This window comes from Chaetodon trifascialis, chromosome 10 (genome assembly GCF_039877785.1).
Source record: "Chaetodon trifascialis isolate fChaTrf1 chromosome 10, fChaTrf1.hap1, whole genome shotgun sequence".
Taxonomy (NCBI): Eukaryota; Metazoa; Chordata; class Actinopteri; order Chaetodontiformes; family Chaetodontidae; genus Chaetodon; species Chaetodon trifascialis.
In genome coordinates this window covers 18,919,089-19,021,956 of record NC_092065.1, presented here as the reverse complement: position 1 = coordinate 19,021,956, position 102,868 = coordinate 18,919,089, and the positions used below count along the sequence as shown (strand labels likewise).

At 40.3% G+C, this 102,868-nt stretch overlaps 4 protein-coding genes and 2 pseudogenes across 4 annotated transcripts; 3 read left to right on the top strand and 3 right to left on the bottom strand.

Moving 5' to 3' along the window:
* Positions 1-1,792: 1,792 nt before the first annotated feature.
* Positions 1,793-40,027, top strand: LOC139337141 (synaptic vesicle glycoprotein 2B-like). The gene is made up of 15 exons (XM_070971582.1): positions 1,793-1,973; positions 19,026-19,688; positions 23,440-23,666; positions 26,647-26,827; positions 28,039-28,190; positions 28,698-28,831; positions 29,055-29,144; positions 29,876-29,989; positions 30,317-30,405; positions 30,713-30,788; positions 30,940-31,028; positions 32,587-32,720; positions 33,898-34,098; positions 35,375-35,534; positions 35,699-40,027. Exons 2-15 carry the CDS (start codon positions 19,453-19,455, stop codon positions 35,880-35,882), a joined length of 2,067 nt encoding a protein of 688 aa, XP_070827683.1. The 5' UTR covers positions 1,793-1,973; positions 19,026-19,452; the 3' UTR covers positions 35,883-40,027.
* Positions 40,028-40,593: 566 nt separating this feature from the next.
* On the bottom strand, positions 40,594-57,807 carry LOC139337395 (aminopeptidase N-like). The gene is made up of 23 exons (XM_070971938.1): positions 57,686-57,807; positions 52,619-52,716; positions 49,859-49,975; positions 49,534-49,720; positions 49,299-49,441; positions 47,607-47,740; positions 47,269-47,395; positions 46,774-46,928; positions 46,575-46,688; positions 46,295-46,438; positions 46,028-46,093; positions 45,807-45,872; positions 44,875-45,047; positions 44,630-44,709; positions 44,389-44,519; positions 44,191-44,246; positions 43,653-43,800; positions 43,353-43,444; positions 43,047-43,157; positions 42,794-42,961; positions 41,811-41,951; positions 40,851-40,932; positions 40,594-40,767 (listed from the first exon to the last, which is right to left on the bottom strand). The coding sequence occupies exons 1-23, from the start codon at positions 57,805-57,807 to the stop codon at positions 40,594-40,596; spliced, it is 2,829 nt and encodes a 942-aa protein (XP_070828039.1).
* LOC139337281 (uncharacterized) lies at positions 54,059-55,819 on the bottom strand (annotated as a pseudogene).
* Positions 57,808-59,703: 1,896 nt separating the features above from the next.
* Positions 59,704-61,569, top strand: LOC139337393 (THAP domain-containing protein 6-like; annotated as a pseudogene).
* Positions 61,570-62,587: 1,018 nt separating this feature from the next.
* LOC139337675 (aminopeptidase N-like) lies at positions 62,588-73,215 on the bottom strand. The gene is given in 22 exon segments (XM_070972378.1): positions 62,588-62,746; positions 63,317-63,398; positions 64,064-64,204; positions 64,303-64,470; positions 64,587-64,691; positions 64,782-64,873; positions 64,988-65,135; positions 65,544-65,599; positions 65,727-65,860; positions 66,240-66,316; positions 67,215-67,390; positions 67,519-67,584; positions 68,042-68,107; positions 68,199-68,342; positions 68,452-68,565; positions 68,939-69,093; positions 69,955-70,081; positions 70,819-70,955; positions 71,118-71,260; positions 71,563-71,866; positions 72,844-73,155; positions 73,158-73,215. Coding segments are annotated over 22 exon segments (2,964 nt in total).
* A 3,584-nt stretch (positions 73,216-76,799) lies between these two features.
* On the top strand, positions 76,800-83,085 carry dnaaf4 (dynein axonemal assembly factor 4). Its single transcript, XM_070972792.1, has 9 exons — positions 76,800-77,049; positions 77,280-77,427; positions 79,378-79,511; positions 79,624-79,840; positions 79,917-80,062; positions 80,523-80,632; positions 80,718-80,871; positions 82,469-82,574; positions 82,835-83,085. Exons 1-9 carry the CDS (start codon positions 76,927-76,929, stop codon positions 82,951-82,953), a joined length of 1,257 nt encoding a protein of 418 aa, XP_070828893.1. The 5' UTR covers positions 76,800-76,926; the 3' UTR covers positions 82,954-83,085.
* Positions 83,086-102,868: the final 19,783 nt, after the last annotated feature.

The window sequence follows — 102,868 nt, the reverse complement described above, 5'->3', positions numbered from 1 at the left end:
AGTAAAAGTGAAAATGCATGCATAAAATGTACTTACATAAAGGAAAGGAGAAGGATCTGGTGATATATGATGTCACTGTTAAATTAAAGAAACCTTTCAATCTACAACTGCATTAAATGTCAATTCAACAATAGAGACAGACACTACAATAGAACAGAGACACTACTAATTGTGTTGTGGTCACTCCCATTTTCATTCATGATGAGCCCTTAAAAGCACAGGATGTCGTTTCTGCCTCTAGGGGTCTCTCAAAACAATGAAAACAAAAGACATACAGTAGTTTGATGATGTGGTGAAGTTGTGTGGTATCTTGAAAGTTGTTGTTTTCATTGTTAAACAACCACCGCAGGCAAAGAAAATCTAGTCTTCAGAGAAGAGGTAATCTGTTACAACATATGTAAGTTTTATTCATGTTGGATTGAGTCATGGTCACCTCCTTTCTCACTTTCTCATCTGGAGTCTCCCCTGTCGCCACTGACAGGTGATCAAATGAAACACTCGTTATCTTTTGGCTGTTGATTTAATGCTAAGTTTGTTGTTTACTCATTTATCCATATGGTTAGGATGTAAGTGAGAGGAAAGGAAGGACATTTATATTGATGCTTATTCTGTCGTAATGTTTACCTCATTGGATCCAAATCACTGAGTTAAAGGTTGAGGTGCACCAAACCTTATTAAGAGAAATCCTTTAAACAATTGGATTCAAAACTGTAACACAGGCAAAGATTACACAGAGTCCTTAGTGTAATTTTGTTTGGCCATATGGCTTAATTTTATTTATTTATATATTTATTTTCTGTTATCTAAATGGCGCCTTTTCTATTTGATCACAGTCTCTCAAGTCTTCATTAAATATTATCATCAGTCTAACCGTTCCTCCTCCTTATTCCATATCCAGAAGCCTCTGATCATTCTAGTCAAGCATGCGGTGATGGTATACCACAATTATTTTTATTGTTATTATTCATGCAATACAGTGAATATGCTCGTAGATGCTGCAAGCTGGTGCAATTTTATCTCCAACTACAATGCCTCTAAAAAATATGCAGATACACTGTCAATAATATAGAGAGCCGAGGGTGTGCCACGTTATTGTTACACTGACATGCTGTTTGAAATTTGCAGATAACCTTTGTGATATTCAGTATTTCAGACAGTCGAGGGGGAGTCTTGAACTGTGACACTAACATGAATGTGATGCAAATCAGAAGCGGGTGTCTGTGAGCTACACAAAAAAGAATGTGCTCATTATTTACTCATATGAGAGGCAGACGGGAGGGGCTGGGATGGAGGGGGCTGGGACTGGGAGGGCTGATGGGGGGGTCAAGTTTTTGACCTGACAACTTCATTTGTCAAGGTGTTTGAGGAAAAGGTGCCCATCATTCTCTCTCACATCTAAAAAAAGCACACATGCAGACAAAGGGTCAATATTTTGTCAGTATCTATGTAACACTGCGGGACTTTTCCATCATTGCAGAGAAAGCATCTCATCAGGCATCGCTGCTCTCTAAGTCAACACATCTGTCACTCCCCCACTCCACCTCCTCATCTATCCGTCCCTCCCTCCCTGCCTCCTTCCTTCCATCCATCCCCCTCCCACCGGCCACCCATATGTCTCTTTCAATCCCCCTCCACGCCCACCCCCACCCCCATCCCCACCGTGACTGCTTGTCTCCCCACCAGCCGGCCAAATGGCACGTTCTTGCACGTCCCACAGTACAGAGGTGGACTGTACCATTGTGCATGTGGTGAGTGGGTGGCAGCAGGGAGGAGTGCTGCAGAGGGAGAGGGAGGGAGAGAGAGAACGATAGAAAGAGGCTGGCACTATCCTGCTCTAATCCCTCAGTCCTGTGTGTTGATGCTCTTTACATATACAGTGTGGAAACTTCAGACGAGAATTACTGCAAATGAATTTTAAGGTAGATTTGGTATGAGGTCGGGACGCCATTGATTGGATTTAAACTTCAGTTTTGGTAAGAGAACTCATTTTTGATGCAGTTTGACTTGTTTGTATTGTATTTGACTTGGTTTGCTTTGCAAAGCTGTGGTGTGTTCTGGGTGTAATGGAAACATCTTTACCAAAATTACATATTATAATGCAAAAAATTATTTTGGGATTTGATTTATTTTAAGATGGAGCGTAACCAAACATTCAGAAAGTTTTGCTTTTGTTCTATGGCTTAAATAAGTCAGCATTTTAAATACCATACCATATTTGTGTTGTTTTAAGTTGTAGACTGAGTGGGATAAATAATCTGCTGTTTGGATCACAAGCATCTCAGACATCGAAACCTTTGCTTCAATAGTAGATCACCATCTAATCTACACAGATTATACTTAATGTAGAGCAAAAACAGTTTAGTTGAAAAAATATTGTGAGGACGGGGAGTTTAGAGCCCCTGTTAAGGTACAAAGTAAATACTGACATGAACATGATAACAAGCAGGAAGCACGAACGCTCCTATTTAGCAGGGATCGCTTGCCAACAGCATTATGTAATCAATGCACACAAACAAACGTACGCACACATCTCCTGTTACATTCTTTTTCTTGCAATATGTATTCTCCTTTTAATAGCACGAGAAATTGCACTGCTGGATAAGGAGCTTTGTTCCTTTTGCCTCATCTGCTGTGTAGCATGGACATCACATCAATAGGCAAACATTTAGCAGAAAAACAAGCTGGGCTTTGGTCTCTGAGCTGTGGGAAAGCACCGAATGACAGTAAAATCACTGGTCTGTCAGTGGTGGCGGACATGCCCCAAGCAGAACCCTTTGAGAAAGTGTTTGGCTCCTCATTATGATATGTATCAAGGAAAGAATCAAAATGCAGTAAAAAATTACATTTAAAGAAAGTATAATGTGTTGATTGACCTCAATACATCAATAAAATTGCCAAAACTTTGTTACCTCCAAAGTCTTCCAAAAGGACCCATATCGGCCTCAAGCTATGGCAGTGTCTGTTGGCACTTATTGTACAATTTTGAGTTAAAAATGTTCACATCTTTTAGATGGATTGGCACAAATTACTTAGAAATTACTGTGCGCCACCACTTTTGTTAGTGTGGTTACAGTTTGGCTCAAAACTGTTAGGGTTAGGGTAAAGTTGTGCTTTGTCGACTCATCCGTTGCCCCTGACAGCCGAGTCGTAATTCATAGAGCCATCAGTCAGTCAAAGGTTTATATGTCCTCTAAGGAATTTTAATAAAGAAACAAATGCTGTCATTTTTCTTGTCTCAAATTGGCACCGAACTGCTCTTTGAAGGACCACACTAGTGTTTTCTTCATGCTTTTTCTTACATACAATATACTTCACATTATTGCTGAGCAGGGAAGCACAACATGTTCATATTTATTCAGGTTTTACTTCCTTCCAAGTATCCACTGGCTTTTCTTAATTTCTGTGCAGTATGAAAAACAATTTGCAGAGACTTGGTTTTGATTGAGGTCAATAATTCATCACACTGAATGGTGTGTCAGCATTAGCACTGCATGCTAATGCTGCACAGGCCTTTAAAATAACTGCCTTTACACCTGTTTACACCTCACATACAAGACTCGCAGAACTCTGACAAATATGAAAGCAGTGTGATGGATTGCTCCCTCGAGGAGTGTTAAGTCCCAGCAAATTAAATGTCAACATTTTATTGAAATTAATGTGTGACAAGACAACACATTAAAATATGTCAAATCGAGGATTTATGATGAACGTGGGAAATGTGGCATGATCTTTGAAAACCAGCTCATATTTGATGATGCTGCTATATCAGAGTGCTTCTCTGATTTGATACAGTAGACTGCACTACACCTAAAGTGTGTGTGTGTGTGTGTGTGTGTGTGTGTGTGTGTGTGTGTGTGTGTGTGTGTGTGTGTGTGTGTGTGTGTGTGTGAGGTCTCTTCCTGCTCTAGATAGGAACGTGATGCATTATTAATCTTGTCTAAATGACTGGGCTTTCTGTAGCTTTCTCTCCAGATTCCTCTCCTCTCCTCTATCACGGGTCTGAGCAGGGCTGTTTTTGTCTTTCTGCTCACACAGTTTATCACATCACTTTCTTTCCAAAATCAATAGGTGGAAAAGGTTATCATGAAAACTGCCAAATAAGATGTGTAGCCTCTCTGTTAAAGTATAATAAGCATCTCCACGCCCACTGGAACGGGAGCGTTCTATGTCGTTTTCCCTTTGCTGTCTCTCAGTTCTCAGGCAGTGCTATATATTTCAGTCATGTTCTGCGTTCTGTGTAGCGTTTCCTGACTCTGTCATGTTTGGGCTGACTTTAGGGAGAGGATTTTGACAGTAACAGCTGTTCCTTATCCACATCATACTGTAGGAAAGTCATTTATATACCACTTATTTGCAACAGAAAAATATTGTCTGAAGAACACATAATGCAGATTGAATCATGTTTTCTATTAGCATGGGAAAGAAATGTTTTTGAATAACATATCTGGCAGGTTGTAAATGTTGATAATGAAGCTATCAGGAAAACGTTCACTGACAACAAATGCTACCTTCATCAAAGACATTAGGTTTAAGGCTGTTCATATTTGTTGCATTTGTTAGCAAGATATTTCAAGAGCTACTGAACAGTGTTCAGAGGAATTAGTAGGAAGTTAATCTGTGGGCCAAGAAAAGAAGTCTGTGGTGTAGAGAATGACGTGTGTCAGTCTGACCCCTGCTCATTGTTGACAAAATAATCTCACCACAAGTTCCATTCAGTTGCTCATACTGTAATATTAGATAATCTTTAACATCGGTAGTTTATCCACAGTTGTCAGTTGTTTTGTTTTATTTTGGGGGTTTTTTTGTTTTGTTTTTTTTTGAGAGTTAAGGACTTCTCATCTATCTTTGCTTAAAATTGAAAATTAAAGTAGAAGCTTGAACTTAAAAGACTGTCTGATGGGCCAACAAGCTCCAGTGCAGCTACTAAATGAGCCTTGTGGTGTAACTAATTTGTCAATAGCAGCTTCAAAGGTCAAGAATGAACTTTCAGCCTCAGCCCCGCTAGTGTTTACGTACCTACATACCCCTACCTACATACATACCTTACCTAGTCCATAATTTCTAATGTTTTTACAAAATATTTTGTTTTCAAAGCCACTCCCAAGAAAATTGAGCCAATCATTTAATGCATAAGTATAATTAGCACCAGCTGTTTAGCATTATTGCCTTTCACAATTTGTGACTCTTCTTATGGCCACCACCACCCATCCTCTCCAGTGCATACTCCAAGCATCTTTACATGATCTCTATTACTTTTCTTTGTTTCATTTTGTATGTACTGAGGACAGCATCTAAAAAGGAGAAACAAACCACAGGTTAGATCATGGTCAAAAATGCTATACTTTCCCTGTGTAGTGTACATTTTTGCCAACTATTTTCCAGAGCTGTACAAAAGCTGTTTGAAGTTCCCATAAAACAGCTTGCAGCGTGCCATTAGCTTCCGCATACTTACATGTTTGTAAAAAGCTAGAGAGAGAGTTGATTTGGATATAGATTGCCACTTACTGCAGTAAAACCTAAATCAGGAAATAAATGTATAAAGTGGTGTTTTTGTACAGTCATCCGTGAGACCTGGACCCCAGAAACACTGTCCTTCTCATTATACATCCATGGCAATGTCATAAAAATTGAGAAAGCATTTAGTACTTTCAGTACTTGCAGTACGACTGCTCGAAGGCTAATAGCAATGATGACTTTGCGGGTCTGTGGTTCCTGGCAGAAATATGACAGTTACAGTCCCTCTTCAATCAAAAATGTGTTTTTTGTATTGTTAAATCAATTGGATGTTTCTATGCAGAATGGTGTCTTTCTATGTCCCCTTTAAATCTCTGCTGTTTACACGAGTTAAATCTGGAAAACCTGAAGCCTCCAGTTCACTGACAGATTAAAGCAAAACATTTCTGAAAAGGATCATTTAAAGAATACTGAGTTTGGTCACACAGTCTTGTTGATATCATTGATGGGCAGGATATGAAGGCACACTTAAGGTGTCAAGAGTGCAACATTAGATTGGTCATCCATCTTTGCGTAACACGCACTGTATTGCTTCACCTCAGAGGCTGAGGTCAAAAGTGAGGATGGATAGTGTTATGGTGTGATGGAGAGGTTCGATGCAGCAGCTGCAGTAATCTCAGTGTTGTATCAGAGCTCAGTGGTGAAGGTACAGCTAAGCCATAAAGCTTTGGTCTTGATTAACCGATTGATCTTTCTTCAGCTCTTGCTACTGGTAACATATTCAGATACGAGCAGCTGAAATTCTTCCTGACTTAATGTGATAGAGTGAGGGACTCTGGGAGGATCTAATTGTGCATCTGCTGCTTCTTTGCATCAAAGTGAGGCCCTCAGTTGGTGGCGATGCCACGAGGCAGGGGAGGAGAGCATCTAGCCTGCAGGCCATATACAGCCCCAACCTGATCTCAATCCCAGAGAAGCAAATGCTGTTGCTTTGTACAGACGCACAAGATACCTTTCAGTGTCTCTATGAGACACACAAGGCTTTCAGCTAACTCCAATGTAAACCCATCCGCAGCAATATTAGATGTCCAGAGCAGCTGCGCCAGCCATCCAACATGTTCCCATCCCAGCAAAGCACAAAGTCGTCCTGCCAAAAAGCCTTTCTAACACATGTTTAATGATGTAAAATGGTCGCAGTTTGGTTAGACTGAGGCACCAAAACTTCTTGGTTAGCTTTAGGAAACGATCATTTACTTTCGTTTTCCCACAATACATGAACCCCAGTCATCTGGGTGAAAGTCGTGTGTCTGAGAGAGTCGTCTGTATGAGGCTCTGTGTCAGACACCTTGGCAAAGAGAAGCAATGCCAGCCATTGCATTTGAGGTTAGTGTGATTTATGTGTTCAATAATTTAGTACAGCCCTTGAGAATAAAAATGTAAATGGACTTTGAAAGGACGAGCTTCTCCACCCCTTGACAATGTTCTGACCAGAAATGACTTGGGGAAGTCCTTGAGGCCGACCTGGAGCAGTAGGATTATATCTACAGTACCAACAAATTCAGGACATGCAGTCACTTGTGAAACTCACCAGACTGAAGGATGCTGCGAGCACCCTGATGTGGATAAGAGTTGACAAAATGGACTGATGGACATGATCAAAAATACAAGTTAGCTTAACTGTTAACGTGTATTTCATGATAGGATAAAGTGTTACCTATTTGTAATTTTTTTTGTTTCAGATAAATTTGACAGTCTGAGACTGATGTGAGAACAGACTGAAGGCAGGAATGGTTGAACAGCAGCTAGCTTCTAGCCCAGAGGAAACCAAAGTTTCATCTAATATTCATGATGGAACAAGCTGCACATGCAACATTTATAACTGGGCACATTAGTGTGTGTTTGTGTGTGCACGCCCACATGCACACGTGTGTGTGTGTGTGTGTGTGTGTGTGTGTGTGTGTGTGTGTGTGTGTGTGTGTGTGTGTGTGTGTGTGTGTGTGTGTGTGTGTGTGTGTGTGTGTGTGTGTGTGTGTGTGTGTGTGTGGTACGCTTTTGGTGTATATGTAAGCTCCCTACCTAATTTTACCTTCTTGCATGTTTTGGGTTTTCCTTTAATGTGTGTGTGACTTTTAAGCAAATATCTTCTTGGTCATCTTATCACTACATTTAATAACATTGGTATGTCTGTCATTATCTATGTATTTGGCCAATGAATCAAAATTGAAATTCCCCCCAGCCTCTAACAGATAACGCAGCCATAGCTCTCAACATCTGGAGTCACGATTCAGGCCTTTGCGAATTTCTCTCTTTTCTCTCTTTCTTTTCACCCACTGGTATGAAAATGTAAAAAGTCACCACTGCTGCAATGATGACTTAGAGACATGAAACCATTGGTTACAAAACACCACACCAGTCCAACGCTTGACCTCTCTTCTCACAGCTTCCTGCCCAATCATGTGTTTATATTCCAGTGTAAGTCTTACTGAACTGTGGCAGAGAATTTTGACCTTCTTTCAATGGAGAATAACAACACAGTCCCATGTCTTTGGTGTAGCATATAATGTGCTGATGAAAGTTCAGCAGAACTTTTGTGAAGGTCTTCTGCATTTCTATGTGCACCTCAGTCTGTGTAGCTCAGATGAAGTGGTGGGTGGTCCATGAAGGGTGCTCGGGTGCTGCATCCTGCAATTCTAGTAGTGAATTACATATTTTAATGATAAATCATTTTTGTTATTGTTTTATGTGTGTGTTATAGTTTTTATTCAGAGACGTGCGATGACTTATGAAAAAGCGTTGCCTGCAGTCTTTGGGCCGAAGGGCAGACTTTTCTTTGCCCAGCGGCTGTATGTCTGTAATATGTTCTGCTTTGCATGGTAGCCCCTGATCCGTTGGCACTGCATGCCAAAAATAACTGTCTGAGGCAGAAAATTTTATGCCCAGGAAAGATTGGCTTTAGAGTGGATTATGTTGGTAAAAATTAGATTGGGTGGGTTGACAAAAGATAAACCCAATTTGTCATAGTACAGATGTATTTTACCTTTATATTTTTTTTTCAATATTTGTAGTCTTTTCTGGCTAATAATGACATTTCTGATCCAAGAGGGCAGCATTGCAAAGTAGCAAATAGGCTACTTCACCAGGCTTGGCGTGCGCGCTAGCTTGTAGCTGTTCAAATCAGCTAGTTGCAGTCAGTTGCAAAGCCTAATATCGATGAACAATTTGCTGAAAAATAAATTGACACCACTAAAAGTATGCCAAATAAGCTATTATCAGTTCCTGCTGTAACATAATCATGGATGTGCAGACAACTAGCGCTGAATACCTTTGGTGCTGAAGAAAACTTGGCTAACAAGGCTTTTTTCCGGAAAGCTCCAAATGCGGATTTATGGACATAAATTGATGATTTACAGGAGAGATGTCCTCTTCTGGGAGTTCAATCACAATGACAGATACACTGAGTTATATGTTTGTGTATTACGATTTGAGTTATGAGTAGCCTGTAACCCCACCTGGTGGAAAAGTCATGCTACACCACTGCTCAGATGACAAAATGCCTGCTGGGACATATTAAGCATAGCTTTATTAGTGTGTGCGTCTGCTTGTGTGTAATCACCAAGTATGAAATCAGTCAACCATCAGATCCCAATCTGACCCAACATCTGTTTCAGATGTGCCTCCTCACTTGTGCCACTAATTATCTGTCTCACACAGAAGCTGATTAAGTTTAAGAATAGCTCACACCAAGCTGCTCAGCTGAAACTTTTTGTACTTTTTTTTATTATTATTTGGTCAAGTGGCAACAAAGTTTAACCAAATAAAACTGCATCAAGACACCCTAAAGTGTTGGTCCTCTTTCAATAATCTCTAGTGCTTTATTACATATTGTCCAGATTGAATATAGACATTGATTTGATTGTTTTTTTGTTTGTTTGTTTTACCTGTGCTTATTTGCCCCAAACAGTCAATGTAGAGACTGTAGACATTAGCTGTAGCTGTAAGCAAACTAACAAAGTCCATGTGTGGGGTACGCTTGTATATGTTAGTCAGACAGTTTATATGTATAAATATAAACTGTATAATGTATAAAGCTTCAGTAGACGTGGACATAATATGTACACATTTTATATTTCGCATATTATGCATAATGAGCAACTATATACTATACAAAAAACACATAAAGAAACAGTATTTACATAATGTGCATGTTTTCTTGACCCGATGGAGAGGAGAGAAGGAGGTGTGGCAGCTGTGTATACTCTCTGTACAAAAATAAATACATACATAAATAATTAAATAGGACATTCACTACTATTAAGTTAACTGAAAAAAAATTCTTGCTGCTTCTCTTCTGCCCTGTTGAACCCCAACAGCAGCGAATCTCTTCCCTTTCACAGCTCTCCTCTCTACACTGGAACAGAGATTTGGAGTAGTTTGTATTCAATGTAAAATCACACACACACACACACACACACACACATACACAAGAATAAATGAAGTTCTGTGAAAGACAAAGTTTCATCTGCACAAACCAGTTTGATAAAATCATCAATGCATATCGATTCTTCTATTTGTCTTCTAATTGAGGTTCTCTTAAAGTGACAGAAGTAAAACGTTTGTAATGGATAGTCAGTTCCGTAAGACAAAGCACGTATTGCAAACAGAAGCAGCATTTAGCCAAGATGGTCACATTTACACACAAAGTGCATGTAAAATAAAAACTGCAAGGTTAATCACAAGACATGAAAGACATGGAAATTTGGCGTGGATATTCATGATCGACTGAGGATTAATCCTCACAATTTTGGACTTACCTCAAATGACAATTTTTTTTTATTTTTAGCTGCTAAAGTACTAAAAACGGCTAAATCTTTTAGTGAAACACCTTTTTTTTTATCGGAGTGTGTATAAATATTGCAGCCATTAGGGGATGCTTTAATATTTAAACTTTAATCCCTCAAATGTTCAGGCTATTGAGTAATGACACGGACAAAAAAGGGCATGGTAAACGTCAAGTGAGATTTAAACACGGCATGATCACATACCCACCAGTTTGGTTAATATTATTTAGAAAATGGCATAATCAGTCTGCAGGTTGTGTAACAATGATATATGTGAGAGTAGAGACATGGCATCAAATTCAAAGGATTTATTATCTTTGTGTCAGATTTTATGGACCAAGTACACCTGTGAAACCTGTGGAAACACAAACTATGTTTTTAAATTCACAACCAAACAATGCTGAGGAATATTGTTGACCAATTGTTATGTTTTCATGTCCTCTGTACTGTGAATAGACCTGTGCACCCTCCAGGATGGCATTCAGAGGGTGAAGAAAAATCTTAAATTAAACTTGGTGAAACCTGCAGACACCCTGCTGACTCTGCTATCAGATTAATTATGTGCTGTATAAGGAGAGAGAGAGACAGTCAATACAGGCCGATAAAGTTGGGTCAGTGACAGAGATGGGCCGATGGGGGACAGACAAGCTTGGTCTGTCTTTAATTTCCTGCTGGCCAGCTACCAATAACAAAATAGCCTATTGCTGGGTCACCATTCATCAATGTTCAGCTGTCAATCAAATAATTTACTACTGCTGAGTCATATCAGACATCAGGCGTTCTTTCTTTCTTTTTTCTTTCCCTATATCTCATTCAAGGTTTCTCGTCTGTTTTCTTGGTTGTTCTTGGTTATCAGCAAGACAGATATACAAAATAACAATAAAAGGACCATTAAATACAAGAAAAGAAGATTCAAATTGAATGCACTCCCACAGACAGACAAAAAAAATGAATGAATGCATGAATCTATTTGACATGATATTTGGCATAGTGCACAATGGGAAAGCTGAAGGTTTGGGTCTTTGGCCATTAGAGCCCATCAGCACGTTATATTTTAAGGAGGGTTGATAGTAATGCCATGAGCATCCTCCCACCCCTACCAACATACCATCCAAAGGAGACCAAACACTGATGGTGGTGGAGAATGGTTGAAGAGCAATGGCTGAAGATCTGGATGAATGAGATGTGGAATGGGACTTCTGATGAGCTCAGTGGAAGTACCTGTGGACGCTTCATGTGATAAAAACTGGAGGTGAGTGGGTTGAAGGAAGATGACAGCTGACAGTAGCAGAGAAAGGAACAGTTTAACAGCAATGAGCTGATTGACTCACAGAGGTCATGGCTAAATGAGAACTCAATGCACCACAACCATGGAAGCTGTTTCCAGGGATTTCTAAAAAGCCACAGCCTGTTCACTCTGCTGCTGTCTGGCAAGCAATACAGAACTACCTGCTATTGTACCACCAAACTACAGAGCAGCTGCTTTCCTCAGGCTGTGAGACAATTCAACTGAGTTGTTCCATGACACATGTCCAGGGTATTGTCTTTCCTTGGTAGTATGTCCACAGACTGGTGGAAAGAGGGCAGAACAACCTCAAGTTTGGAGTTGTTGAGTTCAGCCACAATGAACACTAGGGCTTTGGGGTATTTAGTCAGCATTGAGTTAGTGTCCTTGACTAGTTCTATTGGTGCCTTGGTGTTAGCACTGGGCGGGATGTAGACAGCAAATCAGTGGCATTGCTAGGGTCTGCTGGGGCTCCAAGCAAGAAATCCCCCCACCCCACCCATGCACACTGCAAAAATTTGTTTTTTGCACACATAAATGCACATTTTCTGGGACTTTTGAGATGAATACTGAAAAAATAGATTAGTGGTTCTCAAAGTGAGATCCAGGGACCAAAAGAGGTCCCTGAAAGCCCAGGCCTATCAATAAACATTGTTGTAAATAAGAGGCTGGGGGCCCCCTAGTGGTCGGGGGCTCCAAGCAACTGCCTGGCTTGCCTGTCCGCAGCCCCGCCCCTGCAGCCAATGGCCACAGAATTCCCGCAGGACATGAAAGGGGCATAATGATTAGGTCAACATCTCCATGTCCAATGTACAAACACCTTGTTGACACAGATGCTGATCCCATCTCTACTCTTCTTGCCTGACTGACTGGTCCTGTCAGCCCCTATGATGGTAAAATGATCGAGACTGACTTTGGAATGTGGACCAACATCATCAAGCTGGGTTTCAGTCTGGGCGACGATACCAGATGTCCCTCAAGAGCCTCTCTACCAGGCATTTAGTTTGCAGTAAATTCATCTCTTTCCAAAGAGAACTTACATTCGCTAGTATGATGGAGGGAAAGGGGAGTCTGAAGGCACTCTTCCTCAGTCTGATGCATACACCTCTATTTCCAATTGTTGTTCCTAATAACAACTGGGATGGAGGGGGTGTTCTGAGGGGTACCTGACCTTTAATTGTGCATTTTGCAAGTGTTATGCTGCAGTCATTCTTCAACATGGAACAGTTTGTTATTATTATAGTTGTCGTCACCTTTGCCAAGGCTATGCCACCTTTTAGCTATCACTTCAAGCAACTCCTGAATGAACTGACCTTCCATTTCTTCCTTTCTACACTACCTTTTGGCTAGCCCCAAGGTTGTCATGTTTATTTCAAGGATTTGTGCAATGCAATAGCACACTGGGGTGAGTGAGACTGAATATCCAATTCCAGTGCCTCTAACCACCAGATAATCAGCCTTCCTGTGAGAGGCCTAGCAATATCAGTATGTTTTGAAATGGTCTCTCTCCTTTGACATTCGTGTCTGACAGAAGAACATAGGACAGAGGACAGTATACCCCTCATTCTAGGTATACTCAGGGCTTGTGTCCTAAAACCCCAAATCTAATTCCTTTTAATTATTATTTTTTAGACTTTTTAGCCTTTATGACAGAGACAGCTGAAGATACCATAGGGAGGGGGACAGAGAGAGGGGACGACAGGCAGCAAATCTGCCGCAGGTGGGAGTCGAACTTGTGGTCACTGCAGAGGACTGACAGCCTCAATACATGGGGTGCACACCCTACCAACTGAGTTATAGGGGCGCCACATCTACTTTCTCTCTTGAGGGGCAAAGATTGCCGTTTCTAACATTTTAGAGAACAGTAGAAACAAGGACCTTACTGCAGTTTCATTGAAGAAACCTTGGATGAAAGGATGGAATATGTCAAAATGGACAAGGCCAAAAGGTGAAACAAAATCCCACAGAGACTAATAATAATAAGCTTGTTATTCCTCAATTTAACAAGGTCTCTGTGTTATCTCAGTCTCTCTAATCTCTAAGATTACTTCCGTGTTCTCTCTCCCTCTCAGTGTTGCTTTTCCTTTCACAGTGGAGCTGAGGGGGTGTCCATGCCTTCTGAGGGGCAGGGTGTTTCATTCTATATATGGTTAAAAACTGGATACAAAGCTTCTCATTGGTTATACAGCGTATACATGTTCTACATAAGCAGGCTTTGTGTTTTTTGAACAAAGCTAAAATTAGAGCATATTTTTTCATCTTCTCTCAAAGTCTTTTAGGCACGGTTCCCCTTTTTGCTTGCTCAGGTATGTCCCATTATTGCACATTATATCCCATTATGTACTGTAAATCAGAAAGTTTTAATGATTGTCACCCTAAATGAACAGAACAGAGCTGAGGAGGAGGCTGGAGCCACCTGAGCAAATAGGGCAAGACATAGTAGAGTTTAACAAACAGTTGAACAAAACAGTGGGACATAGAACAAAGTGGAGTAATAAATCCAGTGGTCATCACCCCAACCACTAATGGTGTACTGCTATTAGCCAAATGGAGAAATGGTCCGCCTTCATCAATAGCCTCAGAGGCAGAAGCAACTGCATTAAAGGACTGACTGAATTAAAGGTGAGAAACTAATATCCAGTAAGCTAATATGAAGAGGTTTCTAAAACTTGGATAACGGTAGCATTAGTCGCTTGCTTTTTCACAGCAGACATTTTGACACTATGAAGTTTGCACTGTTGCAAAATTTACTGGACTCAAAGATGCAGACCGGTAGACAGAATGAGGCTGCAAAAACTGAGAATTTATTAAACAGCTCTCTGAAACTGAAGGCAAACTTGATGGGCTGAATAAGAAAACACAACTGGGAGGTAGCAGCAGAGCAAGACACTGGACGTGACTGGTAGACACTGAAAGGGATCAGGGCAAACTGGCCACCAGAGGTGAAGAAAGCCAGATTTATATACTGCTGGTCTGATGAGCTTGATGCGCAGCAGGTGCTCAGGTGATTAGGCAGGAGCCAACAGAGAGTGCAGGAGACCACGCCCAGCCTCAGACAGACAAGGGAGCAGACAGACAAATAACACAAAGGGAACAGGGAAAGGGGAAAGGGAAAGCACTAGGGACAGACAGGTGAGCAGATTCTAACAGACACACAATAGCAGGAAAAGCACAGGTGTAATTTATAACATTGATCATGGCTGCACTATGTTCAGATGTCGCAGTTGCCCTGGTACTCAATTTAACTGACACATCACTAGTGTTAGTTACTTTTACATTTATACACATATACACAGTTACTGGAGTTTAAAAACCTCTGTTTAAGAAACGTAAAAACCCTGAACAAGATGCCCAAATGCCCAAATATTCATAGACATGTGCCAAGGTATGAAAGTGCCCAGTCATTGGGGGGGGAGAGAGAGAAGAGACAGGGAGGGAAGAGTGACAGAGAGAGAGAGAGAGAGAGAGAGAGAGAATTCTTAATGATGGTTGCAGCAACCTTAAGGTGAATCTGTGAAGTAATAACACACAGGAAAGAAGAATATTTAGTACTAGAAAATGCATTTCCTGCAGAAAATGCAATGTGAATGCTGACAGCTAATAGAAATTTCAAAGCATTGCTGGAAATGCAGAAATGTGAACTTATACTACTTAGTTGTATTTTTAAGAAACAGCGGTCATTCTTGTTTATATGTTTTGTTACATATTTAAACAATTGTTGTATTTATTTTGTGTTTGTATGTTTAAATTACAACAAAATAATTTCCCAAATTGGGATCAATAAAGAAACAGTCACGTCAAGTCAAGTCTAGAAAGCAATTTCCAAAAAAATCTGAAATTGCATTGCACTGCACAGCTGAAAACCCGAAACTAAGAGTTGAAATACATTGCCAGAAAATGGCAGCTAAACTTTAATACTGCCCCCCGGTGAGCTCCTCTCACCATATGGTGGTGATCATCATCTGAGCGTCCCCTTCCAGCCAGCAGAATATTAATGAATTCAGAAAATGCATGCATCTAACATTACTCACCAGTGGAAGAAGTCCTGTCCTGATAATGATGGCTGATTAGCTTGCCAACCTCTGCAACAAAAAGTCTATAATTCACAGCTCACCCATTCTACATAATCACCTTATTCTCCAACTCCAGACCACCATCAAACCACTCAGATCTGCAGGCTGGTCATCCCCTGGAGCCGACAGCAGCGCAGTGGCCGGACTATGCGAGGTATCTTCGCAGTACATAACTAATTCTGCAGCATTGCATTTCAAAATTACAAGACAGCTATTCTCAGCTTCAGCCTATAATGTCAGTGCTTGTATTTCACCATTATTCAACATTGTGGTCCCGTGATTCATGGTCTCCTGCTGATGTGTGATGGGATGACACTGGGCTGTCATGCTGACTCAAAAATCCAGAGCCATTTTTCATTCCTAGTTCATCTCATGCAGACAGAGAATATGTGCTTTGCATGGAAGAGTTGAGCTGTGGTATAACGTGGCACTGGCACTGAATGGCTGGCTAAGAAAGCATCCATATGGTGAATATGACCGAGTCACCTCTAAGACAACACGAACAGGAAGGAAGACTGAGGGCTTTATTTTCGTGTCAGTGCAGTGCATGGAGCACAGTGTCATACCGGCAAACTGCCATTTTCCTGGGTAGCACTGAGAATATTCTCTTGACTGCAAAGATTTGGTATCTTGGTCGCCGTGTACCCCAGGGGGAGGAGAGGCGTGGTGGATGGCGTGGCACGCTCTTCCTCTCGCCTGCTCAGAGCAGGTCGACAGCTCAGTGCACTTGTGTTCCATAATATGCTGGTCACTATGTTTTGGTGAAGGCACTCCCAACAAGCGTGGCAGGACTTCTGTCCTATTATTGCAGGCAAGTTATATCTTTTGCCCACAAGACACACACACACACACACACACACACACACACACAAGACTGCATGAGTGGATTTACATAGGTTCAATACACATCTGCTTAACAAGCCCAAATGTGAATGGAATTGGACTTTCCTGGATAAGACAGGTTACACTTTAGTGTCATACTGCAGAGACTTATTCAGGAAACAGAAAAAAGGCAGTATTAGGATAAAATAAACCTGTTATATATTTACTTCTGCATACTGTGGTGTAAATCAGTGCATACACATTGAAAATAGTTCACACTGTCCCTTGAAAAACCATAGATCAATTAAAACTTCAGTCTCCACTAATGACTCACTCATGACCTGTCTGTTCCTGCCAAAGTGTCGCCTGGAGCTCCGCATTTTAAATTACAACTCTAATTACAATTGGCTGTGGTGAGCAACACAATGTGATAGAGATTGTTAGTCTGAAATTTTATAGTGTTGTTCCCAGAAACGAAAGAGTGAGTGGATTATGAATTATCATTCAATTATTTAAGAGGCAATCCACCGGTTTAATGCATGAAGTTCAGTTTACCATCATGAAGAGCGCGACTGAGCCTGTGAAAACAGTTGCATGACGTAGCTCTGGAGAGAGCCTTCCACAGTTTAGAAAAATAACCTAGATGATGTCTAATTAAGATTAAGATAATCTCATTTTGGGAGACTTTAAATGTTACTAGAAGCCTGTGTTACAAACTGGAATTTGAAAAACAAGAATTTGAAGATTTGACAAGATTTGAAAGAAATGTATGGAGTATCCCTTTAACAAATCATAAAGGAAAAGAAAATAAATACATACAGTACACACACAGACATACACACTAACACCTAAAACTCTGTAAAGTCTGAAAAAATGAGAAAGTAATCAGACAGCCACCGTAACCATGCGTGGGTCTCATTAAAAATTGGTCAGGCTCCTAATATCCTTGTCATCTCTGTTGAACTGATGAATTAAATGCAAGTCACTGACACATGTAACTCTTAAAGGGATCCTTTGCTTTTAAAATAAACCAACCCCCTGCACTCTGTTTTTGTCGTTTAATGGTTCTGAACACAGAGTGCAGTCAGGGCATTTAGTTCTTGGTTGTTTTGTTCCCGGAGGAAACAGTGATGACCTTTTATTTCCTGTCTTTTAAAAGCAGTGTACACTGTACCATGACACTTGGTTCGCTTTGGATTGAACTAAAGAGTGCCTCCACCAGTAAAGCTTCTCCAAACAGGAGGCTGAAGAGATGCTGAAAAATGACTTGCACCTTCTTTGCCAATGTTCTTTGACATAATATGACACATATTTTCAGTTTGATGGTGCATGTCAGGGACCTGCACTAGTGAGTGGTCTTTTTGGCCACACTAAGGACTGGATAGGCAGGAAGAATTGCCTTCATCCTCTGACTTTTTATCTCCAGCCATCATCAGGTCGACATGTTGATGTGTCCATTAACTTGTTTAATGACCTGCAAAACTAATTATCATTAATGCACATTCTCATCAGCCAAAGCTTTACTTCGTGGTAAACAATATACCTGCTAAACACCAGCATGTTAGCATTGTTCTGTGAGCATGAATGTAAACTATTTCATTCACATAGGATTTGTTTTCCTTCGTTGTGCTTGATTAGTATGATGATAATGCTTTTACCTTCTTTAGACTGAAGAAGTGAAGTGTGTCTAACAGGTTGATAACAGTACGTGGTTAAGTGATGGTCATGTCCAGTAAATTCCAATAAAATTACAGGATTCACTGTTTATTAATAATGAGTTATAGGAGAAAAGCCTCCCATATGCCATGTGACCACTCTGAGAATGTACAATGATCGCCTGAATCATATTACTGCAGTGAGTTTCAGTAGGGATCAGCAGCATGGAGCAGGCTTAAGTGCAGGTTTTAAAAACTGAAAATCTCTCCAAAATTACACTGATATGATTTCTCTTGTCAAGCAAATGAAAAATTAACTGCACAAAACCTGATTGGCCAGGAAGGAATCTTCATCTTATCATATGTAAACACCATATGACCAGCAGCGGCTTCATATGTTAGCCTGAACCTCTTCCAGGACCATCTGCCTCCACAAACAGCCTGCAATAAAAACTCCATGGACGAATGGAGTTTCATCACTTACCCTCTAATGTTTTGCATTGCAGGATGAGTGGTACAGCATTTACAACACTTCAAGCAAGACTGTGTGTGAATGCATGTGTGGTCCATTTGTGGTCCAGCAAGAAAAAACAAAAAACAAAAACAAGACAGAACCACTAAAATTTCCGCTTAACAGTTATTTGTTACCCCAAAACCACAAATGATGAGGTGGTTGTGGGCAAACAAACATGATTCATTTACTTGTCGATGAGCATAAATATAAAAAAAACCCTAACCTCAAAGTTGAACTAGTTCAGCATATTAAAAACATTAAACATGGCATAAAAGGGTAGACAGTATTCAGTAATCAAAGTCTAGAATATTGCAAGACTGTCTTATGCAAAGAGACCTTTTTTTTAGTTTTGAGAATAAACTAACTAACTTTTTCTGTTTTAAGGAGTAAAAACTGAAGACAGGATCTGAGGACCAGCACCACCACAGCGACTAAACCCGGGAGCTGACACGGACACCCATGACTACACAAGGAAGTTCCACCTGGAGCTCTTTCATGTTCACAGTATCTGCTCTTATATAGAAAATCATGACTGCATAAAATGCACTGCACAAGAAAGTGGGCCAATTTGAGATGTTAGATGTTAACGCCATTATTCACTATTAACTCTACAGGCCAGCAGGAGCAACACAGTCACTGGTATTAATGACTGTGGCACCAGCAGTTTAGCATAATTTGCACTTTCAAACTAATTAAGTCATCATGCTAAACTAAAAGATTAACACCAGACTAGACATAATTGATAAGACAAACAAAAACCTTCTTCTTGCTGTAAAATTAGCTATTAGCCAAGCAGGCCTTCTTAGCCAAAATGGCTGACCCCTACCAAAACAACATATACCACCAAGGAGGAGGTGACAGCTATGGGACTTATGGAGAAGGTGGTGGCCATGATGGATATGGTTACCAGGCAGACTACCCTCCCCAAGAAGAGGATGCAGCGAGTGACGTGACTGAGGGACACGATGAAGAGGATCAGATGTACGAAGGAGAATATCAAGGGATACCGCATCCTGACGAGGTGAAGGCTGCACAGAGAGCCGCACGGTGAGACGCAGCATGTTTGTTCTTTTTGTTTCTTCTGTCAGTGTACCAGAAAGCACAGAAAAATGTTTGACAGCATGGCTACAGACCGCACTCTCAGATTTTTAGTCCACCCTCTGTAGGCCCCAATTTTCTAAGATTTGACCGTCCTGGACCCCTGATGCCCCAGTCTTCATAGACTCCAACCTTCCCAGATCCCAACTTTTTCACGGATCCATTAAATGCCTCATCTTCACAGACCATATCAGAGGTTCTGTATTTTTAGCACATATACTACAAATTACACATGTTTTACATGACAGCCCACCATTATGCAAACCATGCTGCTGGTGGTAGTGTTGGAGAGTAAAGTACATTTACTTAAGTACAGTTTAGTGGTAGATGTATTTTACTTGAATATTTCCATGTCTATATTCCATTTTCCACTACATTTAGCTGACAACTAAGTTACTGGATCTTTTCCTTTGTAAGAATTTACACAAAATACAGGTGATGCGTTTCTTAAAGAGAGCAAAAAACATTTTTCTGCAGACTTAGATTTGTCACTCTTGATACTCTTTGTATAATATGCTGATAACATTAATGTAAATGTACTTTTATGTACTTAAGCAGAATTTTGAATGCAGGACTTTTACTGTACCTGCAATGTGGTATTTTTAGATTGTTGTGTTGGCACTTTTGTTTAAGTGAAGGATCTGAATACTTACTCCACCAGTGGCCGGCACTTAGAAACATTAATGTGTATTTCCAGGCAGCCTGGGTTTCCATTCATTTTGTATAAGCAGACTCTTACTGAGTTACATAATCCATCGCAGTGGACAACAAGTCTGCATTAATTTTTGTCAAAGTTGCGTTTCCATTATGAGGTAATGCAGTGCAGGCTTTTAAATCAATCTACACTTTAATTCCATTAACACACACATATATTACTAAATAAAAATCAATGCACAGTTGGTGATCACAATGAATGATTACACATATCAATTATGTTTCTGCTCATTGATTTTCATACTGTCTCAATCCCACACACAGTCACAGCTGCAAAAAAGTGAATTGAAGGTGATGGTGAGATCTAGAAAGTTCTAGGAAAATCAAAACTAAGTACTACATTTTTGAGAAAACATTTAGCTTCCTCTTTCTGATGTTTTAAAGTCGAGCGATATCCTTTATTCTTCCTCTTGTCATTAAATGCCATAAAAAGATCCTGAGTGAATTGACACAGAGAACATCACAGAGACGTCACTGTCTGGACACTGTTTTTTCAACCAGAAAGAATATCTGCCTCTGCATCTGTATTTGGATAGAACACATGAAGTGGCCATGGTTTCTACATTAAATACAGCAACTGTTGTATTTTCTAACCAATTGTTCATTGCCATTGTAATTGCGGTGCCTTCAAAGCATCAAATTGGTTTAATATTGGCATATAATTCATTCTGAAATATATTTCAGTATCCTCAAACTGTTCTGTTTCTCTCGTTCTTGATATTCATTTTTAACTAAACTAAGATTTATCAAATGTCTGAAGCCTATGCATTATCAGTTTACGTTAGTCTTCGTATGTATAGCCTCACGACAATTAAGCAGAAAAGAGTCAAAACTCAGACAGTTAAACACAAATGACTAACATTTAATGAAACATGGTTGTGGCCAAGGTTCGCATGAAGGTGAGGTATGATGACAGGCACATTCAACCCAGGACACCTAATGCTGACGTCAGCTCAGGGGCCATGCAACCAGTTGGGGCCTTGGTTTCCAGGTCCATACAGGATGTTGACGCATACTGGGGAGGTGAACAATGTCCTTAGCACCCCTGAACGATGAGGGTTAGGGTTCAGATGTGTCTGAATTATAGACTGTCCCTCAAAATGTAGCATTTTAAAGTGACATTATTTCAGAAAAAAATAAATAATTGAAATATGCTGTTTGCATAAGTATTCAACTCCTAAGCTGTGGAAGCTACAAGTTTACACGGATGAAAAATACAATATTGCCTTAATGAGGACACAATTGGCCTATAATTGCTTCTGCCCATGGCACATAAAATAACCCATTTCTCAAGAGCAATGGCGTTATAAGGAAGTTAGAGATAAAGCCCCAGACATGCACTCAGGAAAAGGGTACAAACTAATCCAAGTGTTTGCATATCCCAGTGAGCACTGTCGCTTCAATAATGTGCAGATGGAAGGCCAGCCACCAAAAATCTAACAATCACTTTGACGGAGCTGCAGAGATCAGTGACTGAGTGGAATGAAGGTGCACCAGTAAACCAAATCTAACGCTATCCATGCCACAACAAAACCATCATGCTGTGGGGATGCTTTTCTTCAGCAGGCACTGGGCATCTTGTTTGAATCTTGGTAGAAACTGCAGAGTAGCTCAGAGTACTAATAAGAACAACTGACTGTAGGATCAGATTGGTTTAAACCTACTGTAGCTACTGCTGTCTTGTGGCACCTATTTGTTACTACATAATACATTTGACTGAGACATTAACACTCACTCACCTGCAGTGACTGAAAGCTGGCAACAAAAGCAATAGTCAGCACTGTCACCTCACAACAAGAAGGTCATGAGTTCGATTCCCGGTCAGGACAGGGCCTTTCTGTGCGGAGTTTGCATGTTCTCCCCATGTTTGCTTTGGTTTCTTCCTGGTTCTCTGGTTTCCCCCACCATCAAAAACATGTATATTTGGTTAATTCGTACTCAGTCCCCAGGCGCTGCACAGTTGCCTCCCAGGGTTTCTGATACTAAGGATGTATTAAATGCAGAGAACCAATTTCCATAACGGGATCAATCAAAGATAATGTCACTTAAGCTTAATTAGTTAATTAAAACACACTCACACAAAAAAAAAGTAAAATAATTTAAAAAATATCGAAACTTGGAAACTACTACTACTTATATTACTGTTATTTGAGCTACTCACTTATTTGTATACACTAATTAATTCTGCTCATCTAACTTTACACTTTTCTCTATTTTATTCTGGTACCAGCAGCTGCAACTGAGGTGTGCATTAGGTTATGGAGACATTTGCGCATTCATTGCTAATTATTCATGACACCTTGGCAGAGCTCCAAAAGGCAAAACTGCATACAATATTACATTTTTCAATATATATGAGTCACCAAGTCAAGCCTCAGCTCTTTGCCTGTTAGTGTCGAGTCAAATCGAGCCTTCAGGCATTCAGGTCTCCATGAGTTGTATCTTGTTGTAACCACAAACGGATGTTGGGGAGTTGTAATTTGTTTTGTGATAACACTGAATCCTAACTTTTTTTTTTACTGTGTCAGATATATCAACACCATTTCACTTCCACCTGCTGCGCTCAGAGATGCTGGACCTCCTCCTCTGTTAAATTGCGATGTGCACAATTGACAAATGGTCTGATTCTTTCTGCTGTGTAACAGTCTGCTTTTGTTCTGGTTTTGTTTTCGTCTCGTCTGTGTCACACAGGCGGGAACAAAGATGGACAGAAGTGCAGTCCCAGATTTAAAGCTCTCAGAGAATCACAGCATAGATTTTAACCGTCATGCTTCAAGACTTGGTTTTGCACAGGGATTTTGCACAGATCAGATTTTCAGCAATATCAATTCCCTCATCAAATTATATTCCTGTTTAATACCTCAATGTGACACCAGAGCCAGACATCTTTCAGTTAGAGATGCTCATGAAGCTGCAAAAGGAATCAAAGATTGTTGACAGTATTCAACTCATTTACTTTTCCTCTTTTCCTCCTTCTGTGTGTCAGGGCTAAAACTCGAGCAGCCGGCAGCGCGGTCTCTGAACTCGAGGAGTTATCTGAACAATACCAGGACATCATGGAGGACTGTGGTCACGGGAAGTTCCAGTGGACGCTGTTCACGGTGCTCGGCCTGGCTCTGATGGCAGATGGAGTGGAATGTTTTGTGGTTGCGTTCGTTCTACCATCTGCAGAAAAAGATCTGTGTCTGTCCAATGCAGAGAAAGGAATGTTGGGTAAGGGCTTTATTGATTTATTGTTGCTTACGGAGTGGTTTCTTTGCGAGAAGTGTTTTTATGTGGTCAGGTCTGCGCTGCTGTCGGTGGAGCAGGATCGGTGATGTAGTGATGCATTGATTCTCTCTAGTTGGTCTGAGCTTCCCTGAGCAGAATCGCTGTCTCTATTTCAGTTTGATTTGATTTTGATGTGATTTCTGTATTCCTCTGAGGGTTTGACAGAGAAGCACAAGTTGTGATGTGTTTGCTAGAGTTTCTCCATGTAAAGGAACTTGAACTCTTGGGTGATCATTCAGTTAAACTAGACATCATCTCTTGGATCCAGGGCTTGTGTCGCTGAGATCTGCCAGATAACATATCAAGACAAGCAGTTTAACACAAAAAACTCAAAGCATTTTCTGGCTTTGTGTGAATAAAATATGAAAGCTGATGAAGCTATTATTAATTTTTAGAAATATAGAGCACTCAAAGCACTTTGTTAAAGGGAGACTTTGACTGGTTCCTTTCACCTTGCAGGAGTGACATACAGGTGCATGCCAGCAAACCATGACATCACTTTTGGGTGAGGTTACAGGTGCAACAAAGCCCACTTCCAACCACACTCAACCACACCCATCAGTGATGCTGGTTGTGGTCACAGGTGAAACAGGCTGCTTTTCAGTCTGCTGTTTAGTTACTCTTTAATTAGCCAATGGACACTGAGGAGGAAGTAATGAATCATCCTGTTGGATGGGGAGCGAGTAGTGTAAATGGAGAAGGGGATGATGACAAAACAGGAAAGGAGCAGAGAAAAGGTGAGGAAGGAAGAGAAGAGGTTAGAAAAGATGGAAAGAAGAGATGGAAGGAAAAGGAGAACATGAAGAGAGAGAGAGAAAAGTGAAAGAGAAAAGAAAACAGCACACAAGTGAAGAGGACAAGAAAAGAAGAAAGATGGGAGGAGTAGAGAGCTGAGTGCTGCAGCGTGGCTGTCACACAGATGTGCTGCTGAAGCTCATAAGAGATTTGATATGTGCCACAACTCAGTTCAACCGGCACCAGAATGAAAAGACAAGTATGTGTGTGTGTTTAGTGTGTGTTCATTTTTTTTTTTAGTTATATGTGTGTATTTTCTCTTTTGAGACTCATGTGAAACAGATTTAAAGAGGGGACCTTTATTGACCTCTACTGGTAACCAGAGGAAACTGTGACATGAACATCCATTACCTGCAGCATCAGCTGACTTTCCGTCTGGTGCTGGGCAGTCCTTCTTTGTGTTCATAATCAGCAATCCTCTCAAAACCTTCTCCCCTCCGTCTGCAACCACCAGACTCAGCAGCAGAAAGGGTGGCGGCTATAGCTGAGAGACAAATCAGGGATACTTTTTTCCCAACTTTCTGTCCTTTGTTACCATCTGTCCATCAGATAAGGGGGTGACCCTCATATAATATGCTTTCTGTGTTTCTTTCCCGCTTTTTCCATCCGTCTGTCCGTCTCATTTTCTTACTGCTCAGACAGATGGAGACTCAGCAGCATCAACCGAAGCCCTTTACACACACACACACACACACACACACACACAATTTGTGACTAACTGACACAGGATTAAGAAACTGAATGGATTTTAATCAGCTTCTGAAGTTCTGAGGGGAGAAGCAGACTTACAGACTGACAGATTATGCTCTCAAATATTAAATACATGGTGCAGTTCATTCATTTGAGTTCCCATCTATCCTTCCTGTTTTTCCTCTCTGCCTCCACTCTCTCTCCATCTCTTTCCCCTCCTCCTACTGTACACTATCTTCCCCTCCGGCTTGCTCTTCTTCTCTTGTCTCACACTTCCTCCATTCTCCCACCTCACCTCGGTTTGAGAGCTGTGTCTTCGACAAGACTGTGTGTCTGTGTTGGCGTTCTGACTCAGCAGACACAGCCAGAGTCATCGATACTCTCTGTCCTGACCTTGGAAAGAGCCGTGCAGCATTTCAGTGATGCTCCATGTTTCAGTTTGGAAATAGATATGCATTAAAGCTGTTCTTACTAGAGCAGGGAGCTGAATTTTGTTGTACTGAAAGTCTCCATGTGCAAGTATAGAAAATGCTGTTTGTTTTGTCAGCTGTTCTGAAAATGGCATATTTCTCCTCAGCTGTCCGCCCATATCAGTTCATGCTTCATATTAAATACAGTAGAACCACAAAGCAAGGTTTTGATGAATAGCAAGGTTTTGGAGATTGAAGAGGTGAAACACATTTTCATCTCTCTGACTGGTCAGTACATAACTGGCTGGGCTTATTCAACTCTCAAACTGTTGTTTTGAGTTTGCTTCCAGTTTTCTTGTTGTGAAAACTGAGCTCATGAGATCTTATTTAGCTGTGTAAGCCAAGGTTTTAATATGTGTACAATTTCCAAATTCTTAAGGCTGATAGAACATTTCCAGTAAGATAAGATAAACAATGAAAAAATAATAATAATAAGATAAACCGCAGACATGTTGAATCACCACAACACTCTAGAAGTTGTTCCTGAGATAACAAAAAGCTGGACGAGCTGTTGCAAACGCATTGTGGTAAGGTGAAATTTCTGACTTTGAACAAGCTTGTGAAGGTTTGTTTATTTCACCAACGGAACAGAACATGGTTGTAGAGGCCAGTAAAGTGGATGGCTGGATCATGTATAGACTCATTTCGCTGTATGAAGCAGGATGATACTAAAAAAGAGAAAAGGTTAGTCAAAGTTAGTAAATCCTCAATAGGTGGCTTTGAAACAAACCAGAGGAGGAACACACTCCCTTCAATACCTTCAAGCCAACACCAATTAGCATGCAGCTGACATTAAAGGGTGATATAATGCTCACCATATCATCGTGTTTATGAGGTTTTGAACAAACCGGAATGCACCAGGATTTAAAAAGCAAAAGAAATGTGTCGCTTGAAGTCTCAAAAGAGTCTAATTAGTGTGTTTCCTTGATGTGAGCGCACAGGCAGTCTCTATGTTTCTCTCACTGCAGGTCTGATGGTCTTCCTGAGCATGATGGTGGGAGCGTTCCTGTGGGGCGGTCTGGCAGACAAAGTTGGCCGTCGGCGTTGTCTGATTGTGGCATTAGCTATAAACTGCATCTTTGCCTTCCTGTCTTCGTTCGCCCAGGACTACGGCTTCTTCCTCTTCTTCAGGCTGCTGTCTGGCATTGGGTAACACTTACAAACACACACTCTCTTCCTTTGTAAACAGCTTTCCTCTTCCTCTTGCATGCATGCTGCTTACAGTCTGGCACCTGGACGTTGCCATTTCGCTGCCAAGTCTCAGTCTCACCTGTGCGCTGTTATTGGCTGGGGGCTACACACTCACTGCCCCAAAAACATCCCAACCCCAGCAAAATTAAAAAGAATAAAAATGAAATTAGAGGCAGAGGGCCACACACTTCAGTGATGATTGAAGGGGACCACATTTGTCTGAGTCAATACCTTGCTCTTTAGGAAAATCCTGCATATTATACCTTTAACACTTTTCAGCACATATGTTATCAAATCAATGATAATGATCAATTGGATGTATCATAAGGAAAATGAATCATATCCATATAACATTATAACACAATGCATTTTTATAAAATTAGGGGTTGTTTTACAAACATGTATGGTAAATCTGTTTCTCTCTGTCTATATAAATCAGATGTTCAATTTGCTGTCATTCATAGCCACCAATGTGCAACATATCCTAGCACAGCAATGGTTTTATTCACTAGTCTTTTACAAGCTTCATGAGTGTCATAGAGCGTTTTCAGCCATTAATGCAGCTTTTTAATATGGAGATCACGCAACAAATCAAGCTCCACACAGTCCATATGCGGAGTCTGGTTCGTGTTTCACTGCAGTTGCACAGCAGCGTGTTCCATCTCAGAATAACTGTGGTCCACAGGGAGCCACGCTGACTCAGAAAGGAGGTCACATACTGAGCACAGCACAGTGAATGTGATGCACAGTCACTAACAGTTTGCACCACAACAATGCTTGCCTCATATGTATGTACCCTCTCTGCTACAAATATCACATCTGCACCAACATGTAGGAATATTAATGCTTTTTAGTCTGTTTGTGGAATTGATATAAATAAAGTTCACCCTTTGTTCATCATACTGAAGTATCTCAACTTTGCTTCGTGATGTCCAGTTTTAGTTTGCTATTTAGTGGATATAGTTTTACAATGGAAAAGCTTTTTTTCCAGCTCAGTGGTCAGTGATTTCTTCTTCTACCAATCTAAATTAAACTCTTCCTTTGTGTCATTATTTCCCCATTAATAAAAACCGGTTTATGCTGATTTTGTGGTTGTGTTTTTAAATTGTTTGCTATAGTTACCACTCTCTCTGTTTGCTTTTTTTCTCATCATCACTCTCTCCTCTCAGTATTGGCGGCACAGTGCCCATTGTGTACTCCTACTTCTCCGAGTTTCTTCAGATGGACAAGAGAGGAGAGCATCTGTCCTGGCTGTGTATGTTCTGGATGATTGGTGGGATCTATGCTTCGTTCACTGCCTGGGGAATCATACCCAGATACGGTGAGAACTCAAATATGGACAGTTGAGACAGAAATCTTATCTTGACTCAAAGGATCAGGCTTTTAGTAACATTAATCTTATATCCTGGGGTTGGACCCCACGTGGAGTTAAAGCAGATGAGGATGAGATAGAGGTAGTAGGCACCCCCCTTGTTAACCCTCACCTGCTGCATAAAATTTAAAGGTGTAATTACTCATCAATTTAACACACATAGTATAAAAGACAGTCGTAGTAGGAAGAGAAAGAAGATAACTGGATAAAATGGACTCGTAAAATGAACATAAAGGACAGCCCTTCATGTCCTATACCTTGAAAATCTCCTCTCACGCCAGCAATCCCATTGTGCTATGCAACTTGGACCTTTAGCAGTGTTTTAGTGTGCTGGTTCCATGACCAGCACACCCAGTACTAATTATTCTGAATGTCAAAGTAAAGAATGGTGTCAAAGATTATTGTCAAATGGATAAGTGTACATGCATGCGTGTGCGTGTGTGTGTGTGTGTGCAGGCTGGGGGTTCAGTATGGGCACAGAGTTCCAGTTCCACAGCTGGCGGGTGTTTGTCCTGGTCGCGGCTCTTCCTGCTATTGCGTCTCTGGTTGGACTCACCTTCATGCCTGAAAGCCCCCGCTTCCTGTTGGAGGTGAGACTGCAGACATGTTTACATCTGACATCTAGTCCCGTACTTACATAAGGACTAGCAGTTCACAGTTCAAATGTTTCTGTGGGCTTCATTAAACCTGAACTACCATGTTGCAAATTAGTTCCAGCAATGTGTTTTTTCCCCCTTATACTGGAGAATTGTTTTTAAATTGCTGCCTGCATGCTTGAATGCATGTGTCTGTGTTCCTGTGTTTGTTGAGCAGAATGCAAAGCATGATGAGGCATGGATGATCCTGAAGCAGGTCCATGACACCAACTGGAGGGCCAAGGGACAGCCAGAAAAAGTCTTTACTGTGAGTACACGCTGCTGCCCAGTAGGGATGTAACCAATACATCATTCAGATATGAACAAATGTGCAGCGAATACATACATTTTTCCCAGGAATATCTGTGAAAACGACAAACTGTCGTGATCCTGTCAGATTTACAGTTCAGTACACCCAGTTAACTGTCTAAATACGCTTGGTAAATAACAGACTGCATTGTATATCCCACTGGATGAAAATTCAAGGTTCAGCCTGAAGGCGCTGACAGTGTGCAGGCAGTCGATGTGAAGGTAGATATGTTCCTTCCTTGTCTTTGCCTAGAAGGTGTTGATACACATCTGTTGCTGAATGTTAATGACCTCATGTTACTAAATTCTCACTAGAAACATGCTCTAGCATCAAACATGCAGTATGAAATACTGACATAGACAAGCTGAGCTGACCATTTACCATTTATTTGCACAGATACCAAGTGCAGACAGGATCAGACGGCTGCCCATTTGACAGAAGTATCTGTCATCTATTTTTTGAGAGATTGGAGTTTTTCCGAAAATGCATTACGAAATAGTTTGCGTTCTTGCTGAGGAGATCCACACCGTTCTCATATCTGGAGTCAGTTAGCTTAGCTTAGCATAAAGACTGAAAACAGGGGATAACAGGGTTACCATGACTCTGTCCAAAGGTCAAAAGAATATGTTCAGGAGAATCCACTCGGACAAAGATCAGATATTATCTTAAACTGTATTTTATCTTTTCAGGTGACTCACATCAAGGCTCCAAAGACAGCAGAGGATGAGTTTATTGAGATTCAGGCCGCAACAGGAACTGCTGTGCAACGATGGGCTGTACGCTCACTCACACTCTGTAAGCTGGTATGTAGTATCACACCCAATACAGGAGCAGACTGAAGCCGGCAACATGCTGGCTCAGTGGATTAAGGCATGTTGTTTAGACCGAGGCCTCAGAAGAGGGTGGATGTGGGTTTGTTTTGTAGTCCTCTCTTGGTTGCCTGTTTCCCTCCAGAGTCCCAAAGACTAGAGATAAGATAGAGGTTTTCGCACAACAGGGTTTAGGGCCAGAGGTGCCACCCATCTGTAGGATTAATGACTATTTAAACTTAGAATCTGTACAACTGTAAAACAGTAGCACTTTATATAGAGGGTCCATGATTCACTGCTTTATATGCATATTTGTCCCAGGTGTTGAGGAACATAGCGTCTCTCCTGTCTGCAGAACTGAGGTTTGCTACACTCTTCATGGCCATCATCTGGTTCTGCATGGCCTTCAGGTTAGTTCACCATGTCATGTATTACACCACCATCTATGCTGATGAGGAACAGCATGACAGAAATCATAGAAAGACAACAGACCAGAGTTACACCAGATGTCTCAGACTGCTGGTCCACTAAGGACACAACAAAGAGCGAGGCCATTTAAAAAACAATACAACCATATTTATAAAGCCGAGGGACAAGAGTCTAATCTCCAGTGTAATGAAGAGGCTGCAGTCTGTCTGCTTGGGTTGCAATTACATTTTGTTTGTTTTATGAACCTTCTATTGACTCAGTCCTCTCTCAATCTGCATCTTGTCACAGTTACTATGGTCTGTCTGTTTGGTTCCCTGACATGATCAAACACCTTCAGTACGAGGAGTATGAGTCCAAGGTCAAGGTAGGGTGACCAAAATTCATGCAACTCATAGCAACACAGAGAGTTTTGTGCTGCTTTAGTGAAATTTTGATCTCAGATATTAAGCATATTCATGGTTTTTATACTGACATCGCTGCAGAAAACTGATTAATGTTGCTTTGTCTCTGTTTAGGTGTTCCATAAAGAGCGAGTAGAGAACTTCCATTTTAACTTTTCTTTGGAGAACCAAATCCATAAGGAAGGTGAATACATCCATGACAAGTAAGTCTGCCTGGGTCACCATCTGGACGCAGAGCAAACAGATTTCCTTTCAGGTATTGGAGGTTTTAACATTGCTTAGGTTCAGTCAAGATGTGAGATAAACAGCACTTTGAAAAAAAAATCAGTCAAATAAAATAGTTTCTCCAGTCTTTATTGACCAAATTCAAATATCATAGCCAACATAGAAACAAGAAAAACTGTGTTTAGGAAACTGTCAATGAGCATTGGGAACTTTGAGAACCATCATCTGTAAGTTTCTTACCAGAGATTATATTATATCAACACTTTATTACATTTATTGTGAATGTAGTGAAGCAATATTGTCTTTTGGTTCAGCTGAAATGTCTGTACCTTTTTACATAATGTTGTGTGCTAAAATGCTATTTAGCTAGTTACAGTTACAGGCTCATCTTTTAGGACAGGACTCCCTTCCATGCCTAAGTCTTACTATTAGGGCTATCAATCATTTCATTCGCAGTTATGCCGTTATGAGAAACTATGTTTTGCATGCTGTGTTTTGTTGTATGTGATGTTCTGGAATTGACAAAACATTAGCTATATGTCTGCAGGTAATCACTTGGTTGCATATGCTAATGCTCAGAACGAATAAACATTGAATTGCGCTGTGAAGACAGTAAACCTTGAAAGGTTTATGAAGGCTTCACACTTTCAATCACTAGTTTCAGATATTACAAACAACATACTTTTTTACAATCCATGTGGGTGAAGTCAGTGAAGATAAACCCTGATTTTGTGACAGCCCCCCCTCAAATCCCATAAGTTCCTCATAGCTCAATGTTAAAACTCCACTGAGCATGAAAATGTATGCAGCAATGGGAGGACAGAAGACCCCTCGACACAGAATCAGCAGCAGAGGTGCTTTACGTGAGCCACTGTTTACCTATGAAGCGAGTGAAGATGGCACACAACAACGCCGCTTTGGCGCTGTGATCTTTCAATGCGCAGCCAATGGGATGACAGCATCCCATGACATAACCTGCATGTGATCCATGATGGAAGAAAAGGACTTAAAAGGCCTCATGCTCTCAGTCCGTTCTTCATCATTGGGTTCTTACCCTACTTTGTGTGCCTTCTTTTGCACTCAGATTGAACCACCTCTGCAATCGCATGCACTTTTGTGGCCAGTTGACTCTCAAAATGAACTGGGAGGAAACTTAGGAACTTGGGGTTACTGTTTGGTGCTAAAACAAAATGATGGAGTGTATCTTCAAGGATGCTTCACCTCTGCATGAGAAAGTTTTCAGTGCAGATATACAGTATGTTACACTACTGTATATTATTTAACTTCTATGATTCTTGCAGAATTCGAACAGACAGAATTGGGTTTAACCTCCAACTAATCATGAATGGGATTAACAGGCTTCCACTGAATATATAATATTGCCATGGATATTATCATCAGTGGTGGTCATCTTGGATTTACCACAGTTGAGCCCATTCTGTCTGTTTTGATTCTATGCTGCCACAACTATAGAAGTGAGAGTCCATGTTTTCTTTGTCTGTTGGCTTGTGTGTGTGTCCCATCCCATTCCCATAGGTTCATCAGTATAGAGATGAAGTCAGTAAAGTTTGAGGACTCACTGTTTGAAGACTGTCGCTTTGAGGACATCAGGTCCACAGACACAGTGTTTGAGAACTGCACCATCCGTTCCACTGTCTTCTATAACACAGGTAGGTTCGGCTGGAGCAGGGGTCTGAAATAACGAATTACTCCAGTGCAGAACATAAGAGTGACTGCAGGTTAGAGGTTAAATATTAGGTTTGTCAAAAGCTTTGCTCACAGGAACAAATGCCAGCTATCAGTGTCCACTGGACCGTACTTGAACAAAAAGCAGTCTCATTGGCTCCATCTTCACCTCATTCCTTAATATGTGGGTTTCCAATGCGGTCGAGGTGGAAAACAAGTGGGCCCCATGCAAACCATTATTCTCAGACACCATTATTATGTCAAAGGTGATTGTTGTTCCACACATGTTTAACCACTGGAAACCAGAAAGGTTAAACAAATATTTGCAATGCTCAGATGCTACTCAGTGCTAAACATGATATGCAAGTCTTTCACCGTAAGACATGTCATACTGACAGCACTGCATTGCAAAGCCACAACGCTTGTAATCCATAACCTATTCCAGTAATGGGCTGCTTAGGTAATGTAGTGTTTAGCAGCAAAATCCACAGTTTACAGTTTACTTCTCCAAAAAAGGTTTAGACCTTTTTGTCTAAACTTTAAGGCACCCTTGTAAGGGATTTCTAGGTTGTGACTAATGGCTCTATCGATGGTTAATAAATAGTTTCCTAATGCTGTATAGATCAATTATAAGACATTTACATTTGGGTAAAAAGAAAATTATTTCGCTGGACTCCTTACTCGCTGACCTGAAAAAGGGCTGTAGTGTGTCTAAAACACAATAAATGTATGAATATCTTGATCTATCATCTGCACTTACTCACTCGTTATAAATGGTGCCTTGGTAGAAGGTTGGGCCAACCTTTCCTCCAGTCTGATAATGAAGTTACTATTTCAGTGAATAACATAAGATTTGTGGATGACAAAGAAACCTTTATTAGTTGATTAATCTTTCCCTCGGGTCAAGCATTGTTCCCAAAGCTGTCTGGACAGAATTTATGTCAAAGTGTTCCACCAACTCTGACCAGCTGTCTAGCTCCAATAGTCCATGGCTCTTTTAGACATGTACTGCCATGTGTGTAAGTAGGTAGAGAATGGCAGTTCAATGCATAACAGAGATTTCTATCAAAATCCAATTATGCAGTTTCCTGAATCAGGTCCAAGGACCACCAGTTGACCCTCTTCCATAAGTTCCATCTTATGTTTCCCTGTTCTCTGCAGACCTGTGGGAGGAGAAGTTCATCGACTGTAAGATGGAGAACACCTCCTTTGAGCACAACAAACACGGCTGTCACCTGGACACTGTTGAGGAGAACGACGTTCTTATTTACCTGGTCAGCTTCCTGGGCAGTCTGGCTGTGTTGCCAGGCAACATCATCTCCGCTCTCTTCATGGAGAAGATTGGCAGAGTCAAGATCATAGGTGATTTTTTTTTAAGTTTGTTAACCTTTATTTTGACATTACATTACAGTGTCATGGACGTGTTTGTACATATCTGTGTGTAGAATGATTTTTGTCAATGCCGTGTCTTTAACAGTGTATTATTTATGTAACATACAGCATCAGTTTAGTATGTGGGTTCTTTTGCTTTGAAATATTTGACTTGTGCTTTACAGGGTCTGCACATTGAGCAAGCCAGGCTATTAAAAAGGGTTTGAAATATGCTGTAAAGATCTCTTGAAAAACCAGTCATAACACCCAGCTCAGGGCTGCTCTTCATTCACAGAATGAAAATAAAGATGAAGACGGACCTTCAAGTTATACTGAAACTCACAAAGGACAATTCACCTCTGTCCTTTGCAATCTAAATGGACTGGCATGCTTTCTGAGACACCACAGCCCACATGGTCCACGTATGCTTCAGCTGCATCCCACCCCCTGTATCCAGTACAGTACACACAGTCCATATTTAGATCAATAGCTTGAGTTTGGACCAGCAGTACTGCTGCAGTTCAAAGTGGTAAATGAAGCTTAGTGTCCTGTGATAGCCATGTTATTGGCACTCCCACACTATAACACTGCCTCCTCTGTGCCATTTACAATGGATTAAATATTACATTTTCATGGGCAATATATTGCATTTGAAGCATCAATAAATATGGAAAACTTCAGAATTATGACTGTTATTATAAATGTTCAATAAGGAGAAATGCCAGGATGAGACAAAACAGTAGATGAAATGTTAGAAATATCACAATAAAAATACCCATGGTATGATACTATATCAAACGTATATTTTACATCAAACTCATGACAGGGTAGTTTAAAGTGATCACCTTTAAGGGTCACAATTACTGTATTACTTTAATGTTTCATAATTATGACGTAATATGTTATGTATATGGACACACCAAGTCTAAGACAACATCAAGTCTCATGTTGTTGAATAAGTGTCTCATTGTTTTATAATTTGATTATTTTTATCATTACTAAATTGTCAGCCTTTTGTTCTTTTCCCTGTGGTTTCAGTGTTGTGTGTCTGTAATCTTTGCACCTCCACATCAGTGGCCAGTCAAACATTGTGGGTTGACTTTCTGGTTGTTAGCAGTGGTTGCAGTGGTTTTCTGTTCTGTTGACTTAAGTCATTGTGGTTGTTGCTGCTTTTCCACCAGTGCAGAAAAAAAACTGTGTTGCACAAATATGTTACATACAGTTAGACGAGCTGGATTCAACAATAGGAATTCTGTGAACTCCTCAGGTGGATCCATGCTCATTTCAGCAGGCTGCACCTTCTTCCTGTTTCTGAGCTTCAGCCAATCAGCAATCATTGCCCTCCAGTGCCTGTTCTGTGGTGTCAGTGTAGCTGCATGGAATGGCATCGAGGTGGTGACTGTGGAACTGTACCCTACGTCTAAAAGGTACCAAATGAAGATACAATAAAACAACTATGCTGAACAATTCTGTTTAGTGTACAAATTTATTGTACAAACTTTGTCGGCCGGACAAAATGTCACAGTTAAAGATCTTCCATCAAAGTGCTGGTTGTAGTGACAGTTTTATGTCTTGTCTCTGTGTCTCTCAGGGCCACAGCTTTTGGCGTGCTGAACGCTCTGTGTAAGCTGGCGGCAGTGCTCGGCAGCTCTATCTTCAGCAGCTTTGTGGGCATCACCAAAGCCATCCCCATCCTTCTGTCCTTCGCTGCACTGGTGTGTGGCGGCCTGGTGGCCCTCAAACTACCTGACACGCGAGAGAAAATCCTGCAGTGAGGTCATTTGAGACGGATAGGGGAGGGGGGCATCATCAGGGGAGGGAAAGGCCGAAACATTTGTTTAATTTTTGGAAGCTGTTTGAATTGATTTTGACTTCACTCTGCATTTGAAAGAAAGCAAGAATGGAAATCTATTAAATGTAATATGCCAAGCTCTCATTTTTTGCATGTGAACCCTTTTCATGTTCTATAGGCTTGATAGGGGAGGTGGTCTTTCCACTGATGATGGCAGGCAGACGGGTTAAGGTTTACACAAGTTTCAGTGTTCAAAAATGAGGCTGATGCTGAGAAAACATGCTTATTTCTGTTCAAGAAAGTGTGATCCCATAATGATGCAACAGATCTATTAAGATACACTGAATTTACTCACCTCGTGACGATGATACAAGTGAGTAATTATGTTAATCTAACTGGTTTTCATATCTTCTGCTTCTTGTCTTCTTACCAGTAGTTCCATGCATGATGGAAAATAATGTCAGACGCTATCCAAACATTTTCCGTGACCGGCACTTTTTTAAGCCTTTCAGCAATTATAGCAAAAACTCGCCTTTGCATTGAAATTGTGAAAGAGACTAAAGTTCAAGTCTTTAAATTTCCATCGTGCCACTGTCCAGTTTTCAACAATGATTTCCTTGTGTTCCTTGCTTGATCTTAGTAACATATTAGGATACTGTACCCATCTGTGGTCTGTATATAAAATCAACTCACAATTGCCACAACAGGATATATTCTTAAATTATTTGGTACATTTGGGCAAGTTGTATTCAAAAATGTAACACAAAAAAATATAAGCTTTATTTATAGTGCAGATACACACCTTTCCATTTTTCAAAGGATAAATCCTTTAATTTATAATAATTATTATTATTATTTTTATTTTTTTTATTTTTTTTTTTTTTTTTTTTTACATATTTGCAGAAGCAGCATTTCAGAAATAGATATTATAGGTATTTCTGCAGTGGAGATGCACTCTCAATTTCCATGGTTTGCCATTGAGTTGAGTAATTCATAGCCCTATATAGCTATCAAATCTTGATTTGAGCGATGGTTACTTACCATTAGCAATTTAAGACATTCAACATTTGGTGGCACTCGTTCTACTGTTAAGTTTACTGTCTAGCGCTGATTCCCACAAGACATTACTTTTTGTGCATTATAGAAAAGAGGTGGCCCAACTAGCGTTAGCATTCATACTTTAATGGGTCCAGCTGTGGTCTGTGGGATAAATGACCAGATTGTCATCACTCAGCAACAGGTGGTCCTGTAACCACAGCACATCACATCACAGATGTATACACAGATGGGCCTAAGGAACAGATAACTGTGTCTACCCCAAGCTAGCTAACTGACCACCCACACAGATACTATACCAATCAAATTACAGTACCAGCTTCATCAGTCGGCACCAAACTCACATCCCCTGGAGACGACTAATAAAATAAACAAAACTTAGATGTCTTCTTTTTGGTAACAAGTACACAGCTGAAAATACACACCAAGGCTATTTATAGTTCTTATAGTAAGTTCTCTTTGTGAAAATGAATTTTAGGTTGACTGCAATTGTCAACTGTGCAACTTAATTCTTTCAAAAAATGTTTTTTGAAAAAAAATAATCTTAAATTGCTTTTTGCAGCTGGAAGCCTCAGAATGAACTGCAAGTTCAGTCACTGAGAACTAAGCCCATGTTTGACTCCTTCTCCTTAATGTCCTCCTGCCATCAGTGCAGGGAAAACGTGCATCCTCGTCAGCTTGATGTACACTGACAACATGTATCTGACTCAAACTGTGTACATTTACTTTGCTGTCTCTGACTGACTGAAGTTTTGGATGGGTGTATTTTCTGGAACAGATGAGAGGTGGATAACATTTGGTCTGTTGGGTGTGATCATGTTGCTCTCTTTCTCTCTCCTTTTAAATCAGCGTAGTATTTGCTGCTCCGTCTCATTTTTCCACTCATACTCATTCTGCACCAAAATGGGTAATTGCATCATTGCACCATCTCGTGGAAGAAACTGAGAGCCACAGCTGGTTTGGTATTCCTGCTCATGTGCATTAGAAATCCTGCAGGGACAGTTATAGTAATTATTGAAAGTTTTAGTAATTGATTAAGTAATTTATAGACTAAAAACAGCAAACCATTTTGCTGTGCTACGTATCATTGTAAATGAATATGTTTTGATACTTTTACGTTTTTGGCTGTTGTACAATCATACAAAATAAGCAGAAAAATAATCAACATGTGAGGAGCATTTGTAATTACATTTGCCATTTCAAAAAGTAACCTAAAAATGAATGGTGGATTTATCAGTCAGAAAAGTGAGAAAGTGAGAAAATAAAACATTTGTTGCTTGATGATTGTTAGCATTGGTGTGTGTAGCATCAGTGTGTGGAACCAAGTCACTCTGCCCTTTACATGTAGCTTCACAGTCATCTTCATGACAGCTTGGATCAGTTATGACATAGCTGCTTATGTCATCTTATGACCGTGCTTTCATTTCTTTCTTCTTTCTTTGTTGCTTCCAGCACAGAGGCTTTACCCTCTTTATCAGCACTCAACAGTACAGTACAGCACACCAGCCACAGCACAGTACTGGTGTGTGGATGATGGATTTGTTCTTTTATTTTTGCACAGTTTGATGTTGAATATGTATTTATTATAGATGTGACTGGCTGTGAACGACTGCATGTCTGTCTAATGTTTTGTCTTCACTGTGTTTCAATGTGTCTTTGACGAAACGTGTGAGTTTAAAATGGTTTTGGTCTGGATTGTGTTTTTTATCACATAAAGAAAGACCCAGCAGCACCTGCATAGTGTTTAATATGAATTATCACTGGTTGGATTTGCACATGTGATATTGCTTCAGCAGTGGGAAACTACTGCGTGTCTGTGCTCAAGGTCTTCCACAAATACTTGTTGTCTGAACTGAGGATGTTCTGCTGCTGGTGACAAAGATCTCAAAGTCAACCTTCTTCTGCTGTTGCTCACTTTGCTTTCACCAAACTCGAAGCTGAAAATGTTAACTGTGTCTCAATGTAGGATGAGAAACTGTTCATAGACTGTTGCTTAACTCGACATAATCATAACTACTTTATTTTTATGAGATACACATTCATTAGCTGTTTCAGTGACATTTCTCTTATTATTGTAGAGGAAAAAAATAGAAATTAAAAGTAACAAGAGAGCAGTGGAGTCTGGATGAGCTGTGGTTGTTGTGTACGGTCACTGAGTCTCTCCTCAGACGCACAGTGGAAGCATTGCTTTGAATTGGGAATGTGAGATATTTTTGGTACCAGCAGATAAAATAACCTTTTCTACGGTATCATGTAAAAGCAGACAAAATTCAAAATGTCAGCAAGTCCCTTTAATAAAAGTTAATGGCAATAGTACAATATCATAGGTTTGCTTTAATTTACATTTAAAAAAAAAATCAATGCTTGCAATATTATGTTCTCTTACATAAAATATATTTAAAAGTGTCAGAAAGTGTCAAGAACTAATAGCACACGGTTTACCTACACATGCTGGTGACTCTGAATCTGATCCTGTGAAAAGCTGAACTGGTGTTAAAAAGCTTTTTTCCTCCACGTGAATTTTCCTGTTGAGCCTCAGATTCTGTCCTCTTGCACTGTAACAGCCATCCCAGAGCTGACAGCTTGGAAGCTGCCTCACTTTTGACAAAAGCTTTTCTGCAGTCCCAACACTTTCTGCCACAGTGCCATCAGGATCTTCATTTGGCTCAGACCTCATACATATAATGATCTTCTAGAGATCATATATAACATCATCTAAGTGAAGTGTCAGTCGTAATGCTTGTTTTTGTTTGTTTGATGTACAGTGTTACTCTGGTTCCCAGTAACAGTGAAATGGCTTTTGAATACAGTGTGTCTTCTTCTTAATTCATGTCTTGATTGGTTTAGACCTGTGTCTGACATTGCTGTAAAGCAGAGATAAAAAGCCATAATGTGTTCTTTGTTTGAATATTTTGTATTTTCAGTCGCTGTCTTTCGTTTCATTGGTGGTGGAGGAGAATTGCTGCCATGCAACATGTTTTTATTGTTTGATTACATTTCTGTGTGTATTTGTGGCTGTGACAAATCAGAATAATAAATTGAGTTCATCACTGCACAATGTTTCTGGTTAAATACATCACATGTTCATCAGCCATGACATCGTACAACATAAAAATCAGTGAAATGCAATAAATCCAATCATAGATCCAAAAAAATGGACATGCAGTTTGGTGAAGGTTGGACAAACATATGAAAAGAACCACAGCTTCGACTGGTATTAATGAGGTGCCTCCTTTGTAGGGAGAGAATCACGTTTTCACATAACCTGAGAAAATACCACAAGACCAACCACTGCTAAAGAACGTATGAGCCTCCAGAGAACGCTAATTATTCATTTTGGTAGCAGTGTAAACTCCATTTTGATGAAAATAAATATTAATAAACTATCATCAGAATTCAAGTTTCCATCCAACAGTTATTACATGAATTATGAAGTATTGAATTCAAAAAGCTGAACGGAAACAGAAAAGTTAAACTCAAGTGCACTCTTTGATTTTTACAGTATTTTTCAAATCTTCCCTGTTGTTCCTGGAACTTCTCTTGTTGTTTTCCATGAGTAACCCAAAGTTTCTGTTGTATTTATTGGTATTTTTGTTCAGGAGACACACATATCAACACTGGGAGATAAGTGATAGTCCTCAGCGCTCTCTATCTGTTAGACGTTCAGTCTGATCTTTGAACCAGGATAAGATCTCCTTCTTGTTCTGCTCCAGCCAGTTGATGTTAGCTTTGGTCCTCTCCAAGGCCTGCTCCACAGCCAGTGTGGCAGAGCCAAACCCTGCTGCACTATGCTCCTCCACAAACTGCTCCAGCTGGCAGAGGAAGCGTGAGAGACCAGTTCAGACAACAGTTTGACGCTCAGAATTGATCTAGGAACGACTTAATGAGTACAGACCTGTTCAAGTTCAGCAGTCGTCGAGAACCTTGCAGTGACTCCAGTGATCAGAGAGGCAAAGGAGAAAGAGCCCACACCATAACTGCAAAAAAAAAAAAAAAACACAGCTTAAACAACTGATCCTGATTCTGCGACACCACCTACACATATTCTCTTCTTCGTTTCTTTCCTTTCTTCGATATGTCCATTCATAGTATGCTGGATTGAATGTGATATTCTCCATCTTAGTAGCACTGTGATCAACTTTTGGTGTAAAGGCAATAACCTTATAAGCGTTGCACCCCTATAAAAATGTCTGTGAGACAAAAAAAGCAAAATGTATGCAACAGAAGCTAATTATATCATGTTTTTCATTCCAAGCACTCATTTTCCCTGTTAAAACCTGGTGTCTACATTACCAACAATGTAACTCAATGACCGACAGCCTCAAGCCTCTAGCCTCAAACAGAGATAAAGAGCTGACAGTCGTGGCTGGTAAGGTCACTTTTTCTAAGTCCATAACCCCCCCCCCATTTCTTTCATTGCAAGCTTGTAGACTGCAGACCCAGCTGACGCTGCCTCAGGTGACATCACTTGATGTCGCACAGCTCCCTCTAGAGTTACAAAAGGCTATATGCAATTATAACAATTTTTGGTATATAATATTACAACAAATTTAACAATTGTATTACTCCCCAATATATGTGAGAACAGACATAAAATTAGTGGAGTTACCCTTTAACTTAAAGAAAACAGATTCTAAAGCACGTCACTCTTTGTTCGCAACAGAAAATTGTTTTGACCAGCTTCTTTATTTTGACACACTTTAATTAGTACATAAATACTAAGATGGAATTTAATATCAAGTTACAGCCCATCTCTCTCTCTTCATACACACACACACACACACACACACACACACACACACACACACACACACACACAGACTGATCCATTCATCTTGAGGAGTGTAATACTCACTCTGTGAACATGTACTCCCACTTTTCTCTGACAAAGTCCCATGCCAGATTCTGACCCACTCTGTTGCTGGCCACAGATGTGATGACAGAGGTGGCGTCCTGCTTACGGATCATAGTTGCGTTTAAGGTGTAAGACAGATACCTGCGAGAAGAGGAAAGACGACCATGACAGTTTCACTCTTTGCATTAGTTTTAGGCAGGAAAGAGCACAGCCTTTGCTGAAAAAGCTGACCCTCAACCCACTGGTTTTAAATCATTTAAGGACAATTTTAAAGACTCTATCAAAATGTTAAAAACATATATCTTTATTTATTTATTTTATGGTATGTTTGAAAAATTTCAATCTGGCTTTCTTTCCTTCCACAGCACTGATACTGAACTTATTAAAATGACCAATGATATGCTCTCTACAGACTCTGGTCATTATTTTATTTCAATCATACTTGCTTTGCTTTGTGACACTGTTGACCAAATGTAATTGATCACATCAATCAATCAATCTTTATTTATAGAGCACTTTTCATACAATGTAGCACAAAGTACTTTACATGTTCAAAAATGGTGGTCACATCACAAAGTGACATCCTCTCATCCATACAACCACCCCTTGACAGCAGTTAGTTAGCAAATTTGTTAGCTCATTAGTTTAACTTTGCAGCAGAATTTCTCAGTTTCAAATCCTGGTGTGTCCAAGCTTTTAAGGATGCAGGTCTTGATCAGTTTAAGTCGTACGTCCCCTCTTACCTGTGATGTCCCACAAGGGTCAACTTTAGGTCCTCCCTTATTCTCCATTTAGATGCTGCCACTCAGCCACATTGTTCAACAACACTGTATTGATTTTCATGTGTACATGCTGATGATGCTGATGCTGATGATGATGTCACAGTTGTTTGTGTACTGCTTCAACCTGGTGACACTTTTAATGTAGTATGACTCCTCACCTGTTTTTTCTGACCACCCTACAAGCCAAACATAATCAGTTACCTTTGCAGCAGTTGTATGTTGTTGGTACAGGCCAGTGCAGACATGAGTCTGCTGGCCTCGCTGGCAACATTAGCAATCTTGAACTGTGACCAGCCAAAGTCCCACTCCGGCTCATCACCTGCTGCTATGGCACTGCAGTACACTGCTGAACGCAGGTTGGGATTGATCCTGACAAGAGAGTTTGAGATGACTCATTGATTAACTTGATAGAAGTGGGGGAGGCATGATCAAATTATATGTAAAATAGACTAACAAATTGTTTTGAGGGTTGTCCATCCATTGTTTGAACCATGTGTTGGTCAGGTCCTGGCATTCTTTTAGTCCCGTCCTGCAGGCCATACGGATGGCATTTGCCTGGTTATATCTGCAGGAGGAAGGGAACATGTTAACATGATAAATTGCAGCCATTTTATCATATCAACAGAGAAATTAAGTTACCAACTATGACTAAGTAATTGGTTATATTATATCTACTATTAGAGGTGTGTGTGTGTGTTCTGTTTTCTGTTAGGCTTTTTTGAGTTGTGTATTAGAGTTGTGTCCAGTTGAGTGTACTCACTGGTCAGTGTGCCTGTCAGGAACAAGGGTCCAGTTTGATGTCATGTTCTCGAAGTGCCAGAAGAGGGGAGTTACCAGATTCCTTATGTAGTCCTAGAAGTATTACACAGAGGTGAAGGATGCTGCTGTATCTGTAGGCATTGCTTTGCCCCTAATGGCTTCCAGAAGACATAAAGGTGACCATATTGGAGGTGAGGTATTTGAAGGATCCAAGAAGTGCTTTGTTTTGAGGTACTAAAATCCTACAACAGCTAAACTTCAAATATCTTTGTCACTGGCACACACAGATAATGTTATGCACCTGCATAGGCTGATAAACATCAGTATCATCCAGCATGAGATCATAATAGTGCAGATTATCCAGTGCAGACTGCCAGGGCATGTATTCTGTCTCCACAGACAGATAGGAGGTTGTCCTTAGAGCAAGAATAGTGGAGACTAGCTGAGCCCTGCAAAGAGAAGAGATGTACATGTGTTCCATTATTTAATATAAACCTGGGATATCTTTCTTTGAAATTTCTGCCTCCAACCCAACACAATAGAAACAAATATGTGTTTGGCTGGGCCGCAGCTAAGCTTGAGCTTCTCAATAAATCCAAAATTCTGTCCCTGACTGACTGACTGACTGAGTGACTGATTAAGTTACAGCATTGGTTGGTTGAGAATTGGAGTTTCCCCATATACTGCTGCTCTTTCAAAATGAGTAGTAAAGTAAGTAAAAGTGTGTTTCTTGGTTGTACTTGGGATCTAACTGACATTATTCTGATATTAATGAAACCAAGCATGGAAATTGTGTGGAAAACCTGTGGCAATAGCTCCAAGCAGCTAAAGTGGCATACCTGGCCAGATTGAAAGCATCATCCACAAGCTGGGCTCTGTTTATCACTGGTATAACCTGCACAGCAGATCGAATACCAACAATTATTATACAATCTGAAAATAGTTTAAAAAAAATTAAAGGAAGAGAGAATGAAAGAAATGTCTTGAGTGCATGAGACAGTAAAATCTGAAACATGTCAAAGCCAGTCTGACTGTACCTTGTGGTCTAAATCAAGCTGAATGAGGAGCCTTTCCCAGTTTCCAGAGTCATAGTTCACCCGGTAATATCCAGCTACATTGATGTTGGCCAGAACCCAAAAACCACTACTCTTCATCTCCAAGTTAACCACTGACACAGGGAGAAGCAAACAGATTTCAAAATGTCTTAGTATTAACAAATCATAGCCAACAAAATCATATTAATTACTGGCACTTATCAGACAGTATATTATCACACACCTTCCTTTTCCATCAGCCACCAGATAGCTCCCTGGACCTCACCGGACTTCATCCACCTAACAGGAATCAGCCACTCATAGCTTGTGGGGAAAATACATTAAACTGTCATTAAATCAAACCAGCTGTTTTACAACATCCATGCATTCTGGCTTGAGACACTTAAATCAAAGTAACTCATGATCCCTCATTTTAGGAAGTATAATCCTTCCAGATAGTTTGCAGTGAAATGCTACTGTGTTGCGTACTTGTATGGTGAAGAGACTGTGACGCTAGACTTTGGATCCAGCAGAAAGTGCCTCTGGGATATCTTTCCTGTGTTAGTATCTATGTCAACCACAGGAAACCCCATCTGGAGAACCCAGCGGTTCATGATTTCCTCAACTGGGTAAGGAAGTGAAACGTTTTTGTCTTTCACCGCCTGTTGACAAAGAAGACAGAGTGCATCTATTTTAAAAAGTCATTAGTATTCAACAATTTTCAACACTTGCATTTGTCTAGTTTATGGCAGTATTGTTCATACCACATGACATGAATATGTCAGAAACAACAAAACCATTTCCCTCAAACAGGGTGCACACATACATATGACCACAGGTGTTGGTAAAGTAGGTGCAGCCAGGCACCCAACATGAAATTTCGTAATAGTAATAATTATTAATTATTATTAGAAGGAACAGAGAATCAGCAGATGAAGTCGAGGTTTCACTCAGGTTTCAGTAATGTCACATGACCTATATATAACCTATATATGTATATATAAAATAAATGCTGTGACTGCTGCCATACCAGCCAGTTATAGTTGTGCAAACAATTAATATGAGCAGTACATTATTATTACATTATCAGTACATTCAACCTAAGCAGACCTGCTCCTCCTCATAAATTAGACTTTAAAGTTGAGTGAACATAAACTGGTCCATATGTAAAACATCAGCCCAAAAAATGTAACTAAAATAGTATATATATAATTACAACTTCAAAACTTAAGTTCCCCTGATACCTCAGAGTCATCAGTAAATCTACAGCACAGGAGAAAAGATTAGAGATGCAAAACTTGAGTTCACGCAAATGCAATTTCATGCCAAAATGAGCACTTCTCCTTCCTATTATTCTTATTCTTATCAGTAAACTTCTAATACCATTTTTGAAAAGAAAAATCAGAACTCTTCCATCTTACCCTTTGTAGATGGTCCCACAAGTCATTCCCTACTGTGTTATTGTAGGCAAAGTGATTGAGGTAGCTCTGGAGACAAGAGAAACAATCACTTTCAACATACTCTCAGAATGACTTCTTCCCTGTGGCTGAATGTTGAGAGATACAGTGATTCATCTCAACAAGTTGTTTCAGCTGCACACCAAAATGTACATGTTATGTGGCAACAATACAGTCAAACATACACTGAGTCCCTGGACAAAGATGGGTTCTGAGAGGAAATCAGACAGCATCCTCAGCACTGCTGCACCCTGAGGAGCCACAGACACACAGACAGAGATTAGAACACTATTTACAATAATGTGCACAGTTGTTCAGCAATACAAGTAACTCACTGATTACAGGTCCAGTTGCTGAAATTTTTGGTTTTCACTACATTTTCTGGCCTCTGCCGCGCCCTGTGACTGTGTTTATGCTGCAGTGTATTACAAAAGAAGATCCTGCTCATGTACCTTGCTGTATGAGATGGCATCAAACTGTTCAGTGATCTGGTCTGGCAGGATGATACTGTCTTCTGCAGAAGACAGGGGATGAGAGGAGGTCAAGGCATCAACTGCAAACACACGGTGGATGTCATCAAGTACTATCAAGTCTGTCTGGAGCAAACATATGGACAGAAATATCTTAAGATTTCATATGATGAGCGGTTAATGAAGGAAATGTATAAACGTATGCACTGTATTGATAAGGGGATAGTGTTGAGTTCAAATGCACAGAGCATTGTGTTCTTACCACGTTCCATTCAGGTTCAGCGTGGTGAGCTCCCAGGTAAGCCACATATGAAGCAAAGCCCTCATTCAGCCAGACCTCGTTCCACCAGCGTAGAGTCACCAGGTTTCCAAACCACTGCACCAGACATGACATCAGTTACTTTGTTGACGAATCAATGAGGAATAGACACAATACAAAAATCACAAAAAAATCTGTTCACCATGTGTGCTAGTTCATGAGCAATGATGGTGACAGTGGTCTCTTTGTCTCTGTTGGACGAGGACACAGGGTCATAGAGAAGGTTGGTTTCTCTGTACGTCACCAAACCCCAATTTTCCATTGCACCGAAAAAGAAGTCCGGCAGAGCAATTTGATCTGTCAGAAAGAGAGCAGGTTTAATGCAGGTTAAAGGAAGCAAACAAAGCTGAGGTGAAACAAATTTTTAAATATCTAAGCTAGAAAAAAAAAGCTGCTTGTTAGACAAAGACTTGAAGTGTTGCTTTACACAAGAAAAATACATCCAACTTGCTACTTGCTGTGTACCAATGCGTTCATAATGTCTTCATCAAAATAAAAACATTTAAATACGAAAATGTATGCATGTTGTGTTCCAGTAGGTTGACCTCAACCTAATTGGATTGAAAGGCTCAAACAGAAGTGAGTGTTGTTTGTGAAAGGGCCACGTTCCCTCAAATGATTATAAAAGCAGACTCACCTGACTTGCTCAGAGGGTAGGAGATGTTATAGTACTGCTCGAAGAACTCCAGTATGGGTCCAGTCACATTGAGAGCGTAGCTTCCTTGTCCCTGGTCAATGGCCGATCTGCGAGCCCAGATACGGATCTGAACACAGAACAGCAGACTCTTATGTGTATGGATGAACTCTTCTAGCTTGTTGTAACAAATAAAAACCATATGGTTTTTTTGCCCCATTACTTTTGAATCGTTCCTAAAACTTGTTGACATAACGTATCTACACAGCCTCGTGTTCTAACATGCTCTAACAGGTTAACATGCAATTCCTCCACTGACCACAGCTAAGTTAGACAGTTACCAGAGTGTCTCCTTCTGCACTGACGTGTGCGTAGTCAGAGATGACGATGGCCAGTAAATAGGTGGACATCTTCTTGGTGGGCTCAAACGTGGTCTGTGTCACACTCTCTCCATCAATGCTGGTGTTAACAATGTCTGAAAAAGCACAAACGCACAGTGAGAGACACTCTTGACATTGGGTTGTTATTCTAAGTAATACATTTATCTTTTGAGGGCGATGATAAATGCTTAAATGTTTATTGGTTTATGTTTTATTTTTCAGACAGCAGCTCGCTGCCTCCACTGGACCACAGAAGATTGCAGACATGTGTCACAGTTCTTACTTGCTGCCATTGTTTCCTCATCTGCTCACCAGTACTTTTCCACTCTCAGCCACACCCACCTGCCTGCTCACCTGATCACACACCTGAGACTCATTGTAATCAGTGCACTATATAAGCTGCTCTGCCACACTCACTGGTTGCCAGAGTCTCATTGTCCTCATGCAAGACACTCCAGCTAAATCTTGGCCTGATCTCCTGTTGCTCACCCTGCCTGTCTCTGACCATGCCTGTTCTCCTGTTCCCCAGTAACTGCCTTAGCCTTTTGTCCCTGACCACAAGTCTTGCCTTTTGTTTACTGGACACTGTTTGCCTGAGTGTTGAGGCTATGATTGTGGCTCTGTTAATCTTGTCCTGCCTATTCAAGATTAAAAAGTGGATAATAGCTGTGGTGGTTCTGCACTTGGGCCCGAAACCTGCTCCGTGACAATGTGTTGTTTATTGCAATATTGACTATACATGACAGAAACTTCATGTAAAACTTAATCTCACTCTAATTCTGGAAACTGTCTGAACTTTTGCTGCAAATTTGTTGGCAATATTATTATTTGAAATTCATTTTGGTTTCAGAATCCAGTCAGGGGTACTTAATAATAATCTAGTTAACCCCCGTATCAGTCCAGTAAAAATATGTTGAAATTACTATATATCTAAGGCATATATCCAAGATAAATTGATAGCTGTACTTGAACCATTCTGGTGTACATTCATGCTTTCAGTCTCTTTTGAAAGGTAACACTCTGAAGTTCTATCCCCAGAAGTCCAACTCACTGTAAGTGCTGTTGCATTGAGTAATGGAAGTTTGAACACACTGATGGAGAAGGGTTGTTTTCTGCCCTAATAGATGCTTGCAGATAGCTATTTCTCATACCAGAGGGGTTGATTGTTAACGCTGTTGGTAAGACTGCTGGAAGCAGTTATACAGTGATGATGGTTGGATAGCCAGCCACTATAGCTAAACCTGAGCAGATACAATGTAGATATAATTTAACAGTGTCCCAATTGTGTTGTTCTAGAGGGCATGGACCAACAACATATTGTGTTGTTATTTAGGAATGCGCTTACTGTGAGTGCAATATAAATATATAAAGATTTTGCAACTAGATTTTGCACAGGGCTCCTCTACAAGGCAGCGCCACAAGATTTTGTCATTATACAGGACTCATTTAATGTCACTGCATGTCATCAGGTCATTAAATAACAAAAACGAATGGGCACACAACAAAGCTGGGCACCTTGGGGGCCCCTGGAGGTCTGTTAGTTGCCTGCCTGAAATTAGTTTGGCTGGGTATGGAACTATAAAAGATAATGATTGATTATTTTTAACCGTGGGTTTATACAACTCTCTTTTGACACCTGTAGACTGCACTGACCTCTTTCCATGCCATTGGACAGGGCTACAGTTCCAGGGGGGTGGATGAGAGTTATATAGAAAACAGCTTTCATAACTGGCTCATCAAAACAAGGGAAAGTCTTTCTGGCATGCGTTGGATGCATCTGAGAGGTAGCAACAATCCTGTCAATGAGGAAAACATTCTGAGCACAATCCCATTTAAGACAATTAGCAGATTAGATTAGATATAGACAGACACAAGAAGGGGGACTTACTTTTGGACTCCATCTTCTTCATATTCACTCCTGTAAAAGCCTGCTAAGTCATCAGCTAGTTCTCCGGTGAACTCAGTGTACAGCTGATACTCTTGTCCTTGAGTTAATGTACTACTCAGCTGGATAACCAGATACTGGGTCTCTGGCTGCAGCCAGCACTGTGTAATACCAGGAACATCTCCACCACCTGGGGAAGAAGCAGAAATGATGGGGGGAAGTGACACAGCAATATCAAATTATTAATAACCAGTTTATTTGATTTATTTGACTTTGTTTGAGTCATGTTTTGAGCTGTGTTCAGTGTGTGTGTGTGTGTGTGCTGTACCTGAAGCATTGAGCCTGACAATGTGTGCATTGTTCAGTTTAGTGTAGTTGAGTTTGTTGGAGTGGATCAGGATCAGAGAAGTTTTTTTCACACACTCAAACGTAACAGTGGACTGACCTGGTGAATACATGGAAAAGGCAAAGATGATGCATCTTGCTGACAGTTACAAAAACTACATAAATAAAAGTAGAAATGTAGAAATCCAGAAATTAATAAGGATAAATGTAAAATTGCACAAAAAATATGTATAGATATATAGAAATGTTGAAATAATTTATACATTTTGATGTTTTTTGTCCAGTTTCATGTATGTATTTGTGTAAGATGAGGCTAAATCTAAGCTATCTATTTATCTATGTCATTCATTCAATTCTGTATTCAATTTCTTATTTCTGTATTTGTTTCAGCATTCATTGACATGCTATAGTACTTTATTTCTTTAGCAAAATATTTCTATCTTTATGTTTTATTTATTTAAATTTTTTCATCCTCAAACTGAGCTGAGATTTTTGATTAACAGTATTTCTATCAAAATCGAGCAAAGCCACACTGAAGAATTCAGGGTGTGTTTGCATTTAGTCTCCTTTTGAGGGGTGTTGGGCTTTGATATCATGAGACTTCCTACTGGTTGTAAATGTTAATGTGCAGGACAGGGTTGCAGGGGTATTTTAGCTAATGGACATGAAAAGGCTGAGTCTGCTAGAACCACCTAACCTTGTCATTTTTCACTTCCTTTGGCTAAATACTGTTATTGTCTTTGGCCAGACTGTTGAATATGATCAGTCTTTGCATCCCTAAAAGCCTTCACTCTGATAATACATTTGTTCCTAAAAAAAAATGCATATGTAAATGGAGAAAACTATCTGGCAATCCGAGGAAACAGCCAGCAACTAGACTGGTATAACTGGCTGACCGACTCAAGGTCAGTGCAACATTTCATGGATAGATCTCATAATTTTTCATCTTTTCTTCAAGCGTTTTTTGTTTTGTTTTTTTCAACTTTCTGCTAGTTTTCCTCTGGAGCTTCGGTAGCAGAAACAGCCTTTCCTTTCATTGCTGTGAAGTGTATTTCCTAATCGTAACAGTTCCTCCTGAGACTAAATGAGCTACAGAAAAGAGAGACAGACGTGACAGACACACCAGCAGATCACACAATCACAGCTCCAACTACAGACATCACACATTTTGATGCATGAGTTGACCTGGAAGAAGCCATTTGTGCTTCCAGGTTGTTTTCTTGTGAAGACTTTGCCTCAATGGCACATCAGGTGCTTTATGAAGCCTGCTGTCTTCTGTGTGAACACCGACTTGCAGGCTGTCAGGCCTTGCCAACAGCACCACCTTTTGGCTCACATCTGTATGTAACGAAGTGGAGCGAATCCTGTCCTGACTGTTCAGGAGGCTCCTGTTCTGGACCTGACGGTAGTTGACATCATCTGACTGTGTTGTCAGGAGGATAGAGGGGAAATAAAACTAAAGCTGAACTAACCAGATTTGATGGGTGGCCACCAAATCTGGTTTTCCAGAGTGAGTATCCTTGAACAACAGTATGAGGAGATATGATTTTATTATGGGCTACTGAACAAGGGATATACTGAAGAATACAGAGTGTGTTTAAACATGACAGATCAATGAAGACTGCATCAGTCATGTCTCAGCTGGACCGTTCCTGCAGGGTGGGCTCAAGCCACCAACATTTCAGTTTACAGCTGAATATTGATTGTGCCACAGAGCCTACCACTGGGTTACTCGGTTTAATGTTTTCATGTAACATGTGGCCAGTTAAAAAGTATTGCTATTCAGTGTGACATATATTGAAGTGATATATTGCATGTTTTACTAAAAACTTTGTTGTATTTGGACATACTGTGTGTACTGTGGAGGAAACTACCTGCCACCCGAGGACACAAGTAGTTAATAGAGAGAATCCAGAGCTAGCTGGGGCTACATGCTGCTATTAAACACCTACAGAGTGAGGCTTGACCCACACTCTGTGGGTGTTTATGACAGAAGGTACCATTACTGTTATGCTGTAAGTCTGTTAATGGACTGAAAGTGCTTAATGTGACTCTCATAATGGCTGACAATGAAAACTGAAGTTGCTGGACACTGATTGGTTTAGAAAGCTGGACAACTCTGGAGATAGTTAAAAATGAAAAGTCCTTCTGGAGAAAGTTGGAAATGCCGAGACACACCCACTGTGGATGGGTTGCCAGGTCTGACAATTTCTGAGTCCATAGAAAACTCGTATTGCCTCTTAACACTTTGCTTTGCATGTAAACTGAAAGAGGCTGTTTTCACACTTTCTCTCTCTCCCTGTTGATCTCTTCTTTACTGCTACTTTTCAAATATCTCTGACTCTTCTCACCACCATGTGGACTCTTGTCCCCTTCATTGCTCCTTTCAGAAGTTACTCCCATTAACAAAGGCTTCATTACATCCATTCAAACACACACTGGGCTACCAAATATTTTGATTCCCAAAACACATGCATTCCAATTATAAGAACTGGAATTATCTCACCATACTGATAGAAGAAATGTAAGCCTGAATATCAGACTGACTGACCACTTAAGACTGACTTGTGATGGTGAAATTGACCATAATGTGGGTGCTCTGTGTTGCTTTGGTGCCATTTCTACCTACACCCCTACACCTGTTATTAGACTTCCATGATTATTCCATGTTTTTTTTCTTTTCTTTTTTTTTGTACATGCAAATGTATAAGATGTGCTGCAGACGAGAAGCCTTGTTAATCACCTGTGAAAATGTAGAGGCCAGTGTTTGGGTCACGGCTAAGACGAGGCCACAGGGTGATCTTGTAGTTGACAGGGACCAAATCAGTGGGAAGACGATAGCTGAGAGAAATAAACACAGAGTTCACTCAACGAAATGATATTACGTGTTTACTCAGTTTATTTAGGGATTATTGTCCTATTGTCCTAGAAAATATGAGGAGATCACATTGTAATGTAATCCATTGTCATCATTAACACAAAAAAGGATATTCTCTATATATTGATGTCCATGTACGACCCTGTTTCCTGAAAAGTTGGGACACTGTGTAAAATGTGAATAGAAACACAGTGTGATGATTTGCAAAACACTGAAACTCCACATTTAATTGAAAAAGCCAACGAAAGACAAACATATTAAACGTTGAAACAAAAATTTCATCCTCATCTTCATGGCAGCAACCTGTTTCTAAAACGTTGGCATCATGTTTATCATTCTGCTGCATCACTTCTTTAAACAACACTCTGTAAGCGTTTGGAAACTGAGACCAACTGCTCATTGGTAAAGTGGAATTGTTGGCTTGTCAGACCACAAGACAGTTTTCCACTTCGTCTCAGTTCGTCTTAAATGAGCTCAGGACCAGAGAAGGCGGCGGCATTTCTGGATCTGGTTTATACAGTGCATTCGGAAAGTAATCGCACCCTTTGACTTTCCCAACATTTTGTTATGTTACAGCCTTTTCCAAAATGGATTAAATTCCTTTTTTGTCTCATCAATCTACACACAATACCCCATAATGACAAAGTGAGAAAAGGGTTTTTTTTTAGAAATTTTTGCAAATTTATCAAAAATAATTTGAGATTCCAAAGTCTGAGCTCTGGTTGGGCCACTCAAGGACATTCACAGACTTGTCCCGAAGCCACTGCTTCATTGTCTTGGCTGTGAACTTAGGGTCGTTTTCCTGTTGGAAGGTGAAAGGGAAATTCTCCTTGTTGCTTGTTGAGAGTTGCTAATTCTCTGAAGAATTATAGACTCGGTGTGATGAATCAGGTCTCTTTAATACATGCAGCATGGAGGGAAGACTCATGCAGAGTGTTCTCTGCAGATCTCCACAATGTCTTGGCTTTTATACTTTTCAACAAAAGGACAGATGGTTATCACACACACACCTGGAAATCATAAACCTTCCTTCAAAGACAACGACCATTTGGGGGAGTTCACTCATCCTGTTTCTTTAGGGTTTATACTATACCATAAACTCCTCAGGTACAGTGAATTGTATCTTAACCTTCCCCCTCTATCCTGTGTCCCTCATTGGATCCCCTTTGATGTTCTTTCTCCTCTCAGTGACAGAGGGCCATAAAGAATTTACAATTCATAGACAGACTCCCAGGATTAGTAAGTCATCTAATTCCTACAAAGGTAAACCTTCACCCTAGTCTGAGCACTCTGGAGCAGCAGTCATCAAGGGTCTCTTTGTACTTTGCTCCGTTGATCTTTCCCTCGATCCTGACCAGTCTCCCAGTTCCTGCCGCAGAAAAACATCCCCATAGCATGATGCTGCCACTACCATGCTTCACCGTAGGGATGGGATTAGCCAGGTGATGAAAGGTGCCTGGTTTCTTCCAGACGTGACGCTTGGCATTCAAGCCAAAGAGTTCAATCTTGGTTTCATCAGACCAGAGAATCTTGTTTCTCATGGTCTGAGAGTCATTCAGGTGTCTTTGGCTCCAACTCCTAGCGGGCTGTCATTTGCCTTTGACTGAGTAGAGGCTTCTGTCTGGCCACTCTACCATAAAGGCATGACTGGTGGAGTGCTGCAGAGATGGTGTTGTGGAATTTGAAGGCCACAACAGTCCAGAAAGAGTCAAATTCAGCTGTCTGAGAAAAAGTGCTCAAAAAGGATCTGCAGGAGTCAGGGTCCGAGATGCAAACACTTTATTGCTGCGACAACAAAGGGAGAGAAACCCAGAAACACACAGGGTGTACATCTGAAGAAGTCTCTGACCTACAACGGTCAGTGCTCTATCTTTTATACAGTTCTGCTGAAGGTATTCCCCGCCCTTGGGACATCTTTTTCTTTTTTTCTAGGCTCTTCTATTTTTTACACCATTAGGTACTTTTTGGCTGCTATCTCCTCTTTTCTCCTCTCTATTCCTCTAATTATACACCATTAGTTTTTTTGATTGTCATGGGCTCTGTTTTTTTAAAAATAACATCAAATTACATTTTATTATCATGATTGCATGTAAGCATAAGGACACATCACATAGAGAATGCTTTAAAATATAGCAAAGTATATTAAATCATCCCAAACCATTATTCGTTAAAGCACAGTAAATCATAGTTATGAGTATAAGACCATTTAGTTCTTTCATGATTATAACAAATGTTAAACATGGATTAAATACAGTAAGGTTATGTAAAGACACGCAGGGTTATATTAGGTCACAATCATCCCTGTCTGAAACCAGTCAGAACCGGCTAAAACACCTGCAAGGCCATGGAAAGCCCCAAAGATTTATGATCCAGGTGTCCTGCCCTCACAATGTTAGCTGCATGGTGTCATTGCAGCACATTATCATCACTGCACAGCAACCTCTCTTCTTATCTTTGCACCGTCATCTTGACCTTTTATGCGCTCTTCCTTCACTCAAGCAAACAGCAATTAATTTCTACTATCATATCAGGCTTCCACAGAGCTACACTATCATATCAGGCTCCACAGAGCTACTACTATTGTTTACCATTAGCTACAGTGTTATACTTGATTCTTCACATATCTAATAGAAAAATTATACTACAATGGTTGTACTTCTGGTAAGTTCTCCTATCTCCACAAAGGAACAGTGGAGCTCTGTCAGAGTGACCATTGGGTTCTTGGTCACCTTCTTGACAAAGACCCTTCTCCGAGTGCTCACTTTGGTCAGGCAGCCAGCTCTAGGAAGAGTCCTGGTGGTTCCAAACTTCTTCCATTTACGAATGATGGACGTCAATCTGCTCGTCAGGACCTTCAATGCTGCGGAAATTTTTTTGTACCCTTCCCCAGATCTGTGCCTCTATACAATCTTGCCTCAGAGGTCTGATTCCTTTGACTTCATGGCTTGGTTTCTGCTCTGACATGCACTGTCAAGGTTGGCGCATTTCTATTACACAGTTCCAGCTCTACTCGACTCGGTTCTACTCTACTCTCTACTACTCTACTTGGTTTGGTTGAGTTTCCATTACAATTGAGTACTTCATAGTACCTCCTCAACGTAGGCGGGGTCATCATACCACGGCTGCGTGAAACTGCCATGACGTCAATTTGTACGCGACGCAAACTAAGCCGACAAACAATGGAGGACATCGACGCAATGTTGTATTTACCGCTCGGTTTGTGGCTTTTGGTCAACAGACCACGGTGATATTTTACGAGCGGCCATTTCCCTCGAGTGAGAATAAAGAATAAAGTCAGCGGTTGCTGTTACCCGGCGTTACAATGGAGGGGGCGGGATTGTTTTTCCGGTGTTGGACGTCGCAGACCAGTGACGACACTCTCCGGCCAATCAGTGGCCGACAGGCTGTTGACGTCACACATATAGTATCGCTTCTACTCGCTTGGAACCTCACCAGAGCAGGTACTAAAAATAGTATTGGGTACCAGGTGCTATCCCTAATGGAAACACAAAACAACTGGATAGAGTAGAGTTGAGTTGAGTCGAGTCAAGCCGCACTAGTGGAAATGTGGCATTATATAGACAGGTGTGTGCCTTCCAAATCATGTCCAATCAATTGAATTTACTACAGGTGGACTCAAGTCAAGTTGCAGGAACATCTTAAGGATGATCAGTGGAAACAGGATACACCTGAGCTCAATTTTGAGTGTCATAACAAAGGGTGTGAATACTTATGTACATGTGATATTTCAGTTTTTTATGTTTGATAAATTTGCAAAAAATTCTAAAAAACCCTTTTATAGGATATTGTGTGTAGATTGATGAGACAAAAAGGTATTAAATCCATTTTGGAAAAAGGCTGTAACATAACAAAATGTTGGGAAAGTCAAGGGGTGTGAATACTTTCCAAATGCACTGTATATGGTTTCCTCTTTGCATAGTAGAGTTTCAGCTTCCATTTGTGCCATGTGTCCACAGATGATGGTTTTTGGAAGTGTTCCTGAGATCATGCAGTGATGTCCACTGCAGAATTGGCCCTGTTTTCAATGCAGTGCTGTTTGACGAAGATCACAGCCATCCAGTACTGGTTTTCGGCCTTGTACCTTGCGTACAGAGATTTTTTTTAATTCTCTGAATCTTTTAATGACCGTGAGATGTGAGATGTTCCACCAGGTGTTTTCTTTTAACATTTCGCAGCTTTTCCAGTCTTTTGTTGCCACTGCCCCATTTTTTTTGAAACATGTCGCAGGCATCACATTTTAAATGAGAATATAATTTTCAAAAAGCATTGAAATTCCTCTGTTGCAACATTTGATGTTTTTAAATGATAGTCTTCAATGTTTTGCAAATCATCACATTTTGTTTCTTTTGTCCCAGCTTTTTGGAAAATGGGGTAAATTACATTCGACAGCGTGGTAATGTGAAGCCAAAGTATTTCAGAAATCAGTACAGGCAACAGTCAGAATTCATGCGACCATAAGCTGCTTATGATGATGGCATGAAAGCTTTGTGTAATTCTTCCATGTATAAGAGTAGGCAACTATTTTGAAAGTATATGTTTTATTTCAGTAAACCTAAATGCATTAACTTCCCCATTACATCACAATCAGACATGACTTATGACTTGATTTTTAATATTACAGACTTGTTAAGAGGCCATAGTGGGACCGTAATAGCTTTTTGTATGAATTTTGCATTCTCCCACACACTTTACACTTTTACTCACTCAAGGGTTTTCTAGCATTTAGTTTATTTCTTATTGAACACTGACTACATACACTTACTTGTAAAATGAGGAAATTAGGAGCCTGTGAGGCACCAGGATGCATGTATCTGCCTGCACTCTCACTTCCAGCAAATTTCATATTATGTATCCTGTATCATTCTGCAAGGACTTAGATGTGTCAAACTGTACTCCAAACCAATGTCCTACCTGTCCCAAGGGCCTGGTCCTGTCAGGGCAATAGTCCACAGCAAGGCAATGGTTGCCACACAGACGAGGCCTAAGAGCACGAACAGAACGCACGGCTTGTTGACACTGCAGCTTTTCCCCATGGCCAAACAAACAGCACACAGCTACCAGAAGTCCCATAGATAAATCCCAACTGAATCAGGTAGAGGAAAGCCTGAGGCTTAAATCAAAAGCTGCAGGCTTTAAAATATTTCTTCCTCTTTTAGTGGCTGTTAAATTACTGCTACAATGTGAATGCTATAATAAAAAGCCTGATTCAAAATAAGTAGGTCTGGTTGGCGGAGTCTCAGATCTCATACACAATAACAAATAGGAGTTACTGCCAAGATTTTACTGCACCCCCACTCCCCCGACCCCCCACTCCTGCAATGGATGAGTTATTACGACAGAACAGCTCCCATGGGAATAATAGAAATGGAAACTATTGCTCAGGAGTGATAAGACGTGATGAGTTATCTCATATAGTGGATGTTTTTATGATGTGTTAAAGTAGTAAAACACTGCATGTCCGCTGAGAATCCACATGTATATGACATAAAAATTTTATTGTCTTTGTCTCGTGTTCAAAGGTCAAATCGTTACTTCTGCTTAAGCAATTCCAGAAAATAGTGTCATAGATTGTCAGGAAGTTTCATTCAAAGACTGTTTTCTTCATGTTGAAATGCATTTTAAATTACAGAATTTCCACTGTTATATTTCATTAATATGTTTTTGCTGTTGTGGCCATGAAGGCAGGTATAATGGAAGAGTTGATTGTATTAAGAAACTATAAAACGTAAAGAAAAACAGAATGCAGTCATTTGTAAACAGTGTTTACAGACAGTGGTTTCATTAAGTGTTCCTGAGCACATGTAGTCATATCCTTTATACAGTCATGTGTTTCACAAAGTGGTGAACCTCACTGACTGAGCCTGTCCAGGATGCCCCTTTCATACCCAGTCATGATACTATCACCTGTTACCAATGAATCGCTGGCCTCAAATTCAGAATAAGCATATATTTACAAAGGTCTATGAAGCTGATGAGGTAATGCTTTAAACATAGTGTCTCTGTGCTGTATTCAATTGAGTTTATGTCAAAAAGGATCAGCAAGTGATCATATTTTGTTTTATTTATATTTTACACAGCATACCAACATTTTAGGAATCAGGGTTATACCACAGTAAGATTTCTTGAATGTTACAGTCAGGATTTCATCAAATCCTTTTGGTCCAACAAATGCTGCTTTATTATCTTCACTGATGTTATATGAGTGGGATATGACTACTGTAGATTTCTTTGGAAAAAAAAACAACAAAAAACTGATGTCAGCTGATGTCAAACATGTCCACTTATACCACTGTCTAATCTTTTCTTAGAATGAGTGTGGTGAAAATATTGTGGTACATAAAGTCCATCAGTGGGCACAAAGCTGCCACTGGCACGGTTCTGTTACTCTGTGGTTGTAATAAATATTTATGCAGCTTTATTCACAAATAGGAAGGGGCCACATCTTTTTAGCCATTTTGTCTTCCATTAATATACAATATGGAAATATTGGGGTTCTTTCTAAGTCAAGGGGGGTTTAAACAAAAAAGTCTATTAATGCTTTTCAGCTCCTCTGCCCACCTCAGTAAATTTGTACAGCCTTTGCCATTTGGAACTTTTTGATTTCAAAATCACTGCCAGCTGTTTGCAGCAGCTGGATGCTTTGCAAAAGGAAAAAATGAGGAAAATACTCTAAGAATATACATTATATTTGATGTATTGATAGTATGTGGACCTGGAGTTAAGATTTTTTGGGCAGAGTATTTGTCTGTGTGATGGCTCCAGCCAGAGCCACACAATTAAACTAAGTTTGTCACACTCAGCCACATCACCACATGTTCAGTAGTGATGGGTCATACCGTGCCGACCATAGACATATAAAGAGTAGATGCCGCATTGGTTGCTGGGGTGCAAGAAATGCAGCCACCATCTTGGACCGGTCATCGTACAAGATGCCAGAGCACTGTGCAGCATATTCCTGTTCAAATCAGTGGATTATCGAAAACAGGGCATGGGGGATGACTTTTCACAAGTAAGATTGAACATTAGTACTGGATGTATTTTGTGAATCAAATATTACTGTACTGTATTTATGCCCACCAGCGAAATCGTAGCCAGCTAGATAGGCTTTGTTTAGTGCCGGTGTTCAGCCGTCTATGAACTGAGACTTTATAAGTCATATTCCATATCACTGACTTAGATTACAACTGACACAAGAATGCTATTGTAGAAATAAAACAAATATTACTGGTGTAACATTGACCAGCGAATTTTACAAGTGGCACAGACTGTATTATTCACATGTAATTCACCCTAATTTCCACCCCACATACAGACAACTGAACATCTGACTGTAGAATAGTTTGCAAACAAGCTTATTCACAGTTTTAGGAGTTTGATTCATTATCAACAGATATGCATCAAAATAGGAGATGTAAGAAAGAAGTGGGAAGTGGCTTTGAGGAGGGAAGGATTCACTACAAGTAATTCCCCAGTGCTTTGCTGTGAACGTTATAAGCAGGGCGATTTTGATGGGACAGGTCAGATTGTCCAACTCAGAGATGGTGTTATTCCATCCATCTTCAGCTTACCAGTTCACCTCCAAAGAGTAGGTGTATCATCATAAGGCTATTAGTATTCATAAGTGTAAATATTCTATTATCAATCACAGGGCAGGGTGAGATACTTACCCCTGTATATTCTTTTTCATTTCACCCAGAAAAGGGCAGGACTACATCTACCTGCAGAAGAGCTGAAGAGGGCCTGTCCGTGGCCTCTCAGGATGATCCAGAAACTGGAACCTCACACCCACGACCTCAGCGTAATGATGTGAGTATTTCTACTGTAAACATCATATCATAAAGGTCCTGGACATATTAAAATCTCACTTGTTTGCTGCCACTCTGTACAACAGAAACTGCTCCAAGTAATCAGTACAATAATATGTATAACAATCTGTGCAATAACCTGTGCAATAATCAGTGTATAACAATCTGTAAATACTATTTACAATTTCTTAGGATGACATTATTCTTTTATGCCACTCTTTTGTACATATACTTGTTTTGAATTTGCATTGCACTTGTTCAATACTCTATACACTTTATTGATGCTGCTGTAAATTGGAATTTCCCCTTGTGGGACTAATAAAGGAATATTGAATTGAATTGAATTGAATTGAATTGAATTGAATTGAATTGAATTGAATTGAATTGAATTGAATCATATTAAACACAATGATATATAAACCCATTCACACGCAATTGAACACATGTAACATGCTTTCCTCACACACACACACACACACACACACACACACACACACACACACACACGGTGCTGGAAGTGGCTTTGACAGGTGATGACTATAAGAAACCACTAGTGGTGTCAAGGTGATGTATGTAAAGTGAAACATCACTCAAACCATGTTCATCCCTCTCTCTAGGATTTGCCTGCTTCTCCTACCGCTCTTAAGACCAGAATCAATGAAGCCCTAGCAAGAGTGGAAAGTCTGGAGTGAGAGAAGAAGAACACCATGGCCAGAGAACAGAGGGCAATGACCACAGTAGAGAGTCTTTTGGGGGATTTGAGGGAAAAGAACCTCATTAATGAAGAGCTCAGAGAGGCTTGAATTCTACTCAGGCAAAATGAAATTAGCACTTTGAAATGCATGTACATATTATATTTACACTCATTATTAAACCCCTTAGTTATTATCTGAGGGGGACTTGTTCATTTTTGTTCATAAAATTTCAGATCTTCAGATGGACTTCATGGCAAAGCAGGGCCACGACAGTGACGTCATTCACCCTAAATGACACAAGCATCGATACACGCTTCACTAAACACTTCTGGGATTTCTCGACACACGCTCCGAAGCGTCGGCACGGTATGACTCATCACTACCTGTAACTCTGTTAATTTAGTGGTATTCATTTCCCTTTGTCAAATTTTGGGGAGTTTTCGGAGAAATAAATCCAGCATTTATCAACTTAGAACTTGTGTCCTGGTGCCTTGACTGTTTGGTCCTCGACAGTCTGCAACCACAAGGTCAATCCGTGTCATCAGTACAGAATAATAACTGGATATAATAATCAATAATATACCAGAAGCACTGTACATTCAGACAGACAAGAGCACAAGGGTGAATTCTTAACAAATGTGTTATTCACGTTTCGAGCATGGAGCACAATTGTCAACTTCAAATATGTAAAAATATCGAGTCTTAACACAAGAATAATCTGTGGACATTAAAAAAAAGTCTAAGCATTTCATTTTCAAAGATGCACATATTGACATTATATTCAGTTTACAAGCTTTTGAGGAGTCTTAGCGATAAAGCCAGTGTTTGGAAGTATGTATGGCCACAGCTATATTTTCTACATGGATCTAACGAAAGGTGACTACCTTGACATGGATTAACTCTAACTGCATCTAATACACAATGAATTTGCATTTTTAACCAATAACTGGGATAACACTGGTTCAGGCTGACTTGTGACATTCATTACAAACAGCTGTCATAACCAGGAAAAACAAAGCTTTTGCAGAATCTGAACAATAAATAAATGAATTTTTCACTAATCCAGTTTGACCAAAAATTATTTTGCACTGGGACAGGTAATATCTCGAAACATGTAGGACAAAGGCTGATGAAATCCTTTTTTTTTTTTTTCTTTTGAGAAAGATACAAACTACCTCTGTCAAGCAGAGCTGATGTAAATGTGCTTTCGAGTTGAAGTTGTGTGAGCATCTCCCTCCAAGCAAGATTTATTAAGAAAAAATAACATTTTAAAATTAGACTAAGCACAAGTAAATGGAGAGCAGTCCAAGTCCTCACTGGGATTTTACTTCAGCCTTGAACCAGTTCAGAACATTTTGCTTGTTCTCTGTAATCCATTTTATGTTGCCGATGGTTGTCTCAATGGCCTGATCCAGTGCCATGGTCCCAGAGCCGAAACCAACCTCAGCATTATCTGCCTTGAACTGCTCCAGCTGTCACAACAAAAAAAAACGTTACATTAGTGTCTTGCTGGAGAATGTGATGCAGACATTCAAAGTCAGGCAGTAACAAATAACACAGGGACGATCAAAAGTGCAGGTGTCAGTCGTCATGAAACACAGATGGAGGGCCAAAGTCCAGACCAGAGAGAGTTTTATGACATTATAAACCACGTGACTCAATTCAGGGAAGGTATCAATATTTTGGGTGGTGGGGAATCTGAATGTTAGATTAAATATTAGGGGGAAAAAACAGTTGCTAACAGCACTTTTTAAGGTAGGGGTTTTGCCAAAGATCACTCGCTTGGGATTTTATTAACCTGGGACTTGATAATGATTTAAGACTTGATTAGGATTTGGGCTCGCCTGCTGTTTTCTAGTCTGATCCCATAACAAAATGAACCAAGGGCAAACCATAACCTTGAATGGCACTCAAACAGTCTTAAAACATGCAAATTCCTGAAAGTACCGATACAGAATAGATGGTTGTGGGTAAAACTGTGAAAAAGCCATTATGAAGAAGCTTTGAAAACATTGTGGACAAAAAAGTCTAGATTATCTAACCTGCAGAAGATCGTATTCAGTGGAAAAGCGCTTAGTGACTCCTGTGATGAGTTTGGAGAAGGAGAATGATCCACCACCATACCTGTGAGCAAAAACAAAGCCAAGACATAATGGATATTTAGTGCCATTTGTATGCAAATTAGCTTTAGAAACTTCATGTGTCCGATAAGATCTCTGAATAAAGGAATTATGTCTATATTTTGTTCCAGAAAAAAAATGCACACATAAATGCACAATTTCTGGGACATTTGAGATGAATACTGAAAAAATAGATTAGTGGTTGTCAAAGTGAGGTCCAGGGACCAACAGAGGTCCCTAAAAGTCCAGGCCCATCACTAATCATTGTTGTAAATAAGTGGCCGGGGTCCCCCTAGTGGCCGGGGGCTCCAAGCAACTGCCTGGCTTGCCTGTCTGCAAGCCCCACCCCTGGTTGTCACTTATCATAAACTTGACTGTAAAACTGCAAAATCTGCTATTATGCAATTCTTTGACTGTGGACCTTTTGTTATGTGACTTTGCTTCAGTTCGGCATGTGAAGATACATGTGTGACCTACCACACCATATATCTGCATTTATAACAATCCATTACTCAGTACCATACAGCTCGTTTCAGCACCTTTAAAGTCATTGTGGACAAATTGAAACTGCTGAAAAACTGAGTCATAGCCTACAAATCTGGTGCCTTTTCTCATGTTTCATAGGAATGCAGTCATGTTGGCAACTAAAAAGTATTGCGTTGTACTCACTGGTTGAAAATGTGTGCCCAATTAGCCCTGACAAAGTCCCAAGCCAGAGACTGACCAACCACATTGTTGGCAACGGAGATAATGGCGGAAGTGGCATCCTGCTTTCGGACCATTTCTGGATTAAGAGTGTACTCCAGGTACCTGAGAAGGCACAAGTCGAACAGTGAGCAGAGTATGTGTGAGTGGACTAGTCAGTAATTGTCAGTTATACGCTGTGTGAAGGCTGTCTGTTAGCAGACCTGTTGAGCAGCCAGGGTTGCGTTGTGCAGGCCAGGGCAGCACGGAGTTTCTCAGCTTCAGAAGCAATGGTGGTATTCCTGAACTTTGACCAAACAAAGTCCCACTCTTTAGCATCACCTGCTGCAATGCCGTTACAATACACAACGGAGCGCAGGTTGGGGTGGATCCTGAAGAAAGGTCACATTAAGTTCAGTAGATTATGATGATGGACAGATTTTTGCATTTTAAGTGCAGTACAGTGGATGGGAAATAAGATACATATGGTGAGGATGTATGCACTCACGTCGCATTTCTCTCCATCCAGTCATTGAACTTTGTCTTGACCACATCCAGGCATTTCGTGAGGCCTGTTCTGCAAGCCAGGCTGAGAGCATTCACCTGATTGTACCTGGAGAAAGGGGAAATAGGAAGGAGAAAGAGTGTTAACAGAAGTCCAGAAAAAAAACACAAAAGAAACCATGTATTTCTCTTTACTCACTGGTCCATGTGTCCATCTGGTACAGTGTTCCAATTGTCAGTCGTAGCTGTGTAGTGGTCAAATAGCTTGGTGACCTGCTGCTTCAAATATTCCTAAAAACAAGGAAAACAGAAAATGTTATAATTCCATGAAGATTAGAGTGATTAAAGTAACTTTGTGTTTTGGCTCTTTTGATTTTCATACAGACAGGCTGAGAGAAACTCCACCTGCATGGGACCATAAACCTCGCTGCGGTCAAACATGAGATAGAAGAAATCCATGTTGTTCAGGGCCGATTCCCAAGGCATGTATTCTCTCTCATTGATGAGGTACTTGGTGGTACTGAGGGCCAGCACTGTCGGGATGATCTTTGCCCTTTGGGATTTCAAGATTGAGAAAATGAATGGGGTAGCCTAAATTTCTACATCTTGATCATCATTTATTGATAGTTGTGAATGTTCTATGTTTTACCCTACAGTACACTTGGTGAAATAATTGAGTACCTGTCCTACTTTTCCTAAATTTCCTGTACATAATGACTGGCAGTATCATTGTCACACTAGCAGTGTGGTTTAATAGTAATATTTGACTTATTTTAGGTCATTTTTTCACATAAACCCTGTTAATTAATGTAACAAAGAGGATGTTGCTCTGTCTTTGACAATGTATTCATCTTACTGAAGGCATCAAACAAGCTGTTTTTTCATCACCTCAGTAATCCAGATGATCATTCTTATCATTGCTATCATCATCTATATATGATGCTGTATCAGCTGGACTTACCTAGCCATGTTGAAGGCATCATCCACCAACTGAGCTCTGTTGATAACTGGAATAAGCTTGAAAAACAAGAGCAGTATCCCAGTTACTACTACTAAAACTCACTCATCAGGACGCATGTCCATAACATCTATATTATATATGGGGATAAAATATAATAATATGACCATGTATCAGCTGTCTTACCGTATGATCGGTGCTCAGAGTATGTAGGAGTCGTTGCCAGTTGCCCTCGTCATAGTTGACTCTGTAGTAACCAACCACATTGATGTTGGCTAGCACCCAGTCACGGTCTGACACCTTCAACAATTGATTTGTCTCTACAGAAGAAAGGGAGGCCGGAGTTATCTTTTAACAATGTCATTGTTGTTTGTTATTTGTATTCTGGGGATGATTTTCAGCAAACTCAGACCACGGACTCTTAAATCTATACTTGTGTACTTGTCTGTGTGTGTATATCTCTCTCTCTCTCTTTCTATTCTACAGTCAGAGAGAGAGAGAGAGAGAGTTGTTTGTTGATTTGTCAAATTCTGAAATGGTGTCCTTGGTGACATGGTGACACTTTCTTGCACTCAAGGAATAAATTTAAGTACAGTACATCTGACTTTACATCTATTGCCAAAAATGTCTCATCTCCAGTCTGAAGTATTTTGATTTATCAGCCCAAAATCACCATGTTATTGTTACTTGATTACCTACCTGATTTTTTCTTCAGCCATAGTGGTGTCTGAGTCTCCCTATTCTTCATCCACTTGATTGGAACAATCCATTCGTATCTGTAGGATAAGTAGTTGTGTTATTAAATCAACATGTAGTGTTTGCCTTCTACAAACTGGAAAAAGGAGGGTGTAGCAGTTGTATCATGATGTCATGAAAATTAAAAAGGATTATTTCAATAACTGTGTGTTAGGAGTTGCTTCTTCTTCTTCTTGTCTTCTCCCAGTGTTTTCTCTTTCCCTTTTTCCCTAGTGTTATTTTGTCTGTTTGTCTGTCTCCCCTGTCTGTCTGAGACTGGGCGGGTCTTAATCATGCACTGCTCGCCCTGCCTAATTACCTGCACACCTGAGGTGTGTTAGAGCCTGAGTGCTGGCAGTACTTAAGAGACACTTTCTGGACTTGTGGCTGCCAGTTCGTCCTGATCTCTACTGTGTGATCATCTTACCCCTTGTGTGTGTGTAATTGACTAAGAAACCCTGTGAAAGCCCTACATTTAAGATTTGTCCTGGAGTTTCTGGTGGATTATTTTGTTGTACTTTTGGACTTGATGCTTCTTTGTTTCAGTGTCCTCAGCCCGCTCGGTGTGCCTCTCAGCCTCAGTTTTCCAGTTTAGTTCTTTGTTATTTCCACTCAGTTTGAGTGTGCTTTTGGTTTCTTCCCTTTTTGTAACTAAATTGATTTTTGTTTTTGGCATTGTCCTGGTATTGGTCTGCTCATTTGAGTACTGAAACAAAATTTATTTAAGGCTAAACCCGTTTGTACCCACTGTGCACTTAAATGTCTGCCATTTGTCTTCCTCTCATTAGATTTGAACAAATCCCGGTGTGTATGTTCAGGAGGTGCAAGATGACTCCAGTGAGTTTAACTGGCACAAACATTCAGCTCATTTTGGTCTTGAACCCTAATGAACTGATTGTTCTAGGAGAAGGGAGGATGAAAAAAAGGCAGTGTACATACTTGTAGGGAGATGAAGTGGTGACATTAGAGTCTGGATCCAGGAGAAAGTGCTCCTGGGATATGACTCCAGTGGCGGTATTTATGGTAACAACAGGATAGCCCATCTGCAGCACCCAGGTGTTCATAATGTTATGAATGGTGTCAGGAAGTTGTACAGTACCACTTGCGGTAACAGCCTGTTGAAGCAGACAAACAATAAAAAACAAATCTATAACAGTAGTTTGGCATGTATTGGAGGTCATTTTGTATAAAACATTAGCTAAATGTTCAAATCTTAAGAAAGAGTCTATAGAAAAGAACATGCCATTTGCAGATGGTCCCATAGGTCTGTGTAGACTGTGTTATTGTGCTGAAATTCTTTCAGGTAGGTCTGCAGGGTGAGAAGACAAAACAAAAGGTAAATTAGTTATTTTGCTTCGGAGGTGTTCCTGGTAAATGATGTAGTCAACCAGTAAATTTTAATTTTGCAAAAGAAGGCTATGTTCTTCACTCCCCCCACTCCCTTCTTTGCTTCCTTATGGAAAGTGAGAAGTTCAGAGCCAACATCCCAAATAGCAACACTATAACTACTCTGCATTCACATGATAATCCATGTAATTTTGTTGAATAAATTACAGTTCCTGAATAATATTGGTTGATGGTGATGTTGTCATGCTGCAGAAAATCCACCCTCAATGGACTGAGCACAGTGCGGGTGCACTCTGCCAATATAGAATTCATTTGCCAAGGACATGTGTACCTGAACCGTATCGAGGATCTGTTATATTTTCTACTCGACTGTAGAATGTGATATTTTCAGGTAAATATGGTCTCTATAAAGTCCTGACCTGGAGTCCCTGTTTGAAGACATCTTCAGTCAGGAAATCTGACAGCATCCTCAGAACAGACGCTCCCTGAGGATATGGAAAAACATTTTATATGTTGGATTGATCAGAGACAGAAAACATCTTCTGCTGCTGTTTAGACCTGAGTGTATGAGGGTACCTTGCTGTAAGAGATGGCATCAAACAGCTCACTGATCTGTGCTGGTGTCTGGATGTCCTCTTCTTTAGAGGACAAAGGGTGAGAAGAGGCCAGGGCATCAACAGCAAACACTCTGTGGACATCTGTGAGCACCATAAGGTCTGTCTATTAGGAGACAAATAAGGCAGTGTGTTGAAAACTCCTCATGTCACCATCATTCATCGTTACACTGATTTTTGTGGGCATATGGGTGAGGTGGGAGGGAAATCCTTACCACATTCCAGTTGGGCTCAGCCTTGGCTGCTCCCAGATACTCAACATAGCTTGCAAAACCTTCATTTAGCCACAAGTCATTCCACCACCTCAGGGTCACCAGATTACCAAACCACTAAAGGGACAGAAAAAAAAGTGTGACTGCTATGTCAAAGAAAAATGTAAAATATAGGACTTGAGACTCTGAAGGACATGAGACTTGGCTTAAAACGCCTGCTGGATATTACTCTTTAATCAGTTTAAAATAATAATAATAATAATAATAATAATAATAATAATAATAATAATAATAATAATAATAATAATAATAATAATAATAATAATTTAAAATAAAACTGAAACAAATCTGGTTTAAAGGTCTGAGCAGAGTGTCAAGCAATCCAACATAAGTCTAAGCCAAGTCTGCTGTCATGTCATACCAGGTTTATCAGTGACCACCATACAATAGACACTGTGAAGTGGCACAGTTTGTTGAGTTAAAGCCTCACCATGTGGGCCAATTCATGGGCAATGATGGTTGCAATCCTCTCCTTGTTGGAATTGGAGGAGAATGATTCATCGTAGAGCAGTGCTGTCTCTCTGTATGTGATCAGACCCCAGTTCTCCATAGCTCCAGCATTAAAGTCTGGTAGAGCTATCTGATCTGCACCAGGAAAGAGATTATGTGTAGTTCATTAGTGGAGATTCTTCCAAATTGACCAAGCTTAAGTTCTAACTGCAACAGTGTTAAAACTTAACAGAGAGAATGAACTATGACAGGTAGACAAAGAGACCAAAGACTGGACTACAACTGTCATCAAAAACTGTATAACGATCAAGTTTCATCTATTAATATCTGATGTTGTGTGTGATCATGGTTCATCATGGTTCCCAAAGCCCAGTCATAAAAATTGAAAACTGAGAGATTCAAGCATCCCTGCTATTATATATAGCAGGGATGCTTGATATGCTTATAGTCATATTAATGTATAACTGGATAGGTTTACTGTACGTACTTAATACATGTGGTGAAGAAAAAGAAAAGTATTCAAGCAACAAATTTGACATATTTAGCAAAGACACATACAAAAGGGGGGATATGAAAATAAAGAACTGCCTCAGAGAAAAGAGTGCATCACTTTTCTTTTGTACATGTAGATAGACAAAGTGAGTAGTGGTAACAGAAAAATCTGGTATTTTTCTAGTACTTTTCAACCTTATTCTTATTTTCAACTGTGATCATTCTGACTTTCAGTCATGCTAACTTCGCGCTCTCCACCTCCACTGTAAACAAGGTTTTCTGGGCAATCAGTGCAAGCGTCACAAAGCTGTCCAAATACACTTCAGTTTTGCATAAATCAATTCAAATACTCATACATAAAGAAAGCGAGCCCCTGAATTAGAAATTGCAGCTAACTGCATTGGGAGGTTCTTTCATGACAACTTGCAAACTTGCCCTGTAGGCCCATATCTGTCTTTAAACCAGACTCATTCATATCCAGATCATCGTGTGTGGTGGACTTACCAGACTTGGGCAGGGGGTAGGTAGAGTTGTAGTACTCCTCAAAGAACTTCAGAATAGGTCCAGTTATGTTGAGGGCATAATTTCCTTGCCCAGCCGCAATAGCAGGCTTCCGGGCGAAGATACGGATCTAAACCCACATCACATTATAAACACAATAAAACACATTACACTTAGTCTTATTATGCACACTTTTGTTGGATTGAATATCATTGTAGAAGCAGAGTAGGGATTTCTGACATAACTTCACTTTCTTCCAAGGTGCACAGAAAAGGTAAAAAGTTTGAAAAGGTCAGAACTCCAGAAACACTCAGAGTACAAAGAACACATTTATTGTCAGACCACAGAGTTGTTTTTTATATTAACAAGTGTTGCTGCAGTTTTGACCTCTTGAATATCACCATCAGAAACTATGGAATTTTTCCATGATTTTAAATTTATATCTCTTGCATGATGTCAACAACATGATGTGTGTACATTTATTAGATTTAAAATATCTATTATATTGTTTTGGTGGGATAAAATCTTTTTGTTGCATAATGAGACAATCCAGCTGAAAATTGGTGCAGGCTACGTGTTGCTTCAGCCCAATTGTTTTCTTAAATACAACCACTAGATGGGGACATAGTCATAAATGTTCAAATCCTACACCTAGTGGCTTTAAGTTGCGCTTGCATTCACTGTATAAAATGGCACCAAGTGAACAGCAGGTGTCTCTATCGTGAGTAGGATTTAAAAAAAATAAATAAATAAATCTTTGGTGGTGACTTTTTTGCCTCTCAGTAATAGACAATGTGGATGAATACATATCAGTAAGTTTCCTGTATTCATGCAAGAGGAACAAAATCTTTTGGGGGGGTCAATTACCAAAACATCATCGACGGTGTTGTTGATGAAGCCGTAGTCACAGACAATGAATGCCAACAGGTAGGTGGACATTCTCTCAGTTTTCTCAAAGACTGTCTGCCGCACTTGTTTACCGTCCCTCTCGATCATGGTTGAGTCTGTAGAAGATAAATAAAATTTAATAGAACACAATTTTTATTTGATTTTCATTATTTATATTATTACCTGGAGTCATGTTTCAAGAACAAGTTTCATAAGGTTTTTAATCAAAAGAATAATTATTCAAAATAATCCTGATTAATTATCACTGTTCTACAAACTTTTTTCCGCGCCATTGGACAGCGCTGTAGTTCCATTGTCATGGAGCAGAGTGATGTGAAAAACAGCTTTCATGGCTGGCTCATCAAAACATGGGAAAGCCTTTCTGGCATCTGACGGCTGCATCTGAGTTGTAGCAACAACCCTGGAAACAGGAAATAGACAAATGATGCTTGATTTTTAATGAAACAACTCAACGTTTTAGGTAAATGGCTTGTATGGAGTTTTCCCAAGAGCCAAATGATAAAATTAACATAAATTTAATCTCTGTGTTTCTAGCACAGAGGGATAACCCAGGATGTGTTTAGCCTAGATGAACAAAAAACACAAAAACTGGAAGCAGATGGAAAACTCCTTTGACTTAGTAAACAAGCGAAACTTATTTGGAACACTTCTTATCGGTCATAAGAAACTGTAGGTTGTGTTTCAAAGACAGCAAACACGTACTTTTTCACTCTATCCTCCATGTATTCACTCCTATAGAGGCCTCCAAGGTCATCAGAGAGCTCTCCAGTAAAGTCAGTTGAGAGGCGGTACCTCCCGTTCTTTGTCAGTTTACCATCCAGCTCTAGAACCAGGTACTGAGTCACAGGCTTGAGCCAGGATTTTATGATTGAGGGGGCTTTTTCTCCATTCAGTGAAGTCAGCACTGCCCACTGACCATTGTCTTGTATGGTGTAGTTCAGCTTATTGGAGTGGATAAGGATCAGGTCAGTCTCCTCAACACACTCAAACTCCACACTGGACTCACCTGAAAAAACGTGAAATAACTGTGATCAGCAGTTGTAAGAAATATCAGCATTAACCAGCTCCAACTCACTGGCTCAAATTACAATTTTTGATTCCAGTAAATGACAACGGTGGTGGCAATCGGAAACCTGAATCCAAGTTTGAAGTTATTTATAGAATTCTTTGTATCTAAGTTGGGTCACCTTGATGAGTGGTTCCCAAACTTTTGAGCTCTGTGACCCATTAAAACAAAACAATGTCCACTTGCAAACCCTTAGTGCTACTTGCATGCGTCAGTGAGTTGGCAGCAATTGAACCAAACAGTGTTTTAGCACAATAGTAAGTACTGTCTCTGTTCAGATGTTCACAAAATGTTTTCCAGAAAAGTTCCAGAACAAGCAAGTCAAGACATCTAGCTGTGATTGTTCTACCGACTGCTCTCGCTGAGATCAGGAGTGAACTGTCAAGCTTAATGTGAAGTCTTGTATGTGGTACTATTCTTTTAAAAATGGACATATGTGTGCATACATACACATGCACACACATTCAAGCCTTTTCAAGGCTGTTAGGGTGTGTACACACTATGGCTAACTTGCATCTCTCTCAGTCTCCCAGGTTCGTGTTGTTATCATAGAATTTTTTACATTGAATACTTTATAAAATGTAATGACTTTACGAAAGATTTAATTCACACTTTGAAATGCATTTGCAAAGAAATTAAGAAGTTACGAGGCACTTTATATTAAACCATAAAACTGTGACATGCAACTCAGGAGTCACCCTGATTCAAAATCCCTCCAAGCAGAAGGTTTCTTGAGGGAAGGAACTTATCAATCTCCCATCAGTCTTTATCTCCCTCCCTTTTCTTCTTAAAGGAATGCCTCCAAACTCCTGACCGATTTCAACCCTGAATACCAGGTGAATGCAGCTACTTTGTAAGAAAGAAAACCGTCTGGCTCCAGAGAAGCAGCAATCAGCATTACACACATAAAGCCTTACCAGTAAAGATGTAGAGTCCAGTTGTCTCATCTTGAGTCAGTCGTGGCCACAGGCTGACATTATAGCGGTCTGGCACCAGGCTCTTTGGCAGTCGGTACTTGTCCCAAGGTTCATTGGATGGGGTGCTTGTTGGTGTGGCTGGGGGATTCACTGTTGTCAAGACTTGATTGTCATTTTTAGCCTTTTCTTGTGAGTAAAGGACAGACAGAGCGATGATGGTAGCCAGGGCCCCTACAGCCAGGATGCCACTCACTATCGCAACGGTTTTGCTGATGAAGAAACCCCCCATGTTGTCTGAAACACTAAGACACTGCATGCTGGGGTGGAGGGAGAACTTCTATATGTAGCCATGGGTAGCATCTCTCCTCCCATTCATTGAAGGTGATACATTAACAAAGGGATTGTAAATACCAGCCTCACCTGGTGAGGCCAAAACTGGCTTTGTCACATGTCTTCATGTTGATAATTACTGACTTTTAACTATAGTTTCCCTGTACTTTTAACTTTTTGAGACAGAGACATGCGCAAGTAGGACTAATAAAAACTAAGGTTTTCAGATGTTAATCAGATAGTAGAGTTTTTCATTAAGATTATCAATTTATGTTGATGTAGAAGCTCTTCCAGTACATTCAAGATACACCTGACTTTCTGCGTTTTGTCTCTGAGATAGAGAAAGATTCAGAGATTAGCTTCACATGTGGAAGAGTGGGAATAGGGGTGAAGTGTCTCTCTCTGTGACAACATTTTGATTTCAGTTGACTGAGTTGTAGTGTAGAGACGGTGCAACTGATAAAAGTGGGGAATTTAATGTGAAACTAATTTGTTTCAGTGGAGTACTTAGTGTTGACTTTACACTCAAATTTACAATCAAACTTATGACAACTGTTGCAACAGGCTAATGTATTATACTTGGAACTTGTCTTGACTTCAAAATTGATCAGTCAATCAGTCCCCACACAGTGTTACTTTCCTTACTTTACTTAAAATTATCTGGAATTAGAAATTCATACTTCACGTCTGTTTCCTGAAAATAATGATAGCTGCAGTCCCATTAGGAAAACAAGACAATAATCAAATATTAGAGGGTTGTGGAAACTGGGCAAAACGATTAAGCACAAAAGTGATTTTTTTCTTTTCTTTTTTCTTTTGTATTGCCTTTTAAGTAACGGATGATGATATTGTTGTTCTCTTCACTCTCCATGATCTTCAAGATTTTTATCTCATTTTCCAATCTCTGCTTAGACTTTAACAGAGGGACAGTTTTCCATAATCCTATAATTTTATGAATGTCATTTTACGGTCAGGTAGTTGTAAAGCATAGTCATAATGAACAGAAGGGCAGAGGAGTTATGAAAGATGATATCCATTTGTAGCCCTTAAGCCATCCAGTTATTGCAGCTCTTTATCTCTGAGGCAACCTTCTGCCCTTCCTCTCAGTGGGAATATACAATATACAAACCTCTTGAAGAAGGTGTTTGCTTCTTATGTTGCACGTTGGAGGGCAGCTTACAGTGGATAAAGCACGTTACTGGACTTGTGACCATTTATTTATTGAGCCTATGACAATCTCAGCTGATTTCAAACTCTTTGACTTGAAGTAGAATAGCTTCATTTATTCCAAAATCTAAAGTGATACACAGTTCAAAGGCTAGTCAGTTACTTCAGTCTTTTTCCTTCAAAATGGATGTTCACCCAAACAATTGCTTTTTGTGTTGTTCATACTTCATAAGAAATTGCTGTAAGTGCAGGTGAAGGTTGGCCCGGGCTTTATCATATATTATCTGTCCACTTACACCCCCCAAAACACCACAACAACCATCACAGTTCTCAAGAAAAGGGGATAGACTCTGCCTGTGTTCATGTTCTAAAGTATACATTAATTAAAAATATGTTTGTAGTATTTATTCACACAGAAAAAAATCTGACAAAATGTGCTTAAAGCTACCCTGATCTTTTTTACATTACCAGTGGATCAAGTGGTTTTGTGTACTGTGAGAGGGGTCACTTGTCATAACAAAGTCACAGAAGGCAACCTCAAATGAATGCTAATGGCACTCTGTATCTGCTGGGTTTATACATAGCCAGCTGTTTGCGGACATGTTCACCATGTTGACTCTATATAAGGTGATAGTACATCAATGTTGAGTTTTCAGCAAGTGGTCCAAGAAGTTGACACAGTTTTAAATGGGCAAGCATGCAGACCAAAATTGTTCAGTATCTGATCGTAGCGCTGAAAGAGATTGCTATGAAACAATCAGTGATAACATTGTGGATGCTAAGAAAAAAAAAAATCATTACCGTCGTCACAGAAAACTGATTTTGACTTCTGATTGGTTTGCAAGTATCATTTTTATTTCATTTAAAATTTTATGATCTATTGAAGAGCATTTTCAAAAAGTCACATTTGACTCACTGTAGATATTATTGTCATTCCCTTTTACACGTGGTTGTGATAACTGGAGTCTGCCTTCTTCACCCTAGCATTTAACACCCAAAGACCTAGATAATATAAGGTTTTTGCTGTCCTGATAGTGAGGAATAGACTGGGCCTGCTTGTTAAAAACTGCAGCATGTCCTTAGATGTGAGAAACATGTGGAAATGTTATTTGTGCTGTTAAGCTAAGAATACACAGGTACACATATCGCGTATAAAGGTTTATCTCAAATCACGTAACTTGGAGGTGCATTTTGAACAGGTGGCAAGAGCAATATGTTCAACCCTTCAGAGGGTTTCAGTACTTTTACAAGTTGTTACTGGGAGGACATGATATGATATCAGGGTTTACAATAGAATTCATTAAACTAGCATGACTAGACAGTACATAAAATACCACGTTGGCTATTGTAATACTACCTCTGGCCTTGTTTTTATCTCTGAATCACTCTGATAAAGTATCTCTGAGTTTGATTGCCAGGTCAAAGTCAGAATTAAAGAGTTGATTGTGTTGAAGTTTTATTAGTTCATGTGAGGTTTACAGGTACAGTGTAATGTAAATCTTTTGTTCACTTGTTATGGAGAAAGAGAGAAAGACCAGGAGAAACTGTTGAAAGTTCATGAAATTTTGCTGCTGTGCATGGCTTTACTTATCTGTTATTGTGTCAATGAATGAAGAAGTTGTGGGAGTGTCTTGCAGGTTAAGTGGAAACGTATGAAAAGTCTGGTGATCACAAAGTCAGCCAGTGCAACGTAGTGTAGCTCCCTGAGGTGTGTGTGGTGTGGGGGGTGTTATTCTTCAAATTTAGGTCTTTTTTAATTTGAAAGTTTGAAAGTTTATTTTTCATGATCTTTAGTCATTTACACCAGTCATAACCACTACATGCAAGCCAATACCAAGAATCAAATCCATTTTTGACTTAGAGTGTTTTCATATTCATCTCTCCTTCAGAAAAGCAGGTTTCCAAAGGTTTCGATTCACTGACAGTGTTGTTGATCTATATTTAGACATAAGATAGACATTTATTGATCCTCACTGTAGACGTTCAGTAGTTGCAACAGAACAAGGACAGAAATAAGTACTTCATACAGAAAAGGTACAAAATAAGAGTAATAAGAGGTATATATGACTAAAATAAGAATAGAAATAAAAATAGAAAGTATACAAGAATAATTTAAGACAAAATTACAAAGTGACACTGGTGTGATGTGATCAGTAGCAGCAAATCTAGTATATGTAAATAGGGTATGCCAAACTAATGTATAATATGATTAAATATGATCATACATACGGTGTTACAGCAGTCTATAAACTGCTGTAAACTTAAAGTTGCCTGCTCGTGTCATAAAGAGGTCTGTATATTTAGCGTATTATACTTTATTGGAATTAACCACAACCCTCAGTTCTGATTTTTTCGGGAAACTGGAAGGCAGCATGATTGTTGTCACCATGGTAACAAGACGCTACACGGCAGTAAAACCAAATTTTGCGACGACTCTCGCTTTTGTCACAGAAATTAGTTTTTAACAAAACTACGCTGATATTTTTGCGTAAGACCTGAACCGTAATTTGAAAACTGATACTTCTACGTATCTGCTGGTCCGACTGCAAGCAGGAGGTTTACACTGAAAGGTTAGCTTTACCCAAAATGCCCTTGCTCGTGACAGACTACTCGTGGACACAGACAGAGTCGACGGTTTACATAAGCGTGCCGTTAAAAGGAGCCAAAGTTGCGAAAGTGGACATCATGTGTACAGACGAATACCTCAAGGTAAAGAAAGATAAGGTTAAAAGGTGTGCTCACTTTTACCATAGTGTCTGTTTGCATCACGCATTCTATTTTACGTGGCTTTTTCCACATTCATACACGCAGAGAAGTACACGACTACAGAAGGATAAAGCAACATAACATGGAGGATTTCTTGGTGTAATTACACGTTTAGATGTTTCTCTGGTGTTTCTCTCCACACAGTCACATCACCTGCTTCCTCGTTTGTACAGGTGAATTTCTCGCCGTATCTGTTTGAAGCCTTCCTGTTTGAACCCGTCGATGACGTCAGAAGTACGGCAAAGGTTGGAAGCGGGGTTGCAGTGATCAGTTTACCAAAGAGGACCAATCAGGTGTGGGAGCATCTGACGATAACCACAAGTAAGAGCATGGAGCTGGCCATGGACTCATGCTTCATGTTGTTATTGTTATTATTATCTAAGTGTAAGACACACGTGTGCTTTGTGTGTGTTCCCATAAAAAACAGGGGGATCATTTGAGTGAACTTTGCACAAAATGGGCCAATCGGGTGCGGCCTTCTTCGGCCAACAGATCGTTATAATGCAGAACTATGAAGAATTTAACAAACCAAAAAGCAACACTGTTCCTGCAAATAAACCAAGAGAGGAATGCTGGCATGAAACTGCTAATCTTTAATATTTTATACTCTCCATGCCTCCTGTTGATTTCTAACGTGATGACTACACATTATAGACACGTAAAGCAGCTGTCCAAACTTTTCATACCAGGGGCCACACAGAGAAAGAAGCATACAGCACAGGGCCATAAGCCTTTTCATCGAAGAGGCACCTTTACAGGGTTTCCAAGGTCATGGAAAACCTGGAAAAGTCATGGAACAAGTAAAATCCTTGAAAGTGTTGTGTAATGAAATTAATTGTCAGTAACCTTCAACATAATGTAACATAGCAGCAAATGTATTCTCCAGCTGTTGTGGTGTAGTTCTAATATGCATCTATACCTGACATTTTATTTGCTATCACATACAGCTTTTCGCTTTTCTCCCCACGCTTCATCTCTCCCTCCATATATTCAGGCTAACTGAAATGTCGTTTAAATAAACGTTGAATCTGAACAATGCTGGGCAGGTGTGCGTGTAATATTTCATAGCTCTAATGATTCATACAAACTTTGGTAGAAGCCGAACAAGAGAATGACCAACATGTGAGATGTAAGCTTTTCAAAAGTGCTTCAGTGTCAGCAATATGTGGGAGGCAGCAGTCAAAAGTCACGCTAAGGGAAGGAAGCAATACGTTTATCTTAAGCTGACATGCTTATGTCAGCATTGTTTTACAGACGTGCTTTGAGAACTGATAAAGGTATTAAAGTGTGTTTGAAGAAACACTGTTTGAGGTCAGTGACCAGGTGTGGCCCCTGAGGTGTGTGTGTGTGTGTGTGTGTGTGTGTGTGTGTGTGTGTGTGTGTGTGTGTGTGTGTGTGTGTGTGTGTGTGTGTGTTAGAAATCAGATCGTACAATCAGTTCAGTTTTCCCTCATGCCTGAAAACGAGTGTCAGACTGATGTACAGGTGCATTTAAGTGTATGTACAATGTAATAACTGTGCCTGTAGTTTGAAGTATTTGAATTCACTGTGAACTTAACCAAATATTAGACATTGAAAAAGGTTTAATTTTCATACATACATAATTAACATTTGGAATAAAATATACTATACTGTACAGTATATCAACAGAACTGTATACAGTTATATTTGTGCACTGATTATGCTCGTTATGGTTATGAATGGTCATGGGAATGTTTTAATGTTTCTTGAAAAGTTGTGGAGAGGTTTTGAAATTTTGGCTATGAAAACATGTGGGAGGCCTCTCTTAATGAGGAGTTTCATGTTGGCATTGGGGAGCATGAGAGATCATTTGTGTGCAAAACTGCCATCACTGATGTGACCTTCAAAAAGTCAGAGTTTCACAATAAGTGATTTCATGTGCACACTACATTTGCAAGACAACCCCATCTCTTCTCCTGCAGACATTCCTTTCCACTCACTTGTTATGGTTGTTTTTGGTCTAGAAAGAGCAACGAAGCAACCTACACATACAGTGAGAGTGACACTTAGCGTTGACAGTAACAATCAAATTTGTTAGTACATTTAAAGTAACTTACAGGCCATATAAATAAAGGTGTCATGGTGCATGTGGCCTGCAGGCTGTAGATTGGACAAGCCTGGGTTAGGCTCTAAAATAGTTAGTCTGAGATCAGCAAACTCTCAGCACAGGGGACAACAGTGCTGAATCCTTTTCAATGCCTGCTTGACTTGATGTAAAGTATCCAATGTGTTGTTGTCATTGTGTTTCAGATGATAAAGAAAAGAAGAAGGAGGTCAGAGAACGGGCTCTGTTGAAATACCAGGAAAAGCTTTCTTCAGAGTCCAGATCCAAGGCAGAAAAACAGCATGCAGAGAAAAAATATGCACTGGAGACAATGATGAAGGTAGCATATTTAACAATACCACAATCTGCTCGTGAACTACATCACAAAGTGGCCAGTATTCTGCTGTGAAATTTAAAGGGACCTATATGTGGCATGTTTTACTTGATCTCAGCTTGAAAAAGAGGAAAGAGACAGCATCCAGAAAATGAAGGACACTGAGCGAGAGAAAACCACCGCAGAGCTGGCAGCGTGGCAACTGAGACAGAGGGAAAAAACAGCCGAAGAAGCCCAATTAAAACTCCAGCGTCAGAGAGACCATCAAAACGAGCTGAAAGCCGTGACACAGAAGCAGGAAAATGGATGTTCAGGAGGTGGAAAGGTCAGACTGGGTAAGTAATTTCCTGTGTGATCAATTATGCTCCGGCATTACTTGGTTTTGGTGAATGAACACATTCCTGTGTTTAGATCAAAGAGGTGACAGTGAAGCAAAGAGCATGAAAAAACAGGTGGACCTGCCTGCTCCAAGACTTGGAGGAAACATTCAAGTCACATTTACTCCACGAGTTTTCCCAACAGCCCTCAGGGAGTCGAGAGTGCCAGAGGAGGAAGAGGTGAGAGTTACCCGTCCCCTTTATGACATCTGCTCTTGTTGTACAGCAATGAGCATAATGTGGAAAGACCCACTCTCACTTTGATGCTTGATCATATGCACCTACGTCAGTTTCATGGTCCTGGTGTTGTACATGCTGGATCATTGTAACACTGCCATGGTGTACTGGGAACAGTTAATAAAATCGATATCAGTCATTTACAAATGATTGCCTTCAATCTTATCTACGTTTTACACAGTGTCGGGGTTGTAGAACATTCCCAGAAAATAGTATTTCTCTAATCAAAGTGTTATCCATCATATCGTTAGCCTAATAGCATAATTGCCTAAGTCATATTTTAAGGTTTTCGGGCGATAATTTGGCCAAAAAATGACTTAGGCAATTATGCTATGAGGCTAACGATATGCTTTGTGAGTGGAATTCATACTAAGATTGCACTTTGTGTATTTCAACCAACTAGTGGCTCCGGAAGCAGGCTGAAGCCAGGCGTGCGGTAAATGCAGATATTGACGAGCTGAAGGATCTGAAGGACACGGAGCGGAACGCTGACTGGTTAAAGGACAAAGGAGAGTAAGTGATGTCTCCTCTCAAAGCTACTTAACAGTACTGATGTTTTGTCTGAACCACTGGACGCTAACGTGACTCTTTCCTTCAGCAAATGTTTTACAGCTGGGGACTACCTGGGTGCAGTGAATGCCTACAATCTGGCTCTCAGACTGAACAGAACGATCCCAGCTCTGTATTCAAACAGGGCTGCGTGTCATCTGAAGCTAAGAAATCTTCACAAGGCCATTGAGGATTCCTCTCAGGTCTGTACGGTCTCTGTGCTTTACATCTGTGTCCATAAGCACTTCACTGCATGTTGCGCACTCAATTAAAACTGTGCACAATGGTGTCTTGAAACTTACAAATAACAGCAAGGGATAATTGTTTATAATACCTTGAAATTCTGTGTTAGGACAAAGGCACTGGACTCCCTAAATTAAAATCCTCCCCCTGCAGCCTTTATACAGTCTCTACAATTCATCAAATCTGACACATCTTCAGTGGCTGTTATGCTGAGTGAGATGGACCCCAGTGTGTGTGTTCATGGCCCTGATGGAACATGTCACCCAGTGCAACAAAGCAGCTTGTTGATGTGGTTTTAATATCTATATTATATATTTAATTCACCATTTCTGGACAACACTGGAGCTCTATGGCAAAGAAAAAAAAGAAAAAAACTCTGTAGGTGTTGAGTTAGAAAAGTGAGCTTGCCAGAACTGTGTGGCTCGCTCCTCATGAACCTCTCCCTGGACAAATTGCATTGTGGGTACTGGAGGCACCAGGTTTTAAGACGGTCCTGCTGCACCAACTTTCTGATCATGTCATTGGAGTGTTAAATAGAGATGTTCTAAGTAGCATTATTCTCTTGAAGCTGGTTGAGCTTGAGCTAATTTTAACTCCTTTATGTCTTGTTTGGTAGTTCGATCTCTCCCAATCCACCGTAATTAAAATTTTCAGCCTCTCTGTTTCAGAGTGTAGTTAATCCAGCAGTGTGTGCAATGTGACAAAAGCAGAAGCCACTCTGAATAAACAAACATTTACTTATAGTGCCGTCTTCAATGTCTCCTCAACAGTTTCACCTTTGGCCTGAGTTCTGCATACTTCACTTTGTGAAGTAGACTGCTAGTAAAGCATTAAGCTCTGCTATAGCTTTCATGTAAAGCTGGAATGCTAATTCTGTTTGTAAGGTTTCCACTGCACTCCCATCTATCTGTGCCCATATATAAAGACAAGAGGGTCACACTCAGCAGTGTAACATTCAAGAAGAGATGCAATCTCTACTTAAAGATACCAGATGTAATCATCTATCACTGTGAGTTGTCATGCGAACGTAACCATCAGTCACTGCACCTCCATCCAAAACTGAAAATGATTAACCTCAAAGTAAATCATTGCTCTGCTTCAAACTCTTTACAACAGTCTGACATTTCAAATAATAAGCGAGCAATAAAAAAAACAAGGTGTGAAACACCAGTGCTAATTGCTGTGGACCTTAGCTTTCTCTCCAGAATCAAAACCACATATGATATCACACCAACAAAGCCATTTTATTGTCGTGAGTTGCAGCTTTAGAAAAAAAAGTGATGTCACCATGTGCGTGTATTTTCCTCATTTATGCCACTAGGATAGAGGATTTTCTTTCTTTCTACTGGTATGAATGAGGAAACGGTTTGATGTGTTCTATCTGATTGAGTTCTAGGTGAAATCACAGTGATTGGCGTAAGGATTGTATCCCTGCATTTGCACATACTGAGAAACCTTCTGTGTATAGGCAGACAGATGACTGCGTTAACTTATTACATGGTACACTGCTGAGTGTATCCATCCATATGAAGTTAGAATAAACATGTTTCTCTACAGGCACTTGATCTGTTGACTCCACCAGTTGCTGCAAATGCAGCTGCCCGAACCAGAGCCCATGTCCGCCGAGGATCTGCTTTTTGCCAGCTACAGCTCTATGCAGAAGGTTTGAACAGCAACGCTCTTTTTGATTTATTACACGATAAATGATACACTTCTGAATTTTACATTTGATTTTTCACGATACATTCACAATGATAGAGCACTAAGCATCAGTGCTTTTTGTCCTGTGGTCAAAGACATAATGGTGGAGTAACATTACATCACTGTAGCCTGTTTTAAGAATGATGACTGAAAGGCCGAACAGGTGACAGTGTTCACCTGCCCTTTGCTGTCAGCTGATCTACCTGTGACTTGTTTCCATAGGGCTACAGGACTACGAAGCTGCTCTGAAGATTAACCCTTACAATGAAGAGCTGCAGGCAGACACACAAAGAATCAGAGACGTTATTCAAGGCACTGCTGCTGAACCTGAGATACAGTGAGACAGAAAATGTACTGTACATATTATGTATGACTGATTATTGTCTGTTACCAAATGGTTTCATAACTGAGTACTGAAGGCTGCTGCATATCTGTAACCACATAGTCCAATAAATAAAAAAATAGATACAGAAAAAAAAAAAAAAAAAGTGTTGCGTGCATATGAGACAACCCGTCAGTATGTACAGAGCACCCTCATGTGGGCAAATGCTGCACCTGAAATGAAATGCAAATAATGTTGATACTATGTTAATTAATGGATTTGGGCATATTGTTCAACCAACTATGTACTTGGATAAGGTCACATGACATTTAAATCCTCTAAAGTCTTACTCTTTCCCATGCTGATAGATAGATAGATAGATAGATAGATAGATAGATAGATAGATAGATAGATAGATAGATAGATAGATAGATAGATAGATAGATAGATAGATAGATAGATATTATTATTATTATGTTGCAGAGTCTCAAATTGCTGTGAGCTGGAACTAGGTAGGCGCATGAAAATCAGCCCTATAACTGGGAATGTTTCTCAGGATGTATGAGCTCAATCGGCCAGTTGGTGGCGCTGTAATGAAGGATCAAAAGTGGAACTTTGGAACAGCCACAGCCCTCACGCTGACAGTCCAGTTGAGATGAATATACAAGCTCAGTGTGCTCTACATAAAAAGTCTCTTGGACCATAAAAGTCCATAATGATGGATTTTCTACCATATTCGTTTTTTGAAAATCAGTAGTATGAATAAAACTTGAATTTTTGACAGTATTCACACCAAAATGTGTGTACAGCATACAGGCTCTGAGGTTCACGTTTCTGTAATGAATGAGTCAGATGTGTTGAAAAACATGGCTGCTACCAACCAAAAGATTTCACAAGCAGCAGGCAGGAAAATTAGGTTAACAATTTATCCAATCAGCATAAAGCTGGGTACATACCTTCAGGCTGTGATTGGGAACAGGCCTTCCGAACCATGCTCAAAGTTTGAGTGTGCAATCATTGAAATGCTGCAGGCTTTGTGATGATGAAATAAGAGTGTGACTGGTCTCACTCCTTGTTTAAACAGATCTAAACTAGCTGAAGTGACATTGCTCACCTTTGTGAAGGCTGAAACCCGCTCACTGCTGTCTCTAACTTTAATTTTGGCCCATTGAGCTGCTTCCTTCTGTTGAACTAAAAACAGTGTTGTCATCTAATCTCCTTGATCAGAGGCTTTTATTAAGTTCACAGCAGACTGATCGCTCACTGCCCGTCGTCTCTCCACCTCACTAACAGTATTTTACGATGCTGATTTCAGATGGGAGGGATTTGGAAATTGCAGCTTTTCTTTCTAAACACAGACTTTCTCTGAATGTCTTTTTTGCTGTGAACCTGAAGTGCAAATTGAGGTCAACCGATCAGACCACACACTGGGTCAGGACCCGCTGCTGCTGGGTCATGGGAAGGCTGGTGCAAATCTCAGGATGATTCTGGAAAAAGTGCTTGATGTCCTTCATTCTGACCCGACAGCTCTGTTATTAGCTGCTGGATCCAACACGCTGCCCGAGCTTTCTTGAATTCCTCTAACATGACATAATACAGACTGATAACTCAATGCAGGTTAGTAGTCTACAAAACACACCAGCGTTAAAATATGGGTCCACAGAAAAGATTTTTTGTCAGTCCACTGATCTAAGCAGATCAGCGCTCCAATCCTTCCAAACATGTGAGTGTGGCTGTGAAGTAGCACTTGAAGACCTCGACCACACACCCTGCCCTCCGTCAGAGGACACAATTGAAATCTGTAAACACTCTGCAAAGCCGCTTTTCTGATTTTTCTCTTCTGCCAATTTTCTGTTTTTTTTCTAATCTCCTAATCAAATGCTCCAAAAGCTTCCCGACGAATTACGAATGGTTGAAATTCAGCGTCAAAAGAATGGCATCATTAAGAGGCTTTCATTTGTAGTGGAGCTGCAGTTTGACTGAATGATTGTCACTGAATTACTTCTCTAAGCGTTTGAAAAGATAAACACAATTCCAGCGTGCATAGACCAGTGAGAGAGTTGAAGTGTTATTACAAAAGATTAATGCGAGTGCTTGGAATGGAGCAAATGGAGACGCACACACAAGTTCCTCCTGGGAATTCCCTGGATGACTGAGCTGTGGTATGGAAGGTAGACATGTTATAATATGCTTATAATTTATTCTGATCGGTATCAAGAGCAGGAGGCAAAAAAACAAATGACAAAACATTTAGTTTTTCCTTCTCTTATAGTCACAAATTTGTGTTTCTGCATGTTTTGCCCCACAACTGCCAATCATTTTCTAGAGAATGCTGTCTGTGTTTCAGTGCACCAGTATCTCAAGACAAAATGCAACATTTCATTGATATCTTTAAGAGTAAAAATGATGTTGAATGGCTGCATCTTCCAGGCCTCAAATCTGACAATCTGGACAAGTCAAACATCCATCCATTTTCTATACCGCCTATCCCTTTCGGGGTTGCGGGGGGGCTGGAGCCTATCCCAGCTTCAACGGGCGAGAGGCGGGGTACACCCTGAACCGGTCGCCAGCCAATCGCAGGGCAACATACACAGACAGACAACCATTCACGCTCACACCTACGGACAATTTAGAGTCACCAATCAACCTAATGAGCATGTTTTTGGTCTGTGGGAGGAAGCTGGAGTACCCGGAGAGAACCCACGCATGCGCGGGAAGAACATGCAAACTTCACACAGAAAGGCCCCGCCCAACCCGGGGATCGAACCGGCAACCTTCTTGCTGTGAGGCATGCGCACTACCTGCTTCTGCCCACAAGTCAAACAATTGTGTTTTTACAGGACAAGCTTTTCAAAGCTGTTGTCGTGAATATTTCTCTATGAACAATGGGTCAGATGATTTTGTCTAATGTGAAAGGTGTTGCTCATAGTGACAAAACCACAGAAAAAACAGAGCTAAAGGGAGAGTTAATATTGGACTTACATTCATCAAATCACCTGAAACACCATCCCAACTACATGATATGTTGCTGGGTGTGTAACTGTGCCTCACCTGCCACCTGTTAGCTTTATGATGGGATAATGTTGTGTTTGGAAGACAGTAAAAAAAAAAAAAACAGTATTCTTAAAGTCTTTGATAAAAGCATGTGATATGTGATATTTATCTTGACAGTGCTGGACATGCAATACTCATATTAGTCCCATCAAAAAGAACAGATTTTTATATTACAAGCTAACCATCTGTGGATGCTGTGTTCTGGACATCAATAATAATATTAATAAGATAATACTAATAATAATACTCCTTTGCCATCTTCATGTCCCTATTTTTTTGTTCAGTTCCCATCAGCTACAACTGCACATTGTGTTTCATGCTAATTTGATGTCAGTAAATGTTAGCATGCTTACACGCTAAATGACGATGGTTTGCACTTACTATACCATGACTGCTAAAGAAATCTGAGGGATACAATCTCTGCTGAAAGAGTTCCCTTTATAAAATGGTTGGAGGAGGTTACATCTCTCCTTTATAAAGATAATCAATGGCAGCCACGTTTCACAATACTGTTGTAGCATTGTGGCAGTTAATCAAGCCATGAGAGAGTGATCTATAAAGAGGCACAGAGATAAGGATGAACTTCTCATAAGATAATCTGATGTGATGACTGACGTGTCTCAGAGTAGACAGGGAGAGCCTCTCGGTGACCTCTGACCAGAATTACTGAATGTGTGTACGCAGGCAGTGTGTCTTCTCTGTTTGATTACATAACAAGCACTGCTTTGAGTCACTGACTACCATAAAGTTTATCTTATGTTTGGCTGGACGTGCTCTATGTAAGACTTTGTATTTAGCATTGTATGACAGATTAAACAGATCATTTTTAGATCATTAAACTGAGATTAAGGAAGTCTGTCAATTTACTGGTTGGTATGTAGCCGCTAATGTGTTTATTTGAAGTTAAAAGTGTCTTATAGGTATAAGAAAGTAACGTTTTTTTAATGTTGCAGGTAATGAAGGATGATTCAGGTTGGACTGACAGAGCTTGATATGTCTTTCCAAAACTGCTTTTAGCTGAATGAACTGGAATGTGTGTTAGGTAGGTTGACTTTTTCTTGCAGCTTGTCCAAAGTCACAAAGAGACCCTCCTAAAGAGAAGTGATTGATGTGTCCAAGCTTGTCCTTTATTAACATTATAATGCTGCATTCAGTATCTGAGAGCTCCAGCAATTCTGAGAGTTGTTTACTACACTTACATACTATTTGGTAGGCGGCGTTCGACTGTCGATTCTGTCTGTGGTATCATTTGGCTTCGGCTTTGGTTGCTTAAGATAGATTTTCCATTGGTGGTAAATCCACGTTGTGGTTGCCTGGAACGTCTGGAAATGGTCAGAAAAAGGAGTTATTGCTGTGGATTGTTAACTGCGGAGAATTGGCATCTGATGGATCTACAGGTTTACTGGTTCTGTGTGTCTGTCAATGTGTGTGTGTGTGTGTGTGTGTGTGTGTGTGTGTGTGTGTGTGTGTGTGTGTGTGTGTGTGTGTGTGGGCAGGCTCAGGCTGACTCCCTCTTATTGTTGTGTGAGCTCTGTTTGATTGACAGGTGGTCAGCCCTCCTGGCTGGGTGCTGGAGCTGACTGACCACTACCATATGGAGGCCTTTATCCCTGCACGCTGAGCAGGACACACACTGCTGCTTCTGGACACCACTCTTTAACCCATTTAACACACTTGAACAAAGGAAGTGGACCCCCATGTATACATGTTCCTGCACCATGGAACAGCCTGGAGTTTAACCAGGTCCTGGGGTCCAAAGTTAGGGCCAGTTGGTCTCTTCATGACATTGACATTTATAAAGAAGAAGAAATATGATTTTATTTCTACACAACGTTGTTGTTGTTGTTGTTGTTGTTGTTGTTGTTGTTGTTGTTGTTGTTGTTGTTGTTGTTGTTGTTGTTGTTGTTGTTTGGGGGTTTTTTGTTTGTTTGTTTTTCAATTTCTAGCTCACATTTCTTTAATTTGACTTTGTAGTTCATGCAATCAGCACAAGTGTGGCCTAAAGACCTCTGTATATTTACACATGTACATTTACATATAATGGTCAAAACTGTTAAATTTACATTCAAAATCAAACATGACTACAAAGAAAGTAGGACACAGAGCATGTCATTTCATCTCTTGATGACCTCTATGAAAGACTTGCCCAGTGAGGGAAAGGGGCAGGTGAGGCTGATTCCAGACCAGTGGGAATGTTGTGTAAGACGAGTTGGCGTTTCACTGTTGTCTTCCAGTCAGAGAGTGGTTTACAGCCCATTCCAGGATTGTGTAACATTTCCTTGCACTTTACTCTCCATTCCTCAACCCCTTAAAGGAAATGTTTTCCCCTTTGAGGTCGAAGGTTTATGATCCCCAGCCACATGATCAGATGTCACTGTTGGACAGTTGACTAGACTGTTGTATTGTTATCTTATACAGGTATGTATAGTAAATATTTCTAGTTATGTCATTACTGGAATTACTTTAGTTTCATTTTGTGCACTTGGAATTAGTTTATTGGGGGGAAAAGAGGCCTGCTGGAGTATAGTGCAACATTTCTGATTAGTTTCTGTGACATATACTGAGAGTTGATTCTGAAATCTGCATCATGTGTTTTTGTTGCATTAGTCCATTTTGGATGTGAAAGTAACTGTTGTGTTGTGCTGCATGTAAAGAGCTTTGAAAAAAATTGTCTTAGTATAGACAAATGTGAGTGATCAATTGTAAAAACTGTCATGTAAATTCTTCCAATCCAGCATGACCTACTGAAATGTCAGATAAGAAAATTCATTTGATTTACATCTCATTGTGTCCACCACAGTACGTCTGTGGATCAGGATGTAGTTAGCCTACCTTAACTTAACCCTCTTACCTGCAGTGCTAATGTATGTAGTCACCAGCTCGTCTGCTGTTTGGTGGTGGGTAGGTAGTGTACAATGGGGTTAACAGAGCTTTTTAGCTGATATCAGCTCTCACCATTCAACATTTCTGCACTACATTTCACCTATAACTCTCATCTATTTGCTCTTTGCATCATTGCATATCTACATTCCATTCAACTTGTTCGATAAATAATGTTGATCCATCATGAGCACAGAAACTTCCTGCACAGACCAAGTTCATATTGCAGTTTAAACTGTCTTGTTATTGTTTCCATGTATTATACAGAAATTATGTTTTCTTATAAGTGTGAAGAACAAACATGCTGCACAAGTTCCACTCCGATCTGGACCATCCTCCCGTCTTCCTCCTCCTTCCTCTTCCCTCCCTTTCTGCCCAGCTGAATAACCACTAAAGGTAAATTAGATCATAATGACCCTGCACCATCCATACAAAACCTGATTAGACATGCAACCCTCTGCCTAATGAGGTGAAAAACTGCTCTGTGTGTGTGTGTGTGTGTGTCTCTGGGTGTATGTGTGTGTGTGTGAAATGTCTGTATTTTGCTCCTTTAGTCACAGCTCTGTGTGGTATCTTCTAGCACACACAGGCACTAGTCACCATGTAAACACTCACGCATTCACATACCAGAAACCATATGCTGTTGCCTGTAGGTAATGTGTTACACATCGTCATTTAACCATACCGTGTGTGTGTGTGTGTGTGTGTGTGTGTGTGTGTGTGTGTGTGTGTGTGTGTGTGTGTGTGTGTGTGTGTGCATACGTGTGTGTGCGTGTGCGTGTGTTTGCACTGTCACATAATGGAGACTCACCTTCCTTATGGGGACAAAATGCAGGTCCCCAGAAAGTTAATCATTAAATCTTATGATGAAGACTTGGGTTAAGGTTAGGGTGAGTTAGGTTTGGGTTTAGGTTAAGGTTAGGGTTGGGGTAAGGGTTGGGGTTAGGCAAGTAGTGGTTTTAGTTATGGTTAGGGTAACTCTCCGGGAATTGAATGTAAGTCTATGTAATGTCCCCATAAATTATGTTATATTATGTTGTATTATGATACGGAAGCCCTGAAAGGCCATGGATCAACATATTTTTTCATTCTGTTTTACCTTGATAACGACATAATATTCCACCGTTTTATCGTTATGAGTTAATTTTCCGGTGAGGTAGGATGTCAGACCAACCCGCCAAACCGGACAGTGCTCTGCTGCCCTGAACACCACCGACTGAAGCCAGGCCTGGACGTGCTCTCCTGCAGCTGCACACTCAGTAAGTTAAGCATGTTCATGTGTTTGTACTTTTGGCGGGTTGGTTTGACATCCTACCTCACCGGAAAATTAACTCGTTATAACGATAAAACTGTGGAATATTATGTCGTTATCGCGGTAAAACGGTGGGATATTATCTCGTTATAACGATAAAATGGTGGAATATTATCTCGTTATAACGGTAAAACGGAGCAAAAAAATTATGTTGATCCATGGCCTTTTAGGGCTTCTGTATTATGAGGTTGTTATGACCAAGGCATTTATCAACTGCCTATTTAAACATCGAACAGACACAGAGCAACAGGAGCATTCATTTCCAGTCATGTTTGTGTCCACCTGATTAATGCACGTCCAATGCTTACTCCTTGTAGCTCTCTTTTGGTCTCCACCAACTTCTGTGCAAAATATTTTGCTCTTTGGCTGTTAAATGCTTCACTTTCTTCACCAGAAGAAGGAGTTTAGGAGAATAAAGCCTGCTGAAGCATACTGCAGCATTTCTCATTAATTTCTAGAAGAAATGCTTTAATGTAGTACAATCAGTGAAGTACAGAGGTAACTTTTTTGTGGTTGTAATGGATATTTGATTTATGCAAAAATAAAAAAGCTACTCTAAAAACAGTAGAGGTATATATTGTAATGCTTGCAGTTAGTGTTTTTTTTTAGGTGTGGGTGTTTCACTAGTGCATTTTGGATGTTAGATTTGCTAAAAAAAAAAAAAAAAAAAAAAAGGGTCAGTATAGAGAAATCTATCAGACACTGAACCCAACAACACCTCAGAGATGTTTCACATTTTCTTTTACTACTAAACATGTCTTCAGGGGTCTGTAGTCCCCGTGGACCTGACCTTAGCTCTCCTTATTGTTTGTTACTTCTAATGTTGTTCATGTAGAAATCAAAGCTTATATTGCTGTTTTATTTAATTATAAACATCTATTTACACCTTCTCTTTTCTCTTCCTTCCGTCTCCCTCCCCTCCATTCGTTCCTCTCTCCTCCTCCCCTCTGCCTTTCCTCAGTGATAATGAACTGCCTGTCTTGCCCCTGTGAATCTGTTCAGAGAGTGTGTGTGACTGTGTGAATGATAGACTAACCCCTTTCTGAATTATAGACTCCTAGGGGTCACCCTGTATCCCCAGGGGCCTATTGTCATTTCCCTACTCACAGCCTCTCTCAGCTGCACTTGACAGCCCATTGGTATGGTGTGTGTGTGTGTGTGTGTGTGTGTGTGTGTGTGTGTGTGTGTGTGTGTGTGTGTGTGTGTGTGTGTGTGTGTGTTGTCCTGTGTTTCCTCTCAGGTAGAAGCAGCCTGCAGATCACTCCCTCTCCTCCAGCATGCCTCACTGCCTCTTTTATGCTCCCTCTCTCTCTTACTGAAAGCAGCCTGGATGCTTAAATCCCACCGCTCCCCACTCCCACTAACTTCCCCTCCAGCGTATTTTCCAAGGAAGTGAGCAGCACAGTTAGAGGAAGAGAGAGAGACGGGGAGATACTGGAAGAGAAAAAGAGGAACAGAGTAGGTGTGAAATAAAATAGTTAGATCAGATGAACCTTTAAAAATCCACTGGGTGAATATTACAGCTGATATAAAAAAATATTGAACACAGAACATATTTGAAATAAATGTCTTGCTGCAAAGTAATCACAGGATTTTATATTAAAGAAATGCAAATGCATACATCCAAAATTTGTTCACGTTTGACCATGAGGGAGGCCGGCATTCAGTCAGTACGCAGTGGCTCTAGTTGTAAAGTATGTAGCCACATTAATGAAAGGTTCCTCAGTACACAACGGTGTACTTATTTGTGGAAAATGTAGAGCAGTCAATTGCATTACTGCTGCAGGCGTGTGTGCATTATGCATTTGTTCTATGTGTGTTCTGGTCTGTGCAGTGCTTCCAAGTTTTCAACTGTGTGTTTGAACAGTCGGTCACATGTAGGGCTGAGTCCTCTCAACCCAGTATCAGACCCTGCGGTCCACTAGAGGAAAAACTCAAGCTAAACTTTGTTTGTCAGAACAGAGAAGTAAGCAGAGAACATCACGAGGAGTCGTGTCCCTGAGTGAGTCTTCACCAATGTGTCCAAGGAACCAAATCAATCAGTCCCTCTCATCCCAAAAAACGGGAAGGAAACAGCATCTCTGTGGGATTAAAGGAGACTGGAGAGGAGTGGCTTAAATAGAGAAAAACAGAGAAGAAAATACTTCAACTGTTTTCACTTACCGTCATGTTAAAGCAATGTATTATACCACTGTGAATTTTAAAAGGCTGATTTGCTCATACTATTGTTTTGGGGTTTTTTTTTACCAAAGACCTCCCAGCACTTCACCAATTCTCCAGCCATGGCTCCTTCACAAGCCTCCCCTGGCCTTTTTACAAGGAGTTAATTAGTATTTTCATTAACCATGAATGAGCTAATTGATTAATGACAAATGGGAATGGCTTCATCTGTAAACAGCCTCTCGTTTGCTTTCAGTATCCTCCTCTTCGACTCCTCTCTCGTCCCTCTCCCATTATAACCCAGACGAGTTTTCCAACACATTAAGCTGTGAACTCAGAGAAAGAAAGAAGAGGCTTGTTTAGAATTCCTCAGGGCGTTTTAATTAAAACCCAAGAAAGGAGCCTGGATACTTATCGCTGGCACTTTCTTTCTACCTCTCACATCTCTGTACTTTGGTCTTACCCCACTTACACTGGCCATACTCCTTCTCCTGATGCACTTCTCCCTTCATCCTTTCTTCAAAGTGGCAGAAGGAATGGCCCTATCGCTCCTTCAGAGATCCCTTGTGGCCTGACAGCTCTCACAATAAGAGCCATTAAATACAATGAGAGAGAAAGACGGCGCTCTAATTTAAATCCCCTCCTCCTCTGCCTCTTAACATCATTATGGTATTAGTCACAAGCAAGACAGAGACACTGATAGAGGAGGGAGAGAAGAGAAAGAGATGGATGAATGTAAGACTTCAAAGTGCTGCTGCAGCGGCGGTACTTGAGGGGAATAATCAGCCGGCCACTCTGGCTGCAGAGGCTTGTATGTATAGAGCTCTGTGTGGCTTAGCGGGGCTTCATCAAACCACAATCCAGAGGCAAACAGAGAGGGAAATAAGGTGCTGCGGGTTTCTCTCCAGTTTTTTTTTTTTTTTTTTTTATTTGCTTTTACTCAACAAGGAAATAACAGTTGCACAATGGGAGGTACCTTATATTTTAGATGTTTTTAGCCACCGTGAGCTCAAACTTTTCTGTTCATTATTTTTTCAGCGTTCAGAGCACAAATGAATGTGCGTTACATTCACCAAAGAAAAAAACACTGGATTTATTTTTATGAACATCAAATTTAACAATCATAAAGCTGTTATTGTCAGTTTACGGTAATATGGGTCTAAATGCTACAATATCAATGAAAAGAGGAACATCAGCACACTGACTCCTCCACATTTATTTCAATGGACAGTATTTTGAGCCCAGTCGGATCACCTTGTGACTGCATGTGATGAACATTTATCTGTGTCATGTTTAGCTTTAGCTCGCCATTAGCTGCACACTCAACAGGATTTTAATTTAGGAATTGGGTGTTTCTCCTAAAGAGCTGTAGTTAATATCTCTCCTTTAGTGTTTATGTCCACAGTCTCGAGTCGTAGGTTTATATGATCAACTTCCTCTTCAGTGGTCACTGCTGCTGAAGCCCTCATCAGCCATCCTTCTTTTTCTCTTCCTTTCTCATTCATATTTTCTCAGGGATGAATAGAGTACTACAATAATTCTCAAATGCAGGGTAACTTTAAAGGAATTAGATTAAAAGCAGTTTGGTTAGAATATGCATTAGCATGTCACTGCACATTTGTTAAAATGTGTAATTAGTCATGGACAAATTACTGTGTATTTACTGGCCAGTACTTACCAAAGTGTCACCAAGCTGAAAGTCTATTAAATGAGATTATAGCGTTCAGGCAAGAACAATCTGCAGCTTATATCACTTTACTTTTAAATTCTGCACCAATTGTGGATGAATTCAGTCACTACGGCACAGGCGTTTGTTTGATTTTTTGTTCTTAATTTAAGGTAAGATAAGATAAGATCAATTCAATGCTGGGGAAATTTAACTGTGGGAATTAAATTTAACAAGTCACACAGAAGAATCAAAAAGACAATAAAAAGGATACAGAATAAAAAATAAAAATCAAGTGTATATACAGTATATATGTACATCATACACAAGACTATAAGAACACTGTAACACCATATTGAATTGCACACGAAAAACGAAAAAAGCACAAAAACACTAAAACAAAGAAAAACAGTCGGAGCTGCTATAACTAGCTGCCACTCCATTGAAAAAAATAATTTTAAATACTACACCACTTTCCCTCTCACACACACAAATTTGTCATTAATCATGGTTATTGAAGTACTTAGACTACAATATTCAATAATTGCTCTTTCTTAAGTAAACGAGGCCACCTAAACTTAAACCTGCCTAAACGTGCTGTGGATTAGACTCTGAACGTTTAACAAAACTGACTGTTTACGTGCTCCTCTCGCTCATTCTCTCTGAGGAGGGAAATGGAGATGAGGCAATTATGTCAAAATGCAATTGGTCACGTAGGATTGCCCTTCATTCTGTTCTCTCTGTTAGATTAGAAAAGCAACAATTATCTCAACACAAAACGACATGGATGGATGGATGGATGGATGGATGGATGGATGGATGGATGGATGGATGGATGGATGGATGGATGGAGGGACGGGGGTTTAAGTAAATGATGGGAATGATAATTTGGGGCGAATGCAGCGATATCGGACATATGGTGAAGTGGAGCAGGCTGGATGAGTGGGAGGGCTTTTCATGATCTTCACTCTATTACAGGGATTAGAGATGTAGGGAGGACTGGCCACACACACACACACACACACACACACACACACACACACACACCACTCTCTCCCTCTCTCTCTCCCTCTCTCTCTCTCTCTCTCTCTCTCCCTCTCTTTCTCTCACACACACACATTAAAGCAGCACAGCTGAAGGTGAGTGATCTGTATTTGTGTGTAGTTATAGTTAAATCATGGAACTGCAGTATTACAGTACAAAACCATCTGTGACAAAGACAGCAGCAACAGCAATGAGCACATAATTGATAATCAAACAAGAGCCTGTCATTCAAACTGTACAGAGTCTGTACAACAGGCAGCCATCATAAGATAAGATATAGAAATGTCTTGGTAGGTAAAAAAAAAAAAAAAAGCAGATAAAAACCACTCTGCAGTGGGTAGAAACAGCACAGAATTGGAATACAAGATATACATAAATGCAAGGCTATTATTAGAGCAATTATTTACGTCATTAACAACAAGCCGTGTGGTACGGTGGAACAAGGCGGTGGCTGGTGGCTGGTGGCGTGTCCTCCACCATGCCTTCAGTTCCTGCTGCTCGAGGAAAAGGGCCTTTCTGTGTGGAGTTTACATACATGTTCTCCCCGTGCTCATCTGGAGTATCCTCCATAAAAATACCCCCACTAAAAACATGCAAGAAGATCACCACCTGACCAATGGTGACAAAAGATGTCCTCGGGCGCCGGTCGGATGGCAGCCCACCGCTCCTGGTCTGGAGGCAGACGACCAGGATGGGTTAAAGGCAGAGGACAAATTTCACCAAAATTGCATGGCGTGTGTTGCATGCATGTAATTGTGTGACAGATAAAGGGGATTGTCCCTCCGATTCTTCTTCTGAGTCTTGAACTAAGCACCACCAATCTGAGAAATGCACCAGCAGAGACAAATACATAACACACATCACAGCAGCACACTGTCAGTAACAATGAACAAGGTTTGTGAAGGACAGTGTCCCTTGATGAACAGGACGAAGATACTTTGCTTCTGTTTCAGTTGCTGTTTAGGTTTACTGCTCCGATCCCTGGTAGTAATGCAGAAAAGATTAAAAACCCATTTAAGATGAAAAAACTGACAGACATTGAATCCAAGTTTTAAGTCAGTTGGAAACACAAAAATAAAAGCATAGTTTGACACTTGCATGGACATGTTGCCTTTGAGTTAGACGAGCAGTGGTGCAGAGAAGCACCTGGACCTGAGAGGCAAGGATTTACACATTAGCTTTCCTCTCCTTTCTCAAGACAGACCCCCATGAAATCACGCTTTAACTATGGGATCACTCACTCACTCTGTGCGTGTGTGTGTGTGTGTGTGTGTGTGTGTGTGTGTGTGTGTGTGTGTGTGTGTGTGTGTGTGTGTGTTCATGCTGGTAATGCCCATGGTAAATTGATATCATTACTGTCTGGTTGTGAAAAAGGCAGAACTAAAGACCATTCCTGTGTTCCACCACTCGCTGTTGACTTTCTAACAGATGTGTGTGTGTGTGTGTGTGTGTGTGTGTGTGTGTGTGTGTGTGTGTGTGTGTGTGTGTGTGTGTGTGTGTGTGTGTGTGTGTGTGTGTGTACGTGTGAGAGTGTGAGTGGCACGTGAACATACCATAGTGATTTGCATGAGTTGACACATCTTTCTTTTTTCTTTCTTTCTTTCTTACTTGCATTATTTCTTTCTGTCTCTCTGCCCCCACCCCCCGCCCCCCACCCCCCACCCCCCTCTCCTCTGGCTCTCAGACCTAGCCATGTATGACAGATATGGTTGATTGTGAGTAGATCAGAGCAGATCATTGAGGTGAATGGCTTCAGTGAAACTTCTCATTCAGCTCAGAGTCAAAGCTTTCAAAGGAGCCCTGATATGGAAGAAATGGGGATATCCTCCTGGCTGTTCCTTTATTCTAGTGTGTGTGTGTGTGTGTGTGTGTGTGTGTGTGTGTGTGTGTGTGTGTGTGTGTGTGTGTGTGTGTGTGTGTGTGTGTGTGTGTGTGTGTGTGTGCGAGGGTGTTTTGCGTGGGCTGCTGACTTCGGTCCATGTGAAATTATCAAACAAAGCTGAAATAGGAAGTAGAATGAATAGAACTCACACTGGGCACCATAACCATAATCTGGTGTGTGTGCACGTGTGTGTCTCCACACACACTCGCTGTATGAGAAAGAATGGCTCGACACAGCCTTCAGACAGGAAATGAAAATGTTTTTATTCCCTTCTTTATGTGCAGTTGAATTCAGCCTTCTGAATTTTCCTTCAATGCTAATGGACACGATGCTCCGCTTGTACTGGCAATGGTGATTTTCCGTAAGACTGTCGGCCTGATTGTATTATGAAAAGTGTTTGTTTTTCTCAGAATGGATATTTAAATGAGTCATTTGAGCTATCTGAATATCTTCACTCTGAGTTAAAGTTCTGCCCACATCAAGAGCACGTGGTCTTTTTACTCCAGGAGGGCTTGACATTTTAATGGCACCATGCACTCACATATAGTCCTTTTCACAGAGGACATGTTGACATGTCACACTAATAAAAGCACAGGTGTAAATAATAAAATAACTGATGGCTGAATTCCATTTAGCTGCTTCAGTTTCAGGGTCTGGTATTGTGCATGCTGGCTCACTTGTACAGAACAGAGCCATTGTTAATGTTACTAGTAACACCTGTGCATTTCCTGCTACTGTATGTCAAAATGTCTGTCATGAAAAGGCCTGTCGACCTGTTTCACACATTTTTTACATAATGTCAACATGCATTTCTTTTTAATGGTTAGCTTGTATAGCATGTAGCATCAGCATTGTCCCTTTAGTGATCATTTCATAGATAATTTTAACTCCACAGTGCAGTAAATTCATCCTTTTTGACTGAATATTCACATTATAGACAAATCATGGATACTTTCTACTGTGTTTTATTCACTGTTTTAGAGAATAGTATTCCCTAATGTTAACGAGACAGTGATAAAATCTGTCCTGACTCTTGGCAGCTAATAGGGCCATTGGATGCACGGCTAACGGAGCTAATTAGTTAACAGCATCTCATAGCTAAAGCTAATGATTATAGCTAGCAGCAGTTAGCAATTCCTCTGGTGATATGCTGTCCTCTATTTGTTTGGAATGACCTTTGACAGGTGGCCAATTCTTACACACTGCACCTTTAAAGCTAATGAATCAATAAAATCTGGTCATATTTTCAACAAAATGACAAACAACTAACAATTAACAATTCACATGATTCAGCTTTTACTGATATCCCAACAGCCCATGAACGCCACAATTATATGCCTAACATTCTGCTTCATTCCCATCAATTCACATTTAGACTTTAAAATTATTTTCTGTTAAACATAAGAAACAGGAATGGTAACTACCTCTCAACAGAAACCAGCCTCTGTGATGGATAGATTTGTATTTATTTCTATTCCCCATAGCAGAGCTCCTGCCAGTCAGATTATATGAACAGCAGATCCCTGACTGGGTTGGATCTGACTGGATTAGCTGTTTCCTGCCCCGACACAATAGAGTCCACCAGGAAACCAGATCAAACCACACACACATATACATGTGTTGAGTGTGCATATCATAACATGTGCGTGTGTGCATTTCTGTGTGCACATGCGGGGAGCAAAGAGCCAGGGTAAAGGGCCGAAAGCCAACAAAGAACAAGAAGAGAGAAGCAGCAGGAAGCTGACTAGTCACTTTATCCCTCTCGCCTCTCTCTCGCTCTCTCTCTGCTTGGGCAGACGGCGGCATCAAGGGAGAAAGTTGAAGTTAAAATCAAAGGTCGAACCAGGGATTAGTCGTGAGTTGAGAGGGGTGTGGGGCAGGCAGAGGACGGTTCAGGTTTAAAGAGCCGTAGAGGCAGAGAGAGGATGATTTTCAATGTTCATGTTAGATTGTCTGTCTGCTTCCTCGTCTGTGTTCCTATCAAAAAAGACACAAGTAACCATAACCATGACATTAGGTCCTAATGTTCTTCTTGGGTGATTGTTATTCCTTTTGGCTATTTTGAGTTGTATGTATGACGTCTCACATTCATCATTTGGAGCAACCAAAGCTAACTGAAGAATAAGGAAATAATAAAAATGGTTATGAATCAACAGTGGAAATGATTAAATGAATGTTCATTTAAAAAATAGTTGATGGACTGTTAACTGATTTTGATCAATTTGATTGACTTTCTGTTTGAAACAATGTTGCTCTGATAATCAACTGGGCTACGTTACCGTCTGCTGTCTACAATTCATGATTCACAACACCCGACTGACATTTAAAGTTCACACCAAGCAAACCTCAAATCAATCAAAAACGATGTTCTTCTCATTTTTGTCTATGTCTGACAAAAACTGCTGAAGAAATGCTCAGCGTTGCTCACAGGCACCAGGTGGTATTGACTGGGGACAGAGGTTTAAAGTAGTCCAAAAGTGAGAAAATACTGAGAAAAAAGAGCACAATTTAATCTATGAAGTTAAACATTGTCCATTGCCAGACCACGTGCTTGTACACTACAAGATTTCAATGCCTGAATGGGAGAGATTGCGGTCAGATATTACCTGTGCTCATGGACCTAATGTTCCCATAATTTTGTGCGTAATGACAAATGTTGAACGAGAGTGTTGCAGGCAGCAGCTGGGAAACTGGCTGTAACATATTCTCTCCGGGCTTCACACACCGTCAATGTACGTCCATGAAGAAGGACTGACTCAGATTTTTATTCTGAGTGTCTGACAACTTCCAGACTGTTGCCTTCTGGAGCAACCACAGACAACCAAACTTGAGCAAAAAGTTCTCAACAACCACTGGCTGGGCTGGACACCTGCTGGGCCTCTGCTGCAACTGGCTGTTGATGCTGACTTGAGGTCAGCCCCAAACAATCCTTTAACTTCATGTTAGAGAGAGAGAGAGAGAGAGAGAGAGAGAGGGAGGGACAACAGCTCCTCTGGCAGCTAAATATGTCTCTGCCTGCCGCAGCCTGAGGGACTCACAACCATCAAAAGATCCCAAAATTTGAAAAATTGTACTGTGTAACAATCGACTGCATCAGTAGAACATGCATATATGACACCTGTTAATTTAATATGTATATAAAATCCATCCATCCATCCATTTTCTATGCTGCTTATCCCTTTCGGGTTCACGGGGGGGCCGGAGCCTATCTCGGCTGTCAACGGGCGGGAGGCGGGGTACACCCTGGACCGGTCGCCAGCCGATTGATGGGCACATACACACAACCATTCACACTCACACTCACACCTAGAGTCACCAATCAACCTAATGAGCATGTTTTTGGTCTGTGGGAGGAAGCCGGAGTGCCCGGAGAGAACCCACGCATGCACGGGAAGAACATGCAAACTTCACACAGAAAGGCCCAACCCGGGAATCGAACCTGCGACCTTCTTGCTCTGAGGCACGCGCACTACCTGCTGCGCCACCGTGCAGTTGTATATAAAATATGTAATGTATATGTGAATCTTTTCCTTTAATGTTTAGTATATGAATCTTTTTGCTTCATGTGTAGTATGTGAATCTTTTTCAACATGTCTTTGTTCGTGCCAATAAAGCAATTTGAATTTGAAATTTGAATTTGTGTTTGTGTGTGCGTGTGTGTGTGCGTGTGTGTGTGAGAGAGAGAGAGAGAGAGAGAGAGAGAGAGAGAGAGAGAGAGAGAGAGAGAGAGAGAGTGGCCATAGCCTAGATACAACACACAACAGACTCTGCTACTGATGTTCACACACAACAACTAGAACTAATTCTAACACTAGCTTCAATTAGGCATGCAAAATGGCATTTACTCTCATTACTGTTTTTTTGTGTACCAAAAATATATTTTCTTGAGTATTTTTTATCACATCTAATGTACTTTTTAAATTTCAAGTCCCCTTCGTTACGAGTGAAACCAAAAATAACATGAAACTGTCCTGATAAACTGTGAGAACAGAAGGGAAGAAAAGGAGCCAAATCTACCACCACAGCTGAGACGTACTTTTACTTTCACTTGAGTAAAATCTCTTTAGAGTAACAGCACTTTTATTTCAGTGCAATATCCCAGTTCTCTGTCCATCCCAGGCTAATAGACCTATTTCACAGCATGTTATAACAGAGAAAGTGCAGGTGCATTTAATGCCAGCAGAATGCCATCAATCCAAAGGCTACACAACATACAGATATTTGTTTTTAGTCAACACAAAATACTGGTTGTTATTCAAATTTAGAGAGAAATCAAGCTGGAAGGCTGAAGGAGACAGGCCTCTAATTACTGATTATATCTATTCTCTGTTCGCCATGAAAACCCAAAAGATGTTTGAAAGATGACTGAAAAAGGAAAGCAATGCATGCTGGAGCTGAATGATATACTGTGGGAATTAACTGTGTGTGCCACATGTTGCACTCATCTGTGCAGCCGATCTGCTGTTAACTGGGCACAGAACTTGCATTAATTTGGTTTATTCACTCTCTGAGCTTCATTGTTGTGATGTCTTTGTAGTCAGGTTATTGGCTAGTTGGCTTCACCACACCACTAAGATGATGTTAGTTCAGTTATGCTTCACACTTCAGATGAATGGTTTTGCATGCAACTAATACCTTTTTCCACCTTTACACACCATACCACCATTACACAGATCACAGATCTGCACACAGATACACATATATATACATAAATATTAGGGCTGTCAGTTTAACGCGTTAATTAGATTAATTAATTACGCTGCAAATTAACGCGCTATAAAAATTAACGCAATTAATCATGAGTGGCAAGTCAATGTGCAAGCATTTTAAATTTGGCCCTTTGAGTGACCCGTAGGCTGCATCCTACCTGTGCTACTAGTCAAAACAACAACAGACGTGGATGCGACACCGGAGAGCAAGGCAAGCCTACTTGCAAGCCTAATTAATCTAATTAACGTGTTAAACTGACAGCCCTAATTTTTTTAATCGCCTGACAGCACTAATAAATATGCTTTCTGGTGCACCCCGACACACTCACCTTTGCACTCTCTGTCACTTTCGCACAGTAACAGACTCCCTATTGTTTTTTCTTCAGGTATGTTTAAATTGATTGGATGTTTTACTGTGTTTTTCTTTAGAATAAATGCTTTTAAATATACATGCTGGTCTACTTCGTGTTGCACAAGAGTGAATGCAGACTTTTCAGCTTTTACTGGTAACTGATATGATAATTTGGTTAATTTTAGTTATTAACTTTTATTATTTTATTATTATTCTTTTTAATCAGTTTCAAATTGACAGTTTAGTAAATTTGACAAGACTTAATTAATTGGCAATCAATTTTTAAAGAGCGTGAATTTGATGCATTCTGTTGTTTTATATAAAATTGATACAATTTAAGCTTTTTTTCCCTGCAGGACCATCTCACTCACAGCGGATGAGTTAGCCAAATGCTAATAGTTGAGTGGCCTGTATAGAAATTCCACTAAAACCTCCATAAACCAAATCAGTATGAGTATCAAATGGGTCGTCTCAGCTCCTTTCCTTTTAAACTGGTTTAATCTTTATTCCACTGATGCAGCAGCTTAATGAACAGAGTCCAGTTCATTTTGTGACATTTCTTTTCTGTTCACTTTGATTTTTACACATTTTATGTACAGCTTTTAGCATTTCAGTTTGTCAGTTACAACAGGGATATAAGCTTTTAGCAGACTGATGCTCCAGAGGTAACACTATGATCTGTGACCGACAGAGAATTGACTCATACAGTGACTTTTCTGATTCTAGCAGGTTGTTTTTAAAGTTGCATTCTTTGATATCATGTCTGTTAGGGCTTTAAAGCCCCAACCTCTCATGGTCTAATCGCCCTCTTCCCTGGATGTCACTGGATCTTTGTCATTTTGTGTCTGAAGATTACTTCTTTCAGTGGACAGCAC

Bases quoted from the DNA above. Each gene is read 5' to 3' on its own strand.
- LOC139337141 (XM_070971582.1), top strand. From the start codon at position 19,453: ATGGCTGACCCCTACCAAAACAACATATACCACCAAGGAGGAGGTGAC. The intron at 29,145-29,875 runs GTGAGTACACGC...TTATCTTTTCAG, and splicing joins AGCCAGAAAAAGTCTTTACT to GTGACTCACATCAAGGCTCC. The intron at 31,029-32,586 runs GTAAGTCTGCCT...CCATTCCCATAG, and splicing joins GGTGAATACATCCATGACAA to GTTCATCAGTATAGAGATGA.
- LOC139337395 (XM_070971938.1), bottom strand. From the start codon at position 57,807: ATGGGGAAAAGCTGCAGTGTCAACAAGCCGTGCGTTCTGTTCGTGCTC. The intron at 46,929-47,268 runs GTGAGTCTGCTT...TCTTTCTGACAG, and splicing joins CTACCCTCTGAGCAAGTCAG to ATCAAATTGCTCTGCCGGAC. The intron at 42,962-43,046 runs GTTAGTCTATTT...CTCTCTTGTCAG, and splicing joins GACAACCCTCAAAACAATTT to GATCAATCCCAACCTGCGTT.
- dnaaf4 (XM_070972792.1), top strand. From the start codon at position 76,927: ATGCCCTTGCTCGTGACAGACTACTCGTGGACACAGACAGAGTCGACG. The intron at 80,063-80,522 runs GTGAGAGTTACC...TCAACCAACTAG, and splicing joins GAGTGCCAGAGGAGGAAGAG to TGGCTCCGGAAGCAGGCTGA. The intron at 82,575-82,834 runs GTTTGAACAGCA...TTGTTTCCATAG, and splicing joins GCTACAGCTCTATGCAGAAG to GGCTACAGGACTACGAAGCT.